Genomic DNA, 144179 nt, shown 5'->3' with positions numbered 1-144179 from the left:
ACTGGATCAGAGTCAGAAAACCTTGTGAGAAATCACCGACTTTTCTAAGCCCCTGTTACTGCTTAGATTCCCTGTGTGCTCCCATTCCCTAATGGGAATTATTATATCACCTTCCTGGGTTTTATTTTTTTTATTATTTTTTAAACATTTTATTTATTTATTCATGAGAGATGCAGAGACAGAGGCAGAGACACAGGCAGAGGGAGAAGCAGGCTCCATGCAGGAAGCCCAACATAGGACTCAATCCCAGGACCCCAGGATCATGCCCTGGACCAAAGGGAGGTGCTCAACTGCTGAGCCACCAGGCGTCCCACCTTCCTGGGTTTTATAAAGATTTTTGGAAAATCGCCATAATGAGATAAATGTGACTATGACCAGTCTTCAGTGCTCTACTGTGCAATGTAAAGTAGCTTTAGAAAAAAAAAAAAATAAAGTAGCTTTAGGAGGCAGAAAACCCCAACAACAACAAGATAACAATCGAAGGAAGATTCACTATACTCCGAGAGTGCTGTTTTCTTCTTTGTAACAGTTGGAATCAGCTTATTCCTAGAGACAAGTTGAAGGCAAATTTCCTAGTCCTAAAGGCTAGAATCTAGAAATAAATAAATAAATAAATAAATAAATAAATAAATAAACAAATAACAAAGGCAGTGGCTTATTTGACAGTTCTTTGACCATCTTCCCACCTTGGCTTCCTCAACATCCACCTGCCCTTGGAGGCCTGGGTGCAAAGGGCTTTCCTGCTGAGGATCTAGGGAGTCTTGGTAGTTCACTTTGTCCTTCCTTGAACGATCTGAGGGTCAGAGGTCGGCTACTCAACTGGGGTAGAATTATTGAGCCACTCGATTCCCACCTGGCTTTTTCCACCTACTTCTGCAATCCATCTTTCTGTAACCTGTAGTGGAGAATAATGTTTTTTACCTTAAGGTGGCGTCATTAAAATTTGTCCTGAATAAATACAAATGCATTACCACATAAGGAGGAAAATGTGGCCAACCCCATGTTAAGTAAGGGGAGTGAGATCCCAAATGGGAGGCTTGAAAATAGCTCCTCGTCCCTGCCACTGTTCTACCCTGAGATCTACGTCAGTCTATCTGCTCTGGGTTGATATTGCCCTGGGCATTATATCTCTCTTCATCTCCTGAAGTTTCATCCAAAAGAAGTTACTTTATCAGTGAACTTAAATTTCAGCCTCTAAACATGTTACAGAATCAAATTAAACTACAGATAATTTTGTTCTGAAAACCGAGTGTCAACTGTAATTGCAATCCTGATAGGGGGAAAAACACCCTAATTTTGAGCCCTTTGTTATGAATCCCTATCTTCTCTGTGCAATCAGAATGTCAGTCTTGCATTCCGTGGAACCAAATAAAAAAAAGGTAGCATGCAGTGACACAGGATATGACACCAACTCAATAAGGCATTGGGGTGTGTAAAAAAAAAAAAAAAATCACCGGTACAGAGAAAAAAAGATGAAAGTAATATTGACCGACATTTTCTTATTATTAGTGTTCTTTTTAATATCTAGCATTTTATGCCCTTTATATTAGTTCAGAATCTCAGGATCAATAACATTTAAACAAACCCTGAATTAGACTCACGTTCTGTATTTTAAATGTTTGGTCTGTAAAATGCTATCTCCTTCTTTTTTCTTCTAGTAATTTGTCTAAATCCATAATTTAGCAGGTAAGGCTTTTCCAAATAAAATACGTTGAATAAAGTTGTATTGCTTTAGAGAATAAACAGGTACACAGGTGCAGGGCGAGCCGCATCTCTCCCTTTGCTGTCTTCTTATGTAAAAAGCAAGGTTATACATGTTATTTCACTGTATTTCTCCTTTATGGCTGTTTTAAAAGGGAGGAAAACATGAAAATTGTTTTCTTTGTCAGTATGTGACATTTCAGTGCTTCAAAAATTATCGTTTAGTATTTTGCTACGAAAATATTTTCTGGTTATCTACTACCTTGTTTTGATCTGCATTTCCTTATTCATAAATACCTAACTAGGAATTTTCATGTTTTCTCTTCTTACAAAAGTTAACTGTTTTAAGCCATAATTGGCAGATAAACACCAAGTTTTGGAAGATATTATCAAAATAGTTTTATTTTGTTAGAACTGTTGCTACATGAAATTATCTGTAATGTTTCAAGATAAAACAGTGACAGTTTTTTAAAGCTATGTCCAAAGTTGCATTGACGGTTTCAATCACAGTTCCCTTCATGGCTATTTCCCCCGGAAAGCTCAGATTGTAAGTTTAACAAACCTTAACTTTCCTCTTAGTCCAAAAACACGATACTAACTTGTAAAATATCTTATGGTTTTTGTATAAGTAATTTTGAAGATTATTTAAAATACTCAAAAATTAGCACTATTTAATTTATACTCAATACATGCTATCTGAGAAATTTAAAATCAGTTTTGTCTCTCAAGTGTTTTTCCTAACTGATGAGTAAACTAATATTTTGTTAGACCAAGTTCCACCTTTGATCATTGTACCTCTTGATTTTTGTGAATCTTTCTTGTGTAAAACCCAAGGCATCCAAATGTGAGGTGTAGATGATAGTTTGGGTAAGTGGGTGAATATGAAGCAGGAGTCCTAGTCTCGCGACATACACAGACCCAGGGGATTATTATTTCCCAAGTAAAAATTGACAGGACCCCTCACAAGTACACACCCAGCTTGTCAGCCTTGGCCAGTACTCACACATTTTCTGTTGGAAAAATAGGAAGAGTCATGTGATTCACAAATTTAGAAATAGTATCATGAAGGGAAATTTTACTAAGGCCGTAGTTAAGACATGTCAAGGTGCTGGCTTCTTAGACTCATTCATAACTAGATGGAAAGACACTTTCATATTGTTTAGTGAAAAGTAGCTATAACATCCTTGGGTTTTTGTTTTTTGTTTTGTTTGTTTTGTTTTGTTTTCAAAAGTAGATTAAAAGCATTTCTCTAAAGTCATGTCCTTCCAAACATGAAGAGGGAAAAAAAAAAAAAAAAAAAAAGACTGGAAATATCTACTCATGGAAGGCTACAGTTTTAGTTACTAGCTTGATTTTAACTTACAAAAACTTAATTCTGAAAAATATAATGTGCATTTATGTTTAAAGGAAGTATCATTATTTGGGGGGTTTTAGGTAATAAAGCTATGAGCATCTGCTAATCTCTCTCTTCTTTATAAATGTATATCACATAAGTACTAGTTAAAGAAGGAAACTAATTAAATATGACAGAAAAAAATGTTTATCTTAAGTGTCGATGTGAATTTTTTTCTTTGTACGAGAGAGAGAAAGAAATCAGCTGTATATGGAATAATTCAATTGAACGAACATAAACATAGGCAAAACCCCCCAGAATTTAAAGGTAATAATGCTTTCCCAGTTTCATTGACCTCTAAGATCAATGTTTTATCTAACACATACCATATAAGTAAATCTAAGTAAAAACCAGATGAAGTTTACAAAGAAAAAAATTGTACAGACTATTTTTTTTAGGTTTGTCACAAATGAACTAAGACATAAATTCAGTCCTAAATTATGTGTGGAATAATATTTCATAAAACTATACGCAAGTGATATTCTATAATGATAACATATAACAAGTGATCAAAATGCATTAATATCAATAATGAACTATAGATTTTAAACAAACAGTGCACCACAATTGATGTTTTAGCAATGTTGAGTACTGTAGAAAAAAGAGTGACCTTGAAAGTTAAACTCTTAGATCAAACCAATTTCCCAAATCTGAAACAAAATCCAAACAGTAGAGATAAGAGGGAAACCACCCCCACAGATTTGGTTTTATGTATGGATTAATTCACCCAAGGGAAGTGAAACAGGGTATGGTACAGACGGCCAGATTCATTTCCACAGGAAAGAGCCGAGAGGAATGTGGTTCTCCTTAATTTAATGACTGAACACCCTATTGCCAATATTCCCATAGGTGAAGTAAAGTGCTTTGCACCATTACACTCAGTAAAAATGCCTCTGTCAGAAGAAACCTACAAATGAGGCTTCTTGGATGCCTAAGAATCTTCTGGACAGCAATGGATGGCCCAAAGTAAATCTGACTCCATATCTAAAGCAGGTCAGAACTCAGAGACATAAAGTGATGTGCAGATGTTAACGAATTATACAACAAAGGAGAATACAGACTTGATGCTTACTTGTGTGCTTTATTTTGTTTGGTGTTTGTTTTCATTAAGATCTATCCAAATTTAACTTAAATTTTAAGGAAAAAATATACACTCACAGACAAATTCAAAGACAACAATATCAAGTTACAGGGAAATGTCTTTGTTAAAACTGATCCTTCCCTACTTTAGGATCATGGATTTGGGGCTAGAAAAGAGGGATTATGATAATCCGAGGCATGCACAGATTATCACACTAGATGAATGTTGAAACACCAGTGCAGAAAAAGGCCTTTCAGGAAAAATTGCAGAGAAAATATCCATTTTTATTTTCAGGCACACATTGGAATTTGGAGAAAGGTCCGCCTAGGTACCTCTTCTACATTTGTACTGGAGAGTGAGGGGATATAAATTCAGTTTCCAGCTCCACTGAAAATCAGCTGTGCTGTCCTGGGCAAGTCCCTTAATTTCTCAGAGCCTCAGGTTTTAAACGAATTAATGAAATATTCTCTAGAGGCTTAAATTCTCATTGATAAGCTTTTGCATTTAGTTCATCCATGCTGATTTACTTTCAGTGCCTTCTCTATAACAATAATACTTGTTGCCATTTTAAATTCATTTTCCTTTCTTTTATTTTTATTTATTTTGCATTAACAGCTACCTATAGGTAAGCATAGATGTCTGTTCATAAGTTCTACAAGATGATTTCACCCATTTCCCTCTCATTCCCCTATTCATATGTGATGATCCAGTCATCAGCAACATTAACTTTTATTGTTGTTCAAATACATTATTTTTGAACTAACATAGTTTAAAAGGAAAAAAAAAAAGAAAAGGTAAAGGCTTAATGCTTCAATAATTTATCTATGGTACCCATGCTTGTGCACTGAATTATGTGACCTAAACATTTCAAAGTTGGGCTTTGTATGGAATAGTTGAGTTATTTTTTAAAAAAAGAGAAATCAGAAGCTCAGAGATTTGAAGGGTCTAAGAACATGAGTGAATTCTGGCCTTGTTTTAGATCCAAGGTGGGGAAAATTGACAGTTTTTCACTAAATAATATTAACAAAAGTTATTGGATGATAAGTGAAGAGACCCACTGGGCTAATTGGAGATGAAGGTTTTAGTATCGATGTTGTCACCAATTTCTCTTAAAAAGTTTGTACTAGGGTATCTTTAATGCCTGCCCCAAGTCTACTTTGTTATAATTATCAATAGATACATTTATGAAAATGAACAAAGTCCTAATTATTGTTTTGAACAGGAAATCTACTTTCTAAAACCTGACTTGTGAAGAAGAGTTTCTTGGCTGAAGGCTCTTTTTCTTACAGTTTTGTCTGTTTATGCTTCTAACTTTACTATTTTTGGTGTCCTCTTTCAATTCGAATATCACTTTTAATTGAAGTTCTGTATTTGATCACCAGCTACTTTCAAGATGAAAAATAAAGGAAATTAAATACTATATAACTATGATAGTTTGGGAACAAAAAAGAATAGAAACACACCTTTAGGCAACCAATGATTTATTTTATTTTTTTATTTTATTTTATTTTATTTTATTTTATTTTATTTTATTTATTTTTTAAGCCAAAGATTTTAAAAACCAAATCCCTTTTTAGAATAAAATGAATACTATGTATCATGGAGATCTAGGCAATATTGAGGCCACTGTGATATTGTGCTCTACATTTTATTTATTTTTCATTTTTTAATTTTTATTTTTTAAAGATTTTATTTATTTATTCATGAGAGATACAGAGAAAGGCAGAGGCACAGGCAGAGGGAGAAGCAGGCTCCCTGTGGGGAATTCAACGTGGGACTTGATACTAGGACCCCCGGATAATGACCCGAGCAGAAGGCAGACACTCAACCACTGAGCCACCCAGGTGCCCCTGTGCTCTACATTTTAGAAACATAGTTTAGTAAACATTATCCAGCCAAAGGGCACTTTCTCATTGGTTTATTGCAAACAATTATAAAAATGTGGAGTGTGTTGAAATATAAAAGCTAATATGACCAAAATCTCTATGAAAGGGGCATAGAACGAGGAACTCATTTGCTATGTTCACTAGTGGTTAATCAAAGTTATACCTTGTTGTTTTAAAAACCATCCCCAATGCCAAAATGAAACTGTATATCTGATTTCTAGGTCAATGAAAGAGGACTGCATGGGGTTAACCTGAAGGCCCACATTCCATCAGCAGCAGAAAGTTTGTGTTTTAGCTTCCTTTATGCCAGTGGTCGGGACCCACTCACTCTGAGCAGAGGCTCTGCGGTTTAGTTTAGCTTGGTTTCCAGTGTATGTGTGTGTGTGTGTGTGTGTGTGTGTGTGTGTGTGTGTTCTCCCATTGCTCTTCCTACTACTCAAAAATAAGGAAAGAAGAAAAAAAAGAAGAAGAAAAAGAAGAGGCCAGGCCAAGAATAATAGGGATGGTTTTCTTTTAAGCCTTGGTAGAAATGCATAAAATGCACCCAGGAAGCAGCAAAATGTGGTAGTGCACCTTGCATTTTGCTTTGATAGATTCTAATTATAAAAACAAGAATGTTAAAGGGAAAAAAAGGAAGAGAAAGGAAAAAGGAAAAGAAAGAAGAAAGAAGAAAGAAAGAAAGAAAGAAAGGAAGGAAGGAAGGAAGGAAGGAAGGAAGGAAGGAAGGAAGGAAGGAAGGGAGGGAGGGAGATACATGGGCAAAGTGCATCCTAAACCCAAGCAGGCTGGCGCCAGGCTAATGGAACCCTTGGAAGGACAACCTGTACGGGCACTTGATGTGGTCAGCCTGTGAATCATGCTTGTAACTTGTCTCACTCCACTGGAACCCTCAAGGGGTGTTTGTCAAGGAAGGGAGAAGGAAGAAAAAAAAAAAAAAAGGCTCAGTAAGGCTGGGTGGCAGTCACGCACATCTTACCTCTCACCCAGCAGTGACCTTAGTATGTTTTCATGTTTATCTAAAAAAGATAAAAGGTATGATTGCTCAGGAATGAAAACATGGGTAACAGTCAAACAGAGGAAAGCAGAAACAGCAGTTTAAGACGATGAGGGAAATGTAAACCAGCCCTTGGAAACATTTGACATTGCCTGTCTCCCCGCAGAGGTCATGGTTGTATTCTATTGAAACAAATAGGAGCGACCAAGCAGACGGTTTTGATAATGGGGAGCAGGCTTTTCGTAGGTGCGTGTCTTACTGTCAGAATTTGTAAGATCCTAAAACTAACAACATGGTTTCAGCCAGGACAAATGGCTTCAAATTTTCCCAACTGCAAGGAGTTATTAGATTCAGGGATTTAGGCAGTCAACTAGTAAGAACAGAAAGATTTGATTAGGTTCAACGTATGTAATGTTGTGTTGTGCCGCAAAAAGGGATTATGTTAGGCTCCAGAAAAATGTAATGAGGGGAAAACGCGGAGTCTCTTTTGGTACAAAGTTAAAAAGGTAGGAAGCTAACATATCGTTTGCCCATGAGAAACTAAAGAGCAAGCTGCCTTTGACTCCAGATACTGTGTTTGTCACCCGAAGTCTTAAGTCACATACACTGTCGGTTCTCAGTCTCAGGCTCAGTTGATTTTGACCTTAAAAATTCCCTGATTAGGGTATTAAAACACGTCCAGCTGAGAGAGCTCAGGGGAGTGTCTCAACATCCCAGGGAAACATTGAGGTGTATGCAAAGTTCCTTCAATCACAGGCTTTCCATCGATGGAGAGCAACAAAAAAGTAGTTAAATAAAAAGATCAATTTTTCATTTGACACAAAGTAAATCATTACTTTCTTCTGGGATGCGCAGTACCTTTCCCCACTGTTGGTTCCATTTCCCATCATACCCTTGACCTTGGAGGTCAGCTGTCATTGGAAGATGAAGCTCTGAATAAACAGAGAAGACCCTGTGGTGTGTCTTATCTCTGCATTTTGCCTCAAATCTCCGGGCGGAGCTTTAAATTATTCATCCACTAGTGCTCTCTCCGAGTTACACATCTCCATCACCCACTCCCCTTCCCCCTCCTGGTTTGTGAGTGAAGGCGGTATCCTTGGGAACCTTATCAGAGATCACAGATTCAAGCTCCAGAAATGAAATAAAAGAGGAAATTGGCTGTATTAGCATAAGAGGAGTCAGCCTGGAGTTGAATACACACATCACCCAGGAGCACACTGGCTTGCCTTATCAGTACCGTTTGATCACTACTTTCTTTTTTTTATATATACATTCTTTAATTCCATCCAGCCCACTCCTTTGTTCCAACTCATATGAGGGAACATATGAAATAAGAGCAGATGGCATGAGGTCCTGAATAGTTTTCAACACTTCCAACCTTTTCTAGGCTCAATAAAAACAGCATAAATAAAATGCTCATTCTAAGATAGCTTTTACAGCCTCACCTCTCTCTCCTACCCCCAGGAAAAGAGGCGTTATTGCGATTTCAAGGTGGGGAAAGAAACTGTAAATAGTTAAAGTTTGATTTGGTGGATGTTGCAGCAAAAGCCAGAGTATCATTCAGGAACATAATCTAAGATATAGGTTAAATGTAGTAATGTGTTTTCCTTTTTGAGTGGAAGCACAGGTAGCAAACTGTACATTTTTTTTTTTTTCTGCAAGCACAGGTTTTTTTTTTTTTTTTTTTTTTTTTCTCATTTTGTCCTTCAAAATTATTCTTCGAGACAAGGCCCTTCGAATATATTCTGATTAAGGATGTTGCCATGATCGGTTTATTTTATCTATGAAAACAGTAGCCTGGAACCACAGTTTTTAAAGATGCATCCCATTCAGGAGCTCTGTGCACATAAATGTACATTACCACAGAGACACACTATTCCTTGGTGAGTTAATTTTTCTAAGCTTTCTTTGTAATTCCAGGATCAATAAGCATAGGTTAATCAACTTTTACTTCACGCTTACTGTTTTCCCTCCAAACTCATTGAATGTGACCTCTAGTTTTCTCTAGGAGATTGACTATGGGTAACCAAAAATACCATGTTGGTTACTTAACCAAGTTTACGAAAACTTTAAAATCTTGTCTCGCTATTATTTTATATTATTCATTGCTACCAATTAGACGACAGATGGGATAGTCTTGGTTTGATATTGCATAATTACCATTGTGACTTTTCTTTTCAAATTTTACTGCTATATCTTTTCCAAGCAGAATAAGAGTCGGCATTGCTTCTTTTAGGTCTGGGCTAAATATTGCTGTTGATGGAGTACTTGACAGTTTCCACATTCCGTGCAGATGCTGATTTCAGTGAAAGCTCATGAGGAATATAAATATAATTACTCCTCTCTGCACCCATCTCCAATGAGAAGGATGACACTAACTTTTAGATCTCTTTGGTAAATGATAAAGACAGGACACAGGTTCACATCTTCCTCTTTGAAGCCTATTGCAGAATTTCACTATATTCCTTTTAAGTAAGTGATTGGAAGAGCCTTACCCTCAATTCCCCAAATCATGAGCAAAACTAGTGAGTGACATAATGATAAATTAGAAACTGGTGGCAGGATTTGGCAGGACCTGAGATGATGGCCACATTTCCAGCCATGTAATAATGTACTTTATTCACAGAAAGATTTCTAGAAGATAAGGAAAGAAAATGAAGGATGATTTAGATAACAAAACAAAATACAACATATTGCCTGAAATGAACAGATAACTTTTTTATTATTTCTAATTCAGCATTTTGATTACTGGTGTAAAGAAGAAAATAATTAACTTATTGTGGCCATATGAAAAGTTTGCTAAGCTAAGCTCCCAAAGTGTAGTAGAAATTTATATTGAAAGCCATTGGCGACAGTGAGATAGATAATTAAGATTCTCCAGTTTATTCCTTCATAATCGACTCATCAACAAATGTTTACTCACTGCCTATTGTGTACTGACCTAAGAGATCCAGAATCAGTAAATACATATGATGGAAGCAAATTTTCAAAGACTTAATTTTACCTCAATATGAATATGTTTACAAATCGTACAAAAGGACTTAAATGGTAGAAACACTGTGTCCTACACAATCCCCAGTCTTTATAACTAGCCAGTTTTCATGCATTCTATTTTTATTTGCATACATGCTTTAAAGTTCTGTTTTTCATTACCAGCATATCCTCTACAACTGCCTTTTCCATGTCCTAATAATAGTACCCAATGCTCACTGAGCAATTACTTTGTGCCAGGCATTGTCTTACTTTGTGTGTATTGGTGCAATTATTTCCAAAAGTCACTATATGTTATAGGTATCATTCAGCTCATTTTACAGATGAAGAAACTGAATTTCAGAATGTACTTTAAAAGCTGTTACCTAAATTCAGTGTTCTACTTGTTATATATAATATGTATACACTATATAATACATATATAATATATATTTGAAGAAAAAAATTTGCTACTTTTAATGAAATGTGTATGCATGAAAATGTCAGTGTTTCACAATGAGAGTTTATAAAAGAAATTGCTTTGCTGTGCTTACAACTCCATTTAAAGTTTTATGTAAACTGTTAATCACTATTTTAGGTTAAGGTGGGCAATTTGAATAGAAGTAAAATGACCACAGATACTTGTGTAAATTACCATTTTGAGGCATATTTTATATTATAATTAGCCTGTTTTTCTATGTGATATGTGAATATAGGCCTCCTTTCCTTACATAATTCTCATCTTACTAGGTAATATATTAGGATGTACTGCTGTATATCATTGACCTTCTCAGTGGTCTACAGTTGGTTCACCGTAACATGATATGGATCCATTCAACTCATCCAAATTGGTATTCAGAGAACCTTGCAAATCAAATTCTCAAGCTTCTTTTCTGCTCTAGCAATATTTGTTATTTCATTGATAATTTTTTTACATGCATTTTCTCTGCTTTCTTCTTAGATATTCCAGTAGTGTAATGGTGAGTCTCCGGAAAGTTCATCTGAAACTCCTACCTCTCATCTTGTATTCTCAGACTCTGCTTTCTATTCTGAATTTCTTGCATTTGTCTTCCAATTCCGTATCTGAAGGTTTTGTTTGCTAATTTAATTTCCATGAGCTCCTTTTTCATGGCATCCCATCCTTTTTCGTTTGCTCTTTTTCTTTGCATGAATGCATGACTATGAGCATGTGCGTGTGTGTATCTTCTCATATTATTCTGGAAATTCTAAAAAGATTTGTTTTCAGTTATTTTCTACACCTACTTTATCTTTACTATCATTATAATGGGGTTTCAGGAGTCAGTCAAGATACAGAAGTATGCCTGAGAGACCATCTTCAAGAAGAAACCTCTTAATGAACTCATATATTTAAATGTTTCTCATAAGGAAAAATAATCGATTTGGTTAATTAGCCCTAGCTAACAGGCTATATACTAGATACAGTTCACTTCAGTGTTAATATTCCTTAAATTGCTACCATTCTAATATATTCTATTGTCAATTGTAAATACCTGCCATGCTGGGGCAACCAAATATGTGAGTGTGATACCTGTGTACAGAAAGAGAGAGAGAAATACAAATAAGAAATAGTGGAATAATCATGAACATTTTATTTTATTGGGGCACTGTCCCATAGTCTACTTATAATATTGAGTCTCCTGATAGCTCACCAAATAATCACATGAGACTATTAATTTAAAATAAACTTAGGGCAGCTCAGGTGGCTCAGTGGTTTAGCATTGCCTTCAGCCCAGGGTGTGATCCTGGAGACCCCAGATCGAGTCCCACATCAGGCTCCCTGCATGGAGCCTGCTTCTCCCTCTGCCTGTGTCTCTGCCTCTCTCTCTCTCTCTCTGTGTGTGTGTGTGTGTGTCATGTATAAATAAACAAAATCTTTAAAAAAATAAAATAAAATAAACTTAGCTATGGTTTCTCCAGCAAACTGATTGAGGCTTTTCAGAGAAAGTACAGATAATTATTTCACCACATAATACTACTGTTTATTTCCAGCAACTCTACTTTTGGATATGTATCCAAAATCCTTAACCTCAAGATCTTGAAGAGGTATTTGCACTCTACATTCAGTGCAACATGATTCACAGTAACCAAGATACGTAAGCAACCCAAGTGTCCATCGATGGATGAACGAATAAGGAAAAAGTGATATATATATCCAATGGAATATTATTTAACCACAGAAAAAGAAGAAAATCCTGTCACATGTGCCACCATGGATGAACTGGAGGACAGTATGCTACATGAAATAAGCCACAGAAGAACGGTGCATAATTCCAGTTATGTGAGATATGTAAAAGAGTTAAATTTGTAGAAACAGAGAGTAGAACGGTAGTTGCCAGTGGCTGCTGGTTGGAAGAATTGGGGAGTTGGTGTTCAACGGGTATAAAGTTTTAGTTATACACAATGCGTAAGTTCTAGAGAGCTGCTGTGTGATACTGTGCCTATAGTTATCATGTTAAATGTTATTACCACAAAAAAAATTAAACCCAAAAGATTGCTTCTCTTTGTTACAAAAGTCAAAGCAGAGATCAAAATTACAGAGAACTGTTTGAAAGTTACATTTTAAAACAAAAAGTGGCATGGATGATTTCCAAGAATCTTCAAAAAACTACCTGCAGGGATCCCTGGGTGGCGCAGCAGTTTAGCGCCTGCCTTTGGCCCAGGGCGCGATCCTGGAGACCCGGGATCGAATCCCACATCGGGCTCCCAGTGCATGGAGCCTGCTTCTCCCTCTGCCCGTGTCTCTGCCTCTCTCTCTCTCTCTCTCTCTCTCTGTGACTATCATAAAAAAAAAAAAAAAAAAACTACCTGCAAATTATGATGGTGTGTGTGTGTGTGTGTGCGCGCGCGTGCGTGTATGTGTTTTTCCAGAAAGCAAAATGAGCTAGGGGGTAAATTGTTTTATGAAATGGCACTGTGGACGTTTTGCCTTCGGGATGAGATGGTGACTCTGATGGGCCCCTGTCAGCAGATATTTTACATTGCAGATGGATGAAACCACAGGTGGGCAGAATGAAAATCATCTCCCCATATGTATGTTGCATATATGAGAGGAAATGTTAGATGACTTTTTGTTTTGTTGATTACTGAACACCTGTGCTTCAGGAGAAGAAATCTTCCAGACACTGATAAGGCAATCCCTCCAATATAAGCAGGGGGGTGGGGGGAGTAGGATGGCTTTGAAGTTACTCCTCCTTGAGCCACAACAACCTGCATCAGAGGAAAGTCCTGCTGGGCTCTGAGCAAGAGGTATGATTGGTGCCCTTTCAGGCACCACCTTATTTGTCAAGAACAGTTGAAAGTTTATAATTTGCCACCTAATTGTGATTCAGGACCAAATAGATACAGTAAAAATTGAGTATAGTCACATTTCAGAGTGTAAATCCTTTTACTTTACTGTGCTGTGTGAATAGACCATCAATAGAAGACTGCTTTTCCAAACTTCCAAACAGGAAGTATTTTCTGAGGGAAAGTTAGATTTTATATGAAGAGTAAGATAAAAACTTGAAACAGATATTACAGATTCAAGCATCCTTTTCTATGTGGAATATTTACATTAATTAGATATACTCTCTTGACCTGCAATGACCAGACTAGAGCTTAAAATGCTACAACTTTATAAGAAAATATTTTATTTATTTGTTTGAGAGAGAGAGAAAGAGAGAGAGAGACAGAGAACATGAGCAGGAGGAGGGAAAGAGGGAGAAGCAGCCTCTCCACTGAGCGGTGAGCATGATGCAGGATTCAATCCCAGGACCCTGGGAACATGACCTGAGTCAAAGGCAGACACTTAACCAACTGAGACATCCAGGTGTCCCAAAATGTTACAATTTTCTTTTCTTTTTTTTTTTAAAGTAAGTATTTTTTTAAATTTTTATTTATTTATGATAGTCACAAAGAGAGAGAGAGAGAGGCAGAGACATAGGCAGAGGGAGAAGCAGGCTCCATGCAGTGGGAGCCCGACGTGGGATTTGATCCCGGGTCTCCAGAATCGCGCCCTGGGCCAAAGGCAGGCGCCAAATCCCCTGCGCCACCCAGGGATCCCACCAAAATGTTACAATTTTCAAAGGTAAAAAATATATATCAGTATTTATTAAGATGACTGCAATCTAAAATTTTATTCCCAGATGGATGGGGGAAAATATTCATTAAAATTACCCTGAATTTGGAAATAAGAATAGATTTAAAACTATGATGATCTATTCCCTTGTTTTTAATCAGTGTTTTTTTTTCTATTGAAAAGTTAACATATTTTTTGTGGTATTGAAATATGAGGAGTTTTGGTATGATCCAAAAATAGGGTCATATTGGAAGGACTACTTTCTAAAAATCTCAATATTTTCTCAGTCATTATACTCGATCAAGAATGAGTAAAGACCATTATTCTCAGTTCCTGTGTACAGTAGTTGGTTTTAAGATGAATGAAATTAGGGGAGCCTGGGTGGCTCAGTTAGTTAAGCGTCTGCCTTCTGCTCAGGTCACAATCCTAGGGTCCTGGAGTGGAGCCCCCATCAGGGTCCCTGCTCAGTGGGGAGTCTACTTCTTCTTCCTGCCTCTGTCCCTACCTGTGCTCTTTTTCTCTCTGTCAAACAAATAAAACCTTTAAAAAAATAAAGTGAATGAAATTTTTTAAAAAGCCATTAGCAATTAGTAAGACCAGGAATGATTTTTAGCTGCTATGCTGTGGCAACCAGAACTTGACCCCTGACTGCTTAGCTCCAATTAGGACAGGGGTAAATTTCAATGGCAACTGAATTTCTTGAATCCCTTTAATGGACTCCCAGAGAGATGAACAGCTCCTTTTCTACCATTACAGTGGAGCGAAAAAGAACAACTCTAGCAACAAAAATAGAGACTATCATCGTATTATTCTGTGTTTTTATATTTCCCTCTGCTTTCAACCATTCTTTATTTATACATCCAAGAAGAAAAAAAAAAAAAAAAACAAAGGAAAAAGTAAGTACTCTGTGAAGTCTAGAGAGATTAATGCTTTTAAATGATCAATTTTTCATTATTATTATGGTAATTACTGCTTTTGGGAGAGGCATTCCATACTCTCTGAAACTAAAATGATCAAATGTTATAAACCTTTATATGCACATACTTAACAGCTTTATTGAGATATAATTGATATATAAAAAACCTGCATGTGTTTAACATAGACAATTTGATGAGTTTGGGCATATGCGTGCATCCATGAAACCGTCACTACTGTCCATAGAGTAGATCTAGACGTCACCTTCAAAAGTTTCCTTATACCTCTTGTGTTTTTTTTTTTTCGTGTGTGTGTGTGTGTGTGTGTGTGTGTGTTTGGTAGGAACACTTAAAATGAAATCTACCTTAACAAATTTTTAAGTATACAAGATAGTGTCCTTAACTACAGGCACAATGTTGTACAATTAACCTCTAGAACTTACTCATCTTGCATAATGGAAACTTTATACCCAATGAACAACTCATTTGGTTGGTTTTTGTCCTGTATGGGATTTTCCTCCCCTCTCCAAGTTTGAGAGATGGTAAGAGTTTTCTTCCAACTATTTCTTTCTTTGGATCACCTGGCTTGCCCTCAAATAAATCAACTTGCTTCCCTTTATTTTGGGGCATTCATCAATGAATTAATTTGGTACAGATTCCGAATTAATTATGAAGTCACGTGGGCTTATTCTGACTCTTTCTAAATTGGATTCCAGTTGAACTCTTGCCTCAAGTGCAGACCCCACAGGAAAGCAGCCCAAACGCTCACCTAACAATGACTATGTGCTACCCATGGCCTTAAAACACTTGATCTGGTAAAGGTGGATGAGGCAAGAAGGAATGCAGAGGGAAGTGGGAATTGTGCTGAGTTTTCCCTTCACTGCAGTCTGATTTATGACCTGGTGTCAGGGAAAGGCTGTCAGAGGTGCTTATTTGTGGCTCCTTACCACTTCCTTCTCCTGGACACCAGCATCCTAACCTCTATGATGATGAAGATGATAATATTAGGCAGTAGTCTAATACTATACAGACTAGTAGGCTAGCATATATACTGATCACCTCTAGAAAAAGGAAACAAGCCTGTTGAAACACAACCAACATTCAGTTTAAGTGGGAGCACAATGATCAGGGTGGTAGTCAAGGTGCAGGAGCATCATGAACGTGTCACACCCAAGTCCTGTCCAGATGGAGCACTCAATGTGACTCAAGAGATAATACTTCTCAACAGGAAATACCTTCTAAAAGAAGAAAAAAAAAAAAGATAAGCCAACTGTGTCCTAAACTGCATGGGACAGACTAGAAGTGCTAAAGGCATTTGGAAGAGGAAAATCATTGAGTGTTGCCATGGTCAAGGAAAGACATCCCTTAGGAGAGGATTTCCAGGATCCTCCAATGGGGCAGAACAGCTGGTCATCCTAGGTCATACATTTCCCTAATTCTGTTCTCGTTTGGCAGGAGAAACGTAAAGTGCCCACTTTCCTTGGGCCATCAGGCTCAGCGGCGTGAGAGCAGCCATGCTCTCTTTTCACATGATTTAGCAGCTACAAAGTCCCTGCCAAATCTTGCAACTGTGTGTGTGTGTGTGTGTGTGCATGCATGCACAAGTGTTTTCTCTCCCTCACACTGCCTGCATGAATCAAAGGTGGCATCATAAAGAACCTGAAATTTGCATGATTTGTGAGAGGCTCACATGCGTTGGCAAGGCCAGTGGCAGTTTAAACAAAAAGGGCAGCTGTCCTAATTCCCAGCTCCCTGGCACCAGTCCGCCTGCAGCCCCCCTTCCTTTTTCCCCAGTGCCAAACAGGTCAACTGTGCTGCTTCTCTTTAAAGTAACAGCATCAAAATATTTCTAATATCAATACTCCCATTCCACGCATTGCTCTCCATCATACCATCTTCCTGATAGCCATTCCTTTCAAGTTTGAATTTCAATAAAAAATTAAATCTGTACCAATATGTGAGGTTATTAAATTTATATGATGCAGGGGATCAAGTGTCCTCCTAAGATACTAAATAGTATATACACACTTACCCTTTCCTTCAGAGGGTTGCCAGGATATGGTAGGTCAAGTATCCTTAAAATGACCTCCCTTCTACTGGAATGAAAAGACAGAAGGACTTCTACTTCCAGCTAAGATGCAGTATCAGAGATTGAGTTTACCATTCAAGCCTGAAAGAACTAAAAATAAAAAAAAAAAAAACAGACAAAATACAAGAAAACTGTTTTTTAGACACAGATATCAGGCAGCAAAGGGCAGTGATTCGTGAAAGAGAAGAAACAAACGAAGTGAGCCCTAAGGTTACCCCAGGGGACTGTCTTGTGAAAGCTTCCAGGCTGCTCTTCAGGAAGGAGGAACTAGGTGAGCCTGGGGGTCTTTCTGGAAGAGTAATGGGAAGAGACACACACAGCAAGAAAGCTCTGGAGGCCGCCATTAGAGCATAACCCAGTATGGATCACTGCAAGCATGAGAAGTGTCTACTCAAGAGTGGTCAAAGAAACACCAAAAATATTCCCTCTAGTCATCTAGACTGAAAACACTTTGTAATTCTAAGGACATTGGTTAGAGTACTCAGAAGGGTCTTGACTCCATAGAGGGAAACAAATTCATTCTAGAACAAGGCTTCTTTAGTACATTTAAAATTGGTTCAAAACAGGCTTTAAAAGATTCAAACTGTTTTCCAGTGGCTTACCTGTTTCCCAGGACAAAGCTCAGTGTCTTTTAAAATAAATATTTTATTTATTTATTTTTGAGAGAGAGAGAGAACACCAGCTGGGGTGAGGGGTGGAGGGAGAGGGAGAAGCAGGCTCTCCACTGAGTAGGGAGCTTGATGAGGGACTTGATCCCAGGACCCTGAGATCATGACCTGACCCGAAGGTAGATGCTTAACCAACTAAGCCACCTAGGTGCCCCAAAAGCTCAGTATTTTTATAAGAATACCTAAGTATCTAGCATCAAAAAAGATAAAATTCACAGTTTCTGACATCAGTCAAAATTACCTTGAATTAGGTATTCAAGGAAATAGGAAAATATGGTCCACTATGAAGAGGGGCAAAAAGATTATTTAATAGAAACAGAACTAGGAATAATACAGATAATAATATAGACATTAAAACAGTTATTGTGAGATCCCTGGGTGGCGCAGCAGTTTGGCGCCTGCCTTTGGCCCAGGGCGTGATCCTGGAGACCCAGGATCGAATCTCACGTCAGGCTCCAGTGCATGGAGCCTGCTTCTCCCTCTGCCTGTGTCTCTGCCTCTCTCTCTTTCTCTCTGTATGACTATCATAAATAAATTAAAAATTAAAAAAAAAAGAAAGAGTAAAACAGTTATTGTAATTATATCTCATATGTTTAAGAAGGTAGAGGACAGATTGAGCATATTTAAGCAGAGGCTTAAGAGATATTGAAATGATCCAAATCAAACTTGTAGGGATGAAAATGACAAGCCACAAAATACTTTGGATAGTGTGGTATGCAAAATAGTGGTTTCTTAAAAATGTCCACAACTCATTCCCCAGAGCTTGTGAATTGATATCCTCATGACAGAGAGGAGTTTACAGAGACTAAGTTAAAGGCCTCGATGGGGGGAACTTATTGTAGATTATCTGGTTGGGTCCAATGTGATCACAGAGGTCCTTAAACAGGGAAGATGCAGGCAGAACAAGGAAATCAAAGAAGAGATGTCACAGTACAGGCAGGCCAGAGGGTTGCTATGTTGCTGGCTTTCAAGAAAGAAGGGGGCCAAAAGCCAAGGAATATATGTGATCTGTGGAAGTTGCAAAAGGCAAAGAAACCATATGTCTCCTAGAGCTTTCAGAAAGGAATGCAGCCTGACCAACACCTCCATTTTCAGCCTAGTGGACCCATGTTAGACTTGGGAAGTACAAAAATGTAAGATTATAAATGTATGCTGTTTTAAGAGACTGAGTTTGTGGTGATTTGTTACAACAGTGACAGAAACCATTACAAATGGGATGAAGAACAGATTAGACACTACAGAAAGAAATGTTTGTGAGCTGAGAGTGAAACGCGGAGAGAAAAGGATTACCAAATAAACACAATTTTAGTAAAATATAGACTGTTTTAAGTGACTAATGCACCTGCATTTGGAGTCTGTGAAGAGAAAGAAGGAGAATGGCAACAGAAAGATGTATTTGAGGAAATAATGACCAAAATTTTCCAAGTGTAATGAAAAGATTAGATTCACAAATCTAAGAAGCTCAATGAACCCCAAACACAGGAAACATGAAGGAAACTACACAGAGGCATAACATGAAAAATTGCTTAAAACCAACTGAAAAGAGAAAAATCTTGAAAGTAGTCAGCATAGAAGATAATCAGTACAGAGCAACACAGGAATAGAAAAATGGTAAATACACAGGTAAGTTAACCCATTCTTATCCTTATTTAAATTTCTTTAAAAGTAAGTTGATTGTTTAAAACAAAAAAAACCACTATAATTGGGTTATATAACATGTGGAGGAGTCAAAGTCATGGCAATTTCACAAGTATCAGGAAGGAAGAAATAAAAGTGTATTGTTGTATCTTGTATTGTATGTAAAATGGTATAATATTCCTTTTTTTTTTTTTAAAGAGTTTTAGAGGGAATCTCAAGCAAACTCCATGCTTAATGGGGAGCCCAACACAGGGCTTAATCTCATGACCCTGACATCCAGACCTGAGCTGAAATGAAGAGTTGGTCGCCTGGCCAAGTGAACCACCTAGGTGCCCCTGAAATGGTAAAATATTTTTAAAGATTGATTGTGGTAAGTTAACTTTGAATGAACCCTAAAGGAACAAAAAAACTAAGCCAACGATAAAATGGAATCATGAATATTACTTAGTTAATCCAAAGGAAGGAAAAAGAGGATAGATAACTGAGTGGATAACAAAGAACAAGATGGTAGACTCAACCCTATTAATATTCATTAAATATAAAGTAAACATATTATAATAGCATACTATTATGGTATAGTAGCACATTATTATGAAGGAGATCTGATTTTCAAATATACCAAATAATTTGAACTTACTTTTCCTCAGTATGAACCCCATCTATATCTTATTTACAAAATCATTCTTAGCAGATTCATGGAAGGATTCATAGTTTCTATTTTTCAAAAGAGTGATAGATGAGGAAAAGAAAAGTTGCCAATTTCCCAAATGTGCAAGAAAGAATGATGAGAAGAAGGTAGGGACAATCCTTCAATTCTATAACAAAATTAAATGGACCAACAGTTCATCTTAAATTCGATAAACACATATTTAGTTACCTTAAATAACATTTAGAGAAAAAAAAAAGAAAGACATAGTCTCTGCTATCCAGATACCCGCAGTATGTAAATATCATTGCCAAATATCAATATGACAACTTCATAAAGTAAATTATCGAAATAGATATTCTTTACAATGATCACATTAGAAAATTAGAAAATTCCACTCCATTAAAGATGAAATTTGTAAGTCAATAATTTAAAAATTACAAAAGGAGATAGGTACAGTTTCCAATATAGCTCTCCTACATATAAATCACTTTGTATCTGTGGATAGTCAATAATTATGATTACATCAAGTAGGCATGAAAATATCTAGGTTTCTCTTCATTTTATTCTATTCAACAATTATGTTTTTTAGTGCCTATAAAAATAGAATACTTTAAAAATTAACTATCACTGATCTAGTACACACTCGCAGAATTCCTTTTTTATTTTAATCTATAAGGGATAGTATCACATAGTAAGAAGAACAGTTGATCGGGGTGAGGATATGATTGTGAAACATCCTCACTCAACCACAAGAGTTGTGTGCTCTCTGAGTGTCCTCTCGACTTTATATACTTCTCTCTCCATATCTGTAAAATGGTCAAAGGGCAAACCTCATGGATTTGTTAGCAAGATAGAATACTGTCATCCAGGCACCAATATTTTACAGACTGCACTACAAGGATCTTCCAGGCCACATTGGCCCAAGGGTCTTGGGTTCTTACCAATTTATAGCACAGCTCCCCATTATCGCATAAGAATTACACCTCCTACTTCACAGAGCTTGGTATTTCAGGTATAATATAACCATTTTGTCATATTATAAAACAGCCATATGGGCCACTATCAGATGAGGTGAAAATTCTCAATTTTCTAAAATCAACACCACCAACACATTATTGATGGAAAGACACTGATCCGCTATTTACACATAGTCTACAGCAATTCGGCAGACCATTAGCGTATGCTCTGCAAGTCAATAAAATTTCTCTTCCCCGAGTCACTTAGGAATTCATGTTTCATATTCTACAGACACATCATCATCCTCATCGTGATTGTTACTCCATTCCAGCATTCATTCACTCATCCATCATTCATGCACTTATTTACAAATTCATTAATTTACTCACTCATTCAGAAACACTTATTAAGCTCTTCTACACACCCGACACCACTCAGAGCACTGAGAATATAGCCCTGGATGAGACACACATGATCCTCTTCTTCATGAAGTTTATACTTTGGCTTGTAAAACATTAATTGCAGATCCAGTAAATCCTATGAATGAGGACTAAATCATGTTATGAAAACATGTGATAGGCTCCTCGGTTAGATTATCCTTTCACTATCTCTTAAAATATTGCCATTTCTCAGGGTTCTGTTCATAATTGTCTCTCTTCTCAATCTACCCTTCCCCTGACTATTTACGTATTGCCAGGCCCACATTCTGACCACACCCCCGTCACTCATTCCTCGGAGCCCTATACCCATATATCCAACTCCTGCCCTGACATCTCCACTTGCATATGTCACTGTTGTCCAAAACTCTGTACCTCCAACACTGAAGTAAAATCCTCTTCTTTGTTCCTTATTCTGTCCTTTGAATTCTTTCTAATTGTGTGCAGTAAATGGTTTTGTGTCTGCAAAAGCATTAGTGGTTATTAGCAAGGAAGTCAAGTGAGAATATTCTGAAAATAATAGAATTGGGTCAAAGTGTCCATTGAACAGTAGTGTAAAATAACAGTACAACAGCGCTTCTTTGAAGATTACTGTAAACCAAAGATACCAAAGTATCATGGTTTGGGGTTATGCACCCAAAATGCTACTCGGCTTTGGTAAGTATAATTACATGAATCACACATTCTTTATTGAGAAGTAAGCTCCTACTTGCCGCCACATACAGACATATGCAATGATTACAGAACTCATAGCTGCTATATCTATCACAAATGTCAAGTCATGGATCATATGAAATGATGAATGCAAATGAGATCACACTGCCTAAGCTAAAATATCTGCTATGTACTTTATAAGATCTAGTCAGTTTTTAAATATTAAAGGCAAATTGATTTTGGAATTCTTATTTACATAATCAATTTCATTACAATTTAATTATTAATGAGGAGTATTAGCAAAGTTTATCATATTTGATCTATGTTAATGTAGGTCTAATAAGTGCATGGCCATTGAAAGAGTTCAATACAAAAATAAGTAAACTTAGACTAAATCTCGCTGTGATTCTAGGTTTTAAGATATGTCATTGTGAAATATAGTTTAAGGAGACAACATGTGGGAGCAAAGATTGCCAGACCCTTCCTAAACAGTAATCATCATTTAAAATTTATCATTGGAACACTTACACAGAAAAAAAAAGTTTCATCCCTTTTCACCCACAAAGTCAATTCCATGCCTTCTTGCTTCTTTCTCACCAAAGATTAATGTCTTTGTGTACTTACCAAAATAGTCCCCTTTGGCAAATGAATATTTTTTATTGTAATAGTAGTATTTGGAACTTTCACAAAGAAAGATGAATGGAGATATCCACCCACAGCATTAAGGTTTTTTCTTCTTTATTGACATTTTTTAAGAATGTTTAAACAAAGCTAATGTTTGGGAACATTTAGATTTGACGCTGCTGTCCGTAATTTTTAAAAAATACATTAAATTGAAATATACTGTCCCTGAATATATAGGATGTTGGAAGTTTGTCAAACAAAGTCATTTCAAAATTTTATCATCTCTATCTAAGGATTTAATTGGGGCTCCATGACACATATACCTGTCCCCCCCAAACAAACACACACTTTATTCTCTGTATTAATATGGAATCCAGTGCTGGATATTTGCCAAAGAAAGCTTATGAAAGAGGCAAACATTTACCTTGAGTCATAATATCTAACAACATCTATGATAGAAATTTAGAACAGAGTTCAGACTCAGAGAAAAACATATATTTTTTTCTTATTTAAAAAGCCAACATATTTTTTCTTATTTGAAAACAAGCCTTTCAATATTTGATTCTTCTTCACATTGGTCTTCGAAAGAATATCTCAGAAATTCACTATTCAATAGCACATGTAGACAGTATGAAAAGAAGCAAAGGTATTTTCAAATCCGGCTTTTTGGATAGAAAGTTAATACTAATTCTGCTTATATAAGTATTTTAAAGCACCTATTAATATAAATTTGCATTTTGATTCTTGACATTTGTAGAAATGGGTAGGAATATCCTAAATAAACTTATCAAAGCACAGTGGTAATTTACTGGTTGATATTGCAGACAGAAAAATCTATATGTGCCTAATGATTGATATATCCTATTTTCTATAAATGGGATGATTTCATTTCATGAATGAGTAGGTAAAACAATCAAACTGGGCTGAAGTTTTAATAGAGTTAAGCAGAGTAATACCAGAATTTAGCAGGGCAATGGCAGCAGATAAAGAAAAAATAGAACATTCACTCTAAAGACTACTCCAGAATTATTTTTCAGTGGCTTCCACTATGGGATGAAATATATGTCCACACAATCAAAAGTGTGGGAATCTTTGACTGGGGAAGTCCTCCCTAAAATATAAGACACCAAAGACTTAATCAGGAACTTCATGACATGGGGGTCATAAAGGAAAGGAGGAAGGAATGGGGAAAAAAGAAAAGAAGAATAGAGAATAAAAGAAAAGGAAGAGAGGGACGGAGAGACAGAGGGGAAAAAAAGTGAATCTCTACTCACCAGTAAATCAAATACCAGGCAAGGAATAGTGTTGGAATTTTTCTGTATTAAAAAAAAAAAAAAAAAAAACAGACACACACAGCTGAAATTTGGCATTCCCAGACTTTTTCTTTAAATTCTTTATTATTTAAAAAAAATGCTGGATCCACTGAGCATAACAAATCCCTAGAGCTTCTGTTACCACCAGAAATAAGGGCCAGAGATTTTATTTCATATGAGTGAATCTCATGTCATGTGTTAATGCTTCAGATAGTTGTCCACATATGATATCTATAGCCACTAACTGAGAAGTCAAACCAACCTATTGTGTATGTCAGATTTTTAATCCTGATTATTTAGCATTTACCAGTCCAGATGTACTCTATTATATTGTAACTATGAAACATTTCTTCTTAACTTCCTAAAAGGGGTTAAAGGAACTCATCTTTACTCTCTATTTGTGCTTATTCTCCTCTTAGTCATAATAATTCAAATGATTAATTCCACGTGTAGCTTTTGGGAGCAAAAATAATAATATGGATATATATTTTAAAATTCTATCCCTAAATATAACTTTGACATTTGATCCAGTTTGTGTATCTACCCTCACACCCAGTTAGCTTTTCTGTACAGGATTGATATGATTGCCTAAATAGCACAGCACTATATTATTTTAATGGACTGCTGCCCTCCCCTTTTTTGGCATCTTTCCAGGAGGACAGTTTGGAAAGCTTTCCATCTTGTGTTCTGGGCTGTCATTCCACAAATTATCACAAAAAGCACAAGAACTGGCTCAGCAAGTATTTGGAGTCAAAGAAAGAATCCTTATATTTTGGGAAGGGGGGATGCAGTGAAAAAATTAGAGCATTTCTTCTCTTCCCACTGAATTGGTAGGGAAGCAGTTAGGGAGTCTACTTCTTTGGGTTATTTTCCATACGAAAGAATTATGAAGCAGTAGAATGAAAATCTCCATTAAAGTGATGAATATAAATAACAGTGGCAGTGAGAGAGAGTGGTCAGAGGGTCACTCAGATCTGAGAAATAGGCAAGGGGAGTAGCTTGGGGCTGGGTGAAGTGAGAGGAATTGAAGGAAGTCTAGCCAGAGAAGTGAATATAAGGAAAGTGTGGTGCCCATTTAGACTGGCTGTCTATTAAATTGTTTTTTTCTGGAGTTGGGAAGAGTCTAAAGAAAATCATTAGGCAGGAATCTAGAGAGACAGAAGGTTATCCCCACAAAAGTCTATAACAACACTCTCTCTGTGTCTCTTATTAATAAATAAAGTCTAAAAAAAAAGTCTCTAACAACAGAGACAATGGGCTCAGTTTCTAGGTAGAGTCTTGGGAATCAATCTTTAGTTGCTTAGAACTCATAGAAAGTTGGGAAAGAAATCCTAATGCAGAAGGAATCGATTTTATCAAGACATCCATTCATTCTTTCCTTCATTCTTTGTTCAAGAAGAAATTCTTTGAGAATAACAATCATATTGTAGTTGTAGACTTGCAGTAGTTGGGGGCCCCTGACCTCAAAGGACATGCAGTCTAGTCTGGGAGACACACTGGGAATACACTGTGTTAAGTGGTGTCATGGGGCAATGTAAAAGAGTCAAAGGGAATATAGCACCTCACTCGGATTTTAAGCCTAAAGAAGGTGGTCAACTTGGCTGGAGACTTTGATATTGAGTTAAAAGCCTTCTGGATAGACAAAGATGGAAAAGCCATTCTATGCAGAGAGAACATTAAGAGCAAAAGAAAGAAAGCTTGAGTACCTGTGAAATATTTTGGAGACAGCAAGTGTCCCAGTAAAATTTGGAGCCTCGTACTTGAAAAGAAATGACAAACGGTGGGTTCAAATAGCATGAAGGGTCAAATTATGAAGGGTCTTGTTTGTCACTGTGAAGAGTTTAGATTTTACACACACACACACACATACATACGAGGTTTTAGGGAGCTGCTGTTGGAATTTTCTGAGCACAGTATATGTGTATTTATGTGTCAGAAGGAGACCTCTAGAAGCAGTGGGGAGAATTAGCTGAGGGAGGGCAATTAGGCAAGAAATTACAATGTGGTCATAAAATATGTGTCTCAATTCAAGTGGCAGCATGGACTGGAGAAAAGGAATATTTAGAAGTGAGGTAATGTGATAGTTGACCAGATAATGGGAGGACAGGTAGGGAAAATATAAGAAATCATAGTCCTGGTTGGAGAAACCAGGTGGATAATGGCACCACTCACAATAACAGTCACAAATAAAGAGGCAACTCTATTTTAATCTTGAGGCTTATTCTTGTGTCCAGGTAACTGAACCTCAAATGTACTCCAATTGTCCATCATGTTGGTCCTGACCTGTTTCTATCTGTTTAGGGTTTTTATTTGATTCAGTTCTCATGTTTCCAACATTTTATCTTGGAAATTAATTCTTGATTACAGCCTTTACATTTATCAAACGCATATCCTTCCACCACTTTTCCTCTTTTCCTTCATTTTCCTCCTTATTTGAAGTTGGGACAGTCCCTCTGGCTATGTCACTTCTGCTTCCCTGGATAACTATTTCCCTTGGGGGTTGACATAATGTTGAAAATAGAACCAACAAGGAGGAAAGTAAGTTTGGTTTTGTTTTAGCTTGGGCATTTGACAAAATTTTAAAATAATCACATGGAATTATGTAATGTAATTTAGTAAGAACTTAACTGATGCCTTCTGTGCTGTGCCCTGGACTGAAAATGGGTACACAATGATGAATATTCATTCTCTAATCGTTCTTGGCCTCTTTGAGGATACAAATACAAAAGCTGATCATTTCAGTGTTATAGGGTGAGCATAGGTATTTAGAAAATTGGGAAGGAGAGGGAGAAACAGTGTCTTTAGAGAAAGCAGAGAGAAGTCAGGTGACACTTTCCAGGACAGAAGTCATAAGGTGGAGACATGAGAAATGATGTAGAAATTAGTCAGAGGTAGAGGTAAAAGGGAGACACGTTTAAGAGAGTTTGATTTAGAGGGGAGAGGTATTTACACAGGTTTGGCACGGGGGAGGCAAGAGTAATTGGTGGAGTCATGTTGTACAGGAGGCAAGAAAATAAATGGATAAGACTTCAAGAGTGAGAACATGCCTTCCACCCAGATGGGAAAAGAGTTAAGATAAATAGAAATACCTAGGCCTGTGTGTTGGAGGGAGATTTTAGTAGAGTTCCCTTTATTATCGATTTTTTTCTATCAGAGAGTTCATCATTATCAGTGGAGGTGGATTTGGAGTGGTTCTAGTACAGGGGAAGATGGTTGGCTGAGAGTAAGAGGGGACAGACCATCAGGCCTATTGAAAAGGGGTCAGAGGTATAGAGGTGAGAATAGAAATTACAAGTAGCTTGATTCATCCGTAGTTAGGTGGTTGTAGAAAATATGAAAAGACAAAGAGAAAAGGAATCCATGGTTAAAAAATAAGGCAGGAACCCAGTTATTGGAGCTATAGGGTGGGCTTGATCCCAGGATCAAGGGACAGTCTCTTTTCTATCTTTTATCCCCAGAGGCAAAATAGGTCTGAGAGGGCCAACTCATGGATTGTTCTTCTAAAATAATAAATGAGAGCAACCAAAATTTCTTCTGGCTAGTACAAGACAGCTCTCAGAAACTGTGTCAGAATTGGATTTATTGGTAGAACGGAATTGTCTCCTCAGTGAAGTTTAAAGTCTGTGGAAGCTGGAGTCAGGATGGGTCATTTGACGTAGACTCTAGTGCATTAGCTACATTAGAAAACAAACAAAAGATATGGTCATCGAAGTGTTTTTTCTTTTGACTTTTATTACATTTTTTTTTGAGCATTGCTTGTCCTTTGGTTAATATTTGGAGCTAGAGTTTCTATCCAATTCGTGTGGACATACAAATTGTGCACAAACCCTGCCCAGGAAATAAATGCCTCATAAAAGTGTTCCACAAACTCTTCTTGGAAGAATGAGTGATTAAATGTCTCTTATTCATTCATTAAAATAATAAAAGTTATTCAAGGAAATATGAATGTTGTTGAATATCTAAAAGATATTCTTGAACAAATAAAAGGATAAATTAATGAGGAGATGTTTTGAACATGCATCATTCTAAGCTGTCGATTTTTCTAGCAACAGAACTGACTTGTCGTTTGTTTGCTTTCTTTTAAAACCAGATAATAAACCCTATGTATATTTTTCAAGTGTGATTTTCATGGCACTGTTGAAGTATCAGAATAGAAATATCTCTTACCAGGTATCTCCCTCTCTCATACAGACACACACACACACACACACACTCACACACACACACAGAGGCAGACAGTAAACTGAACATTACCACTTAGAAATAACATAACTGTGCTTTTCTGCACGTAGCCATGCTTATATGAATGCACAAGAGGCCCTAGTGACCTGTTCAAGGATCATTAAATTTGGCATTCAGGAGGTGATAAGATCATAAGAACTAATATCTACCTTGTATAACTTTTTAAAAGATTTTATTTATTTATTGGACACAGAGAGAGAAAGAAAGCCCACAAGCAGGGAGGGCAGCAAGGAAGGCAGAGGGAGAAGCAGCTCCCCACTGAGCATGTTGTCTGACGTGGGGCTCGATCCCAAGGACCCTGTGATCATGACCTAAGCCGAAGGCAGATGCTTAACCAACTGAGCCACCCAAACACCCTACCTTTAATAATTTTTAATGTGGTGATGAAGGGTGGATAGTGCCAGTAGATCTTTACAAATAATATTCCAAGGTAGCTGACTAAATGTATTTAGAGAATAAAAGCATGTGGGACACAATTATACATGAGAGACACTGGGGTGCTGAGACAAGCCTTCTCCAGGAAACCCTGGGAAGTGAATGTATCCGTTCTGTTCCACGGGATATAAATATTTGGAAAAGGAAAGTAAAAGATTCTGTGATGGGAAAGTTCTTTTCATATTTCAGCCATGACACTGTACCCAGAGCTGCAGGAAGAACCTGATTTTCCAGAATTGCATTGTTTCAAAGTTATTAACATTCCTTTTTGAAAGTACTATTTGATGGTCTTTTAAGATTTTTTTTTTTTTTTTTTTTTTTTTTTTACTTTTCTGTGAAACATTATACAGTTGACAACATACCATGCTTCTCACCAGCCTTAGATGCTGTACTACTTTGGTGTGCATGTGGGGTGGGGAGTGGGTGTCTGTGTATCTGGATTTACTGAGTGGAATACGGGGATCATATCACCACTACAACACCTCAGAGAACTCTGATGTCTTGAATCAGACCCCTAAAGAGAGTAGGGCCAGCACAGAGTCTGGTTCACCTCTCACCTCATCCCATCTGTCTTTCACCCTAGTCTCTCAATTTATGGACTTGCCCCCTTCATTGTTAAATGAATGAATGAATGAATGAATGAATGCATGCATGCAATTAGATCCCAACTTGACCCAGAAACAGTCAATCCTATCTCCATCTGCATGCTGCTTGGGATGGTTTGTTCTATCAATTATTCTTTGTCTTCTGGATCACACCTCTTCTATTCCACCAAATTGTTCTCATTCATACACAAAATACGCTCTTTCTGTTTTTAAAAACAAATGCACACCAATCAGAAAATCGATACAAAACCTCCCCAATTCCCATGGCCCTTCAGGAAAGCTCATTTCCTTTTTGCCCTTCTGGGATGAACTTCTGGATTATCAGAATGCACATTGTTGCTGTTGAGCCAATGAAACTGGTCTCATAATCTCCGTCCCCTAAATTTATGTCTGCAGCACAGCCTTCCTTCTTTTCTGAATTTCAAACTCATGTATGTAATCATTTACTTGTCTAAATAATGTAGTAAATGGTGAACGGTATACATAAAATATTTAAAAACAAGGACTCTGGAGTCAGATCTCACAGGCCTGAATTCCAGATTAACCACATCCTCGTGGTGTGACGTCAAAGTGCTTCATTGAACATTTTTAGGTTTTGGTTTTCTAACCTGTAAAATGGGGATTGGCCTCGCAGCAAAGTTATTGTAAGTATAAAGATTTTAATTCCAACTGATTAAAACTCAGGTTGGCACATGGTAAAGCACATAACATTAGTTGTTGTTTTATGATCCATAGTCATTTACGATTAGCACGTCCACGCATATTCCTTGATTTTTAGGCTGCACACCTGTGCACCTGCCCTCCATGGCTCTCTTCTCAATCAATGGCATCACTGCCCAGTCAGAAACTCAAGCCGGAATCTAGGATTCATCTTTGCATCTTCTTGTGCCCCTGTCTTGCTACACCCAATCCAGAAGTCATTCCTGTATTTTCAGGCTTACATTGCCCTCTCTGTCTTCCTGACACCTGTTCCCAGGACCCAGCATCTCTGGTCTATGGAACAGATCCCTACATGGTCATTTAACTTCCAAACCTGTCCCATTCCAATGACTTCTCCCATTGCACCAAGATCAATATTTTTAACATGCAAACTGAATCATGTTGCTCACCACACACTCCTGCCTGCTTGAAACCCAGAGTGGGCTCTCAGTGCAATCAGAGCAAAATCCAAACTCTTAACCATGGCCTGTAGTCAGGCATAATTGGGCCTCTACCATCTACCATCTATTACCCCATGCCACTTTTGATTCCCAGAGTCTAGCCATTTGACCTCCCCCTCCATGATCCTCACCAGCATTGACAGATGGAAGATTCCAGTGATCTGGGAGGAAACGACAGAAATGCTCTCCCTTATATACATCTAGGTGCTGACCCAGAATCTGGAACATCCTTCTTTGTGACCTGAGCAATCTGCCTCTATGCCCCCTTCGGATTTTCAAAACTTTTCTATGGAATTTGGATTCAGTAAAACTCAACAAGCCTTTTGCCATGAAGACTTCGGCCTTAAGACTTTAAATTTGTTTTCCTGTGACCTCTTAACCGGAGCCATATGTCTCAGGTTTATTTTCACTTCGGTGGAAATGACAAGTCTAAAGAAAGATAAAGCTTCTTAAATGACCACTTCATTTTTTCCAATTTCACCTCTTTAAAAAAAAAAAAATCTCCTCTCCCTGCCCCATCAAAAATACATTACAAAAAAATAAAAATGGATTTTATACTTGCTTTCACTAGACAAGTTTAATGTGTATAAATTTCCCTTTACACACTGGCATAATATGTTTTGCAAATGCCCTGGACATTATAGGCAACCTCCCTTGTTCATGGCCATATACACTCTGTTTGCAGTGAATAAAATATGTTGGATTTGGAAATCACTTACTGATTCCTGCCTTGACTGGGTTTACATTGCTTCTTGGTACTTAGGGGAATAGTATTTTTCTTTCTTTCTCCTTTTTTCTTAAGACTTTATTAATATAAGAAAGTGCGTGGGGATGGGGAGGATCAGAGGGAGAGGGGAAGCCGACCCCTAGGACCCTGGGATCACAACTTGAGCTGAAGGCAGACACTTAACTGACTGAGCCACCCAGGCGCCCCAGGGGTAATTTTTTTCTTAAAACCATATCTTCTATCTTCACATTCCCAGTGAAAACTAACATATGCTTTTTAGTATTTACATCATGAGAGAAAGGGAGAGAACACAGGGATAAAAGCTCAAGGATACTGATTTGGTTTTTCAGCATATTTACTTCCCACCTTTCCGCAACTACTCCTGATAGGATGATACTTTTCAGTAGTTCCTTAAAAAGATGTAAAAATGGCCACATACTCTAAAGGGAAGTTTCTATGTACCAGGACTAGTAGTAGAAAGGTTATCTGTGAATGGATGGAGAAATTTCATAAAATGGTTCCAGTATATCATATATCAAATGCTAAACATGCAACTACAAATACATATTCCTCTTTGTCATTTTTGTTGCATTGGCATTGCATATCTGGGCTTGCGTGTACTTTCCTAGGATCCTGCATCAAAAATTTTTTTTATTTTGTACGGCTGTCTTTTATACTGTCATGAATTATTTCACTGAGTCAGACAACATGAAACATAGCGTGGAAGAAATGATATCTCATTAGAACTTCTGCCCATGGAATGCCATGAACAGATATGTGATCCATAAACAGAAATGTTCCCCATACTCCAAACCCCATTTTTATGATACAGGTTCATGTTTAAAGCTAGCTTCATTTTAATTAGAAATGATAGTATGCCCAGGAATCTGATAAGTTAAGTAAATTGATTCTGGATTAGAACATACGTGTATTAATACTACTTGATAATAAATTTGCCAGCTTGCCATAGAAAGCATGGAATGTATTTGGAAAATTGGAATCCAATCAACTGGAAAAATTCAAGAAGTTTTAATGCTTTGATCTTTGTACAACAGTTGCTTCTCCTTCAGAGAGCTAATTAATTTTATTATTTAATTGAAGAACTAGGTTGTTCATATAGAAATGTGATAATGTTCATTGTAGGCTGTGAAGCTAGATCCATGGAGGACTATTATTTTTACCCCACTACGTGGATTTAGGTTTGCTTTGACTTGAGCCTAATTCCTGGCTCTTTTATATTGATCAGCCTGAAAGATCTCAATGAAATATTGTAAAACTTTGCATCAAGTGCCTTTTCTCCATTTCCACACTCTTAAATCATTAACTTCTCAGAAGAGAAGGAAAAGGAAGTTAAAAGGATTAGTTAGAAAGTAGACAGAAGAGCTGAGAGGAGAGAACTGACTCCCTGAATTGCATGTAACACAGTGGAAGGTTCGGGCACCTCCCCCCACTCCATGGCAGCCCACCTGTTTCTTAGCTGCATTTGTCCCCATGACTCAGCAAGGATGGCAAGACAGAAAGGTGTAGCCAGAAGAATATGAGACCATAGATCGTCTCTCTGAAGTGACCTTGACTGAGAGAAACAGTGAGCTAAAGCTTTTCTGAAAATTAAAGGGACTGGCCCGTAGGGGACCACTGGGCTCACAGAGGGCAGGCCTCTCTAGAGGAGCGATTTTCTATTATTGAAGAGAATGCTTTCTCTGCTTTTCACTCTCATTTTCCTCATTTGTTATTCAAGATCCAGTATCTTGTTGATATGTGGGTTTGAGGTAAGGTTCCCGGAGTGGTGGTCACACAGCGGAATCATATTACCACAGGAGAGATAAGGATCTCTCCACGTCTGTGTGTCAGCTTCTGTTGTTCTGTTATCTTTTTAACTGTGGAAAGGTGTGTTAGACCCACACAAATAGGGTCAGTGAGAAAAGAAAAATCATAATGTTAGGAATTTGCCAATTCTGGGAATCGCTCAAGTGGAATAAGCAAAAGATTATATGCCGAAGTCAAATTGTCCCTGCAGTTTAATAAAATAAAATAAAATAAAATAAAAACTCATATGTAGGGAAATACATATGAGGGAAGGTCTTAGAAATTTTCAGTTTCACTTCATTTTCTGATAGAGGAATTAAGATTTTTGAATTCCAATTTCATAAAGACTTCCTTTTGACCTAAGGAAAGTTACTTAAATTCTTGTTGCTTTAGGACTGCTAATTCTAAGACTTTGTAAGGATTCAGACATTAAAATAATGAATTATGTTAAATATGCAGCAAACACATAGCAACAGTTTTATAAATTACTATGGCCAATAGTATAGACACAGGCAGTCAGAATTTATAATGCAGGTTGCTAACAAACTCAAACTTTTCTTGTCTGATGCATATGCCCATCATAATTCTCCAAGGCAACAGACCACACAGTGTGTAAAATCTCAGTGACAGAGAGGACAAGCTGGGGGCTGGACATAGAAAACATAGGTTTCCTTTTGGATACCTACTTGAACTTATAATTTAACAGAAAGGGCGTTGGGGGCACCTGGGTGCCTCGGTGGTTGAGCATCTGACTTTGGCTCAGGTCATGACCCCGGGGTCCTGGGATCAAGTCCCTCATCGGGCTCCCTGCACAGAGCCTGCTTCTCCCTCTGCCTATGTCTCAACCTCTCAGTGTGTCTCTCGTGCATGGATAAGTAAAATCTTAAACAAAACAAAACAAAAAAACAGAAAGGGCTTTGAATCAGCATAGTTATAAAGCATATTACTGTTGCCCTACTAATGCAGAGATTAGAGAGTTTATATGAATGAATTACTTTGACCTGATTAATATTGTCATTAAATAGATAAAAGGAAGAAAGAAATGAAAAGGTATTGGATAAATATTCAATAAAATACAAAATGTATGCAGTGAGAGGTAGGAACAACTTTCTTTGGGCTTTCGGTGAAGATTTCATATCTGTTTTGGCACTGCTTGCAATTTATTATAACTATTTTATCCTGTGTGCTGTCTATCAGATTGGAGCTCCTGGAAACCAGTGCATTCTTTTTGGTGCTCCTGTCATCGATATGTATATGCAGATGCTCAATTAATATTGAATGGATGAAGAGATAAAATAAGAAATAAAGAGCAGGGCTACTTGGTTTTGTTCTGATTTTTAAATAATAACCATATTGTCATTTAAGGAAAAAACATATTTCTACATGTCACTGACTTCCTAGTTTCAGAAGCAGATATATCAAGATACAAGGTGAAAGGCCATTCTCAGAGTAATTTCTGCTTTGTGCAAGTCAGAAAGGAAATAACAATCTTCCAGAGAGCTGCTCTATCAAGATTTCTAAGCTAACTTGTAGGGCAAAGTGGCTGGGTATATTTAGAGAAATCTTTGGCAGGCATACCAACTCCTGGAGGTTTGACCTGACAATTATTGTTTAATACTGTGTGCTAGCCTTTGGCTTGGTTTCCTTAAAACCTTCCCCATTTTAGCTACATCACTGGAGGAAGGTCAGAGGTATTGGATCCTAAGCATATGAGTGCAAAGCTCATGGAAGTTATAAAATTATAGTTTTACCCTCAAAAAAGTAGGTAGCTCTGAAGAGTCAGAGAAGCCCAAAGAGTTAGCACTTAGGTATCTGCTGACCTTCAAATAAATCTAGATTTCTTATCTTCATACCCAAGAACTTCTAAAATCTCACCCATTCTGAGTTGCCGCACACTATCCCCTTACTCTCCCTTTACTAAGACCTCTAATTCTCAGACCAAATGATTCACTGTCCTGGTATCTAAATGTCTACACTTAGGGTTGCTTCTGTTTTATCTGTTTGGTACCTAATTTTAAAGTAGTAAGTATTAAATTATTGTTATTCTGTTTTCAGTTGTAGATCAGAAGCCACTTTACTTCCTGCTTACCTCAGTACAAGGAATCATGTTCCCTTCTGAATATACAGAATATTTCCTATATTCCTCTATGTTAGTATAAACATATTCTGCATTGCATTATTGCCTTCCTAATCAACAGTGTGTCTTCTTGATCAAGCAGTAACTCTTTGAGATGGTTGTAGCTATTTCTGGATCATCCCAAAGTGGGGTGCTTTATGTATATGGTAAATGTATGGAAATATTATCAGAAATGCTAGAAATATTCATGGAACACAGGAATGAATTTACATTAAAAAACTAAAATAGAATGATAAACTATAGTATTTAAAGCTAAATTATAAAAATTAGAGTCCAGGGGTGGCTGGGTGACTAAATCGGTGAACCTTCTGTCTTCAGCTCAGGTCATGATCCCAGGATCTGGGATCCAGCCCTGAGTCAGGCTCTCTGCTCAGTGGGAAGTCTACTTTTCCTGCTCCTTCTGTGCTTTCTCTTTCTCTCTCTCTCTCTTAAATAAATAAATAAATAAATAAATAAATAAATAAATAAATCTTTTAAGGGCATCCCGGGTGGCTCAGCAGTTTAGTGCCACCTTCAGCCCAGGGCCTGATCCTGGAGACCCGGGATCAAGTCCCATGTTGAGCTCCCTGCATGGAGCTTGCTTCTCTCTCTGCCTGTGTCTCTGCCTCTCTCTCTCTCTCTTATAAATAAATAAAATCTTAAAAAAAATAAAATCTTTAAAAATTTAGAGTTCAAACACAAATATGTAATTTTGGTATATGTCAATCACATATAAATTATGTAATAAAGATGGCAATAAATATATATATCAGGAAAGGATTATTCATCATATATCTGAGAATGAATATCAATGTCCAGAAGATCTTTTTTTTTTAATTTTTTATTTATTTGTGATAGTCACAGAGAGAGAGAGAGAGAAAGAGAGAGAGAGGCAGAGACACAGGCAGAGGGAGAAGCAGGCTCCATGCACCGGGAGCCCAACGTGGGATTCGATCCGGGGTCTCCAGGATCACGCCCTGGGTCAAAGGCAGGCGCCAAACCGCTGCGCCACCCAGGGATCCCCAGAAGATCTTTATAGGAGAGACAAGTCTTTAGTGACTTTTAATGCAGGTAAGTATTATATTTTATATACAGAGTGTTCATCACCATCAGAGTTTTTGCACACTTCTAGAACAATTGAATTCAGTGAATATTAGGTTGCTGACAGTTTTACGACACAAAGGACTAAACTGATTGGCAGATTAAAATTTTTAGAATAATTAGTTTTTCTAAAGACAGAATTTCTTCCTCTTTCCTGTTAATGCAGTAACAGATCCCTGACACCTGCTAAGAATTACCACCTTCTCATTACATATCATTCCTTAAGTATTGGTTCATTCATTTATATTTTGCGATACTTAACTTTTTTTTACTATAATATGCTCAATATCTGTGGCCCTAAAATTAACCAGATTTTTTTAGAGAGGGAAAGATCAATGTAAAATAAATAGCTGTATGGTATTTTTATAGCTATGCTTTATGCCAAATCACTAAGATATATTAAGTTTTTTGAAGGGAGGTGAGATTATAAGATAGCAAGCAAGAAAAGTCAACAACTTAAAAATGGTTTTTCAGTGATAGAAAATGCAAGTCTCTTTAGCTAACATTATAGGGGTTACGGAAGAAATTCCAGTTATGTGCTAAGGTTTACATATTTTCAAATGTAGAAGTAAAGATGAATGCTATTAATAAATGTACTTTATCTTGTACCATCAGAAAGAAAATAAATGTCTTATCATAGAAACCATGTTAAAACCTCATAAAATTTTGGGTTATTTTCACCATGCTCAGCTAGGTTTACAATAAAAAAAAAAAAAAAAGCAAAGACTTAAGGCTGGTCTTTTAAAAAGATGAAGATTGGTAATTTGCTCAAATAATTTAATTCTTAGTTTTCCAGAAAATATGTTCTGAAAATGTGTTTGATATGTTTCTCTGAAATTGTTAGGCAATTTCAAATATGTAAACCTGGTGCTACACAAATATCATTATGTCTATTAAATATAAATCTATATGTAGCAGAAAATAAGTCGGGAATTGTAGGAAATATAGACTAGGTAACAGGCAGCCAGCATACTTTATATGTAAAAATCTATGAAAATATATATCACTTAAGTTATTGCATGTTTTTCTCATACTAGTACAACACTTAAATAGTTCATTTTGTTTAACTTTCCTGTTTAATTATTTTTTTTATTGAAGTCTAGTTGACACACAATGTAACACGAGTTTCAGGTGTACAGCATGGTGACTCCACATGTTTATACATTATACTCTGCTGTCCATAAATGTAGCTACCATCTGTCACCATGCAAGGCTATCACAGTGTCACTGACTATACTCCCTATGCTGTGCCTTTTATTCCCACGACTTACTCATTCCATAACTGAAATCCTGTATTTTCCACTCCCCTCTCTTCTGACAACCGTCAGTTTGTTCTCTATATTTACAGGTCTGTTTCTGCTTTCATTTGTTTATTCATTTGCTTTGCTCTTTTAGATTCCACATATAGGTGTGATCATATGGTATTTGTCTCTCTCTGCCTATATCTACATGTCTTTAATGTTTATACAATGTCTTTTTAAATCTATTAATCTACCGATAGACAGTTGAGCTACTTCCAAATCTTGGCTATTGTAAATGATGCTGCAATATACATAGGGGCGCATATTTCTTTCCGAATTACTGTTTTTGTTTTCTTTGGGTACATACATAGTAGTGGAACTAGTGGATCATATGGTAGTTCTATTTTTAATTTTTTGAGGAATCTCCATACTGTTTTCCAGAGTGGCTGCACCAGCTTATGTTCCCACCTACAGTGCACTCTTTCCTTTTGCTAACACTTGCTATTTCTTGTCTTTTTTATTCTCACCATTCAGACAGGTGTGAGATGATATATCATTGCACTGTTTTCAATTGCATTTCCCTGATGATCAGTGATATTGAGCATCTTTTCATGTGTCTGTTGGCCATTTATATGCCTTCTTTTTTAAAGATTTTATTTATTTATTTTTTCATGAAAGACACACAAAGAGAAGCAGAAACACATAGGCAGAGGGAGAAGCAGGCTCTGTGTAGGGAGCCCGATGCAGAACTCGATCCCAGGACCCCGGGATCATGACCTGAACCAAAGGCAGAAGCTCAACTACTGAGCCACCCAGGTGCCCCATCTGTATGCGTTCTATGGAGAAATGTCTTTTCAGCTCCTCTTCCCATTTTAATCAGATTATTATTATTTTTATTATTATCATTATTTTTTGGTTTTGAGTTGTATAAAGTATTTATATATTTTGTATGTTTATCCCTTACAGGATACATCATTTGCAAATATCTTCTCCCATTCCCTAGGTCTCCTTTTTGTTTTGTTGATGGTTTCTTTCCTTCTCTGTGCAGAAACTTGTTATTCTGGTATAGTCCCAGTAGTTTATTTTTATTCTTGTTTCCTTTGCCTCAGGAGACATGTCTAGAAAAATACTGCTATTGCTGATGGCGAAGAAATTACTGCCCATATTTTCTTCTAGAATGGCTTCACGTTTTACATTTAGGTAATGGTAGGAGAAAGTAGTCCGGTTTCATTCTTTCACATGTAGATGTCCAGTTTTCCCAATATTGTTTATTGAAGAGACTGTTTTTTCTCAATGGCATATTCTTTGTCATAAATTAATTGACCATATAATTTTTATTTATTTCTAGACATTTTGTTTAATTAGATAATGGTCTAATGGTCCAGTTTGAAGTCAGGTATATATGAAAGTATAAGAATTGGATTTACTTATGTCTTTGTTTACTACTGCCACAGCAGCCTCCTTTGTAAATAGTTATCACTTAAGAAGGCTAAAAGTTATAAAGTTAATAATAGAATTCACTACAGACTGTTAACATGTCCTAATGGAATGAGCTACCATCAAACTTTAAAAATTAGTAGTTGCAATTGCTAAGAAACACCTGAAATGTTTTTCCCCATGCCTTTGGTCTAATAAATTTGTAATGTCTGATTAAAGATGGCATTTTCTTTGAATTACTTTGAAAAAGTCTAACAGAATTTTTTAAAGACTTTATTTATTTGAGAGAGAGAGAAAAAATAAACAAGCTGGGGGAGCAGCAGAGGGAGAGGGAGAAGCAGGCTCCCCTAAGAGAAGGGAGAAGGGACCCCAATGTGGGGCTTGATCCTCGAACCCAGGATCATGACCTGAGCTGAAGGCAGGTACTTTACTGACTGAGCCACGCAGGAACCATGAAAAAGCACAACAGAATTGTACTTACACAGAAGAGAGATGAAGAGGGAGCTAGTCCAATAGGTGACATATGGGATTTACATATCATGCACACTCAAATTTCTTTCCATCCGTTCATGTATTAAGCTGTATCTCTGCTACAATCAAGGTCATAGAGAAACATGCCTTTAAAACTCTGGGATATCAGTCCTTTTTTAAAAAAAAAATTTGTGGGAGAACCTCTTGGACTTGTGAGAAAAGACATCTTCAATATTGGATAGGAATGCAAAAAATGCCAACAACATCTGAGATATGTTCTGTGTGGGCAAAGACATCACTCTGAGTTGGGATTAAATAGAAAACTGTTTAATGGCTGAATAAGAGGCATGTTTTTTATTGAGTGCAATTCATCCTCTGGGCATTTTGTTGGTAGTAAAATATGGATAGTAATTCCTAGTTGTAGTATAGTTGTTAGCATTAGAAGAGATTGTGTGTGTAGAATATATGGGATAGGCAAACACACGGCCAGAGGGTGAAGTGAAGAGTCAAACTAGATTGGATGAAGGTCCACAGCAGAATATGTTATCTTGTGACTTCCTGCCCCTTTGTCCTCTGAAACCCTGTACTTACTCCTAAGCTCTTCACAATGCATTTTCACATAAAACCATTGCTATATCTGATTATCTAAGTCTTCATTTGGCCACATATGATTTAATACATATTGATTACACATCTGTTGTATTTCAAGCTGGGGAGATTCAAAGATGAATGAATGAAACATAATTTCTGCCCTTCCCAAATGACACACTCTGTTCTATTCTGTAGATGTGTAAACTAGAGTAGAGTTAGGCATGAGGGGAGAGCAAAGAGGGAAGGAAGGTGGGGAGACAAGTATTACAACTTCTTTTGTACACAGGTGAAACTGATATCTTTTGGTTGCTGTTGAGTGAAACACAAAGTTCTAAAATCTGCAAGCACTATGTTCTCCTTTCTAAAATACTTGCTTGTTTTAGAACACAATTTCTTTACAGGTAGAGGTGATGATGGCCTTATTATGTTCTTACAACTCCCAGAGAAGAAAATTCTCTGGCCAGAGAATGACCCTAATCGTTTGGCTTTATCTAAGCATGAAAAAGTGAAATGGTACCTAAGTGAATTATGTAACTTGGATAAAAGCCATTTAGACATTCCAGACATTCAGTTAGTATTACTTGGTAAATACCTATATTGCCACAATTTCTGATTCCAAAATTCTCTCTGTCTCTCTCTCTGTCTCTCTATGTCTGTCTGTCTATCTCTCTCTCACACACACACATACACACACACCAACAAGTAAACTGTCTCTCTTTTCACCTATATACATACATGAATACATTTATGTGGGCCTATGAATGGTTATATATGTGACAGGAGGAATTGGAAAAAATAACTCCTCTAAAGTCACTAAGAAGAACCCATGGGGCTCAATTATAAAGCTGGGGAGAGAAAGAGAGAGAGAGAGAGAGAGAGAGAGAGAGAGATATTTCACTTGATTTTGACCTTGAACATGATTGTTTCCTAGGATATATGAACATGTGAGTGTCATTTTTTTTTTCCAATGGCATAAGGAGAAAAGAACAAGAGTTAGGAACTAACCTGAAGAGCTATATGGTGTGTCGATGGAGCTGGGAAATATGAGAATGTCAATCGACAAGGAATGCCACAGGTGACAGGGTCGCGTAGGATGAGGCATGTCACAGGAGCTGAACCATTGATTAAGGCCACAGTCATTGTACACTTGCTTTTCTTCCATAATTTCTACAAGAGGAGGAAGACGCAAGCAAATCTACACATCTGGTCACTGTTTCCTTTATTTCAGACAAGAAGTTTTGAGCGAAGAGCCTTACACTTTGGTCTTTGGTGTGGGCATGCCTTGGTGCAATTTAATGGGCTTATTGTCCAAATGCACTCATTTATCTCTCTTTCTTTCCCACTTAGTCCTTTTTCTATTATTTCATATACATTAAATGTATCTCTTCAAATAAATTACAAACACTCTGAAACTCAGGATCATATCTTAAATTCCTCTTTTTATAATGCAGTTTGGCAACTGTTACTGCATGGATACTCACAACGTCGTCTTGTAATTGGTGCTACAGCAGAGACCACACAGATAAAGAAGACATCACTGCTTACCCATAATGCCTAGCATATTGATTCTCCCTTGTTTGCTATTCCACAAATGGATTAGAGAGAAATATTTGGCTAATTGGTAGAGCACCTATCTGATGGTTCAATAATCAATCTTTGATGGGTTATAATAAAATACACTCTAAAGAAGCTTACCAAGATAAGTGATAATGATATGAGTGACCTTAACTCTCAAGATATTCTTGAATGTCTTGAATCTAATAGGAGTATCTGCAGGGTACATTAGGAAATTAACATAGATAAGCCTCACAGTTCCAGATTTGTGTCTATACTAACTAAGAAGACCCTATTTCTAAGCATATGAATAATTGCTATTGTATTTTGTATGAATCATCTCCTTCTCTATAAAGTATTTTCTGCCCAAATTAAACAATGGGTTTTCTAAGCTTCTATTGTATTTTTCTAATAAGGATATAGATTCTGATATCACATATATATTCATCAGAAACAAAATTATTAGTCCTTAATAGCTAAGTCAGCAAATCCATCCTTATATTAAAGATGATCTTAAATAGCCAATTAATGAGTTGTGAGATAAAAACAAAAAAGTCATTCAGCCATTTTCTTGTAAAGCAAAGCAGCTGTGTTTCTATCCAACATTTGTATGTCTATCTTCTCTGAAAAATTGGTACTAGGTAACACGTACATGTTGAAGGGATCGACCTATCTGTCAAGACACAGAAGAAAGATTATACAGTGTTCTGGATAACAGGAAGGACTTGTAGCCTGATTGTTTGTTTAAGATTTTATTTATTTATTCATGAGAGACACACAGAGAGAGGCAGAGACACAGGCAGAGGGAGAAGCAGGCTCCCTTGGGGGGAGCCTGATACGGGACTCGATCCCAGGATCCCAGGATCATGACCTGAGACAAAGACAGATGCTCAACCACTGAGCCACGCAGGTGCCCCCCAATAGTTTGGGTTTAAGTCCATACTGTCATTTACTTGCAGTGTGACATTGAGAAGGCTCTATAACCTCTCTGTGTCTCATTTTCCCTCACTTGTAAGAAAGCTCGAGAAGATTAAACTAAATACTGTACACATAATGCTCATAGCTATGCCTGGCTCACAGTAAGTGCGACCACAGCATATACTATTATTATTATTGTCCTTAACACAGACTTATTACTCAATATAGATTAACAACAGATTCTCAAGGAAGTTGGTATGAAAACAGATTTGTCTTGAAACTCACATGTAGACATTCACAACTTATTTGTTGACTTGCTGACTATCACATACAGGCTTATGATATGTCCCGATTTTTACCATATGAATAACATATTTGTCAAATGCTCAGTTCCCAGGATTATATGACTGCTATGTGGTCTCCCAAGCCTACTGAGTTTCTGTTATACACAATAGAGCTAAATTGAGATTTTTAAAAAATTTCTCAAATAAAGCACTGCATTTTGCTCTGCCACACGTGTTACAAAATTTTTCAAAATAAATGTAAGAATATAAGAATGATATTAGTTGATTGACATTTAGAGAACCCATTTTGATATTAGCATGAAAAAATAAATGTGGTTAAATCATGCCACTGTGTCTCTGTAGGTCAATCCAGATCGTTATCAGTGAAATAAAAATGTTCCTTTTTTAAAAAGATTTTATTTATTTGAGAGAGAGGAAGAGACAGCACAGAGGATGAGGGAGAAGCAGACTCCCCGCTGAGCAGAGAAAAGCACAACAAGGGACTTGATCCTAAGACCCCGAGATTATGACCTGAGCCCCAAAGGCAGATGCTTAAATGACTAAGCCATCCAGGCCCCCCTAGAATAAAAATGTTCTTGAATTGTAGCATGGCTTTAATTTTATGTACATGCATACACGAGTGTGTTTGCAAACTGTTATATACATATATACATATAGATATATTTCTTTCACAAAGCACATTATTGGCACTATATTAATTAATAGTACATCTAGAGAAAATGTCTCTTTTTTAAACATATGAGCTTTTTCTTTTAAAAAATTTATTTATTTATTTATGAGAGATAGAGAGAGAGAGAGGCAGAGACACACGCAGAGGGAAAAGCAGACTCTCTACAGGAGCCCGATGTGGGACTCGATCCCAGACCCTGGTATCACACCCTGAGCCAAAGGCAGATGCTCAACTGCTGAGCCACCCAGGTGTCCCAAATATGTCTTTTTTTTTTTTTTAAGATTTTATGTTTATGTAATGTCTGCGTCCAACATGGGGCTTGAACTCAGAACCTTAAGATCAAGAGTTCCATGCTTTACTGAAATATGTGTTTTTCTTAAATCTTATTTCCTGAGCCCAGATTTCTCCAGTAAACAGATGGATTAAGGCATCAGGGGGCTGTCTTATAAATCAGTAACGTCTGCCTTTTGCCCATGAAAATGACCCTGACTTCTCATGAGCACAGCTGTAACCTTTTAACTGTACTAAGGTCTATGCAGTCACTGACATTTACATATATTTTATCACTCACTCCTTCATGTCTCCATGGCCAAAGTATGTTAAATAAGGTGTGTGGGGCACCTGGGTGGCTAGGTGGTTGAGCCTCTGCCTTCGGCTCAGGGCATGATACCGGGGTCCTGGGATCGAGTCCCGCATCAGGCTCCCCATGAAGAGCCTGTTTCTCCCTCTGCCTGTATCTCTGCCTCTCTCTCTGTATCTCTCATGAATAATAATAAAAAAAAAACCTTAAAAAAGTAATGTGTGAAATCTCTAAGTGTCACGAATAATGAGGAAAGCAGATTGTAGTTCCTTTAGCTCACCCTTAATACGTGTGAGCTGACGCTGATGAGTTTGGTCTCACTTGATCTTTATAATGTATTAACCCAATTCCAAGTGTGTGTTGGTATGTATGTTGCATGTAGCTAGATGCTTTTTTGTCCCCAGTGATACTCTTTTTTTTTTCCCAGTAATACTCTTAATTGCCTATATAGTCTCTGTGTGTTTGTCTTTTTATATTTATTGCAATTCTGTGAATAGTTAGGATATGTGCTCCTACCTTCCCCAGAACAATATGGATGTTGAGATTAAATAATGTGTCCATGGTCATATGTGCAGGTAAGTAATGGGCAAAGCTCTGACTGAAATCCATTTCAACAGGGTTTCAAGTCTTATTAAAATGAGGCAATCCCCATTTTTGCCTATGGCACTAAGAAATCTATTTTACTGTGAGTTGTAAAGAATAGAATTTTACTCACTGGTAATGCGAAGAGAGTAGGTAACAGAGAATGTAGGTTGGTATAATTTTATAGGGCATTTAAACATTTTTCAAGTAAAATTTTCTCTCATTTCAAAATACATATTTTATCAAAATTTTTAAAATACTTATTTGTTGATCCAATAGGTAAATATTTATGTAAAATGATGTTCATTGCAACTTTGATTTTAAGTACAGGAAAACTATATACAGTTTATGTGGATGGAACTGGAGGGTATTATGCTGAGTGAAATAAGTCAATCAGAGAAGGACAAACATTATATGGTCTCATTCATTTGGGGAATATAAATAATAGTGAAAGGGAATAAAGGGGAAGGGAGAAAAAATGAGTGGGAAATATCAGAAAGGGGGACAGAGCATGAGAGACTCCTTACTCTGGGAAACGAACTAGGGGTAGTGGAAGGGGAGGAGGGCGGGGGGTTGGGGTGACTGGGTGACGGGCACTGAGGGGGGCACTTAATGGGATGAGCACTGGGTGTTATTCTATATGTTGGCAAATTGAACACCAATAAAAAATAAATTTATAAAAAAAATAAAAATAAAAACTGAAATAGATCTACAGGTTGTGACGTACAAACTCATAAATTCTTAGCAGGACCTCTATTTGCAGACCAATACGTGCCATATTATTTTATTAGAAGAAAAAGTATACAAATTAGATATGAATATTTATATGTGTGTCTATGTATGTGAACATGTGCATGTACGTGTGTAAAGGACTCTGCCAAACTTTTAACAGTGAATGACTGGTGGGAGAGAGACAAAGTCAAAACCATTGATATTTGCTTTACATACTTTAAAGTGCTCGGATTTTCACAAATATGCATGCATTAACCTTATAATCAAACACAAAACCCAAGCGCACAAAAAATGTTGCATGTATTGGATAAAATGCAGTTTTCAGGGCTGTCATACTTTCTCAGATGGACTTTTCTCGCATGAGTGTCCAGCACTAGATGAATGGAACGAAAAATAGGCAGCTCTGACCAGCATGCGGTCATCTCTACGCTAAAATACCATAATCGATGAAAACAAAAATTACATTCTACATACAAGAGAGAAATGTCAGGCAGAGAGCATTAGGGAAATAATGCCAAATCTCACCAGACAGTCAACCAAACCCAGGTTCATTTCATTCTCAGGATTTCATCCAGACTTGCCTGAGATTTTAAATTGAATAATGGAGTGTGTGTGGAGGAAATGCATGCATGCCTTTTATACTTTTTAAATAGCAATGCAATCTGGGGAGACCCTGGCCAGGAAAGGGGGGGGCAGTGAGCTGGGCAGCAGCAGGGGAATGGGTGTTGTGTGAGATAGGGCTTAATGAGATAAGGGAATATGTATTTTTGTGAGGGGAGAAAACTTCATAACATTTTTCATATGAAACATACACAAGAATAATGGAATAGATTATATCTTATGAAATGTGGCCTACAGTAAGTTACTGCTGCATGTCTTCCTTCCATAGAAAAGGAATGAATTGGAGACATTCACTTATAATGAAAATTGTCTGTATTTTTCTCAATTGAGAGAGTTCATTGAGACTTCATAGAGTAGTTTTATTACATATTACATGGGAAGGAAAAAAAACACATTTTTTTTGTTCCAATAACAACCTTTTATCAGACGCAACAATATACCTCCACGGCTGTGGTATCAAAAAAGAAACTGCTGCGGATCGAAATAGTCAAAGTGGAGTTTCTTTTCTGAGTGTCCTTCATCGGCAGCTTTCAGCAAATGAAGGGAAGGCTTTTTTTTTGGAAAAATGGGAGCATCTCCTTCTTCCACTGCTGCCCATGGTGGCAGCTTCTCCTGTCTGTTTCTTGTTATCGTCCCCCACCCCCACCCCCACCCCCACTGTTCATTAAAAAGAAGGAAAAGGAGAGAGAAAAAGATTGCGAACATTCTGCTATCTCGTGGTCATGCTCCAGAGGCTTTGAAAAAAATAGCAGTCAGCAGATGTGGAGAGATATGACAATCTTGCACAGGAGCGGTTTTCCTTCGTCCCCAGAATCCTGGGAGCTAACACTTGACTGTGACCTGTCATCTCACCCACATTTCCAAGGAGGCCTCAGGCTGTCCAGGCTCTCCTCCAGCAGTTCTCAGGTTTCTTCTTTTGAGCTGTTTTAGACACTTCTGAGTATGGCTTTAAAGAGCTATTTCTTCCCTAGAACCCGTCCTTGACAAACTTCCCTGCAGTGGTCCCCCTCAAGCAGCACCGAGTGACAGCACGGCCACGAAAGCCACCTGAACGCAGTTGACATTGATGCCTTGGGCGGCATTGACATACCATAGGCTTCCTTGATTGGCACGCTCTTCTTTGACTCCAAGATTGGTGTGAAGCGTTCTTTTTCCATTACTTTTTCCTGAAAAATATTTTGTGATATTTTGTGACTTCCTCTTTGTCCTGGGATTCTTCTGGAGACCTGTTTCAAATCCAGGCGATGAAGAGTTTTCAAGTTATATATGTTGTTTAGTTCTCATATCTGAGATTGCATTCATGCCATGTGTCTTTCTTAAACTCTCTACCTGGTGGAATTTATTGCAGTTTTCTTGGAGGCGAAGTAATTGAGCAATTCTCGCAAATCTTCCATTTGCTCTAAGAAAAGAGTATCTATTCTTCCTTTGCTTGTTATATTGTCTTCTATGTAAATATTTATTATGCTGAGCTTGTTGCTACTATTATTTAAATCTTCTGTTGCATTTTTTATTTTTTTATTTTTATTTTTTTTTAAGATTTTACTTATTCATGAGAGACACAGAGATGTTGCATTTTTTAAATCTGCTCATTTGAAGAGAAATACATTGGGACCTTCCTCTATACTTTTAAGGTTAAATTCTCCATCAGTCTTTAGGATTACTTCCCATGTGTATTTTCCTTTGGTGTTTGGTGCACAAAAGTTTATGATTCCTTTGTCATGGTGAGTGGTGGTAATTATCACACACAATTGTCTACTTGGTCCTGTTTAATGCTTCTGAGCACGGATTCTATTTCCTGACTTTTCATATTCTGGTGCTCCGCATGTCTTTTTTTTCATCTACATTTGCTAATAAAAATCTATTCCAATCCTTATTTTTAAATTTGGGGGGGCATGAGACTTCAGCGGCAAAAAAAATGGCTTAATTTTTATCTTTGGCTCGTGGCACACAGACATGATCTATTTAAAAAAAACAATAATAAAGCAAGAAGTACTTGCAAAAAAAAAAACTACAAAAAATAAAAGCTGAGATCTTGACACTAATAATGTGTATTTAATGATACTGTTCTCCTATCAACTCATCTTTCTACTTTTCCCCACCCAAGGCAGTATGGTTGTGAATCTGTGGTTCTCTTCTTGCTTGCTTTTTTTTTTTTTTTTTAAGATTTTATTTATTTATTCATGAGAGACACAGAAGGAGATAGAGGCAGAGACACAGGCAGAGGGAGAAGCGGCTCCATGCAGGGAGCCCGACGTGGGACTCGATCCCGGGTCTTCGGGATCACACCCTGGGCTGAAGGCGGTGCTAAACCACTGGGCCACCAGAGCTGCCCTTGCTTGCTTTTTTATAAACTCGTATTGTGTCAATACACATTACTTCAAATATATGTATTTAAAACTTTATGTTTTCGGGGTGCCTGGATGGCTCAGTCGGTGAAGCATCTGCCTTTGGCTCAGGTCATGATCTTGGGGTCCTAGGGTTGAGCCCCAATCAGGCTCCCTGCTCAGCAGGGAGCCTGCTTCTCCCTCTCCCTCTGCTCCTCTTCCTTCTCTCCCTCTCTCTCTCAAATAAATAAATAAAATCTTAAATAAAGTAAAATTTCATGTTTTTCTACACTTATAGAAAGGATGTCATATGTATGTAGAAATCTGTGGCATCTATTGCTCTGTTCCTTACAGTATTGTATGGCTTTAGCTCATTTATTCTGATTGTTGAATAATATTTCATTTAGTGAACATCTTAGGTTGTTCATTACTCTCCTATGATGGGTATTTGTGCCGTTTCCATGCTTTTAGTTCTGATTTTTTTTTTCCTGAAGGAGTATTGTAACTTGGACTGGACTACTTCCTGTGTTTTTCTTTATGAGCCCCTCACTCATATGCTGTCCTTTCTGGACATTTTCTAAGCTGATTACTTTTCCTTAGGCTTCCCATCTCTTTTGTCTCTCACGTGTTTGCTTGTGTTGTGAAGATTTATTTTACTTCATCATGTGATTTGACAGGCATCTTTTTTTTTTTTTTTTTCAGTTTCTCTACTGACTTTTTAAACTTGAAAATGTCTCTTTACTCTTTCAAGAAGTGTTTTTATTGGGGGGGGGTGCTAAATGCATCTATTTGATCAGCCTTGTTACGTTTCTTTTTTGTCAAAGTTCCCATCTGACTCTTCATTCTAATCCAGTTGGATCTCCCAGCTGCCTTAGGTCACAGACTCCCTTAACTAGGTTATAATTTTCCTTTGTCTGTGCATTGTTCTCAACTGTCTCACCCCTGTAGAGGTCAGGTCATTCACATTTCTCAAGCAGTAGAATCACATCACGTAGTAGAAAGCCTAACAGTTTTGATCTGGGCAGATTGAGGAGGAAGTAAGTGGAAAAACATTTCCTCTGTGCTATAATATGGAAATGAGGATCCTTAGCTCCCAGTTTCTCCTAGAGCAAGTGTCCACCTTCTCTCAAATAAAAATGAACAAACAAACAAAACCAAAACCCATGAGGATAATTCTGTCCACCAGCATATCCCCCTATAGCTGTTCAGCAATCAGGATGATCATGGCCTCACACCCAGAACAAGACACAAATCACATGTTGGGAAGATGAAGCTATTCCTGAAAGGGACCAGAGACTTTGTAGGTAGCCCTAAAATCTCAGAGAGGAAAGCCGTCTTTGCTGTCACTGATCACTCACTGGCGAGGGACCAGGAAAAAAAGATCACAGTTTTCCTCAGAAGAGCATGGAAAACATTAGAACTTAGTTGGGAGGATTAAACATTAAGATTTTCATGACACAAAAGGAACCTATGACTGCCTTCCTCTCATGCCAACTCAGAGAACATTTTCACTTTCATCTCCAAGTCATTCCAGACCTGGTGCCTTGAGAGAATGCAAACTCTATTTTATCTCTGTCTTATAATGCAGACTCCTTATGGCCTAGGCTCTTATCTTTGAATATGGTCTATGCAAGACTGATCACAGGCCTAGAGCTAATTAGCAGTTTTATATCATCACCATCATTACCATCTTAAGTGTAGGTGTGTATCAACTTGACAACTTAAATTTACAGACTAGATAAATGGAGAACATTTACTCATTTTACAAAAGAGGTCTGCCCAGGTCTTATTAACTCTCACAGTCTTTCAAATTGTATCGATGTGGAATAGGACTTTTCAGGAACACACGTAATTTTATAAAGTAGAAAAGCCATCTGAAGCAGATAGAAGCTAAATAAAAGTTTTCATGCGGAGTTCCCCTTGACAGGATATATATTCAAACAGAATGTGTCCGGGCTGCGTCTTGCGTTCCCATCCACCGTCATATTCAATGGATTGAGATCCTTCTTCTGTGGTATCCCTAGGCCGGCTCTCTCGTCTGCCCAGACTCTGGGTCTCTAGTCTTACCTCACTTTCCAGTTTGTATCCTTCCTTTGCCATGCATAATTGAAATGAAAATAAAATGTGCTTTTCAATGCTACTAATCTTACTGGTACAAATTATAGATTGAGAGACAATTTATAAGTATTCATCTTACTCAAATACTATATTATTCTCTCAGCCAAATCCTTTTACTTCGTATTTGATTATCACCGCAAAGTTCCCTAGGATCTCCCTTTTAGACTCATTGTCATTAGAGATCCTTGATTCTTTTCTACTGGATCTAGGCATCTCAATTGAGGTGGGATTTTGTTGTTTTTTGTCTTTTTTTTTCTTGTCTTTCTTCTTTCCTTCTTTGTTTTTCTTTCCTTTTTCCTTCTTTCTTTTCCTTCTTTTTTTTCTTTTTGTTTTTTTATTTCATAGCAGGCACCTGACCATGACTTGATCATATTTTAGACATCTTCCACTGCAACAAACACAATTTCTATCTTGTTATTAAGAAAGTAAAACCACTACTGATCATAACTGTGAGATACCTCTGAGTCTCATTGATGTACTCTCATTGCAAAGATGCTATAATGTGAGAGCATCGGTGACATACAAGCGATGCAATGTGACAGCAAATATTTTCTGGCATGTAATGCAGAACTCTAGGATTCCTATTATGTTTGTAGGGTATGGAGCCTTGGATCAGCTTGATGCCTGCAACTTTTATTATGAGCCTTTCCTGATTTCTGAAGCAACCTTCCCCCAACTGGAAGTACATCATGATTCCTGCCTCTGCTGGTTGTGGGGTCCTAGTAAATCTGGTTTCCTTAAATAGGACTTGTCTCAGGAATCTACATCCTGAGAGGCCACTGTTTTCCTTAACTGCTCATAGTGCAGCTTCCTTTTGAACAACTTTACCTCTGTGTGTTTTCCCACTCGGCATGCCAACCTCTTACTGGATCTAGGATTGTGAAAGCCTCGACTCATGTCCTACTTTCTTCAGGCTGCTCTAACAGAGACTGGGTGGGTTTATAAATGGCAGCCACTTATCTGTCCCAGTCCTGCAGACTGGAGGTCCTGGATCAGGGTGCCAGCATGCCCGGGTTCTGGGGAAGGCCCTCTTCTGAGTCGCAGACTGGCAGCTTCTCCTTGGATCCTCACAAGGCAGAGGGCAGATAGAGAAAGCCAGGCCCTTATAACTCCTCCAGGGGCTCCAATCCCACCTTGAAGACCGTTATACTGGCATGAATCCTCAATTTACTTGAATTACCTGTTCGAATCCCCACCTACTAATATCATCGCATTGGTGTGTGTGTTGAGGGTTCAACACATGAATTTTGGGGGACACAGCATTCAGTCTATAACACCTAGTTTGATGGGAAACTTGGAATTCATGTGGCTCTTGCTGGTTCCTTCAGCCCTCAGGGCTGCAAAGAACTCTGCACTTTACCTGGGCTGCTCTGCTTCTATTTCCTATATCCTCATCCATCTCTTCAGGGATCAGCATCAATTGGAATCAAAGCTGTGGTCAATCTGCTTCCTCAATTCCTATGCTCTTCTGCTGGATTTCCACGTCAGAGATGAACTCTTCTTCAGGGCACTCCTCAAAATCTGAAAACTGCCAGCAAGTTAGGCTGTGTATTTTTAGATGTAAAACAATCTGCTTGTGGGGGAGCTGGAGACCTGATGGCCAGCATGACCAGAACAATGTGTCTCGCAGCCCATCAACATGAGGTTTGAAACTTACCACCAAGACTCAACATGAATAAGATAAGCAAAAGCTCATCCGTCCTGCACACTTTCAGACTCCCAGGACAAGTTTCCTCTACTAATATATAATATTTTGTGTTGAGTGTAGATTCAAAACTCAGCTGCCAACACAAGATTCTCTTGCATCGGCCTAGATGGTCGCAGTGTATGAACTTCACCGTTGTCAGCTAACTGGGCTCACAGTAGTCCCTTCACCCATTTGCTGCCTTGGCCTCTGAACTGCCACCACCCCAGCCAATGCCCCCTGAGCCATGTGAGAGAAGGGAGAAAGAAAGAAAATCAGAGCAACCAAGGCCATTGTTCTCTGTCCCTCATCCCAGTCTCAGTAGAATGGCAGGTGTGGTAAATGAGTTTTGTTTCAATGATGTTCATCACTCTCATTGAGAGCCTGCCAAAATGTAGAAGGAACACATGGCTGGCACTTGAAACATGGCTGGCATTGTCATTTACCAGCCGAAGGACCTTATGCAGGTCTTCTAATCTCTCTGAGACTCAGTTTCCCTCCATAGACGACGAGTGAATATCTTCTCCGTGTGCATCATTCCAGTGTGATGAAGGATCCAAACAAAAATGACATAATAAACAGGAAAGAATTTTGTGAACTTTAAGATGCTACACATCTGGGCAGGAAAAGAAATGATCATTCTCACAGAAGCTCTCTTGTCTCATGATGTCCACCCTCCATCCCTGCTCCTCTGGATCCTGGCCACAAATGCGCTGAGCACCTCTGCCTGCTTCTGGATTTGCTGACCCTGCCTATGGGTTGTGGTGCATGGGTACGTGCTGGATCCATATACTAACAGTGGCCCCTGAGGAACTAATTTGAGGTTAGAAAGACAGGTACTAAAACCGTGACACTGCCTGAATGAACAACGCAGACTTGAAGCTCTGCATGCCAGTCCAAGACAGAGAAAACCTGGCCTCCTTGATCCACAGCTCCTCTCCTGCCACACTGAATTTCTAAATGCACTTCAATCCCATGCTATTCTGCAACCTGAACAATAAAATCATGCTGTTCGGGCACAAAGCGTCTTCACATCTAAGAAAAAGGCCCACAGTATGTTATTTTTATTCATTTTTACACATTTTTCCATAAAATCTCTTTGTGTGTAAGGAATGCCCACTTTTCAGACTGTTTCATTGAGTGATCTTTAAGCAATGGTCAATCCTATTTGCATTACGTTTGCAGAAATCCTTAAATTTCCCAAACTAAAGAGGAGAATCTGCTGCTTAGCTAAGAAATCTGTTCAACTTAATACAGATTTTATACCTCCTTTTCAATCCCAGACTGAGCTCTTTTTTTTTTTTTTTTTTTTTTCAGTTTTCCAGAAACCAAGAAGCACTTCTTTCTAACAAACCTGTGAATGCAGGACATATCTCTATCATTAAAGGCAAAGAGTGTCTTTCTTATATAATGGGAATGTGAGTCATCAACCCTAAATCTGATCTGGTCCTAATTCAATTAAATCATTACATTCTTGTCTCCACTGATATTTCTGCCCACAGAAAACCATGCAATGAATGTGTTAAATGGCCATTTTTAAATAGTATGTGCATTCAAAGAGGAAGAAAAAACACAATTTAATGCTAAAAAGGGGAATAAATTGCTGATCTTTTTTTTTTTTTTTTTTTTAAACAAATGGCTCGGAGGGTTATAATGTATTAGATTTTTTTTTTTTTCCAGAGGTAATCTTAGATGTGGAGTGAATGAAGTGAAGTCTGTTATCAATCCATAACATCTGCCGCAGTGTCAAGTGATGAAATGGGTGGCTCCGGAGCCCAAGACAGCTGGGACGGCTTTCTTAATGCAGGAGGGTATTGTGCAAACAAACAGACACTGATACGGTCTATGGTTGTCACAATTATTCAGGCTGGTGATACATCTTCCCGTATTAGCTGCTTGAGCAGTCTTATTTCTTTTAAAAGTAAACTACTGTATAACAATCACCATCCTGGCCTGTGAGTCAGTGGGTACAAATAGAATAAATACTCTGGAAATAAAAAATAAATATAAATTAAAATTTGTCACCAGAGCAAGAAACTGAAAAACAGATGCATGATGAAACAAAATGAGACAAAACATGTAGAACAAAAGTAGGGGAGAGAGAATAAGCTAAAAACAAAACAACACCGAACAACCCCCCCCCCCAAAAAAAAAGAAAACCACAAAAAATAACTCCCTCCATTTTAAAAACAAGCAAACCATGAATTAACAAACAACTATGAATTATCAGCAATCTTCTTCAAGCTTTATAGTATTAGAGGTTCGTGTGCATTTTAAGTTAAAGATATTTAAACCCCTGTTTGAGGCAGCTAATTTTAATTTGTGCTACGATTGAGGTTTGTGACAGCATTGCAGGAATGCTTATTAAAATGGGTGGGCCTGGGTTTCAAGCATGGGTCAGCGTTCTCTAAAATAAAGAAAAGTAATAATTCTGTAATTTATTATTTACCTAAATCGGTTATGTACAGGAGCTACTGAATTTAATTACAAATGGAAGTTTGATTTCATCTAGACGAGCTTCCTGCTGGATATGGAAATGTTCTGATTCTAATTGGAGATTCTGCAGCCTGCACATGACTTCCAGCTCAAATACTACACAATGCACTCTCAAACACACAGCCTCGCTTTTGGGTAAATCATCTGGAACCCACTGAGACCATGGTCATACCTTCGCCCTCCCTGTGCGCTGGGCATGGAGAGCCATTGAAAGCAAGACTGTTGGCACCAGACCTTACAGCTCTTCTAGTCTCATCTAATAATTGTGCAGATGTGAAAAGTGACATCAAGGAGGCAAAGATCCTTCGAGCAGGCCATTGACTTTGACTTCATGTGTGTCCTATCATGTGAAGCTGCCTCTTCGTCTGCCTGTGGTGGAATCAGCCATTTTCATTCTCCGTCAATAAGATGCAACCCTGAACACCAAGCAAAAGTACAAAACTAAATTCGAAAAACAAAACAAAACAAAACAAAACAAAAAACAACTAAATTCGAGTTACAGAGATTTGACTGAGACGTTTCCGTTCTCAAAGGTCAGGACAACAAATTCCAAATGCCCATTCAGAAATTTTTATTTTATTTTATTTTATTTTATTTTATTTTATTTTATTTTATTTTATTATTTTTTAAATAGTAAATTTATTTTTTATTGGTGTTCAATTTGCCGACATACAGAATAACACCCAGTGCTCATCCCGTCAAGTGCCCCCCTCAGTGCCCGCCACCCAGTCACCCCCACCCCCCCGCCCTCCTCCCCTTCCACCACCCCTAGTTCGTTTCCCAGAGTTAGGAGTCTCTCATGTTCTATCTCCCTTTCTGATATTTCCTACCCATTTCTTCTCCCTTCCCTTCTATTCCCATTCACTATTATTTATATTCCCCAAATGAATGAGAACATATAATGTTTGTCTTTCTCCGATTGACTTATTTCACTCAGCATAATACCCTCCAGTTCCATCCACGTTGAAGCCATTATTTTAAATATTACTAAGTATATGTGGGTATGGATTTTATAATATACATTTTCTAGTGTGTGTTCAGTCATGGGTAAGTCAAGTCCAAGGGCCAGGAAGACTCCAAAATGCCTAAGTTGGTGCTTCTGTGAAGAACGGATCCCACCTTATTCATCATTGCTTCTTTGTCAGCATATTACACAATGCTTGGCAAATGTTGGATATTCATCAAATGCTGATTCAATTGATGTGATTTTTGTTGGTTGGTTGGTTGGTTGGTTATATAGAAGCCAAAATAAAGTCAATTGTCTCAGAAATTAGGTGTAAATATTATGAGAATAATTCCTTCTGACAATGGGACATCCTCATTCATTCATTCATTCACTCATTCAACGAATACTTGCTGAGAACCTCCTATAGGAATTGCCTGTGCAATTTAACATGTTAGGATTAAAAACAGTAAAACAGGGAAAAAGACAGAAATAGCTCCTGCCCTTAGGAAGCTTGTGGTCTTTCAGAAAAGATTGAACTCAGCCCAGTCTGAGAGGAAGGTGGTACATGGAGCCCCTGATGATTTCCCAAAGAAGTAGCCTCTAATGTAAGGTCCACAGAAGAAGTAGCAGTTAGATATGTAAAGAGGTGGATCACAAGGATGTAATGCTTGACAGAGAGAAAGATGTAAGCAAAGAAAAGCATGGTGAGTTCCCAAACCAAAAGAAAGCAGGTATACTTGAGGAATAGAGACAAGAGAAGAGGCAAGGAGTGGTTACCCTAAATCAAGCTGAGAAGAGACCTGGTCACGTCATACAGGGACTTAGAAGTGGGAATCATATCCAAAATATATAACAACCACTAAAGCACAGGCACCAACATTCAGAAAAGACCTTCTGTCCTGAACTCTGACTCTAAGCTAACCTTAAAAAGATCCAGTTCGCAGTGGTTACACACAAGTGTGTGGCGTACACAACACAAGTCTGGGTTTCCAAATGATGGCCTGTACCCAAGCAGCCGGTGGACTGGACTTACTACCTCAGAAGTTATATGTGTGAAAAATAAACATTCTATCATCTAAATCGCTGCATGTGGAATGCTTTATAATGGCAGCCTGGCTTTCTCCTCAGATAGTCGGCCTCATAGCATGTGCAGAATGGAGGCCGAATTACAGCTTCTAGAGGAGGCCTACCTGTCCCCAAACATTTTGAATAGCGTGTCCTTGTTTCAAGAGGTAAAGTCTGATGAATGGTATCCCAAAGGACCATTACCCCAAAAGTTCATGTAGGTGCACTAAGGGGAGAGTTTGGGGGAGATGGGAGCTTATGCATTTCTTTATGCATTTTTAGCAGTCACAATTAATTATTTGACCGAAGACAAGCATACACTAGGTAGAGGTTTTCAACTTGAGGACCACTCTGTACCATAGTCAATAAATCCTCCTATTGCCACCATCTTTCACGTTTAAAGAAAAGTAAATATATATATTATATATATATATATAATATGCTCTACACGCAGAGCTGATCTTCAGGGCATATATGCCAGTTGTTTCATATGTGAATCTGCTGTGATTGGTTTGAAAAGATTTTGCACAAATGGCACCTTCTTTGTAGAGTTACCCCAACCTCGCCGTCCCTGCTCATTCTCACTTTGTGCTACTGCTGTTTTCTTTTTTTTCCCACAGCACTTTTCTTTGTTTATCATACTTTGTAACCCACTAATGGACCATCCTGTCTGCTTGCTGCCTGTATATCCACATTGGAATAAAAGCTACACAAAGGAAAGGCTCTTCATCCGTTTTATTTTGTTGATGTGTTCTGCACATCTAGAATAGTGCTTGGCATATAGTAGGCACTGTAAATAATTCTTAATTTGAACTTAAGTGAAGTGGCTTGTTTTGCTCCTTAATTGAGTGGTGCATTGCTGTTGTCTGCTTGGTCAATCTTGCTTGCTGCAGGCTGTTGATTCCAGCTGGTGGAAGAGATATGCCCATCCTAAGGCCCTGGGCTGGAAACGGCACACATCTCTTGCACTCATGTTCCATTGGCAAGAGCTCCATCACATGCCCACACTTAACTGCAAGTGAGGATAGAAAATGTAATCTAGGAGAAAAACCATCTTCCCTAAAACAAAGAGAGGGTATTTTGGTGGACCACTGACCGTTTCTCCTGCCCTGACCCTGAGTGAATCACTGAAGCAGTAGCCTTCTCCTTTGAAGTGGGATTGATGTTATTATCCAAGGCAGAGGTGTTTGTGAGAAAGAAAAATCAAATATGTATTGCACTCCCTTTGCCAAGGCGAGAGTAAAACAGAAAGCATCCATAGAGAATGCTTTCATGCTCTATGGATGTTTTCTAAGTGTTACAGGAGCGAAATTATGGAAGAGTGGGATGTTGTCTTCATTAGAATATCTCAAATTAATTATATGTCATAAATTTAATTAAGCTTTAAATATCTAGAATATTTTTCTCCCTGAGATCAATCAAGAAGTAAATAAATTGTTTGACTTAATCTTAATTATTAGGGTTAACCTAAATTAATTTTAAAAATTACAAATTACAAATGTCAAAACATTATCTAGGAGTTTATACCAAAAAAAAATTAAAACCTAATTTCTTCTTTAGTGAATCAATAAATATTTTGGGGAGGAATCTTCCTTAATCTGAGTTAGAGAAATTAGTACTCTAAATAAATTTGATACCTTTGTAGCTTATAGAACTACCAATCAAGTTACTACTCTTTATATGTCCCGAATAACTATGATAGTATTTCATATCCCCTTGGAATTGGAAGGGAATTCACTCTTAACAAGTGACAAATGTGTGCCAGCAAATTATATACTTGTTAATTTTCCAAATAATATTGTAAGCTAAGCATCATTGCTAAAGTTTCTATGTAAATTAATAGTGTTTCCAGCTTCACTCAGCTTTTAGATGGCAGGCCCAGTACTTGAATCTAGGTCAGTCCAAATCCTAAATCCAATAAAATTGTTCTAAATAGTCCCACAATTCATTAATTAACTCATTTGTAAAATCTAGACATTCACATATAAATGTACGTGCTCAGGGGGCAGAGATCTTATCTATCTTGTTTACCATGATATCTTCAGTGCTTTTAAACATTGCCAATAGGGTTAAACATTCAATAAAACTTTGTTGAATAAATGCTTAATTGGTGGATATCCATTGTGTGCAAAGCACTTCTGGATCCTATTGGGGTACAAGCTTGAGGATATTATACGAGGTCCCTTAAGTCATACAGGATTAGATTGTAGGAAGGAAAATAAATATTGTACAAATAATGCCTCAATAATAGGCAAGAGAAAATTATGGAATGCCTCTGGTATAAAAAATGAGAAGGAGGTGCCATTCATGTGAGAAATACCCATCAGTCTTCTGTGAAGATGTAACAAATGAGCTGGGCATTGCAGAATAGATTGGAGGTCAACAAGTCAAATTCAGGAGTTGAGAGGAAATTTATGACTGACCAACAATACCACATGTTTAAAGATGTTGAGATAGAAATACAAGGTCAACACATTCAGAGAATAGTAGTACTATTGAAAAGTGTTAACCTTTCCAAAAACAGCTGTAACGGATGTATCTATATCATCTCTAATAACTATTAAATGTTTCCATTATGTGGATGACCATACATGAGAGTCCACTGAATCTACTGGAAAATCTTTATTCTTGAAATCCTTTCTGATGACAATGGCATTAGGTGATGGAACTCTGCAATTCAGCATCTTTCTTAATTAGTGATTTTAAAAGAAATGAAAATAGTTCCAAAGATTTTTCCAGGGATATCCTATAGCGATAAATGTGAGCATGATGTCAGAAAACATGCTCAGGTATTCTATTGTTAGATTTTTCAAAGTTTCTAACTAACTTAACCAAATAACTAAATATATTGTGTTGAGATGACCATGGTTTATGATCCTCCTGAGTACCAACCCATGAGTTTGTTGTTTTTTAGAATATAGGTGACAGTAAGATGGTAACCGGAACAGATTTATTCCTCAAACTCATGTTGAGTAGCTATTATGTGAGAGTGGTCCCAGTGCTGAGTGATGGTGATAGGATCAAAGTATAGTCCCTGACCCTGTGAAGTCATCATCTATTAAGGTAGTCTTCCACACAGATCACTAAGAAGCTCTTACTGAGCTATTCATGTACAAGTCACAGTGCAAAGACATCTTTTGTTCTAGAAAGATCTAGAATGAACCAAAACTTTTGAAAATTAATTTAGAAATTTATATAGATCAGTATTTTTACATTTGTTTATATCACAGCTCTTGAAAGAGGCAGATTCTAGGGAATTTGGAAAAAATCTTTTGTACATTAATAGTAAGTACTGGCATTTGGTGTATCTGTGTGTGTGTGTGTGTGTGTGTGTGTGTGTGTGTGTGTTTGTCTCTTATGCTTTGAATCCAATACTCTTCTTATGTCAAGACAAACTAATATTTTGAAAAACAGCCTCTCAGGACCTAATCATTCCGGAAGTTTCTAATACTTTCTAGAACAAATATTTTATTTCTTTACATAACTAATGGTTTACTTTATCATAACATGTTTGGCTCACTTAAAAAATATCTCTTGACATGGACTCCATAAAGACAGAATTTGGTACTCCAAGATATCTCAACTAAGCTTGATTATTTTTAAAAGACAATCTTGTTTTTTAACATTGGTCTTTGTATTACCCAACTTTTATAGCTAGAAACGTACTCACACACTTGGGAAGATATGCCTCTGTTTGCTCTGTTTCAAATGTGATGGAGAATCATTATTGAGTTGATAAATCAATTTTGTTGGGGAAAACTACTTTTTTAAATGGAAGACAACATATTAGAATAAAATACAAGAGAGTTGAAAAATATCAAGCTGTATCACCCAGAAAAAAGTATAAGCTTTGTTTTATGCAACATTTTTTGTGTGTATATATGTATATTGAGTCTGGATATAATTCTTAATTTGGGGAGACAATAATTTTTTTAAAATGCTTCTTTTAGACATTAATAATTGTTGGTACTTGGAGAGGAGGATTATTTTTCTTCTAAATGGTTAGGATACTTGTGCTAAGGGCCGTGGAGGTCATTCACTTGGTAAAGATCTCTTCCTGGGTGTGCATGGAAAATGGAAGCCTCAAAGTAATTGATATTCTTTGAAAAGGCTCCTGCAAGTGATTTCTCCTCTAACTTTTTTTCATACATGACTGAGTATGCCATTATCTTTCCAAAACCAGAAATATATTTCTTGCTTGAAACTAAGCATAAATTTGGCTTTTCTTTCCTCGAGGAAAAAAAGAGGCCAAACCGTATTGATATCACAGTGTGGTATGTTTTGTTACATCTGTTGCTTTGAAAGGTTTTATGGCATCATTGATACCAGTTGCCCTTCCAGCCTTTTTATCATGGACACCTTGGTCAACATCGACAACTGATTATTTCAGGGCTTTCAGCTTTTGCTGGAATTTGCCAAAATCTGGGGTAACCACCTGTTTCAAACAGTGAAGCTGAAAATCTATACACAGACAAACAGGTTCTCCCCTCCATATGCTGTTCTTCTCTTTTTAGTCGGTTTTGACTGAACAGGAACATTTCTCTAACCATTTTCCCATTTGTTCTGAATCTATTTGGGGCTTGCAATGAGCTATGTCTATTGAAAAAGTTATTTTGAGGCAGAAAAGAAATGAGATTTCTTTTTTCTCCATCTCATCAGTTGCCCTTATATTTCATTGCTAGACATAATTATTACATCATTTGGGTCTCAATACAATGTCCACGTTGCTAAGTTGTGATAGCAAGCCACTGATAAAGCCTTTTGATTAGTCACAGACAGCTTTTGTAGATGTCAGCTTGTATTCACCGCCAGTATCTTTTAAGCAATTCAGTTCTTCAGTAACTTTGTGTACATCTCAGTTAATTACTGCCGTGCAATCTGGGGATTGAGTTGAGCTGATGGATGTCAGTACCCTCTCAGGATGCTAAATAGATGATTCTACAAATCCTTAAGGTGGCTGCAGTGAGGCAAATAGGATTATCTATACCTGTTTTCTACTTTGCCCCAGGAAGTCCAGTTAGCCATATACTTTCTACCTAGTTTTGAGAGGTCCCCCATCCCTTTTGCCAAAAACTTTGTCCCCATTAATTTGACATGGTTCCCAATGTGACTCTATTAGCAATTTACTCCTATGAGTCAGCCATTTTTTTTCTCATTATCACCTAATCCAATACAACTATTCCAAAAAACATTAACGATTAAGAAAGCATTATCACCTCAAGCACAGTATGTGTGCTTCATCGTTTCCTAGAAGGAAGTAGTGGTTTTGTGGAATAGAGAAAAAGAAGGTTCTGGCTCTCATTCTAGATCTGCCATTTTCTAGCTATGGCACACATAAAAGCACCTCACTCCACTGTCTGTCTGGGAATGATAAACTCACTTGTCTGTACCTTCCTCATGGGGCGGTTGGGGGGGATTAAATAAGTTAGTGGGATGCCTGGGTGGCTCAGTGGTTGAGTGTCTGCCTTTGGCTCAAGTTGTAGGATCCTGGGATCAAGTCCCACATCGGGCTCCTCACAGGGAGCCTGCTTCTCCCTCTGCCTGTGTCTCTGCCTCTCTCTCTCTCTCTCTCTCTCTCTCTCTCTCACACACACACACACACACACACACACACATAAAAAAAATAAAGTATTTTTAAAAATAATGATACATAAATAAGTTAGGCTAGGTGCAGGAAGAGAAACACCATTGTGTGCTGACAAAGAGCAGAATGCCTGGGTTCAGATCCCACCAAGCCACTGACAGCTGACCGGGTGATTTGTCTGTGCACAGCCACCTCGTCAGTAAAAGGGAAATAATAAGAGCAACTAACAATGCAGAGATGATCATGAGGGATGAATGAATTATTATGTGTGAGGCACTTGGAGCAGTGCCTAGCACACTGCAAGCACAACAAAACGGCTAGTTGTTACTGAGTATGCTTCGGAGGCTGGAAGTAAAAATCCTACAGAAGATCTTGTTGACAGACGCTGCCAGGCGTTGACAGACCATGGTGAAGATGAAGCAAATCTCATAAATTTTGATAGAGCAAGTTTAAAGGGACTAGGTCTCAGGCATGGAAAGGAGATCTGCATAAAGTTTCATAATGGGGCGTTCTGGGTCCCAGTAAGCAACAAGAAAATAATCCAGGGAAGAGAAAGTAGATTCGGAGCACAATGGCAATCAGAGAGGATTGACAGAAGGTTGGGAAGGCGTACACTTAACAATTTTGTCTGGAGGTGGCTCAAATGTTAGTTCCTACTTTCTCATATGCAAGGGAAAATGCATCAGGCCATGAGAAAGTTTTTAGAGATTAAAAAATGTCAACTCCTCACGTGTATATTTATCTTCTCATGTCATATTGTAGCCTATCCCATCCTACCAGCAATAATTTTGATAAAAGAAGCTTAAAAATGATACGCATTAAGAAAATAACCTACCAGAAATTACACAAATAAATGTTAGTTGTCTTTCAAAGTAAGCAACTTCATCCAATTATATTAACCAAATAAAAACTTATTATAAACTTATAATAAATATGAGCCTATTATACATATAATTATTATATTATATAATTATAATATAAATATACATTAAAAAGATAATATATAACTTATTCCAATAATGTTGTCATCACTCAAAATATTTTTAGAAGTTTTTATTAAATTGCTGTCAGAGCCAGTTTTGAGGTAGGATGAATGAAGAAATCAGCCATATTCATTTAATAGATGCACTTATTATTTTATTGCCTGTTTTATTCATCAGTTGGTTTTCCTCTTTTGAAGCTTTCTAGCTGGAATTAAGGCTCCCAACCTAGTGACTTTTCCTCTGTGTCTGTTGTTCTCAGAAACTCATTTAATCCAACAATCAGACAACTTCTTCTATACAGACCCAAATAAATATTTTGTGTTGTGGGCCATCCTGCGTCTGTCACATTACTGAACTCACCTGTTGTAACTTGGAAGCACTCAGTGGCAACACACAAATGAATGAGCATGATGCTGTTCCAATAAAACTTTATTGACAAAAACAGGCATTCGGCTGATTTCGCTTATAGAGTACAGTTAGCCGCCCTCTAATTTAACCCCTGAAATACTGATGAGAACAATTTGCCTTTCTTTCAGAATAAGGATTAAGTGATGATGTAGCTTAGTACCTGACACATTCTAGGTGCAGCATACATGTCTTTCTTCCCTTCTGCAGCTGTAATGTGGCGGAAATCACATGAACTTGGATCTGGAAGAGTGTTCAAGTTGGGCGCCAATTGACAATCCTCTGAGCTTCAGATCTCTCATCTGTAAAATGGAAACTTTTGTCACCTCATGGAGCTCTTATGAAACTTAAATATGACAGAGTATGCACAATTTCTACTTGGAGAAGCTACAAAAAAATTCTCTTTCAAGCTCTCTGAGGATTTCCATTTCAAAGGGCTGTCTGAAATCTTCCCACCTTAAAAGGCAAATAAATAACCCTCATTATTTCTCATCAACAGTAGCATATTTGGGTATTACCAATTATTCTTATGCTAGAAATCGGGTTCCAGAAGGAAGAAATTAAGATGCCTTGTCCTCAGGTCTCGTAGAACCTAAAGCTGACTGTCAAGATCATTTCATCATTCTCACTTTACAGGTAAAGAAACTGAGACTCCTAGAGATTAAATGACGCGCCCAAGTCACTTGGCAACTCAGGGGAAGGGTTCAGACCAGGACTCCATGCTCCAGACTCCCAGTCCAGAATTTTCATGCTATAACACACCGTCAACCCATATCAAGTGGTCTTCACACTGAAATAGGCTTGAAGCAGGTTCTTCATTCTTTGGGTCATTTGGTTATTCAGGTTAGAGTAGGCAAATGCAGAATCATTTAACCTATTTGTGTAGCAAAAGGAACCAGCTTTGGTCAATTGCAGAGAAGGAAGTTCAGTAAGAGGGGAGGATTTCTCATTGCATCCCTGCCACATCAAGTGAGGCATTTGGCAGACAGACTGGCTGACGTCCATTGCTTGAGATAGGATTTGGTGCCATCCCTGAATGTGTGTGCTTGCATTCCATAGGATCACACCCCGTAGGGCCCATGACACTCTACACACTGTTCTTTCCTGCTGATATAACTGAGAAAATGTCACTGCACAAACTATGCGGCATATATGGCATTTTGAGCACACTGAACAATGGCATGACATTTTGAGCCGCTGAAAGCAGAGCCACATGGTGTCTACACTGTGCACATCCTAAATGACACCCCTCTCTTGGTCTGCCCTTCCTTTTCCTTTTTGCTCTCAATCATCCTTACCCCTGTTAGTGACCAAAGTCTTTATTTTGCCTCTTCAGAAGCTCAACTTTATTGGAGCTTCAAGAGCATGAAATCCTCATGGTCTTTAGAGCATTTGAGTACATTTTATTTTGCTTCTCTGTTTTTTCATTGTTACTTTTCATAAAAACAGAGACCCGGGAATAGAGATGCTCCTCAAACAATCTTCCAAACAAAGAAAAACCTTTTTGGTTGCTAGGTGTAGCATCTTTATCATTTTGTTTGAGTGTCAAGTGTATAAATATATGTGTGTGTATTAGTCATGTATGACACTTTTGTCATTGCCGGTGTCCCCTACATATTTATTATATATCCTGCATATACTCAGGGCTATCTCTGTAAATAAGAGCTTTAAGGAGAATTATTTTTAAAAATATTGAGCCTGTACATTTTCTTATTATTGAAAAACTCCTCAATGTAATTAAACTCGTAAAATTTGGCATACATGTTTGAAATGGCTCATGTTAAAGAACACTTTTAATGTGTTTATTTTACATGGATATAGCTTACATACCATTCACCTATTTCTGCCTTCTTTCATGCTGTTTTTTTCCTTTGGATTAAAATATTTTAGCAATTGCATCCCCAATAAAAATCAAATGTACAGCCATGTATATTTGCCAGGAGAGAAGCACATATATTCTCCCTTCCTCATTTATACTTTCAAAAAGTCTATTGTATTCTAAACAGAAATGTTAACTGATATGTGGTGGAGGAATCAATAGAAATGTAGACCTTATGGTAGCCTTTTTATATCACAGCCTATTCTTTCCATATGTAAAAATCTGTCTGAAAATTTCACGTTAGAAGGCACATGGATGATATTGAATGACTTGTGGCATGGCCAAGCTGCCACTTCATCGCAGACTCTCGTCCAAGCCCCACATTTTCCATTAGGATGTTTCCATCAGGATCAAGTTCCTCTTCAGGGATAAGAGCTGCTCATCTTGTCTTCCTGTTCTTCATAAAGGCAGCTTGAGAAAGCCCATAATCAGCAGAGTTATCAGTAGCTGATTTAGTTCCTCCTAAATGTATTGGTAAAGGAAGATCTGCGGGTCATTTTGCTACTCATTCCTAATACCTCCCTGTCTCAAAGGCCTCCCCCCCACGTCTCTCTACTAATGCGTTTAGCGTGCATAATATCGAGTACCAGTTCAACGTCACTGAGAGGCTTCATGATTCTACTCTTGCACTAGAATTCTAAATTGAGATTTTCACTATGTTTACCAGAGTACAGAATGAAAGCAGAGTGTCTATTGAGATAAATCAAAACAAAACTAAAAATAAATACTACTTTAATCATCTAAAGAATGAAATAGGGACATTTGAGGTTTAACTTATTTAAGTAATATTCTCAATAATTCATCTTAATTTGACTGTATAAACTGGTTTTAAAGGAAAGAAAAGACAAAATATAGGAATGAGTAATTTTTAGGAATTCATTCACTATCAAAAATTGTTATCTTTCCTCATTGCCCCTAAAGCTATAATCTTAAACTTATCTGCAACTCAAACCTATAAAGTATCAGCAATTTTGGCAACAGTATCCACTTGTTTTGATACTTGTTTGGGTCTAATAATTTGAAATAAATGAAAGCCCTACTGTTTGCAATTTTTGGTGGAATTATTCATTTTCACTAGTATACATGTTAAAACATACTAAAGTTTTTCATTTTTATGTAAATGACTTACTTTATGTTAGAGTGCAATTTTATATGAAAACATATTTATGTTGACTCGATCTAAAGTTGAAGGAAATACACCTGTTATACTAAATCTGGCAGCACTTTGGAATAGAATCAGAAAGATAAGAGATCTGAAAACATGGAAATTTTGGAAAATAAATCTTACTAGTTCATGAAAGCCCTGATCTAATACTGTAAAGGAGAAGGACAAACAGCAAAGGAAGGTAACCGATTACAATTTAAAATTTTATTTCCATTCGTACTTGTAAAGAACCTTGTTTTACCAGTCTTGGTAATAAGAGCAAACTTTCTGAAAAGGCAGGATCTGAAAATGTTTGTGAGCACAATAAGGAAATTAAAGAAAAAAAAGCACAATCTGAAAGCCAATCAGTGCTAAAAAGAAAAAAAAAGAACATTATAAAACACCTTTTCAAAGGTCTTCTAATGTACAATATTTAAATACAAACAGTAACTAGTGTTACACCAGCTGCTCTCAGGTTTGCAAAATATATCAAAGTACAGCATATTGGAATGAGTCCTGAGTTTCCATTTACTTTATCTATCCAGACACATCAATTCTTTTTACTCCAGCCTGATAAAGTGGAACTACAGCAGACAAATGAGCTAGTGGAGCTGACATCATGTGTTTGTCACAAAGAAATGCTGGATAAAAAAGCATGACTTTGATCCTCAATGAGGTTACTATTTTACAGCACCATGAATTTAATTCTAACTCAATGCCTTAAGTCACCATTCACTGTTTATTGGCCAAAGTTGATTCTCATTTCATCTTTAACCGTTAAAAGGCTAACTCCTGCAATCCTTATAAGGGGAAACCCTGCCCCCAAATGAACAAAAAAGATGGAAATTTACATGCAAAAAGTTGATTAATGATCTTTGTAACATGATGAAAACTACCTTGAGTTTGGTGACTGTAGATAAGCTAGCAGGTGGATGACTACCTTTTACAAACCCGAGGGGATCATCTTAAAGGAAGATTGATTTGTATTTAAATGATGATACATGCCAGATAATTGCCAGGCAATTATTTTGTGTGTGAATATTTATATATAATCTATCTGTCTATCTATTTAGACAAGAGATAGAAAGAAAGAAACAGAGAGAAAAGATAGAGACAGAAAGAGAGGAATGTACATTTCAGATATAAAAAAGCTATTCTTCCTTTTCATAAAAACCTGAATATTGTTGAAAATCAAGGTTTTCATGTGAATTCTGAATGACACGGAACATTTGCCTATTTCACCACTGGGCTCCTTTATCCAAGAAAATTAATTCAAAGCTTTTTCTTTAGCTCATCAGACAAATAGAAATGCCATAGGTGAAACCTGCCACTGTCGAACAGACATAGAGAAGCATGAAACAATGGGCTCCTACAGACCAATCTTCCAAGCAGGTGAGTAAACACCGCTTCAAACAACTATAATGGGGAGGAAGATTCTTTCTCTGATACTTGGTATCAGGTACTCTGATACTCACAGCTTTTTATCCTTTTATTTTTTTTTATAGTTTGTGGGTCATTAGCCCAACACATAAAGAAATGAATTATGATGAATTAATATTAGTATTGTGAATCCAAATCAATAAATTAATCCCCGTCTGGCCATAAAGCACATGTTAACATAATGAGATATGAGTCAGAGAAAAATATTGTCCCTGCTGGCAACCTTTGCTAATTACAATATATCTCTCCAATCAAGTGTTTGGTTGAAACACACTAAAGAAGTTATAATGCTGTCATATGGTAAAGTTATATTTATATTCTATACAGGGTTAGATATGGCTTCCTAAAATAATCCAAATAGTGTGCTCGCTCACGCTCTCTTCAATAATCTTCTATGGTTTATATTTTGGATCGACTATTAATGATGGACAGCACTATGTATAAGACACATCTCTGTCTCCTTTCACAATATCTTGAATTACAGCTACATTTTCGGCTGTCCAAAACATTCCCTATAGACTCTGCAAACTCACTGGTGGTCTCAGCCTCTTCATTACTGGGCAAACTCGAATTAACAGGATGCAGAGGTTATAAATAGGATCTGTAATACTTAAAGAGAAGTTAGGTTTACCACGTAAAGGGGTTTTGCTGCAAGCTAAGAAAGTTGGGCCACATACAAAAGGTCCCTACCTTCCTATTTTTCGCCATATCAATTGGTAAGATTTGCTTAGCTGATAATTATTATTATTTTTTTAAAGATCTGTTTATTTAAGAGAGTGAGAGAGGGTGAGAGGGACAGAGGGAGAGAGAGAAGCCCAAGCAGATTCCCTGCTGAGTACAGAGCCCGATGTGGGGCTCAATCTCAGGGTCCTGAGATCACAACCTGAGCCAATATCAGGAGTTGCCCACTCGATGGAGCCACCCAGGTGCCCTTGCTTAGGTAATAATTAAACTTAAATCTGTCGGCCTCACCAATGCAGTAGAGCAAGGTTCATTTGCTCTAATTTTCCAAGGAAGTTTAGATCATAAGAAATGAGACCTGGACGTCAACGTTAAGACAACTCCCTCAGATTTCTAAGGAAACTGAAATGCTGAAGTTGTCTTCTGTTGGTGTTGAAGTCCTTTAGGGAGGCGGGAGATGTTACTACTCCTCACAGGTGTGACCTTTTTGCAGACCAACGCTGAGGACCAAGATGACCATTGATTAACCCACATCTGGCTGCCCCAGTGCAAATCCTACATGACGCCAAAGACAGACATCAGTGCTGGCCTACATCTGTGCCTCCTGTTAGCCTGGCAGCAGAATTGACCCAAGCTCTTCGGAATGCTGGCTGGGAAGAGCAGGGACACAATCAAGCCACTACATGCCCAGGCAGGTTGAAAGATGACTCAGAGCCCATGAGGCACCAAGCTGCGTGCCAAGCTCATGCTCCCGGACACTGCACTCCTGCCCAAACTTTCTGTCTGGTTCAGTGAGCAAGGCCTAGCAAGTGGATTACTTCCAGCTTTTCGTGTGGTTGCATCTCTGTCCTCTATCAAGTAGCAAAGACATCCTGTGGGTAAAGGCTACGGTCAGTGGATAAAGCTTTTCTGGGCTGGATTTGAGAGTCTGGCTGATGGAAGAATGAAATTGCTGCCCTTAAAAGTTTACCACAACTCTTGAATGCTGGCTATCAGCTGGCGGTCAGAAAATGCGACACTGCCGACCATATGAAACTTCTATGAAATCAGTCGGAGCTATTTAAATTTTATAACGTTTAGAATTGAGGCCAAGAGAGAATATAGAACTTTGTGGCACTCAGCTGGAAAGTGATAGAACAGGGATCTGCACCCAGGTCTGGTAGACGCAGTCCATTGTTACACCCACCTCCCCCGGCCCCCCTGCTCAGTGATTCTAGTGTTGAGACAAGCAATTAGCCCAAGAGACCATCTTCACATGTGAAGAGTGAGGAGGGGCTGTTGGCTCCTTTCATTCGTTTTCTTTAATGTAGAAATATTAACATTAACAGAAAAGTCACCCAGGAGTAAGTGAGAAAGTATGGGGGCATATCGAACAAGAAAACAAAATCTATGCTCTTTTTCACCTTATCTATACATTAATTGAAAAATATAATTACCCTCAGATGAAATGAATACCCCTCCCAAAGATCACAGAATAGAAAGCAACTTACCTTATTACAACATCAGATCCAGGGAAATGGGAGGCAAATAAATGTGACTTTGAACTCATTGAACTATTTCAGAGTGAAGCCTGACATCATGTGCTTCCCCTGAATACTACATGTTTATTTGAAAATACCAATTTTTAACTCGATTGTCATGCTTGAGTTGCCAATTCTCCACATATGATTAGAAAACATTTCACAGAATCTGATCCCCGCAGTTGGCAATCGTAGGGATTAATGTGCTGAATCTTTATTTTAGGAGTCAGATTATATTGATAATTGTGATCTGAGTTTATGGAGGCAATTAGAAGTAAGATCCTTTCTCTAAGAGTAGCCTCCCAGTCTATGCTAAGGGAATACTTTACAGATACAATTGTCACACGGTGAAATCCTTTATTCTATCAGTCACTACACTCAGGGTTCACGGGTTTCGCTCTGTGGTGCACGGTAACATGAACGATCCCAGTGAGGTTTGACCATTGTAATGCAGGTCCCTAAACCAGAAGAGATGGCACAGTTAATTCTGTGCTGCTAATGAGGCATAAATAATGAGAAGGGCCTTGTAAACAAAGGCACAGGCGTTGCATAAAATCCCTGGGAAAAGCCAAGTCTGCAGAACCCTCAGTCTTATATAAACAGAGAGAAGTGCCGGGTGCCTTTCTAAACACCCAGGTGACATCAAACGTGACAGCAAAGTACGATCTGCATTTAGCCAAAATTTCGGCCTTGTCACTTTAGACCAATCACAAGATGTGGCAAATACCCAGTCTAAATTTCCCTGAAGCTACACTGTGTTCTGCTACAATAGAAATTATTTTCAGCCCCTTAAATATTACATCTGATATGATTGGTTTCTTAGGATTCTATCATAAAAACATACACCAGAATCATTTTACATTAAAGATCAACAGATAGGTTAAAAGCTCTTTTTTCTAGAACTATCATGAACTATGCATATTTACCCTTGAAATCTGCTGATGGTACCTGGGATTTTACTGAACACAGAAATGATAACAAGGGGTTTTGTTCTAGATGTTCTTAAGTCTGTAACTCAGGCATGTTGTCATAAAGCCCAAGGGGAAAAGTATGCCAGGCTGCGGATTGTAAAAACAAATTGTGGTGGACAGTGACATCTTGTGGAAAGAAGGATCAGGAACGTAATTAAAGTTTCCTAAAATGTACGCATACGAGCGAACTAAGCCATTTACCTGTGTTTGGTTAACAAGTTCTGTTTAAGTTGGTTATTTGGGATTTGGAATATTGTGTGTGCACAGAAATGACGTTGTCTATGGAGGTCAAGTTCCAAGGCAAGCTCCCAAAATCCTATGTAACTTGCAATGAGTTTATGAAATGGGGTCTAACTTCCAAAAACGTTATTTACGGAGTCTAGTAGCTATGTGGCACTTTACAGAACTTTGCAAACTGACCACATTACAGATGAGGAAACCAGTGCCCCAAGCAATCAGGTGACTCCATATGGGTCAGGGTGGCAGGGTGATAATTTAAGGCTAGGATGAATAGTTCAGATTCTTTGGATCACATCCTACTGCCTGATGAATAGTCCATCCTGCAGTATTTTGCTATAATACAGAATCTAAACCACACAGATGCCAATGCTTTTCTGGGGAAATGGAATCAAACTTTCAAAGTATAATGCTAAGAATCTGTGTCTGTAGTCTTCTCAGGTGCTGCGTCCTGAGATCAAAGCTCTCTGACCACTTTTACTAAAGCTCACACAAACTTGCATTTCTAATTCACCAGTGGTAACTCCCTGGGAAACTGGCTCAAGCTGGGTGCAGCCTGGAGAAATTTAAAAGGGAAGACTAAATTCATGAATTTTGTTTCACTGAGGAAGTGTCAGCTGAGGCTCATCCCATCAGAAACCACAGACTGCTTTTGCTGTCTGCCTGTTTGTTCTATAATGATGCCCTATCCCCACCCCACCAATAAAAACAATGCAACAAAAACCAAAACAACAGAACAAAATTCCAAAGTGTTTGATTATTGACTGCTCCATTAGGACACCTGGAAATGTTGCAAACAGATACCAAAGTTTCTCTGGCTGGCCCACTGAGAATCAGGAAATACCCACATACCCTAACAAGTCCTTGGGTGTCATAAGGATTGTTTGTTAATATTAACAAATCTCTTCTTTCCCCACATTTCCATTGTATTTTTTTAAAGTAGGCTCCACACCCAATATGGAACCCAACGTGGGGTTTGAACTCACAGCTCTGAGATCAAGACCTGCAATCAAGAGTTCAATGCTCAACTGTCTGAGCCACCCAGGTGCCCGTCCACTGGATTTCTACAACCCGTTTTATCCTGATTTGAACTTCATCAGTCTAGAACAATTGCTTTCACCAAGATTCTCTTACTTGTCAAATGTACTGATGGAATCCTTTTGCATGTCTGTCCTCTGTCTTAGGTGATGTCCTTTGAAGAATAGCTTGATAGTTTTCTATCAAAAAGAGCTCCTAGGGTTGAGTCCTTATTAGGCATCCTCTCATGCCGATTGAAGGGAACTAGGAGGGATACAGTCCTGGCCACGGCGGCCCATTGTGTGACAACCTTAGTGGATGCCCCTTTCCAGAGCTCTCCACTGGGTTGGCCAAGACTTCCTTGAGTTGTCTCTGGTTCAACCCCTCCCTTTGTCCAATCCTGCTTCCTCCTCTCCTTTTCCCAGGTGCTAATTCAATTAAATATCTATGGATTATTCCCATCCACAGTTAAGACTGAAGAAAAATCATGGAGGAACCATTAAAACCAGATTTAAGTTTGGCCGTCAGGGTCTGTCTATGTGTATACCTGGAACAATTCACCTTTGCACGTTTAGACCATCTGCATGCTCTAAATTCAAACTTATCCCCATGCAGAGGGAATTTACATTTAGATAGTTCAGCTTCTGGCCAATCATATATTTACCAGGGTGACTCTAATCTTTACATCCATTTCTAACAAGTGTCTATCTCCTTTTCTTTCTGTAATAACATCATAAACTTTATGGAACTGGGCAACATCGAAGCCTCTGATTTGTTCCTCTGTGACTAATTACTACCTTGAAACATTGATACCCCAGTTCCTCAACACATTGCCTGCATGTTTCATGCTGCTGTTCCTTGGGACAGAATTAGTGTGGCCGAACTCCAGCATGGTAGCTGGAAATCCACAAATCTGGCACCAGGCATTCCCATAGCTGACTCTCTGACTAATTTGACATTGTTTACTTCCAGCTCTGAGTCCCCATTGCCCCGTTACATTCCTGCTGGACTTCACTGAGCTAAGTAAGGCTACTTCTCACTGTGAGCCTGACTTCAGTTTTCCCAAGAAACACAGCTCCATTTGCTTCCATATTTCCCACCTTGCCTCTCCTCTGGGTGCACCCTTTCTCAGACCCCACCACTCACCCCTAAAATCTGGCGTGAACTTTCCCTCCACTTTTTTCTTCTCTTCCCCCACCACTAAAAGAGTACGCTTTCTTTTTTTTATTTATAAATTTATTTTTTATTGGTGTTGAATTACACTTTCTTCATCTAATAAGTTCTCCGTAGACCGCTCTACGATTTGGCCAGCGCACTTCTTTTAAAGTTTTGTTTCATTTTGCTTTGCCCTAAAGGGACATTTACATAGAGCAGCAGAGACCTCTACTGGTTATTCAGGTTTACTTCCCAACATGCTCATTTATATTAAATGCTGGCTTGCTTGCTTTATTTCTGTTGGTAAATAGTGTTTAATATGATCAAGGCCATAGTAAATGCAAGCTTAGCTTTATGCATATCTTACAGGAGAAAAAAAAAAGAGTTTCCTCTGAGTCCCCAGCTGCAGAAGTGAATATCTACAACAAAGCAAAGCAAAGGAAATTAAAGGAAGAGTAGATCTCAGATACACTGACAGGATCCAGATAATGTAGGCAAAGCCAATGTGACCCTCCACCTGGATATTCAGGAAGGATAGCGAGATTCCACACAAGGTACCATCCAGTAGAAAAGTGGATTTACCCTCAAATACCAGGAATGCTTGCCTGAGTTCCTTATTTTTGATGCAACAAAATTTGTATTACTGGCTATTTATTACCGGTGAATTTGCTGATGTGCAGCAGATGGTTATGTGTAATTAATAAAAAATTTCATAAACAAAGCAAGTTTCTGTCAGTAGAACTACCTGGGCATTCTAGTAAGCTGAGTTCTTATTTGAGATATTTCTGCTGATATTAAAAAAAAAAATGAAGGTTAAAACACACCCCTTGGATCTATGGCTGCCTCTGACTTTGACACAAACTGGGTGTGGGGCATTGTAAGATCCTGTGCATAAAGAAGGGCATCATGAAGAGAGGGGGAGAAGCGAGAGAGAGAGAGAGAGAGAGAGAGAGAGAGATGCCTGCTACAAAAGCTGCAAGGGGAAAATACAGAGGGTGCCTAAAATGCTGAATGGAATTTTCAAGATCCACAAAATGAGTTTCCATTTGTTTAGTGCATCTTTTTAAATTTTTCAGTGGGAGGGTTTGTGTTTGATGTGGTCAGGGAAACAGTGCATGCAATGCTCCCTACTCAATGTTGAGTCACTGCGCTCTGTTTCCTAGGCTGGATAAGCTCATTTCTGCCAAATAGCCTAAAAGCAAGCACCCTCACAGATTCCTAAGGATCCTGGGATTAGAGAAAGCTATCCCTGAGCTGTCCCCTAACGCTGACATTTGTTTCTACTTACCCTGCCTGCATTTGACTCACTGAATATGGGGAGCCTTGTTTTGTTAGATCACATTCTGAGCAGAAAGGAGATGAATTAAGGCATCCATCACTGCGAGTGGCCAGTGCTTACTGTATAATGGAACGTGGCTTGTCAAGACGTGTGACAGGGCTGTTTTAGGGCCCATCGCTGCCACGGCCAAGGTCGGCACTAGTGTAATCTTAACGAGCATTTTTATCAAGGGATAGACAGCCTACTGGGACAACTATGGGCTCGGCTACTGCCTTCATTCCACCTCTTATTTGCTGGATGGTGTATTCGGTGTCCTCATCTGTAGACTAGGAGACCTGGATAGTAAATGACACAGGGCACACGGGACATGGAAAGAAGACAAACACTTATTTATAGCCAATGGAATAATATCTTAAAAAGTATATTCCAAGTTTTTTAGAATCATAAACGATTTGGGTTTATTATAATATGAGGAGGCACAAAATATATTTTAATTCAGCCAAGATACTAAACTGTTATTTTTTTTTTCTAAACTGTTATTTATTTACCTGAGCAAAAGTTAAGATTCCCAAGAAAAAGAACAGGGTTATTTGCCTTTCACTGTTGCCCAGGGCAAGAAGTTAAGCCAGTTCTATGTTATAATTTGTATTATTGACGTTGTGGGGTCACACTCACTGCTAAAAGAGATTTTGTCCAAAAATGTGGACAGGCTTGCAAAGCTAAAGAAAATTAAAGTTATAGTTTTCAATAATGACTGATGAGTATCAGCAGAAATTTTATGAGAGGGGTATCATGCTCTTTTTACACAAAGTCTTTCATGAAAACAAGATGGATGCTGATGTGTTTCAAAGAGAAATGACCCCCAAAATCTCCTGAAAGTGTTTTATAAAACCTACATATTAATAACAGCACTTGGAGTGCCTGGGTGGTGCAGTCAGTTGAGCGTCCCACTCTTGGTTTTGGCTCAATGGTGACCTCCCTCTTGCTCTGCCCCTCCCTCTTCTCTCTCTCTCTCTCTGTCTCTCTCTCTCTCTCAAATAAATAAATAAATCTTTCAAAAAAATAACAGCACTCATTTCCATATAACTTTATAATTTTGAGATCCCTCCCACTTGGCTATCATATTCTATCCACATGACAATCTGTGAATTCTGCAAAACAAAATTATTATCCACATGACACAGGGAGAATGCCGGGTGTAGGGCTGGGGCGTACTTACTCCTATTCTGTGTCTCTTTGCTGCACACAAGGCTTCACTTTTAATGGAGAGACACTCATGCATTGCTGCCATGTTGGGGGCCATGGCCCCTGAATGTGAGGGTGGGGAGAAGGGGTCTAGAAAAACTGCTCCACTGGCCATCAGCAAATACCCAGTGACTCATCCTCTTGGTTAAATCAATTCTAGCTCCAGAGTAAAAGTGTAGCAAGAACAACTCTGGTGGAATAAATGGGAAGGTGTAAAACTACCAATGGGAGGTGAAAACCAGAGATAATTGCTTTTATATTGACCAGAAATATACTTACTTTGACATCTTCCTGATTGTGTCAAGATGAGGATTTGCTGCTGAACTTGGGATTGACTAGTCACAGGATGATTTTCAGAGCCTCTGTCCCCATCAGTAGATTATTTCTTGGCGTGCCAATATTTATTCTGTTGCTGGAGGAATTTCTTGTAGCTAGTTGTCTCCGTTTGATGCTTATCAGGACGGATTTGGGCCAGCCTTGTACTTGCAGGGCTCAGGAGAGTAACTTTCATTTTTCTGCTCTCAGACAGGCCATCATGGAATACATCGAGGCAGCTCATGGCATTGGTTCTGTTCTTCACGCTGTCTCCTATTTGGCAGTTGAGATATATCCTGCAAGGGAAACTCAAAAGCTTATTTGAAGACATCAATGTTCTCTAATATTGAGGTATTTACTGTTTAAACCTCACAATCTTGTGGAGAGAGAGTGGACTGTCGTGCCTTTGACATGTTTGACCCCTTTAAAGCTGAATGGGCACATGCTGAAAGGCAGTCTACTCAACTTTCTAAGCAGTTGCAAGGCTGGAAAAATTAGAACGGAGTTTAGGAAAGGCCTCTGACTGGTGGATCCTGGGTTACTCAGGAAGCAGGACCCAAAAGGATGAGATGTGAAACTGGTTGCTTTTCATTAATCCATCAGGTGATTACAGAAATCCCATCTCATCTCCAACCTCATTCGGTCACATAGAGAATATGTGTATTCTCTTATAATAATATAATGTCATATTATTTTATTATATAATATTATATAAGAATATATAAGTGCACCACTAGCATGGTATTGTGATGATAAGACAAAAAAAATGTTTGGATCTAGATCAGTATCTGCTACTTACTAAATATATACCCTCTGAGTCTTGGGTCAAGTATTGGCAAATTGAAATAGAGGGCTAGTATTATAAGTCAATGTCCTTTAATAGTCCTACATTATATTTAAGAGGAAAAGACTAAACTGTCGAGAATAATGGTCCAATTTTGATACAAAGATATGATGAGATATGTAGATTTAAAAGCCATCCTCATATAATGTTAACGACACAGATTAAATGACATTATCTTTCAAAAGCCATTTTCATTCATTCAACAGATACTGGTTAAACACTTTTGCAAGTACTGTACTGGACCCTGAGACCCTGTGAGAAAAAAAGCCAAATCTCTGACTTCATGGAGCTTTAAGTGGATAGATGGGGTGAAAGAGGAGTCAGCTTGAGAAAGAACTCTGTTGAGTCCTCGTCAAACCAAAATTCTTTCTGTTTAGAAAGACTATTTCTTGGGATGCCTGGGTGGCTCAGCAGTTGAGCCTCTGCCTTTGGCTCAGGTCATGATCCCGGGCTCCTAAGATAGAGTCCTGCATCGGGCTCCCCTCAGGGAGCCTGCTTCTCCCCCTGCCTATGTCTCTGCCTCTCTCTCTCCCTCTGTGTCTCCCATGAATAAATAAATAAAATCTTTAAAACAAAACAAAAAAAAACCTGTTTCTTTATTTTCAATGGTTCTCCGTCTTGGCCTCACAATAGAATCTCGAGAGGACCTTCTGGATTTTCAAAGGCTTAGGCTACACTTGAATCCATGGGGATGTACCCATGCCCTGCATGGTTTAAAACCCTTTGGGTTATTTCCAAGTGCAGCTAGGATTGAGAACCAATCATCTGTAGCTCGGTTTAGAGTCTGCCCCATAGCAGGATCGCGGTATTAAATTATTGCTGAATCTATTAAAACCGATGACTTTTCCAGATATTCCTACCAAAAGGCAGCTGTAACTGGTTCATTGGGTCTGCATTCTATTTGTATAAGTTAAAAAGTAAACCGCTCATAAACAATAGTTAAAACAGAAAATGAGAATTCATTCCAGTTGAAACACAAACGCAGACACTCATGCACAAACACAAATAAAACCCTGGTCTTTCTTATTCTCTGAGCATTGCCAGTTAAGTTTATGGCCAGTGAAGGGACCACATTCTTGAGGCTCAAGAGAAAAATAAATCTTTCAAGGAGATTTTCATTTTTTATCCTACCTAACTGTCCATGTCCTGGATGGAGCTTGTTAGGGAAAGGCGGATAGATCACTAAATGGTCAAACCATAAAAGAATCTTAACCATAAAGAAAAAAAACTGAGGGTTTCTTGGGGGGGCGGGTAACTGAGCAACTGCCATTAAGGAAGGCACGTGATGTAATTAGTGTGGTGTTCTATGCAACTGATGAATCACTGAATTGTACCTCTGAAACGAACACAACAGTCTACAGTGTAGACTGTATGTTAATTAAATTGAATTTAAATTAAAATTTAAGGGATGCCTGGGTGGCTCAGAAGTTGAGCGTCTGCCTTCAGCTCAGGGTATGATCCTGGAGACCCAGGATCAGGCTCCCTGTGTGGAGCCTGCTTCTCCTTCTGCCTGTGTCTCTGCCTCTCTCTGTGTGTCTCTCATGAATAAATAATTAAAATCTTTAAAAAAGTAATTAATTAAAAATTAAAAATAAATAAATGGCCTATTCACTGGATCACTAATTAAAGCTGTACGTTAAAATTTCATTTAAACTTTACTTTTGGCTTTCATGCAGTGATGTTAGACTGGAGTCAATACAATTTTGCTGTCAGCTACTATCTACTTAACTTCAAATGAACATCCTGGAAAAGTGACCAAGGTGGATTATTTTATTCTCTGAACAGTTTTATAAGAATGAAATGCCAAAAAAATTATTTGTCATCCATTCGTATTTTTAAATCGAAGATATTTAACAATGGTGTTGTGAGTCTATAATATTAAAAACCTGTCAGACTGGGAACGCCTGAGTGCCTCAGTGGTTGAGTGGCTTCAGCTCTGGGCGTGATCCCAGGGTCCCAGAATCGAGTCCCACGTCGGACTTCTTGCAGGGAGCCTGCTCCTCCCTCTGCCTATTTTCTGCCTCTCTCTGTGTGTCTCTCATGAATAAATAAGTAAAATCTAAAACAAAACAAAACAAAACAAAAAAAAAACCTGTCAGACTGAAACCAAAGTTGAGGAAACTGTGTGCCCATTAGCTAGAATATGGATATTAAGACATGATAGATTAACTTATATCAAGGGGAGAGATCAGGACTGTGAGAAGTATGTTCTCATATAAGCCAAAGTACACAGAAACTAGGCTGCTTATATTGAAAAGCTGTTTGTGGCCATTATGTGTTTGTTTCTTCTGTAAGAGTAGAGAAGAAAGAAATTTAACTTTTCTCATGCCTTTGAAATATGTGTCCTTTGGTTTAATTTAGATAATAAAACCTTGAACCAAAATCTCTTAGTGACATTCATTTAGGGGCATGAATAATGCACTAGTTGGCATAACCCTTTCCCAGAATCACTTAATAAATATTTATGAAATGTGCATCGTTTTTTTAAAATTAGCACCATCTTGGTCTTAAGAATATAAACTGGTTAACAACTTGACAATAATTATAAAGGTCTGGATAATGTTCCTATCAATTTTCTCACTTCCACCAAAGCTAGTAAACTTTAGAAATATTATTATATTTTACTGTCATTTATATAATTAAAATAATTTCATATGTCATAGTATTTTATCTTAGCGACTGGTTTCTTAGGGGAGGAAGGATCTTATATTACACCAGCATGGCCATCACTGCTTTTTCTAAGTTATCCACCGAGAACTTAAACCTTCTGATTTTTCAATTTCTTAATCTGTAAAATAAGCATGATGGTATTTATTTTAAATAATATCACAGGATATCATTTAATAAGGGAGTTCATTCATACTCTATACTGACTACTTTCTCGATAACAATCTTTTAAGTTATGGCTTTTTTATTATGGATACATCTCATCCTAATGGCTCAAGAAAGTATGAAAAAGAGAAGTTGATTAATACATAAATACATCAAGGATAGTGGACATCAGATGTCTTACCGTCAATAGAAGGAGTTACAAATATAGAAAGGAGGAAAATTAAGTTAAATTTGAGTTGGATGGGAATTCATATAGCAATATGATCCATACTTTTTACTACATACGGATAGATAAAGATACAAACATGATTTAAACATGTTCATATCATACATACATATGAACATACATAAATCATACAAACAGATTTAAACATTTAAATCTATATATGTATAGATTCATTTGTAGAGTGTGTGTGTGTGTGTGTGTGTGTGTGGAGTGGATTAAAGATGTAGAAATATATTTATTATTAGTATATTAGAGAGATAATGAATAATATGTCATTCTCAGGCTCAAATTTTGAACCACCTTTGAGGAACAATGATGCTTGATGAATGGAAGTTAACATGTCATATTCGTTACTATAAAGCCAATGAAGTATGTGGCTTACATGTGTGACAATGACACTGTAACCCACCAGTGATGGGTTATTTCACTCAACCATAACTTAGACAAGGCGCCTTTGCCAGCCCCTCAGTGAGGAGGCCACAGCTGTACTTTCCAAGAGTGGGCTGATTCCAAGCAGAAAAACAAAAAGGGAACTAGCTAGAAAAAGGGGTAGTTCCTTGTCCCAAACTCTCTGACCAGAGATGTCCTTCCTTCTCAGAAGCCATCTTGAAGCTGGGGCTGTTCACTTTATAGATAACCTGGGACATTATAAACCTGGGAAGAGAAAAGGAACTGAGTAATTGGAAGGTACAAATACATCACTGAAAATAGTGATAGGGAAAAAAAATGAAAGTGGATAGCACATTGCTGACTCATTTTTTAAGGAAGCAGCGAGAGAAAATCAATGATTTGGGTTTCTACAGGAGGCCAGCCAAGTGCCTAGGATTTTGAATTCCTGACATATAAATTAGAGAAGTCTAATAGGCTCTTGATGTAACAAAGAAAAGTCAACATAAGCAGAAGAGGCAAATGGGTAGCACTTAAAAAGAGAGATGAAAAAAAAATAATAAAAAAAAGAGAGATGACACAAAGCATTTAGCAGCTTTACTTCTTGAGTCTTTTAGAATACAGAGACATACATTTGCCCTAACTGAAATTTGTTATAAAATAATCTTATAAAATACATGTGATGTGAGTAGCCACTCTGTCATTGTAAGGGGAGCATTGACAGATGCTCTAGAATTCAGAATATGTAAGGGAAAATCTGGCCAGCTGACCAATTCTGCAATATCCCAAGCACTACAATGCACCTAATAGTGGCTTCCTCAATTTTAAGCAAACTCTCTGGTAATATAAATTTTTCAACAAAGTTTGCCTTGTAAACACAAAACCTGCTAAATGAAGTACAAATATATTCACTGTGAATATATGGATCAATCCATAGAATGTGATAAATAAGGGATTTAGATACATGAAAAGAAAATCAAGTAACAACTTCTTATCAGCTCAAAATTTCCTTTCATTTAATTTTGATAACCAGGCAAAAAATGTATTTGAAACTTAAAAAACAAAACAAAACAAAAAACTCTTGGGTCAATCCCCGCCTCCCCCCCCCAACCCTGTAATCTTTCCAGTGCTTTTTTGGCAGAGTCTGCCGTATGTAACCAAGAGCATAATCTTGATTGAAAATGTCTCTGAATTCTTTTTGAGTTGAACTAAAAAAAATTTGCATGTGAATCATTCAGAGATACTAATGCAATCCTGCAGAAGACCTTTTTATAACTATATCTTTCCATGACTTCTATAGAATAAAGAAAGTTATAAAAATCGTATTCCAAGGAAATCAATGAATTATTTTTCAAGCAGCTATTCACCATTGAAAAGATCTTCTTTCTAGTCAAACATAATAATCATTCTTTTTTATCACCTTTCTTCCTTTCACTATGAGTCTATGCATTTCAATTGTTAGGCATGGCTGAGGTCAGGAGCAATGGATGGAAACTGCCAGGAATAACCCTTGGTTCTTCCAAATGCTTCCAATTTCCTTTGTTAAAATCTAAAGTATGCCTGGTCAAAAGAAAGGGTTCTTGGATTTTTCCCTTTACATTTGTGTGAATCAGGCATAATAATTCTTTGCTGGGAATAAACACTCCTTCATATTCTGGGTCACGGGTGCATCTGTATGTTCAACGTGTGTCATTTAATCTAAAGGCAGTGTGTCCATTTTATTCTATAGAGAAGAGACCATGTTAGTACTCTCCCTTGAAGAATATTGTTCTTGGATGTTTACAACTGAGTCAGACTTTGCTTGATTGAAGTTGCACACTTACAGTTTTATGAGTTGTAGTGTGAGGCTCTGTTGTCCAATACCTACTGCTATTTATTACTTAAGCCAATAAAGTATATTGTGCTCAGTGTCTCTTGGTGTACAGACATTCTTGCCAGGGCTCAACTAGAGGAAGTAGAAACTTCCCACCTCCAAATCTGTGCACCATGTCTTTACCCAAATGCGCTGTCTTATATTTTTAACAAAAACAGCATTTTGACTTTGTATACTCTGTATGCTATCAATAGGAAGAAGAAGGAATAAGTAAACCCAGAGCTGATGCAGAGCCTTCTCTTGCTCTGGGCCCTGCTCAAACCTGTCAGCCTCTGGATTCCTCAAAAAAGGAATGGGTCAGAACATATTTAATATGTAGCATAATTTCTGTCTCCGAAATATACAGAGATTCACAACGTGTCATGCATTTTCCTTAGTTGCAAGAGATGTGGGTGGTCATGACTTGTCCATTGTCTCAGAGGATATATAACATACCCCAGACTACTGGACTCTTATTCTTTCTTTCTTAAAGATTTTTTAAAAAGATTTTATTTATTTATTCATGAGAGACGCAGAGAGACAGAGGCAGAGACAGAGGCAGAGGGAGAAGCATGCTCCTCATAGGGAGCCTGATGTGGGACTTGATCCCAGATCCCAGGATCACACCCTGAGCCACAGGCAGAGGTGCTCAACCACTGAGCGACCCAGGCGTCCTTTAAATATTTTATTTGTTTCTTTATTTGAGAGGGGGAAGAGAGAGGGAGAGAGAGAGAGCAAGAGCACAAGAACAGGGAAAGGGAGAAACAGACTCCCCACTGAGCACGAAGCCCAACAAGGGCTCCATCCCAGAACCCTGAGATCATGACCTGAGCAGAGGGTAGATCCTTAACCACCTGAGCCACCCACGTGCCACAAACCATTGAACTCTTAAAACTTTTCTTAACTGACAGGATTTGAATTTCTGTTGATGTTTTTCTGCCACCTTCTGGTATATCTCTGGTACAGTAGGTCCTCTACAGTGCCCATCACTTTCTTCTCACCAAGTCCCATTAACATGATATCATGGGTAGAGTGGGTCAGGATAATATTCTTTGTAATGTTAAGATGTTCAAAGTTTCCAAAACCACATGATGGCAAAGTGTGCAAGTTAACCTAGTTGTGAGGGAACAGAGTTGATTCATACTCCTCTGTAAAGTCTAATTTTGTTCTTTTCTGCAGTGCTGACCTCTGGTGCATATAGCCAACTCTTCTGAGATGTAATATTGCTTCTATTTTGAGTCGGGTGGGTGGAGAATTTTTTCATGGGATTCCACTTGGCCATATTAAAATAATGACTCTTGCTTCATAGTTCACAGAACCACAATATGAGTTCTGCAGGTGCTAAACATATCTGTTCCAATTTATATGCTTCAGTTAGGAGGAAATAACTAAAAGTGAGTCTATGAATCTAGTATACTCGTTGTGAGATAGACTTTGGCCAAATTCTGTTTATAACTTCCAGAAACCTACCCCACTTTTACCAGAAAACCATGAAGATATTTTTTAGTGCTTTTCTTTCTATTCAGCTTGAGTCACATATTTGACTCAAAAACTCAGAACACTCCCATTTTGTTACTACATGGTTATTCCGCATATGGCTCAGATCTTCTCTGTAAATTACCAAAAGAATATTTAACAAAGATACGGTAGTGACTTTCATCATGGTAACTGGCTTGTTCTTTAATTAGTGGATTACTTATCAATCTGTGAATGAAATAAGACCTGGATATTGATTGAAAGATGACATTTTTCTATTGCAGCTCACCAGTCTTGATTTTGATTATACAGATTAAGTGACCCTCTAGTCTACTGTCCACTTATCTCATGCCTAAGACCATCATGATGTATCAGCTTTCCCCACAGATCTCTGTAGATCAAGACACCCTGGCTACAAGTCATGCCTTTCTGCTAACGATGATGGCACTTATAGCTACTTAGCCTCTGACAGTTAACTGTTCTCTTCTGATCCCTGCAGTGCTAGTATCCTACCATCCTCATTTCCATTATGGATCCCAGTACTATGTATCATTTTCAGCCATCGACTCCAACCTATAGAGGTTAGCCATCTCTTAAAGATGTGTTCTGGATCCTCCAATGGAAGGAGTCTGGCTCTTTCAATGGAACATAGTAACGTAATGTGTTTAAAGCTCTTACGTTTATAAACCATTCTAACACATCCAGTTTCCTGAACTCTCTCTTACCTCAATACTATGCTAAGGAAGTTCTGCTATCTTCACTTTATTTACTTAGGTGGTCACCATATACAAGATTCAAGAAACTGTGGTAAAAACCCAACTCTGAATTGTCTCAGCTGTTCTTATCAGAACACTAGATTTTGTCATGGCTGAACACACATGTCAATAAATTCTCCCCTATTTAGGATGAGCTTCTGCTGTGATCTTTAGTTCAACAACGTGAAGAGTCACTTTCACTAGGCTCCCTGGTTTCTCCTGCTTCTATAACTAAGGAATTCGTTTGGTCTGTAAGGTATTTACACTTTGAGCTCATACTCTCTGAGACATAACTCTGGTATCTATAAGTAGGATAAAGTTGGTAATTACAAATAATAGATATTTAGGTTGAATTAAACAATTCAAGCAGAATTGAATTTTGGCAATAAAAGAACAAGTACTGATATATGTTATGGTAAGGATGAAGCTCAAAAAACTTTATACTAAGTGAAAGAAGCTAGCCACAGAAGACCATATGTGTGTGATTGCATTTATGACAAATGTCTGAAATAGGGAAATCTATAGAGGAAGAAAGCAGATTTATGATTGTCTAGGGCTGGTAGAGGGCAATGGGAAAGAGGGAGTGACTGGCTTCTTTGTTGGGTGATGAAAATGTTCTAAAATTAGATTATGGTGATGGTTGTCTAACTCTAAATATACTAAATACTATTGAACTGTATACTTTCAGTGAGTGAACTTCCTGGTATATTGATTGTACACCATTAAATCTGTTAAAATTTCAACTAAATGTTAATTTTAAGACACTATCAAACCAAAGAGATACACTAAGTCAAAAAACACAGTGATTCAAAATAGACCTTGGAGAAATAAGATTATTAAGGCTAAAGAATATCACTAACTTTAAAAAAATTCATTCTGCTAGGGCAAAATAATTATTCTATATATTTATTGATATGTTAACATAGCCTCTGAATAATACCAAAATAGAAATTAACATGAAGTCAAGGAGGAATTGGCAAACTGTCCATGTTAGTGGGAAATTTTAACACAAATCTCTCAATAACAGATAATGAGTGATTATATAGACATCTGTACATAAAATATGTAATATACTGACACCTGTGCAATATGACATCTATACAAAAATATCTGTATAACATGTGAAATGTTATATTTCTTATATGTATATATATATAACATATATTTTAATAATGGTGTAAGAGAAGTAGGGAGAAATGAGGATACTCTGTTATAAGGTACTTCTATACCATACATGAAGAGGTATAAGGTTATTTCGCATAAACTTTTTTTTAATGTTTTTAAGATTTTATTTATTTATTCATAAGAGACACAGAGAGAGAGGCAGAGACACAGGCAGAGGGAGAAGCAGGCTCCATGCAGGGAGCCCGATGTGGGACTCGATCCCGGGATCTGGGATCATGACCTGAGCCGAAGGCAGATACTTAACCGCTGAGCCACCCAGGCGTCCCTATTTTGCATAAACCTATGTGTTTAAAATTTTTTATCTGTTCTACAACGGTAAGCAACTATATCTGTGGTTAAACTATACAGAGACCACTATACATACATACATTTACTTGCTCCATCAGTTGAGAGGAACTTGAAGCAATGACACTCCTGTAAAAATAAGCATACCTAGGTTTCTCACACCATTCACCAAGAAGAAGGTCCATAGCTCCTTGGAAAAATGACTAACTCCATGGCTGGACCATGAATATGATCCTGAGCATCATATGGTTCCAGTAGGTGAAGATGTACTCAGAAATAAAACAAAAGAAAACTCCACAAAAATGGGGTTATATCAAGGGAACAAAATGCCAACTAACAGAGTTTCCAAAGGTCAAAGCTGGAAAAATCTGAGCAACAAAATAATATATTATTGAATTTAACCTAAAACATAAAATTGTATCATTATTCCATCCATACTTCATAAATTAATGATTTTGAAAATACATGTATAGGACAGGAATAAATAGATCTCCCATGCGGCATAATTACAAATAATTTATGTAGATACTCCAACCTGTATGTAGGCTCTACATAGAGACTTCCTTCCCCTGAGTATGGTGGGAAAGGGAGGAGGGTAAGTAGAGTAAAGAAACCTCAGTCACATGATCAAAGTTGACATCAGCAAGGGTGAGTCAGGTGGATAGTAGGTACATCTGATATTATGTTGTAAAAATGGCATTTTACTTTTGCAGTTTTATTTTTTTTAATTTCTATTTATTTTATGATAGTCAGAGAGAGAGAGAGAGAGAGAGAGGCAGAGACACAGGCAGAGGGAGAAGCAGGCTCCATGCACCGGGAGCCCGATGTGGGACTCGATCCTGGGTCTCCAGGATCGCGCCCTGGGCCAAAGGCAGGCGCCAAACCGCTGCACCACCCAGGGATCCCAACAAATGCAGTCCTCCTTCTTCAAGCCCACGACTCCAGTCTAATTATGAGAAAAACATCAGACAAATTCCAGTTGCTGGACAGTCTACAAATATATGAACAATGCCCCTCAAACGTCAAAAATGACGTCAAAGTAATCAAAAACAAAACCAGTCTAACAAACTGTCACAGCCAGTAGGTTCCTATGGGCATAGGAAGACTAAATGAAATGTAGTATCCCAGTTGGAATCCTGCAATTAGACAATGTCAATAAGTAAAAACCAAGGAGATCTGAATAAAGTAGATTGAGAGAGAAAGAGAGCACAAGCAGGGAGAGGGAGAACCAGACTCCCCACTGAGCAGGGACCCTGAGTCAGGGCTTCATCCCAGGACCCCAAGATCATGACCTGAACTGAAGGCAGCCGCTTAACCAACTGAGCCACCCAATGTGTCCCCCTGCCCCAAATTGATTTTTAAATTCAACTTAACCTCTGTCAAAAATCTCAGTAGACCTTTGTACAGAAATTGACAAACTGAAACTAAAATGATAAGAATATACAAAGAATGTGGAATAGTCTAAGTTTATAAAAGAAGAATATAATTGAGGACTTACACTATGCAATTTCAAAACTTAAAGTAATCAAGACAGTGTGGTATTGACTAAAAGATAGGCATAGAGATCAATAGGACCAAATAGAGTGTACAAAAATAAGCCCTCACATTTATGATCGCTGGCACTGAAACAGGTACCAAGACAATTAAATGGGGGAAAATACAGTCTTTTCAACAAGTAGGGGAGGAATAATATTTAGATATTCACGTGTGGATAAATAAACCCCGATCCCACAACCATACACAAAATTAACTCAAATGGATCATAGGCTTAAATTTGAGAGCTAAAACTGTTAAATTTCGGGACGCCTGAGTGGCTCAGTGGTTGAGCATCTGCCTTCCGCTTAGGGAGTGACCCTGGGGTCCTGGGATTGAGTCCTGCATCGGGCTCCCTGCAGGGAAGCTGCTTCTCCCTCTGCCTGTGTCTCTACTTCTCTCTTTCTCTGTGTCTCTCATGAATAAATAAATAAAATCTTTTAAAAAATAAAACTGTTAAATTTCTAGAAGTCACAGGAGAAATCCTTGGGTTAAACTGGTGTTTCTTAACCCTGTTTTCATTATTATCCCTTTTTAAAGAGAGTTTTAAGCATTTTTATCTAACTGGAAAATTCTAATTGAAATTTTAATATAATAAACGTAGGTTCTTCCTATCTCTCTCCCTCCTTCTCTCTCCTTTCTTCCCTCCCTCCTTTCTTTCTTTCTTTCTTTCTTTCTTTCTTTCTTTCTTTCTTTCTTTCTTTCTTTCTTTCTTTCTTTCTTTCTTTTCTTTGCGTTTTCACCCATGTAGGAGAATCTATATTTGTCCCTTCGAGATTGACATGCCTAATTGAGAATGCATAAATTTGGGGAAGGGTTTTAAGATGTGCTGCCAAAATATCAGTCAAAGAATACTGATAGTTGGGACTTCATAAAAATTTAAATTTTGTGTTTTAAAAGACACTGATAAGAAAATTAGAATACTATGCACAGACTAATAGAAGCTATTTGCAAATTATATATCTGAAAAAAGAACTTGTATTTTGAATATGTAAGGAATTTTTATGACTCATTAATATCAAGATAAGTATCTCAATTTAAAAATGGGCAAAAACAAAGCACCTATATAGACATTTCATTAAGAAGATTTAAAATGTGCTCAATATTATTCTTCATTAGGTGAAGGCAAATGAAAAATGCGATCAAATACCATTATAGAGCCATTCAAATTGCTGTATGAAAACCAGACAAAACCAAGTGTTGGTGAGGATATGGAGAAAGGGAATCTCTCAGATATTAGTCCATGATACAACCACTTTGGTAAACAGTCTGGCAATTTCTTGAAAGATTAAACATCATAAACTCAGTGATTCCACGCTAATAATCTACCTAAGAAAAATGAAGACATTTAATATTTTATGATTTACATTTTTATATATTATATATTTTATATATAAATTTATATATTTATAAGTTTATTATAATATATTTATATTATATATACAATATTATATATTGTATATAAAATTTTCCAATAAGAGTAGTATTACTCAATTATGAAAGGAATACAAAACTGAATCATACTACAACATGAATGAACCTCAAAAACACTACTCTAAGGAAAAAAAGCCATATATGAAGACTACATAGTGTGTTAACTTCATTTCATGAAGTATCCAGAAAAAGGCAATTTTTAGAGATGCTAGTTTTCTGGGGCTGTATGATTGTGGATAGTGACCTGACAATCAATAAAGCACTGAACTCATGGGGATTTTTTTCACTAAAGAAAACGTTCTAAAATCAGATTGTTTTGATGATGCCAACAACTCTGTAAGTTGACTAAAAAATCATTGATTGTACATTTATAATGACTGATATTTATGGTGTATATATTTTATTCAATAAGCTTTCTAAAAAAACTATTAAGCATTCTGCTTCATAGTGTTCTAAATATTTAGGGCTTTGTGAAGAATGGATTTTTAACTAAAAATGATAAACTAGCACAAAATAATGAAAAATTTATGTTAGAAAGCTTGGTCTAAGGGATTTAAAAGTTAGCAAAAAGATTGTAGTTTAAGATCAATCTTTTTTTTTAAAGATTTTATTTATTTATTTATTTATTTATTTATTTATTTATTTATTTGAGAGAGAGAGAGAGAGAGAGAGAGATTGAGAGAGTGCCCTCGAGAGCAGGTGGAGGAGCAGAGGGGGAGAGAGAGGGACAAGCAGATTCTGTGCTGAGTACAAGCCCTACGGGGGACTGGATCTCATGACCCTGAGATCTTGACCTGAGCCAAAACCAAGAGTCAGAGGCTTAACCCACTGAGCCACCCAGTGCCCCAAGACCAATCTTAAAAGATGATTCATAACTCAGAAGAAATGCAGAAACTCAAATGCAGAACAACCTTACAGCTGACCAAACTCATGTGAGCACTGTAATAGCTTATATTTAAACCTCTGTGATGGGCCGGAGATAAGGAAAAGATGAAAAATAGTCAGACGGGGGTCAGGAGGCCCACTGAGGTTGTCGAAAGGCCAACCCTCAAGGAACAAGATTGTGCACATAATCAATCCTCAGTGTAGCATCATGGCTCTGTGAGCAAACATCGAAAACTGCTTCCTGACTAGACTCTGGGATGGATAGAGAACAGCTTAGAGTCAGATTGCAAATTAGGTATATGGTTCTGAAAGTAGATCCTCCGAACTTGGGTGCCCTGCTGAAGCCAAGGCAAAGAGTAGGAGAAAAACTCTCGGGAGAAGGTGTGTGTGTGTGTGTGTGTGTGTGTGTAATGTAAATATGTAAGAGTCTGTGAGTGAAAATTAGCATAACAAATGAGTTATCTTAGATCTAAAATAATGATGGCCCTATTCTTTTTTCATTAAAAGGAGAGAGAGATTTTTCCAATTAAGAACAAAGCTTTAAAGTAAAGTATCTTTCTTTCCATAATAACTGACTTCTTGTTTCAAATGATACATGTTTGCCCAGCAGTCAGCTAAACCATTTTTTTTTTTCATTTTGGAGGGGATAAAATCTCTTCCTTTTGAACATAATCAAGAGAATGAGAATGGCATTACTGGAGAGTCCAGACGTACTGCGTTAATTTCTTTATTTCAAGAGACATCTGACAAGTCAGAGAAATCCTCTTATGAAGACAATAAGTCTGACGTGGTAGGGGATGGCAGCAGTATGTGCTTATCAAACAGTATTTCACAAAAATGATGATTTGATAGCTCCCTAATATCATGGAATTCCTTATTTCCCATGAATTTCCTTATTTCTCTATATTTTGCAGAAAACAGAGAAACTTAAAGAATCTTTTCTCTCTTCTTTTTCCTTCCCTCTTCTTCTCTCTTCTTTTCTTTTCTTTTCTTCTTTTTTTCTTTTCTCCTTTCCTTTCCTTTCCTTTCCTTTCCTTTCCTTTCCTTTCCTTTCCTTTTTTCTCTTTTCTCTTCTTTTCTTTCTTTTCTTTTCTTTTCTTTTCTTTTCTTTTCTTTTCTTTTCTTTTCTTTTCTTTTCTTTTCTTTCTTTTCTTTTCTTTCTTTTTTCTTTTTTGTTTGTTATGGCTGATCATCCAGCTCAGGAACCCATACTGTAAAAGCAATCAGTTACTTAGAAGATTTTGTAAATTAAGCCCCTTTGTACCTTGGAGAATGTATGATTTAGGTCGCTTACAGAGCAAGCTAAAATACAAAGAAAAATAACACTGGCCTTTTCAAGAGCAGCTTCACTGAACATCCTATTTTCTGCTGTGAACCACACAAGTCTGGGAGTACGGACTTGGAGATAGCCGGTCTCCACAAAGAGAGGCATCAAGTAGCAGTCTCTCTTTTAATCTGATTATCTTGGTCCAGGTTCCAAATGCGTGGTCCCAAATAATAGAAGCAGAACAGCACTTCTCTGGGCACAAACTATACTCAATGAGCACAGTTTCCAGGGAGTCTTGGAGAGGTGGATGTTTATGTTTACAGCATTAACACCATAGGTCCAATACGATAAAAGTCAATTTAATAATCTAAAATTAGTGCTGTATTTATAGTTTTGATCCTTTGGTGACATATTAAAGGCCGGTGATATTGGTCTCTCGCTAAGTAAAATCTCCTCTTGCTCATTTTCAGGATTCCAATATCAATTCTTAAATGTTTTATCCTACAAATAGAATGTGGCTGGATTTATTTCGCTCAGTCTGAGAACTTCTTTTCTTAAGGTAAGAATGTAGCTTTTTCCAAGTATTTGGATTACTCCTATGTTTGTACATTTTCCTTAACATCTTGTTCCTTTATTTTCCTCTAGAGGTTAGATGTACTTGATCTTGTCTTTATTGTTATAATGGTTACAATTAAAAGCTTAATGAAATATATTTTTACATTTGTGTAAGAATCATAACAAAGTAATGAAGATGCATAAGCTTCCTACTTCGAACAAGTCAGAGTATTTGAAAACTATCTTACTTAATTTTTTCCGTTTCATTATTTGCTATTTTAAAACAGTGAAATTATACCTGCACACAAATAATTTTTACATCAGAGACCAATTCTTGGGACATCTGGGTGGCTCAGGGGTTGAGCACCTGCTTTGGCTCAGGGCGTGATCCTGGGGTCCCGGGATGGAGTCCCACATCAGACTCCCCGCAGGGAGCCTGCTTCTTCCTCTGCTTCTCTCTTTCTTTCTCTCTCTCTGTGTCTCTCATGAATAAATAAATAAAATCTTAAAAAAAAGAAAGCAATTCTTTCTGATAATTTCAATAATCTCCACTTTTATATTGTAAATACATTTTAAGATTTCACAATCAGTTTCACTATTTATGGACTCTCATGTTGCTTAAATTCTGGCTCTCTTTTCTTGTTTTATTTTGCTGTAGTGGATCCTTAATACTTATTTTCTAAAGACAGCTTTGTTAGTGACAACACTTTTGATTCCTAACATGTTCTATGATATCTTTGTCCTCATACTCCATTGATAATTTGGAAGGATAACAATTCTAACTCAAATTTTCCCCTCTTACTTAAAAAAAAAAAGGTTAAAAACATTTTTGTCAGCTAGATTTTCAACTGAGAAATTTGATGTTTTGATTTTTTTCCCCTTCAGTTTTTGAGTTTAGAAGCCATAGAAAAATGTTTCAGTAAGAGTCTTTTCAATGTTATTTTTTTTTCTTTATGTTGCCTTAAGGGCCACTTTAATCTTAAGACTTGTTCTGTTTTTCAGTCTGTAGAGATTTTTCTTTAACAAATTATTGATCGAGTCATCATTATGACTTCTCTCCCCACAATGCCATGTCCCCCTTTAATGTTTCTTTTTTTCTTCTTTTCCTGGGGCCTTGGTGACATGGATGCTGGGTCTGCTCCATCTAGTCTCTACCACTCTTAACTCCTCTCTCATTTGTTCTTTCTCTTCTTTTCTGTGTCCTGAGGGATTTCCTTGGCTCCGTCTTGGCAGAAGGCTAATCCAATCTTCAGACATGCCTTTTGAAAGAGAGCCAACTGTTGTACCTACTACTCAGGAGTAGAATATCTGGGCAGTCAGGTTTCGCCTGGTGATGTCTGGGTGAGAAGCAGAGGAGGAAACTGCAGAAGTACTTAATTGCAGAAACTTTACATTCATGGTGGAGAATTTTAATGTATTTCATTAACAGCCAGGGTTGTCTTCTTGTTTCTCTTCTCTGTACTGAGTTCTAGAATTTTTAAAAATTTCCTTTTAAGTTTCTAGAATTTTAATTTTTTTTAATTAAAAAAATTAACTTAATTTTTTTTTTAAGTTCAAGCCCTCCCAATACAGGGCTTGAACTCATCATCCTGAGATAGAGACTTGAGTCAAAGTCAAGACTGGGATGCTTAACTGACTGAGCCACCCAGCTGTCCCAGTTCCAGAACTTTCTTATGTTACCTCGTTGTATCCCTCACTCCCACGCCTACTCTAAAGACTCCTCACCCTTCCATAGGTCTCTTATTTTGTTCAAAAAGCTTTTTTTTTTTTTTTTTTTTTTGTGCTTTAGTCTGAGGATAAACTCTGCAGCCACCATTTTGTACACAGAAACAAGGTGTGGGACATGATAGTCCTTTCAATAATTATCCTTTTACCTACTCTATGGCCAGGTCTGATTCTTTGTACTTGTTTACCATTACTTGAAATGACTCCAAGCTCTTTTCATCATGGTAGCCTTTCTCTGTGTTTGGCTGTTTTTACTACTCTGGTTTCTGACTCACTCCAGTCTCTTCTGCTTCCTGTGGTCCATCAATCCCTCAAGATGTGCTATTGGATTTTTTTCTTCTCCTCCCCACTCCCTTTCCTCCTTTTCCTCCTCCTCCTCCTCCTCCTCCTCCTCCTCCTCCTCCTCCTCCTCCTTTTTCCAGCTATATTATTGTTTTATGTGTTTCCTTATAGTTTTTGTTTTACTTTTTTTTTTTTTAATGAGAATCTTAGGAAAAGGGGAGGTAAACAATTATGTTCTTTCCACCATGTTGAAGAGTAAGTTTGGCAGACTCTGGATTGGCTGAATCAATGTTCAATTGCAACTTTCTCCTTTGTCTGTTTCTATTATTGAAGTTATGAAATCTAGAAACTAGAATTAGGAGTCTCTTTTAAAGCTAAAAGTGGCTAAGTCACTTGGTCTTGGACAATGAGATGTAGGCATAAATCTTGGGGGGAGGGTTTTCTTTCATGAATAAAAAGTGAAAACCTTTTTGCCCCCCCCATCCTTTAGATTTTCTTTTTCCTTTTATCTGGCAATCTTTAGAGTATGAGCATGGGATCCAAGCCAACATTCTAAGGATGGAGCATAAAGAAATAAATCTTGGTCTCTGATGGTACAGATGATGAGCTTTTTAACATAAATTCCAGGAACGTTCCATTCAGAAGTGACATCTGACTCCCAAAACATCATTCTTATCTTGGCATTGATACTTTTACCAACAAATACCATCATATTATTTATTCTTCCAACTTTAAGTTTTCTACTCATCTTCTATGTCCATAAATTATTCCTTCTGACCCCAAACAGAGATAAGGTAAAATAACCTTGCTTAACCTAGTAAGGTAAGGCTTTGCAGGCCCCTACCACCATATCAAGAGAAGAGCGATCTCTCAAGTATCCAACCAGTGCACTTGATCAAAAACATACTTCCAATGAAGTCCTCAACCTTCATTCCCAGATACAGAGGAAAACTGAACAACAATTCTGGATAAATGTGCCACTTTCCTGCTTCAGATATTTTGAATATGGCCTTTTTATTAATATTATATTTTCCCAAAATAACAGACACTTTTTAAGGTAGCCTACATACTCTGGGATGCCTGGATGGCACGGTTGGTTGAGCATTCAACTGTTGGTTTCCACTCAGGTCAGTACAGAGTCTGCTTGAGACTTTTCTCCCTCTCTCTTGCTATCTGCCCTTCATTCCCCCACTCTCTCTCTAAAATAAATAAATAGGTCTTTTTTTTTTTTAAGAAAAGGTAGCCTACACTCTATCATTTCTTGACTTTTTATGCAGTCTTCTCTTTATTATACAAACCTCAGATTCTGTTATTATGCACCCAAACCTTCTAGCAATAATTCAGCTAGCATCTAAAGTAGTTTTTAAGTCAAAGTTAAAGTTTAGCATCATGACTTAAGTTATTATTTGGTACATGTCTGTTACAATGTTTGCTTGTTAACTTTCACGAGAAGTTCCAAGGACAGAATTCTGACATTATCACCTTTGACATGTAAACTATTTTGCCACTGGGATATCACCTTGACAATATGATGAGGTAAGAATCCAGCTTACAAAGAGAAAAAATAAGGTGGCTTCTTCCCCAAGCTCATGTCCAAATTTTAACTAAATACATCCTGAGTAGCTTTACTTCTATCATTTGTATTTAAATATATCAATGAATTACAGTTATCTTTAACCAATATTCCATGATTATATCAATAATTGCTTGTCTTATAATTGCCCATATCAATATTTGTCTTTACGCCAATATCATGCTGCACTAGTTCATGAGACTGTCATTCTAATATGGTTTTATGTACTTAAAATATAGCAGTTACCTTTTTTACCACTAGATGACAGTCAAGTATAATTAGCCCATCAAAATGTTCACCTTATACAATTACTAAAAATAAGCCTAGAACTACATCAGTATTTTTTTTAACATGGTCTTCAGTGAGCCAGAGTGAAAAATGTACATTTAAAGAGAGGTCTGCTTACCCCTTGAGAATAACATAATGCTTCTCAGTGTTAGTTATTTTCTCCGATTCATTCATTCACTCCTTTGAGAACTTGTTTGCTAGATGTCCAATTTTTGAATTTAGTTTTCTATCTGGTTTCTATCTTTAAACATTATTAGACATTATTGATTTACATTGTACCTATCTTGAAGTTCACCCATTTAAAGTGTACAGTTCCAGGGCACCTGCCTGGCCCAGTTGGTTAAGCATACAATTCTTGACTTTGGCTCAAGTCATGATCTCAGGGTCTTGAGGTCAAGCACCCCATGGGGCTCCCTAATCAGTGAGGAGTCTGCTTGGAATTCTATTCTCTCCCTCTGTCCCTCCCCACTACACTCTCTCTCTCTCTCAAAAATAACTAAATCTTTAAAAATAAGTAAAGGGTATACAATTCAATGGGTTTTAGTTTACAGAGTTATGCAGTTACCACAATCTAATTTTAGAACATTTTTCTCACCCCTAAGAGGATCTTTGTACCAATTAGCAGTCACTTCTTTTTATTTGCTGACCATCCTCCCTTACCCCACCAGCCCTGGGCAACTAATTTCCTTTTTTTTTTTTTTAAGATTTTATTTATTTATTCATTAGACACAGAGAAAGAGAGAGAGAGGCAGAGACACAGGCAGAGGGAGAAGCAGGAGCCTTTCTTTCTCTGTAGCTTTTCCTATTTTAGACATCTAATTTTTAACCAGTGCATCTGGGGCTGAAGTCTTTCAGAGAGATCAGCATACGACCAGTATTTTCTCACAGAGTGATGTGATTAATGCCACTTATTCATTCACTTACTTATTCTGTTCACCTATAACAGATATTACTGTACTGATTCTTTTCCAAAGTAGTAGAGGTTTGCGCTATACTGAAGACTCAATATGGGTTCCTTTGAGTTGTGCAGAGAAGAAATCAAAGAGCTATATCTGGAGTCTTGTTAGTGATATGTTCCAGGCAAATAGATTCAATTTGTGCTTCAAATAAAAACACTGGGATCCCTGGGTGGCGCAGTGGTTTGGCGCGGGCCTTTGGCCCAGGGCGCAATCCTGGAGACCCGGGATCGAATCCCACGTCGGGCTCCCGGTGCATGGAGCCTGCTTCTCCCTCTGCCTATGTCTCTGCCTCTCTCTCTCTGTGACTATCGTAAATAAATAAAAAATAAATAAATAAAAACACTAATAATAATCCATATTTGTGGAAAATATACTCTGCAGTATTCTAAGAACTTTACATGTATTAATATATGTGAATTTGTAATCAATTTCATTAGAGTAGAATGTTAATTTGTGAAGGTTTCTTTAAATGAGATAAAGAATGTGAAAACTCTAATAAACCATATTACTCCAAATTCATTATAACATGTTCCTACTCTATAACTTTAGAAGTGATAAAGCTGAGGTACCAGTTTATACAGTGAGAAAGTATAAGAATCCCAATTCAAATTCAGGTAACTTGTCTCTAAGCATTAAACACAACAATATAAACTCATGCAAACTCATGGAGTATATGGTGTGTTATTCTATTGACTGTTACAATTTCCATCAATTTCAATTCTGGTACACTATCCAAAATATAGATACTCAATACCCATTTTTAGAATAAATGTACATTTTTCTTTTCTAAATTTTCAATTTGAAGAATGCTCTCATTTGCCTAGTTTTTATTTATTTTATTTCTCATAGCACTCTTTTAAGGAATATGTGACAAGGTGAAAAAACAAAACAAAACATGGATTCCCTAAATGAAAAATGTCAACGAGTTACTCCATAATTAAATTAATTGACAGAAAACTTAAACTAGATTTTTTTTATGTGAAAAGGATATACTGCCCCAAAAATAAAAGACTATTTACCAGCAGTTTTAACCAATATGTTTATTTCTTAAATGGTCAAGATATACGTTAGGGCTCAAAGTCTATCAAGGGAAAGAGAACCAAAAACAGTTTAAATGAAGTGTGACAACTCTGAGTTGCTTGAGGAACATAGAGAGGGAGAGTCTTCATGGTAAGGAGAGTATGAATCATGGGATGCAGATTGGAAGAGTCCTCCTGGAAAGAGTGTCACTCGCACAGAATTTTGAAAGGCAAAAAGAATTTAAGTACAGATGAAAAGAGATTTCAAGGTCACTCAGATTAGTAGAACATTTACAAAGACTCAAGAACAGCTAAAGCATCTTGCCTGTTGAAGAATGTGCTGAGATGAAGCACAGAAAAAGGCAGAGAAAAAGCCCTTCATGAAGGGCTTTTTATGCTATGATTTCACCTCCCATGAGAATCGACACAAGGACTTCAAACAGGAGAGAGATGTCATCAAATGTATTTTTCAGAGAGGCAGCTTTAATGGTTGGATAGAGAATACAACTGACAAACTGATGGACATAGAATGACCAATTAAGATATTGCTATATTTCAAGGGAGAAAATGTGAAGACTTAAACCAAAACATAAGGAGAAAAAAAAACTATATGTCTTAGAAGAAATAACACAAGTAGAATTGGCTAAGGTTGGTAACTCATTCAATATAAGATATGAAACTAAATGGAGATGCAAAGCTAATATCCAACAGTTTTGCTTGTTCAGCTGGGAGGAAGGTAATAACATTTACAGATGTGGAGAAAACCAGAGAAGAAATAGGTTATAGAGATATTGGATAGAGATGAGACAACACAGAAAACTGGAGGTTTCATGGGAGAATCTAAGTAGAGATGCCCTACTGGCAATTTGACATAAGAGTATCGAGGCAGCAGATACACTTGAGTTAAAGATATACTTTTCAGAGATGTTAGCATGTGGACGATAGCTGATAATTATTTGCATATCTTTCTCCACTTTCCTTCCTGGCCAACCTCACATTGTTCTTTGTCTTGGTTCTGTCGCTCCCTTTTTTTGTAAAGTCTTCCCTGCCTCTTTTAGGCAGGCACAGATCCAACTGTGCACATGGTGTCCACACATTGCGACAAGTACCATCAGAGCAGTCATCGACTTGAACTGAAATTGTTTGCTTATGTGTCTGCATGTCTAGCTTTTTGTATCTTTATTTCCAAGTGTTTTCAGGCCCAGCAAAGTTTCTGGCACATAAAGCATGTTCATAAATAGACCTAGAACTAGTCTTCCTGAACCAAACTAAATGATTTCTAACCTTTATTAGGAGTATAAAATATAACACTGTGAAAGGTAGAGTTCCTATTCTAGACTTTGGCACAGAAACTTGTCCGATGCCATGTATTTTGGTGTAAGAGTCTTGTTTTAAAACCAATAGTGCCTAAAATCCTTAAGTTTCTAAACTGTTAAAGGGAGTCAGATGTTTTTAAATATTTAATGAGAATGTTTATGTACAACAATTGTGATTTGCTTACTTAACCTTTTACATTCAATTTATTGTAGATCATTAAAAGGATTTCAAGCAATGCTTTCAATAACTCTAAATTATGTGAGTATAGTGACTTAGATCATTATTTATTATATCTTTCCATTGAGAAATTTTCAAAACAAACTGAGTTCTTAAAATATTGATAGCTGGTCAAGAAATATAGCATTTAATCTGCCTCATGACATATTAACTGCTTTTCCTCCTTTGGTTACTGGCAAGTATGGAGGATAAACTAGACACAATTTTAACAATGACTTGAGAAACTTGATCATTTTTATTTGTGGCATTAAGAAAGACTAATGATGAAATGAACTGACAACTGTGATATTTAACATAGTGCGCATTGTAAGATTGATTTAAAAATTCCCTTAAAACATAAGGTAGTCTCTGTAGTTACATAAGGAGTCTGTTGTGAGTCTAGAGGCCCAGATTTGGTCTGATGCTCTTGTCATTTGCATTGAAAAGCTGCTTTGAAATTCTGTGATGAAAATGTTTAAGTTATAAAGTTAAGATACTTCATGTATTTGAGGAGCTATATATGTTTATTTTAACAATGGTCCTTTACACTCTCCCAGGGGATTATTTGTAATTTAGTTAATTGCTTTTTTCTCCCCCTTATCCTCTTAGGGTAGATAGAGGATCAAATAAACCTAATTTTATTACTTGCTACCTTTTTCTGCATTGCTAACACAGCATATCTGCATGACCATGGGGTTCTGTGTACTCCCTCAATTTGGGGTCAGGTTCATGCTTTCAAGATACTTCCATCTCATCTATTTTTAACCCTTCTCCCATGTAGTTGTAGTACCAGAGGCTGGGTGATCAGGAATACTGTAGGAAACTTATGCATTCTTAGTGTATCAGTCTGAAGCCAGGCAGGAAGCAGAAGGACTGTCAAATGTGGCACCTGGACAGACCTTGCTGAAAATCTATTTGAAAACTGGTAGGCAGGCTTGTTGCTAGTAATATCAGGGAATCACTAGGACCCCTATACATGAAGGTACAAGTGGGGGGGAGAGGAGCTGTAGAAGATGGCCTTAGTACAGAAGCCATGGCCTTGCTGGCGGAACACTAAACTTTGGCTCAGCTCCAAAGAAACTGGAGGAATAATTACCCCAACTCCCCAACTTCTTCCTCCTCCTCTGGTGGAGTCTGCTGCCAGCATCTGCTCTGGGATGAATTCACCCTGAACACAGGCCAAAGCCTTATTGCTATAGCCCACTGAGGTTGGCTTCCTAAGGGCAGATCCACTGGAGATGGTGTGTGAACAAAAAACCAGAACCCATGTTTATAGTCATATACACTCTAAGGTGCATTTCACCTAGAATTCAACGTGATTGTATTAGTCAGCATTCCACATGAGAAAAAGACCCAGATGAATGAATGGATGGAGAGAGAGATTAAAAGAATTGGCTCACATGATTGTAAAGTTTAGCTAAGCAAGTCCAAAATCCAGAGGGCAGGCTGTCAGAAAGAATAAGTCAGAAACTTTTGGGCAGGAGATGAAGGCTTCCACCCACAGGATGGAAGAATTTTTTTCTCCCTTGTGGAAACTTCTATAATTAAGTGCTTTCAACTTTTTGGATCAGAGCCAGTCAAATTAGTGAGGAATACCTCCTTATTTAAAGTAAAGTAGTTGTAGATGTTAATCTCATCTATAAAATCCTTTCCTAGCAGCATCTAAATTTCTGTTGTATGATTCACTGGGGACGATGGGCTGATCAAGTTGACACATAAAATGGGTGATGACAGTGGAGGGCCAAGGCTGAAGGACTGCTTTCAAATTGAGCTGTTCATAGAAATTAATGTCAAGGAACAAGGATCATTAAAGGAGAAGTTGTGGAAAAGAGGATGTTCTTTCAGTACATAAAGGCTGCTCTCTTCAGGAATGTAATGTGAACAACTGGAGATGCAACCATAGGGAAGTGAGGCCACACAAAAATTCCTCCTGGTTTTACTGCCAACACAATAGGAAAGGCCATTTCTGAAAGATGGATGTTTCAAGTATCCCAGTAACTGAAGGTGACTTAGTAGGTGTGGATGCTATGCTAGTCATTGGGGGGCAAAGCAAAGACAATTAGACATAATCTTTATCCTTAAGCTTATCTTCTAATAAGAATACAACAAAAGATTAAAAATTATAATAGAGTGTGATTAGTGGCATAGCCTGATATGCCATGAAAATATGGGGAATGGATAATTAGATTCAACTGGAGGCTAGGCTTCTAGGAATATCTGATATAAAAGTATTTGGGGAAGGAAAGAGAAAGTTCAACAAAGAACAGCATGATTTGTGAAGGGAGCAAGCAGCATGGTTCTGAGGAAAGCTAAGCTTAATATGGCTGCAACAAGGTCTGGGCGGGGAGGTGCAGGACTCTGGCTGCAGGCCACAGGCAGAAGTCATACTACAAAGTATTTTCTTTGGCTAAACTTGGCACATGGAGACTCTCTTTCTATATAACTGACATTTTATTTCTACCTTACTCTTCACATAGAAGAGATTTCAAGTTTCCTTGCTTTCCTGCTTAGAATTCTGGCTTTCATTCCTTACTGCTACCACTCATGATAGAGTTAATCTGTGAAAAGTTTCATTGAAAAATGAAATTGTCTCCAAATTAAGAAGCATAGACAAGAAAAACAAAGCAGGAAAAAAGCTAATATTTCAATATGCTTTCATGTGATTTTTCTATTCACACTCATTTGAGTTTTTTTTTTAATGTCTACTATTAAGAAAAGGCAAATCCTTTCCATAAATCACAGGGGTCTCAGCATGAGCTTACATTTATTACATTTTTTTTTTCTTGGAATAGGGCACATTTACTGGACAGGTGGTTGGGTCTAGGAGGAGGAGTCTAGTGACGAAGAATGGAGGACCACACTGGGAAAGATCCCACTGAGGGAAGAGAGAATTCAGGAGGTCTTTCTGGGAAACCCCAATGTCTGAGAAATAGAGGGGATGAGAATATTATTATCTGTCACTTAAATTATTTCTACTCAGCCAATATGTGCTCATACTGAATCTTAAGGCAGGAGAGCTGCAAGAAATATCAGTAGAAACAGGAAGAGCTGAATCTGCCAAATGATACTGTGGTTATTATTTAAATATTATTGTCATAGATAAAAACAGACAGGGAGATAAGCCATAAGAGACTCTTGACTCTAGGAAACAAACTGAGAGTTGCTGGAGAGGAGGTGGGTGGAGGGATGGGGTAACTGGGTGATGGGCATGAAGGAGGGCCCTTGATGTGATGAACACTGGATGTTCTGTGCAACTGATGAATCATTAAATTCTACCCCTGAAACTAATAATAAACTATATGCGAGCTAAATTGAATTTAAATAAAAAATGTAAAAAAAAAAAGTATTTAAAGATGTTAATAAGGTCATTACCACAGGACACTTTTAACTGGTTTTGTGTGTCCATCTGTCACGGATTGTGGTTTAGTTACCAAAGGCTCCCATCAGCAAACTTCTACAGAAGCTTGCTTTTGGGTAACTGGAGCCACTTCTCCACTAGGAGGTAACTCTGAGTTATACGTGAGTGTCCAGGGCCTGGCTGCTGGGGGGAGAATGTCTATAAAATCCCCGTCCCCTGCTTCAAGGTGGGAAGGGCTCTGCAGTGCTATTTAAGTCCCAGAAAATCACAAAGGAAGACACTCAGATGAGACTTCTGGAAATCCATCCCCACTTACCTTCTTCCTCTTCTCTATCCTGCTTCCCTCACCCCCTTCTAGGTGTCTCCTGAAAGCCCATCTTTTATAAATCACCTGCAAATAAAAAGAACCCTGTCTCAGGCTCTTCCAGAGAATCCTCCCTAGACACATGCCAAAATAAGTTTTAGATAAATTGAAAACAACAAAGAAAAATTTTTAAAATGAAAGTAGGTGACTATATTATTTCAAGGAAAGAAAAAAAAAAACAAAACAACTAAAGCCAGAAACAAAACACACATTTATACATTCGTAGATTTAACATTTTAAAATGTTAAAGACAAGATTTAAAAGTCAAACCTGAAAAAAATTGGAACATATTTCACAATCAAGAAATTAATATCTTTTAATTAAAAAAAATCAACAGTGAAGAGGAAAATGTTAAAAAAAATATAATTCATAAAAAGGAAAATGGGCGGGCAGCCCCGGCGGCCCAGTGGTTTAGCGCTGCCTTGGGCCCAGGGTGTGATCCTGGAGACCCGGAATCGAGTCTCACGTCCGGCTCCCTGCAGGGAGCCTGCTTCTCCCTCTGCCTGTCTCTCTCTCTCTCTCTCTCTCTCTCTCTGTGTCTGTCATAAATAAATAAATAAATAAATAAATAAATAAATAAATAAATAAAATCTTAAAGAAAAAAGAAAATGGGCAGCAAAATAATACAAAAACTTCAATTAAAGCAATGTAGTACCATGATTTGGTATACAAAATAATAATAATTCTTCTTCTTCTTCTTCTTCTTCTTCTTCTTCTTCTTCTTCTTCTTCTTCTTCTTCCTTCATCTTCTTCTTCTTTTCTTCCTTTTAGAAAATGGTAATGCTCAATGTTGGTAAGGATGTGGGATAAAGACATTTTTACACAACGATGGTGGGAGTGAAAATTGGCATTTATTTTCTGGCAAGCATTTTTGCAGTATGTTACTTAAAGTTATGTACATTTTTCATGCAGAAACTCCACTTTTAGTTGTTTATTTTCAGGAGTTAGAGATATTGTTCAATGCTTTTAAATAGAATTTTTATTGTACTATTGCATATTACATGAAGTTGAAAAAGTCTATATGCTAAAGATAACATATTGAATAAGTATGCAATGGCAAAATGGTAGCTCTTGCTCATACATTTCCAGTTATTATGTTATTTCAGTGTCATAATATGCTATTCAGTGGATACTATTATTATTCACATTTGGAAAGAGGGTAATGAGGTCTTAGGAAAATGAAATAACACACAGGGTCACAGGATTGTCTAACCTCTGGAGGGACCATCCCATGTTCTCAACCAATATGCAAGCCTACTTTAGCTAAGTTTGGTCTAAAAAGCAATTATGAAAAAATCATACTATGCAAAAATAGTTGTTGACAGTGAGCATGTTCAAAATGTCTTGCCATATGAAAGAATAATATAGAAAATGGGAAACACAGTATGGAACAGCTATTTTCTATAAAGAAAAAAATGAAAAGCACATACACTGTCATATACGAAATTATTTAACAGAATCATTAACACTTGCTTTTGTATGTAGATTTAATAAAGTCATATTCTGGTGACCAGAATGGAAGGTGTCTCCTCAGGACATAGTCTTAATAACCATGTACAATCCTATGTCCTTGATTGTGTGTGGGACCTGTGATTTGCTTTTCACCAACAGGATAACACAAAGGTAATGAGATGTCACTTCCGTATTTACATTTTATAAGACTATTGACCCTCTGGGGGCCTGAGGGTGGTCTCCAGGAGTTGGCAGCAGCCTTCAGTACTACAACCACAAGGAAATGAGTTCTGCTAAGAATTGTAGTGAGACTGTAAGTATATTCTTCTCCAGCAAAACCTCTCCATGAGAATATAGCCCTGCCAACACCTTGCGATGCTGTGAGGTTCTAAGCAAAGGACTCAGCTAAGCTGTGCCTGGACTTTTGACCCACAGAATCTGTGACATCATAGATGTGTATTATTTTAAGCTGCTAATTTTGTATTTATCTGCTATATAACAATAGGTAAATAACACACATAAGTACCTTGGAGCAAGTTTCATAGTATGGTGCGTATATAAGGAGAGGTTCAGCTCCAATTCTGCAACTGCAAGGAAATAAATTCAACTTCCAGTTTATATATACAATTATGTCTGTCTGCAGTTAGACATCCAATTTGGGGAAGTCAGAAACTGTTCCAAGTGCTTTACATGCATTGCTTGTTAAACCCTCATAACTACTCTTTGATGTAGTTACTATTATCCCCATTTACAGTTAAAGAATCTGAGACAATAAGAATTTAATAACCACATGATAAAGAATTCAACATAATAAGTAATCAACCTTCAGGTTTTATTGCCAGAGTGGAGTGAAATGTCCATCATTGTTCACAGTATTGACAGAATGCAAAGATCCAATGACAGAAGTCATACCTGTTTAACAGACACTAAGTTGAAGATCAAAATTTTATACTAATCACTAGGAATCCCCAGAAGTTAACTAGATTCTATCCCTTCAGTCCATGTGGAGGCTATGCTTTGTTTTCTGTGTGCAAATCTCAGAGAAGGCCTATCCTGCCAGGGAAACTCTCCTGGAGGACTTCTCCCCTTCCAAGTGGCTTAGAGAGAATAAATTATCTCTATTAACACACAAAAAAGACTGGGAGTATAGAGTAGCCCCTCCCCATGCCCTACCCTTAGCCCAGAGAAACTTTAAGTCACACTGTCTGCAAAAATCTTTATTGATTAAGAGATTCTGCAAAATAAACAGACCAAGCAAATTAATAATAACAACTGCGATGGATATTATTTATTGCTAGCTCAAATCAGAAAACTCAGTATTTTAAACAAGAGAGTCTAAATAATTGGAACTGAGAGCTTCTATTGAAGATCCATGAGTGAAAGTGCAAAGGGTTCAATAGAAGGAAAGCCATTACAATAATTTGCTAGATTTACAGAAGATTTAAAGAAGAAGAAGAAGAAGAAGAAGAAGAAGAAGAAGAAGAAGAAGAAGAAGAAGAAGAAAAAGAAGAAGAAGAAGAAAACCCACACAATGCAATGATTTCAATAGATCCCAAAATAGTTTGATAATTTACAGCCATTCCCGATGAAAACTGTTGAGCTCAGAATAGGTGGATATCCCCTTAATGATATATATTAGAAAACTGCAACAAAATGAGAACTAATAGTGAATATTTGAAAGATTTCCAATAGAAGGTGAAAATGTAACAAAGTGCCTGCTAATTTGCCATCCATTCAACATTCTATTAAATGTTTTACAGACTTCCATGAGGCAAGGAAAAATTAAGGTATACATAGTAAGACAGGAAGAGACCAATTGTCTGCATGTTTAGACTTACAAACATAAGAATCAATAGAAAAATAACAAAAAAAAATCACAGAGGAGTTTAAAAGTGTTTCTAGAGGCCAAAATTCCATGTAGAAATCAATATTCTTAGTAATCACAAATTTGGAAGAAATAAAATAAATAATTTCTTTCAAAAAAGATAAAAGGTACATAGGACACCTGGGAAGAAAAGAATAAAATTTAAATAAAGAAAGCTATAACATTTTACTGATAGATCAAAAAGATGACTTAATACATTGAGAGATACATGATGTTTTACAAAGATTCTGTTTCATAATGATTGAAGTTCTTCTGAAATGAATCCATATAATCAACCTAACTGCAATAAAAAATCTCTATGGAATATTTTAAGTAAAATTTTAGGGGTTGATTCTCTCTCCCTTTCCCCCCTTTTACATATTAACCTCCAGTTCAACCTGGAGGATAATATGTAAAAATGAACCCCAGATGAATTAAATCTAAACTTAAAAAATAAAACTATAAAAAGTATAGAATAAATACAGAATAGTATCTTTGCTATATTGCATTAAGGGAAAATCTTCAGGACACACAATCCAGAAGCAACAAAAATTAAAGACAAATATGACTACGTAAAAATCCAAAAATTTACACGGAGAAAGACTTTGTTAAGTCAAAAGACATGTAGGAAGAAGGTACTGGGCACATGATCTCCAAAGAACTGGAACCCTACTGAAGTCCAGCACTTAGCAGTACAGACAGTCAAGATCACCACCGGCACTTCTTTCTGGTGTCCTTGCTCTGGCTTCAGTGATCTGTGATCCTTAGCTCTTCTAACAGTTTTGCAAGACTAATTATCTCCATCAAATTCTTTCCTTCTTGAAATAATCGAAATAGTTTCTATTTGCCTGGTGGTTCCTGATTACTATGAGATTTCCCTAAGGAGAGACAGGGTCTAGTATCTATCCTATTCTTTCCCGAAGTAACTTAATGGGGCATGAATACCATGCTGATAAAGGACGTTTGGGGAAGGGTTTCACACCCCACTCTGCTTTCCCTCTTTTTCTGCTAATAGAATGACTAATGCCACTGACACACTTCCATCTTTGTAACCAGCTTCTTCCTGTCTCTCATGATATCACCTTCTCACTCTCAGAATATTGAAAAGGCTGCTTATAGGGCCTTTCCAAGGGGAATTAATGACCTAGATCTTCCTAAAATGTAGATCTTGAAAACAGGGAGCAGAATTTTTCATAATTTATTTTCTGTGTCATTTTTGCTTGACTTTTGTAAGGGTTAAACAATAAGCACAGGGATGCCTAGGTGACCTCGAATAAGCCTCCAACTCTTGATTTCAGCTCAGGTCATGATCTCAGGATCATGAGATCGAGGGCCAAGTAGGGCTCTGTACTCAGTACAGAATCTACTTCAGATTCTCTCTCCCTTTCACTCTGCTCCTCCTACTCATCCTCTCTCCCTCTCTCTCACTCTCTCTCTCTCAAAATAAATAAATAAATTTTTTAAAAAAATAATTGCATAATTCAAATTATAGCATTTTATATTATTTCTCCACTTTCCTTGCTCTAGGTTTATAGTTTTATTCTTATTATTTTCCATTATTAAGAAATGAGAGAAGATGGAGAAAAATAGAGACATAAATACAGACAAAGCTAGAGACAGAGAAAAAGATAGAGAAGGGGAAATGGAGAAACAGAGAAATCATTCACCTTAATTTTATTTTTTAATTTTTTTCCTTAATTTTTAGATGCATGTTTTGGATTATACACCATGATATTCATATAAAGAGCTTTTTACCTGGGCAGAATTGAGTAAATAATGACTTCATTTGGTTTTCTTTCCGGTTTCCGTTTCCAGTTTCACTTTGGCAAGAAATAGCAGCAAAATGTGTTGTAAGCCCATTTTCCATCCTTTACTTTTTTTTTTTTTTTTATCTTTCTCATGTTAGGAATGTCTTCTAAATCATTTGAGGACACAAACAATACATAGCTACTTGCTTAAGGAACAGTCAAATGGAAAAAAAAAAAAAAAGAACAGTCAAATGAAATCCTAAATTGAGGAAGGTCACTACTTATTCAGAAATATGTGAATAGGCTTACTTTCAACTATCAGACAAGCAAAAGAAAATCCCTTGCAAATTATAAGGAGGAAACAAATCACTCTGTACCTTTCCAAAACATGACGCTGAAAGAGAAATATTTCTGATCATGTTAAGCAATTCGGAAATCTAAAAATAACTCCTAGTCCACATTTTTAAACAGCTCTGTATTAAAAATAAATTTATTCTCGATACCCTTCCATTGGCTAAAACACATACGAATTATGATATAGAAAGCAAACATTTCTCCCAATATTAGCTTCCCCCTCTTCCCACCCACAGATAAAAGCCTACAAAATGCATGGATATCTCACAGCATCCAGCAGAGGGAAGTAGAGAACTTCTCCAAGTGTCTGCTGCTCAGCTGTCTGTTTCTGCTGTTTTAACTTTGAGTATAGAACAATCATTGAGCTGTCAACCCAAATTAGTGTGTGGAATCTGTTCAATCCAAGCCATCTCCTTTATCCAAAAATTGTTCTTCAGTTTACTGTAGCACATTGAGTTATGAAAGGAATATTTGCATGTTTGAAATTAATTTGATATAAAATATGAAAAGGAAAAGAAAAGCATGTGGCCTTTGAAATTCCTTGCATTATTTATATAGGAAACTCTCCACTATTGGAAGTTTCTAAGATATGATCAAATGGGACTAGCCCCAGGTTTCTTCTTGAGTGACTTAGTATTATAGTATCATGTATGTGTTTTGGACTGAGACTTTTCTAATAAAATGAAATAGAGAATGGAAATTATTATAGCTGACTTCTCTTTACCACAGTTTTGAACTGACTGCATTGCACACAATTTAGAGAGGTGTTCTAAACAGGGAGAAGATAAGAGCAGTAGAGTCCATCGTAAAATCTCTCAGGTCACTCACAGAGCATTCTGACTTTTGGAAAGTGCAAGTCGTCTTCATGGAATCTCCTCGTTAAGCAATTATTGAAATTAACATTTTTTGCACATTAAATAAAAATAATACTACACTATTCTTCCTTAATTACATTATAAAATTCTTACCAAATCTATGAAATTCAATATATTATGTTGCTGTTCTGGGTAGGTTACAAACATTTTGTTCTATGCATGTATCTACTATTTACCATTATGTGCATTTGTATTGTGTGCACTTTTATGGACATTATTCAGGAAGTAGAGAGAAAGAACATCGACCAAAATGTCTGAAAATCTACTTCTGGCTCTTAACTGATTTGTGTGTGTGTGTGTGTGTGTGTGTGTGTGTGTTATATGTTGCTGAAAATTTCTTAGTACCCTGGTATGCATAAATGTAAGCAACTTTAGCTAATTTAGACATTAATGTTTTTAATTAAAAGAATACTTAATTGCTCATAAAATCTCTGAGAGGGCTAGAGACACAGGTTTGGAGTACAAGGAGCCAGGAACAACACTTGCAGGTAAACAGGTCCATGAACACACCTGGAGAATGACACTACAGGCACCAGTAATGCCAAGTACCAAATACTGCCTGACAGCTGCCATCACTGCTCTCTCTGGGAGCTAGAACTAGATTTTTCTGCTGCCACCATCCTTGTCAAAAAGGATCCTGTCCATTCATGCTTTACTGCATCACTAGCTTCTCTTTGAAGGACTGGGGTTGACCTATTGATTACTACCACCTAGAACATATGGCAAAACCTTAGCCACAGGGAAAATGGGGCTAGTAAACATTTCGATTGTTGATGCTGCCCTAGTGATAAATAAGTTTTGTTACCTTAGTTGTGAATTCCTCACAGGTGAAAAGAATATTCACACTAGGTGACGTGTGTCCACTACATATACTCCTCAGCTGCTGAGATTCATTTAGCGAATATTTATAAATTGTTTACTAGATGCTGGTCACTAGACAAAGATTCCTTCTGCTATGGAGGTTTGTGTTTTTTTGTTTTGTTTTGTTTTTTTTTTTTTTTTTTTTTTTGCTATGGAGTTAATATTCAGTCCGGAGAGGAAAACTAAAACACCAGACTATTCAAATCAATAAGGTATATATCCTGTTATATAGTGAAACAAGTGGCAATGACTAAAGTATGTTAAAGAGGGAAGGAGGAAGGTGAGAAGGATGGAAGGAAGGAAGGAAGGAAGGAAGGAAGGGAGGGAGGGAGGGAGGGAGGGAGGGAGGGAGGAGAATAAAAAGAAACTATTGCCTGATAAAATCTCAACCTCAGGAGAGTCACCTAACTCAGTCTCATCAGATAACATGCACACCTCCAAGTCAAGGACTTCTGGTAATGCCCACTGCTCCTTCAATACACCTGCATCCTGATTCCCTATTCTGTAAAGTTGTAGGTTAATTACAAAATGAACAGTTGTTGGGAAACATCTCTCCATGGAACTGTTATGTTTCTGCACATTCTGAGAAAAAGCACTGATAGTTCTTGTTCCAAATTGTATTTTCATGGATGTCTGTATGACAGACAGTCTTGGAGGATAAATATCTCCTCCCAGTAGTTAGTTCAGAGGTAGATTAGTTTCCTGACCAAGATAATAAAGATACGGTGCCCTACTGGGGCAAATGTTGAGCATATTTGTGAGCACTTGTTTTTAATTAACTATTGAGGTTTCCTAAACTTGGGTTCCTTAGTTTTGATGCAAACTCACTGCATGTGCAGCATCCACTGGGCCTCTCAGCTTTACCTCAATTGGATTTGGGGACAGATGTGTCTGTGTGTGGGGGGGAGATGATGGGAATGTGAAGTTCAAGCTGCTGGCTATACTATGAATTATAAAGTCTTTTGTTTCTGACTCAAGAGTTTTATGTCTTCTGTTTATTTCCATGAAATTGTGCCTGGCTAACTTGTTAGCTTGCAAGATGTCTGGAAAATTACAGACACCTTACAGGTTTTTACAGCAATCTTCAAAACACCTTTTTTTTAAATTTTTTTCAAAACACCATTTATTTACATATTCATGGTAAGTGTGCTTAGCAATACACTATTTACTTATTTAATGAACACTTAACATGAGATCTAAGATCTTAACAAATTTTTAAGTGTGCAAGAGTATTGTTAACTATAGACACTATGTTGTACAACAGATTTCTAGAAGTTAATTCTCTCCCACAACTGAAACTTTATACCCATTGAATAGCACTATAGAATATACATTTATATACTTTTTGTAACAGAATGAGACAGAGAGGAAAACAAGAGAAACCTAGTTTGACAAAATAAACATGTACACGATAAAGTGTAAGTAAAACACCACAGATCTTTTTTTCTGAAACTTGTCCTGAGGCTACTGTTGTCTTTTTATGCATCCTCTCCTCCAAGATCCTTTGCCTTCAGCTGGTTGTGTGCTTGCAGCTATCTGTTCAATTAAATGGCCCAGATCCTTTTCCTTGAAAGGTAGGAGCTCTTAGAATTTCTCCTTCTCTTTCTCTTCCTTCTAATTCTTTTTAATCAGTTTTGTTGAGGGATAATTTATTTAGAGTAAAATTTACTTTTTTTAAGTGAACAATTTGATGATATTTGAGAAAGGTAGCATTGTCATAATCATTATATGAAATAATTTTATCATCACAAAATGTTTCCTCATGAATCTTTGATCTCCCAAGTCCTTGCCTACAGGTAACGACTTCATTAAACCTAGCATTACTATATGCTCTGGGCTGCAAGAGCCCCATCCTCAGCTACTATGTCTACATTCATTCAGGCCACATAAGAAATGCCCAATTTCTACCAATCTCTCTAAAATTCATACTTTGTGGCCCCTGATTTTTACCAATTTCATGTTGTTTTTAGTTTTTAATTTAAACAGAGAAGGACCTTAAAAATGTATATTAGCCATCTCATGTTGACTGATTATTAGGGATTAGAACTTCAATATATATTTGAGGGGAATATAATTCAAAGCATAGCAGGCATGGTTTACAGTTCTCAATGTCTAGGCTAAGTTTAGGAGTGGATTGTTTCTGTTTTAAGAATTTAGATGTGAAAACCTACATTAAATAACTAAAATGCCTTTCTGGACACTTACATAGGGCTAATATCTACAAAACTCCAATATAAATAATATAAAATGTATTAAATGCCTGTGCCAGTCTCCCTTAGAGTGTACTGATACAGACAGCTGGACAGATTAACACTCTCTCCAGATTCTCTTCTTCATAAAGTCTCTGAAAATAACTGCTATTTGATATTACAACACATCGTATTAAAGGAAAATTGTAGTCATATCATTTTTAGATGCAGGTGCCCATTTTAGTGTGAAATAATTTAAAATGAAAAAGATTTAAAAGCCTTGAAGAAAAACTATTTTCAATTCTAAAACATGGCCCTAATACCCTTTGCAAAGCAAATTATGGTGACCTGCTATCACTATGTTAAAAAATAAATGATGCCCAAGGCTAAGCCATATGGTACTATTGGATAATCAGAATTTATTCACAGGGCTTCTGACCCACCTCTTTCCTTTCCTTATTACTCAACCTCACAGCCAAAAATAGTTAACATTTATTCTTAAGAAAAAAAAAATCAGACACATTCTTAGTATGTTGAAAAATACTTATAAATATTTATTTCTGCTTCCAAGGCATTTTGGGTTTTAATTATGCAATGTTGGAAATTAAATCTTTCTGTGGAGAAAGTGTTACTCAGTAAAATTCTCCCAAAAGTAGGGAAAAATTCTCCCAGAAATATATACTGATTTAGTAGCCCAGTAAGACCATATTAACTGGAACTACTTCTAGAATAACAGAATAAGGGCCTCCAAAAATCTAATCCTCTATGAAAGCAATAATAACAGTGGTGGGAAAATGTTCAAAATTAACTTTTTCGGAACTCTGGAAATTTACCAGAGGTTTACAACAATATGGAGAGCATTTATTAAAGAAAAATGACTCAATTTCCTAAGAATACACTTTGTGACATTTAATTTACCCAATTCTCATCCTCCTTTCACCAGTTCTGCAGCAGTCTTAAAAACTAACAGCCTCACAACCTTAGTAGCTGTGAAAATCAGCAGCCTAGCCGTCACTGAAGGGTGTAAATGGGTTTGATGTTCCCTAAAAGCCCCAATCACTAAAGCATTGTCACTATTTGACTTGACTGACAGCTCCCTGGAAAAGTCCCATTCTCAGGGCTTGTCTTTATTTGACCTGACTCAAAACTCCCCATGAAAACAATTCTATCCCAGGGCATTTGTCAAAAACAATCAGTGGCAATATTTTAAAATCACAGCTGCCTGAGGTGGTGATATCAGTTGGAGCAATCATGAGTCTGACAAAATATATATATATAAAACATATATTAATATAATATAATATATAATATTATATATTCATATTTATATATATGAATATATGCACACACACACTTCAAAAGAAAAACTGGGCAACAGGATACTCAGTTGTTCAAATAAATGTTTGAAAAGCTCTGATACTTTCCTTGAAGTCCAGAAAATAATGTGCATGTGAAGGACTGTGGCCATGCCCAGGTTACCTGAGAAGGCCTCAGCGTCTCCTCTGTGGCTTACTTTGGGCCCCTTTGCAAATGGAAGTAAAGTCAGAGGGGGAGTTATAAACTGCCAAAGCATTGAAGGTATATCCCCAATACATATACAGAATCCTTTAAAAAAGGGTTTTAGACATTTGGGCTAAACTCATTTAAGGAAATCCCTGTCCAATCATTAGCTGACTACAAAATTAACAGAGCAGAGACTCAACTCAAAGATAGCCATACCTAAGCATATTATAGTCAAATTGCCAAAAAGAGGGCAGCCCCGGTGGTGCAGTGGTTTAGCACCGCCTGCAGCCCAGGGTGTGATCATGGAGACCTGGGATCGAGTCCCATGTCAGGCTCCCTGCCTGCTTCTCCCTCTGCCTGTGTCTCTGCCTCTCTCTCTCTCTCCTCTCTCTGTGTCTCTATGAATAAATAAATAAAATTAAAAAAAATTCCAAAAAGAAAAAAAAATTCAGGTTGTAAAGTAAGATGTTAAACTAACTTTATTTGCAGATAGTATGATCTTGTATATGAAAAGTTATAAGGAATCTACTGAAAACATTTTACAACTAGTAAACTATTTCAGAAAGATCTATATGCAGAATTAAATGTATTTCTATACACTTACAATGAAAAATCTAAAAATGAAATTAAGAAAATAATTCCACTTATAAAACATCAACATAAATAGCATATTTATAAATAGTATAGTAAAGGAAGCTCAGATTTTTATATTGAAAACTATATAATATTATTGAAAGAAAATAAAGACATCCCATGTTCATGGATCACAATACTTACTGTAAGATAGAAACATTCTCAGACTTGATCTAAAAATTCAATGCAATCTCTCAAAATCCCAGATAGCTCTGATGTAGAACATTGTTTAGTTCTAAAAGAATTAAACTGAAATGCAAGAGAACCTAGACAGCCAAAACAATCTTGAAAAAGAACAGAATAGGAGGCCTCACATTTCTTTATTTCAAAAGTTATTACACAGAAACAGTAATCGAGATGGTGTGGTTCTGACTATTTATTCCCAAGGTCCAGAAATGTTGGTTCATTTATGGTTCATTTAGTGCCAAAACAATTCAATGAAAGAACCATAGTCTTTTCAATAGATGGTTCTGAGACAAGAGGATATTCACACACATGTGAATGAATTTGGACCAGTACTTCACATCACACACAAAAATTAAATTTAAAAAATGTGTCATAGCCCTAAATCTAAGACATAAAACTAAACAGTCTTACAGAAACAACAACAACAACAACAAGAGTACACCTCTATGAACTTGAATTATATAATAGTTTCTGTTTTAAATGATACAATCAGAAAAGTAGAACAATGTCTCACAGAAGGGAATTTTTTTTTTTTTTTTTGCAAATCATGTATTGGCTAAGGGGTTTGTAGCTGGAATACAAAAAAAAAAAATCCTACAATTCAACAATGAAAGGACTAACAACCCAATTAAAAATAGGTAAAATTTTGCATAGATATTTGTCAAAAAATTATATACAAGTAGCCAATAAACACAGGGAAAAATGCTCAACTTCATGAGTCATTAAAAAGGAATAAGTCAGATCCACCAGAGGGCATGACTTCCTCATTCACACTAATTAAGATGGCTAAATTAAAAATAAAGCACACACAATAAATAAATAAATGAATGAATGAATAAATAAATAAATAAATAAATAAATAAAAGCACACAAGAAAGAGGTGTTGCAAGGATGTGAAAATGAGAGCCTCATACAGCTATAGAGTTTGTAAATGGGGTGACTGCTTTGAAAAACAGTTTGGCAATCCCTCAAAATTGTAAACATAGAATTACCATATGACCCAGCAATTTCATTTGTAAGTATATACCCAGGATAATTGAAAATATATTCTACACAGAGACTTATTCATGCAAGTTCATAGCAGAATTATTTGTAATAGGGAAAAAGTAGAAGCAACTTGATTATCTGTCCACTGAGGAATGAAAAAAATAAAAAGTAGTGTATCTATCCAATGGGATATTATTTGACATTAGAAAGGAATGGAGTACTACTAACTCAGCCAATAGCATGAATGAGCCTTGAAAACACTATGCTAAGTGAAAGAAACCTGTCACAAAAAGCCACACGTTATATGATTTGATTTATATGAAGTGGTTGAATGGTCAAGTCATGGAGACCATAAAGTATTAATAGTTTCCAGTGCTAGGAGGAGGAGGTGGTGACTATTTAGAGGCATGACGTTTCTTTTGGGGGAGATGAAAATTTTCTAAAATTCAACAAGTCTGATGGATACATAATTCTGTGAATAGATTTTATACTTTATAGAATGAATGTTAGAGTATGTGCATTATATCTAAATAAAGCTCTTTTTGAAGATTTTATGTATTGATGTATGTATTTATTACTTATCTAGAGTGAGAGTGGGGGACAGGGCAGAGGCAGGAGAGATAGAATCTCAAATACACTCCATGCTGAGACAGAGCCCAAGGTGGGACTCAATCTCTGACCATGAGATCATTACCTGAGTGGAGATCAAGACTTGGACGTTTAACTGACTGAGCTACCCAGATACCCCATATTTGAAATGAAAAAAATACATTAAGATGGACACTGTTACAAGTTTTGTATTAAGTAAACCTTGAAGGGACACATCCACTTGAGTAACATGTAATATACCAGGAATGTGGGTCCCCAGAACCTTGAAAATCTCCTTTAGCTAAAGAATCATCTACTGACAATAAATATTTTTTTTAACTTCTTGAAGTATCAAAGATGCCAGATAGGCTGCAGACCAAAAATTTACAAAACCTTTTCCAGAATTTTAATACTTCTCTTAAGTGTCAACACCATATGTGAAATTCAAGATAGCAGCTACATTTTTCTAAGAGAGTTTGCCAATAAAATCATTAGCAGGTCTGTTCTTGGGGAGGAGCGGAACAACCTGGGATCATCTGACATTCACTCATCAAATTGTGTTGAACAGAATTAAATACTGGTGATTAGAAATCAAATAAAATATGAACTCTTCCTCCCAAACTTTAAAAAATCTAGTGAGAAAGAAGATATACCTGTAAATTAAAACCTGTAAAAACAGTCTTCTAAATTTACACCGGAGACATTTGCTTGGTTTAGTGGAAACACAAAGGGAAGGCATCAACTTTGTATGGAAGGAGCAGGGACGAGTTATAGGACCGCAAGTTTCAATCCTATCATAGGAAAAGTCTAAGGTTACAAATGGTGTTTCAGGCATAATATGAAAACCATGGAGAATTTGCTGCAATACCAACGTACTCCTTTTGGAGGGAGTAGAGCATAGCAATTCCACCTGCAAACCGCATTGGCATCCTGGCTTCTCCAAGGCATGGTTGTGTGTTCTTTTGTTTTTGTTCTTGTTTTAATTCCAGGTAGTTAACGTGCGGTATTATATTACTTTCATGTGTACAATACAGTGATTCAATAATTCCGTACAACACCCAGTGCTCATCACGAGAAGTGTACTGTTTAATCATCACTTATTTAATCCATACCCCCAACCCCATCCCCCCCTGATAACCATCAGTTTGTTCTCTGTAAGTAAAAGCCTCTTTCTTGGTTTGTCTCTGTCTCTCTCTTTTTCCCTTTGCTCCTTTGTTTTGTTTCTTAAATTCCACATAGGAGTGAAATTGTATAGTATTTGTCTTTCTCTGACTTATTTCACTTAGAATAATACATATAGCTTCATGCATGTCATTGCAAAAGGCACAATTTCATTCTTTTTTTATGACTGTCTAATATTCCCCGCACTTTTTTTATCCATTCATTCAATGGGTGGACACTTGGGCTGCTTCCACACCTTGGCTATTGGTAAATAATGCCGCTATAAACATAGAGGTGCATATATCCCTTTAAATTAGTCTTTTTATATTCTTTGGATAAATATCCAGTAGTGTGATTACTGGATCATAGGGTAGTTCTATTTTTTAACTCTCTGAGGAACCTCCATACTGTTTTTCAAAGTGGTTGCACCAGTCTGCATTTCCACCAACAGTGTAGGAGGGCTCCTTTTTCTCCACATCCTTGCCAAGAGCTGCTGTTTTTCGTGTAATTGATTTTAGCCATTCTGACAGGTGTGAGGTGACATCTCATTGTAGTTTTCATTTGTATTTCCTGGATTGTATGTGATGATGAACATCTTTTCATGTGTCTACGGTCCATCTGGAGATGGCTTTCTTTTGGGGAAATGCCTTTTCATGTATTCTGGACTTTTTTTTAAATTGGATTATTCATTTTAGGGGTATTGAGTTTTATAAGTTCTTTATGTATTTTGGATACTAATCCTTTACTGGATATGTCATTTGTAAATATTTTCTGCCATTCCCCAGGTCACCTTTTAGTTTTGTTGATTATTTCCTTTACTGTGCAGAAGCTTTTAGTTTTTATGTAATACCAATAGTTTATTTTTGCTTTCATTCCCTTGTCTCAGGAGATATATGTAGAGAAAATTTGCTATAGCTGACATCAAAGAAGTTACTGTCTGGGCTTTCTTCTAAGATCTTTATGGTTTTAGGTCTCACATTTAGGTCTTTAACCCACTTTGAATTTATTTTTGTGTGTGGTGTGAAAGTAGTCCATTTTCTTTCTTTTACATGTTGCTATCCAGTTTTCCCAACATCATTTTTTGAGGAGATTTTTTTTTTCCCCATTGGATATTCTTGCCCAATTGGTTGAAGATGAATTAACCATATAATTGTTGGTTTATTCCTGGGTTTTCTATCCCATTGATCTGTGTGTCTATTTCTGTGCCAGGACCATACTGTCTTGATCACTACAGCTTTGCAATAGAACTCGACGTCTGGAATTGCAATGCCCCCAGCTTTGTTTTTCTTTTTCAAGACTGCTTTGGCTTTTCAGGGCCTTCTTGTGGGTCCATACAACTTTAAGGATTGTTTGTACTAGTTCTGTGAAAAATGCTCTTGGTATTTTGATAGAGATTGCATTAAATGTGTCAATTGCTTTGGGTAATGCAGACATTTTAACAATATTTATTCTTCTAATTCATGGAATGTCTCTCCATTTCTTTGTGTCATCTTCAATTTCTTTCATTAGTGCTTGATAGTTCTCAGAGTGAAGGTCTTCACCTCTTTGGTTAGGTTTATTCCTAGCTATCTTATTATTTTTGGTGCAATTATAAATTGGATTGATTTATCTTAATTTCTTAATTTCTTCTGCTTCATCATTGCTGTACAGAAATGCAACAGATTTATGTACATTGATTCTGTATCCTGTGATTTTACTGAACTTGTTTATTAGTTCTAGGAGTTTCTTGGTGGTAGAGTCTTTCAGGTTTCAGGCAGTCTTTCAGGAGTCTATATATATAATCGTGTCATCTGCAAATACTGAAAGTTTTATTTCTTCCATACTAATTGGGATGCCAATTTGTTGTCTGACTGTTGTGCCTAAGACTTCTGGTATGATGTTGAATAGAATTAGTGAAACTGGACATCCTTGTCTTGTTCCTGACTTTAGTGGAAAAGTTCTGAGGTTTTCCCAAAATGATGATCATATTAGCCTTGTTTTTGTTTTTGTTTTTTTTCTATATGGCCTTTATGATGTTGAGGTATATTCCCTCTAAAACTACCTTGCGGAGAATATTTATCATGAATGGATATTGTACTTTGTCAAATGCTTTTTCTGCATCTATTGAAATGATCATACATTTCTCATCCTTCCTCTTATTGATATGATGTTTCATATTGACTGATTTGGGAATATTGAACCAGCATTGCAATCCAGGAATAAATCCCTCTCAATTATGGTGAATGATTTTTTAATGTAATATTGAATTTGGTTTGCTAGTACTTTACTGAGGATTTTTGCATCTTTGGTCAACAGAGATATTGACCTCTAGTCCTCTTTTTTTTGGTAGTGTCTTTTCCAGCTTTGGTATCAGGACAATGCTGGCCTCAGAGAATGAATTTGGAAGTTTTCCTTCCTTTTCTATTTTTTGGAATAATTTGAGAAAAATAGTTATTAACTCTTCTTTAAATGTTTGATAGAATTTACCTGTGAAGCCATCTGACCCTGGGCTTTTGTTTCTTGGGAGTTTTTTTTTTTTATTACAGATTCAATTTCTTTTCTCATTATCACTCTGTTCAAGTTTTCTGTTATTTCCTGTTTCAGTTTTAGTCTTTTAGACGCTTCTAGGAATTTATCCACTGCTTCTGGGTTTTCTAATTTGATGTCACATAGTTTTTCATAATATTCTCTTAAAATTGTTTGTATTTCTGTGGTGTTGGTTGTTATTTCTCCTCTCTTGTTTGCTAGTTTATTTATTTGAATCCTTTATCTTTTTTTTCTTTAAGTCTAGTTAGAGGTTTATCAATTTTATTGATTTTTTTTTTCAAAGAATCAACTCTTGGTTTCGTTGATCTGTTCTATTATATGAGTTTTTGTTTTGTTTTTGTTTTTGTGTTTTTTTTTAGTTTTTATGTCATTTATTTCTTTTTTTTATGTCATTTATTTCTTTTCTAATCCTTTTATTTCCTTCTTTCTGCTGGTTTCAGTTTTTTTTTTTTTTAAGAATTTATTTATTTGAGAGAGAATGCAGAGAGCACAAGCAGGGAGAGTAGCAGATGGAGAGGGAGAAGCAGGCTCCTTGCTGAGCAGGCAGCTATCATCAACACATCAACATCTCACTAGGTTTCTTTTCTGTTTTTTTTAATATTTTGTTTATTTATTTGACAGAGAGAGAGAGAGAGTGCAAGGAAGGGGAGCAGCAAAGGGCGTGGGAGAAGCAGACTCCCCACTGAGCAGGGAGCCCAAACTGTGGCTCTATCACAGGACCCTGGGATCATGACCTGAGATAAAGGCAGATGCTTGACTGACTGAGCCACACAGGTGCCTCTGGTTTTAGGTTTTGCTTGTTTTTCTTTTTCTAACTCCTTTAGATGAAAGGTTAGGTTGCTTATTTGAGATTTCTTGCTTCTTGAGGTAGGCCTGTAAGTGTTATAAACTTCCCTCTATGCACCACTTTTACTGCATCCCAAAGGCTTTAGACCCATGCACTTTCATTTTCATTTATTCCTATGTACATTTTTTATTTCCTCCTTTTGTCCCTGGTTGACCCATTCATTGTTTTGTAGCATGTTCTATAACCTCCATGTGTTGTGATCCTTCCAGATTTTTTCTGGACTTCTAGTTTCATAGTGTTGTGGTCAGAAAAGGTACAACCTTTTGCATTTGTTCAGGCCTGTTTTGTGGACTAATATGTGATCTATTCTGGAAAATGTTCCATGGACACATGAAAGAATGTGTATTCTTCTGGTTTTGGATGGAACATTCTGAATATATCTGTTAAACCCATCTATTCAAAGCCATTGTTTCCCTGTTGGTTTTCTGTTTATTAATGTAAGTGGAGCATTAAAGCCCCTACTATTATTATATTATTATCAATTAGTTCCTTTGTGTTGGTTATTAACTGTTTTGTATATTAGCTCCTATGTTTGGGTGCATAAATATTTACAATGGTTTTATCCTCTTGTTGGATTGTTCCCCTTATTATAATATAATGTCTTTCTTTGTCTATTATTACAATCTTTGTTTTGAGTCAACTTTGCTCAGTACCAGTATTGTTATTCTGGATTCCTTTTGACATCCATTTGTATGATAAATATTTCTCCACTCCTTCACTTTCAATCTGGAGGTGTCTTTAGTCTAAAATGAGTCTGTTGTAGGCAGCATATAGATAGATGGGTCTTGTTTTTTTAATCCATTCTGTCATTCTACATCTTTTGATTGGAGCAGATCACTGTTTATATTAAAATAGTTATTCATGGATGTATTTCTTGTCATTTTATTCCTTGTTTTGTAGTGGTTTCTGGAGATTTTCTCTGATCCTTTCTTGCCTTTCTTTCTTTCTTTCTTTCTTTCTTTCTTTCTTTCTTTCATGTTTTGCCAATTTTTTTAGAGATATATTTGGGCTCTTTCTCTTTGCAGTTTTATTAGTGGTTTTTGATATATAGCTACCATTAGGTTTATATATAACCTCTTCTGCATATAGCAATCTATATTAAGTTGTTGGTTATTTAAGTTTGAACACATTCTTCTCTCCCCCTCACCTTTTAGGTATATGTTATTATATTTTATATCATTTTTAATGAATTCCTTGATTGAAATTTTACAGATATATTCATTTTTCCTGTTTCCTACCTTTAGATGATCACTTTTGATTTCTCTTTTCCACTCAAAGAGTCACCATTAATATTCTTGGAGGGCTGGTTTAGTGGTCATGAATTCCTTTAGTTTTTGTCTGGGAAACTCTATCTCTTTTTTATTCTGAATGATAGCCTTGCTGGATAGAGTAGTCTTGGCTACAGTTTTTTTTCCCTTATGGCTTGCAAAGTTTCTGTTAAAAAAAACAACAACAACAACTCCTACTAGCCTTTCAGGTTTTCCCTTGTAAGTTACTGTCTTCTTTTGTCTTGCTGCTTTAAAAATTTTTTTATCATTATGTTTTATCAATTTAATTATAATGTCTTGGTGTGGGTCTGCTTTTGTTAATTTTAATGGGAGGTTTCTGTGCCTCCTGGATCTGGATATCTGTTTCCTTCCCCAGATTAGGGAAGTTTTCATATATTATTTCTTCAAATAAAATTTCTGTCCCCTTTTCTTTCTTTCATTTTCTAGAACTCCTATAATAGAAATATTTTTTACATTTGATGGAGTCACTGAGTTCCTTAAGTCTATTCTCATTGTGCATATTTGTTTTTTTTTTTTTTTCTCTCTCTTTTGTTCATCTTGAATACTTTCCATTGCTCTGTCTTCCAGGTCGCTAATTTGTTCATTTGCTTCTTCCAGTCTCTGTCTATCACATCAAGTGTGCTTTTCATTTTGTTTATTGAGCCCTTTATCTCTGCTATGTTATTCCTCATCTCTGTGTTAAGAGTCTCACTTGTGTCTTCCCCTCTTTTCTCAAGTTCAGTGATCATTATTTTCTATCAAATTCTCTATCAGGCATGTTACTTTTTATATCTGTTTCATTTAGATTTCTGGCCATGGCCTTGTCCTTTTCTTTTATTTGGTATAAACTTTTCTGTCTTCTCACTTTATCTTCCTCTTGGTGTCTGTTTCTATGTGCTAAGAAGGTCAGTTATGTCTTTTGCTCTTGAAAGTACTGACTTAATGGAGGAGCTTGGTTGGCTCAGTTGGTTAAGTGTCTGCCTTCAGTTCATGTCATGATCTTAGGATCCTGGGATCAAGCTCTGAATCAGGCTCTCTGCTCAGTGGGGAGTCTGTTTCTCCTTCTCCCTCTGCTTTCCCCCACTGCTTGTGTTCTCTCTCTGTCTAATAAATAAATAAAATCTTTTTAAAAAAGTACTGACTTTATAAAAAAGAGGTCCTGAAGTGCCCTACAGTGCAGCATCCCCTGTTCACCAGAGTCTGGCATTCAGGAGAGTATCTTATGGGTGTTGGTTCTGAGTCACTTGTCCTTTCAGTGCAGTCATATCCACTGATTCTCTGCCTGTTTTAGGTTGTGCTTGCTCTCTGTGGTGTTAGTAGGATCCACGCAGGCTAGCTCTGAGGGGCCCATGCCCACTGGGGAACTTGAGAGTGACACAGCAGTGTTAGCAAAATTTGGGCTGGGTCAGCAGTCCTATGACAGATTCCCCAAAGTGCTGCAGGGGCTGGGGGCTTCATGCCTATGTGACTGGGGGTGTGAGGCTGAGTGAAGTATGGTGTGGTAGCTAGGCACAGATGGACCTGACATGTAATGGTGGCTGATGGCATGTGACTAGGTGAGACACATGAGGGTGGCTGGATACCCATGGATGGACATGGTGTGAAGTGGCAGCTGTGCACCCAGCTAGCTGGGTGGGGCATATGTGTAGCTCTAACAAAATCTTCCCTGAGCCTAAAGCCAAGGCTAGTAGCCTTGGATTAAGTGAGTCCTTGGGAGAATTTGGACATATGGCACAGTGGTAGCAGTTTATTATTTTTTTTAGGCTAGCAGTTTAGGTAGCAAGTGTCTGGCAGGCCTGCCTCCAACAGGTGTCTTTTATGCTTGGGAGCAGGGTAGGAAATGGTGCCTGCTAGATCCCTTGTTTTCAGAGAAGTCCTCCAACACGCATTAGTATGAACAGGTCTCATTCACATATGCCCTTGGCATTATGTAAACTGCTGTTTTTATGTTCCTTCTGCACATAAGGGGCTGTCTCATTAAGGGCAGCAATCCAGCTATTGCTCTCCCAGCTTGCCCAGTGCTGTGTCAGCTGACTTTTAAAACTGCAGGTCCATGTCCCCCTCATTTTACAAACTCAGGGAATTCAGCCCCTCTGGTTTTTGAAGCCAAACATTATGGGTATTAATCTTCCTGTGTGAGCTCAGTGGTGTGAGGGCTCCTCTCTCTGTTCTCTCCATAGGTATAGCTCCCTCTCTCCTGTGGGCAGCCTCCCCCCACCTATCTGACCTACCTAACCTTTCAGATGAAGCTTCTTCTCTATATTTAGTTGTGGAGTTTGTTCTGCCCATCTTCAATTGCTCTCTGGTTTATTGACTTTGATGTATATGACATCTAGTTGTAAATGTGGGATGAGGTGAGTTCAGCATCCTCCCACTTGGTCATCTTCCCAAACTCCTTCTAGTCATTTGTTCTTTAGTGAAACAGGTAAACTCTACATGTCTCCATTTCCTCATCTATAAAGTGGAGAAAATGCTAGTATTTATCTCCTAGGGTCGCACTATAAATTAAGAGAATTAATTTATAGAAAGCATGTGGAACAGCCACCAGGCACACAGTAATTGCTCAATAAATGCCAGCCAAATATTGATGCTGGATTGCAAGATCACCAGGTGACTTCTCAGAGCCAGACACTAATTCATGAGTATGGCCTCGGGAATAAAGCAAACTTTTCAATTGCATAGGGTGCTTACTTCTTAGGTAAAGTGTTACCTCAGTCTTTTTCAGATCAGATGGGCTACAGGCAAAATCTGAAGGAGACTTGCTTATCTTTAAAATCAAGGAAATTTATCTTCAAGGAATGAACAAAAATAATATACTTGTGATGGGGAATTTGTGTTATAGAATGGAAATGATTTTAGGTAAGCAAATGAGGACACATTGTTCCATCAGATGATAGTTTGGAAAGTGTTAGGAATGCTACTCTCATTTGCTTATGTTCAATCAGAATATTAGCACTGAATTAAGTGATTATTAGTACTGTCACACAATTTTTGGATTGTTTAAAAGGTCTGGAAGATAAATTTATATAGAGAGATTCTGATGGTGCAAGTTCTTTAATGATTAGTAGACTTAATGCAGATTGAGAAGCTCATGTCAGTAGAGATATTTCTTTCTTTTTTTTTTTTCATGTCCACCTGTGTGGGAATTTACGCTGATATTTAAGGTTTCAGGTTAAAGAGAATTTCAGGACTTAGTAAGTCTCAGTTTTATTACAAGGAAGCAAAGATTAAAGAGGAAGAGAAGCAAAATATACTACTAGGTATTAGTAATATGTATGCATCCCTCCAATATATCTCTACTGATGTGAGTGTCAAAATCTGTATGGAGTCCAATAGTCATTAAAGAGCTTGGAACCATCAGAATCCCTACAGATAAGTATATTTCCAAACCTTTTAATACAAATATCTGTGGCTATCACAGCACCCATTTAATTCAATAGACATTAAGCACCTTTGTGATATATGCTAAACATTTATGAGCCAAAGATGAATAAGAAATGAACCTTGCCCTTTGGAAGTTATCAGTACCATATAAAAGCAGATTACAACAAAGGCTTAATTACTACACATCTTTCCTGTTTTTTAAAAAAGTATGCTTTATCACTGAATTTTACATCCATTTTCAAAGTTAAATTAACAGATAACAACCAAAAAACAACATTTTAGCAATCTGTCAATTCATTCAAAACAGGTATCTATCAGCATGTTAGTGACAGTGCCAGCTGGTGAGCTAAAATTGTATCTACTCAATTGTTATTCTGCTGCCACAAGAGGAACTATCTAAAATAATATAATTACCTGGCTTGTGAAGTTCCATAATTTCAAAAATGTTGGGTGGCAGCTACTAGAAAAAAATACAGACTACTTTTATTTCTTTGAGTCTCATCTTTTTTTTTTTTTTCTTCTTGGACTAAGCATATACTCTTGCTTTTTATTTTCTTTTTTTAGAAGTATCAAATTCATCTTAAAATAATCTGCCACTGCTTTCCCAAATTACATGGGGAAAATGTCATATATGTTCAAGACAACCAAGAGTGTGCCATATCCAAGTTGTTTGTGCCAGGACCCTGTATAAATATGTAGTATTCATTACTTCTCAACAATGATAATCTTAAAATTGTATTTTATTCAAAGGGTCCCCAGTCTTGAACAACTGGGTATTTCAGCAGATCAGAGCTGTTTACCCTTCAATGATGTTTGAAAACCTATTTTTAGGAAAAGCCATGTCTCATTCTATATAAATAATTTGGAAATGCAGCCTCAGCTGCTGATTCTTTTCTATCTTAGCTGAGAAATTCCTGTTCTCATATGAACCAAAATATTGAGTTTGAGGATTAAGAAACAGAACAGGTATAATTGCTTTCTATACAAACATATCTTGGAGGATTATATCTTGAACATATTTTTTAATTGGAAAAGTGACTTAGAAAAATGGAAGACAATACTCTAGTTGGTAAAGTTCTTCACTGGGGTATGAATTAGTAATTCTGAAAATATAACCTCACTGTTAAAGGAAAACATCAATCATTTTATTTTCATAAAATGAAGAAAGAGAAGTGTAATTTCATTTCTTATATCTCATTTGGAGCTCACATTGACCTATCCTCCACTGTGGTCCCACTTTGATAGGAATGTTTGTCTTTTTATCCCAAAGAGTACTGATATATGTCTCTAGAAGGTATGCTGTTACATAGTATACTTGGCTTCAGAATCTGGTATATGGGTTTATTTTCCAGAAAGAAAGAAACAAACAAAAAAGATCATTTTTCAAAAACAAAAAAAATGAAAGAAAAAATTAAAAAAGAAAGACAATGAACCCATATTCTCTAACCAAAATGTATCCATACATACATTAAATTAATATCCACAAATACTAGTACATAGGTATTATTGCTGTATTTATTGGCATCCTTATTGGTATCTATATACTACTATTTTTGCTGAGCTCTATATTTTCTGAATTCCGTAGTAAAAGAGAAAACAAATGCATAAGATGAGAAATGCATAAAATTGGTAAACACACAGACTGGTCGATGGGTTGAACATGGATAAATGAGCAAAGAGAAAAAAAAGTATTTTAATTATGGAAAAGAGTGTAAACAAAGTATAGACATAGGGTCCATTAAGAGGACAAACCTCGTGACTCAGAAATTCTGTATTGATGATGAATAAGTATGACTGAGTACTAAAGAAAATATGCAAGACAAAATTTCAGACTGGTACTCTGAATATATTGTACATGCCAGAAATTTTTGTGTAAACTGTTTCTTAAGTATTTCTATAAGGGTTCAGGAGTTACTTCTTCATCAGACTAACAGATTTCTAGTTAGGCATCTACTTTTAAAGAAAAAGAAGTCAAACTACATTCTAAGATTTAAAAAAAAAAAACAACTTTTGAATGTTCTTCAGTACCTCAGCATACTTTATAATTCTTGTTATTCTTGTTGCCATAAATCTAGAATTTCAAAGTCACTTTTAATTTGGCTCCTTCTATATGCATCACTAAATAAACCCTTATTTTGAATAACTATATTAGTAACAGACAGACTCTTAATTTAAATTCCTTGTACTATTATAAGGCAGCAGAATTTAATGATTTATATTTGGTTGTGAAATATTTTATAATTTAAGTTTCATAGTCATAATGGCAGGATTCAAATTCCCATTTCTAAAACCCCCTGTACCATTTTTGCCTTTGCGAATCCATGTCTCCATCCTCTTCACAAACCTTCTTGGAGATCTACTATGTCCCAGGTACTAGGAATGCTAAAAGACATAGGATATGTCAGATGACATAATGTGGTCTCTGAAGCTGGTTTGCCTAGGTAGAAATCCTAGCCTATATATATATATATATTTCATATAAGTGATATATATCTATTACAGTATACACACATATATGATATAATATATATGTAGATGTATACATATATACACATGTTGCTGTATATATATATGTATGTACACATAGTTGATATATATCTATGACTATGTGTACATATACCTCCAATTGATACCTAACTATCTGTGTACACACACCATAATACATATATTTGTGTGTGGCAGGAGAGTGAGATCTATCATTTAGAACAATAAGTGGCCCATGGTAAGTTCTTAATATTGGCCATTAATATCTAATATTTCTCACATAAAAGCAAGAGCCTCTAATAAGGACTAGAATAGTAGAATTAACCATAAGACTAGTAGGTGTTTGAAATTCCAAAGGTGAAAATTCTAGGCTATTATCTTTTGTTAGACTAGTGACTTCTAGGTATGAATGAATTTCTAAAATATAGAAACTTTTCTTCGGGTAAGCACTATTTAGAGGATATTTTTTCAGACTCTGAATTCTTTTATTCACAAACTAAAATAATGCAGTAAAACTGGTGGCAACAAATTCATGTATGGAATGTCAACAAATTTTCTTTCTTTTTCCACTTAAGATTGTGAGTATAGCTTTACATGTTATGTGTTAGGTATAGAAATGTAGAGTAAAATAAAAATCAAAATTAACTTGTAAGAACTAAAGTGGGGAAAAATTGTCCATTTAAGACTCTCTTGCGGGATCCCTGGGTGGCGCAGCGGTTTAGCACCTGCCTTTGGCCCAGGGTGTGATCCTGGAGACCTAGGATCGAATACCACGTCGGGCTCCCGGTGCATGGAGCCTGCTTCTCCCTCTGCCTATGTCTCTGCCTCTCTCTCTCTCTGTGTGACTATTATTAAAAAAAAAAAAAAAAAAAAAAAAAAAAAAAAACTCTCTTGCCTTCTCCTCACCCAATAAAAAAATTCTCTCTCCTTCCCTTTACTTCCTTATACACACTGACTCTCACCTCTTTATTGCTATTCTGCAGTATCAGTTAATTGTTCCTTTGCCTCCATCTGTTTTGAAGACATCCATTTCCAGTTTTGTTTTATTTAATAGAGGAAAGTTGGTTATAGAGAGTATTACATGAAATGTGGCAAAAAGAAACAAGTATCTAGAGGTTCAGTTAAATTTATTCAGGGCTTCTTTACCACTAGCCTTGGAATCAAAGATATATTTTAAGGGATAGAGAAAGAATCATATAAAATAAAAAGTCTATAATCTCTGGGTGTAACTTTCTGAATTATGTGATTTTCCCAATGGTTCTAGACCCGAGAAAACAATATGAAAATTTGCAATTTTATCCTTTAGAGAAATACGTTGTATTTCAAAGGCATAAGGGACATCCAGAAATGAAAAATAACAGATTTTCACTACAGAAAATGGTGCTTCCTTTTCTCCTGAATTTTGAATCATCTTCTCTTTACTGGGAAGAGATGAACAAATCATCAAAATGCAAAGGAGAAGGAAAATTACACATCAAAAGTCGTTCTTATATGCACAAAATATATTAGAATTGACCTCCATCTGGATTCTTTAGAGGAACTTTAATACTTGGCCACAGCTCTGCAGCAGAGAAAATAATGGTACTGCTGAGAGTATCGCTTGAGGAGTCAATCTGATCTGTGGCTTTATTTCCCTTTGCTATTTGGATTGAAACCTTTTCTAAGTCTGCATTTTTTGATGATTATTTCAATCAATAAAGTTTACTTTTAATTTGTTCTTCTAAGTACATTTTCAGAGTTTCTGAAGTAAAAATTTGGAGTCGAGGTGTACTCAATTTCCAGAGACTTACATAGCAGCTTGGATATTTTTTAAGTTTGAATAATTTCTGAAGTGAGGCACAAGAGTTAAATGAGTTTGACTTTATTTTCCACTAGTAAATCTGGTCTCCAGATCCCTCTAATCAAACTCAGTCTTGATGTTTTGGATCTTTAGCCCTCTTGCTACGTCTCAGGCATTTCTACAACAATGAGCTGGAGGCAGTCTGTTCCTTTTTCGGTATCATTTTTGTTATTCCACTTCCACTAGAATTCAGCTGTTACTCTATTTAAGTCTAGCAACGAATAAATTTCTGAAGAGGGAAGAAATCTTGACATTTCTAAGCGAGTGGATATCATGATTTAAGATATTTTGATAATCCAAAGTGTTGAGACATACTCTAATCTGAACTAACTAGGAGTCATTACCAGTCATTACTTGATGACATATATAGAAATCAAGTTTATATTTAAGGAGTGTCACACCAAATTTCAGAATTTTTGTAACCACTACCTCATTGTAGTGAATATACTGTAATTCAAGGAGAAAGAAACAGTACAAAGTAAAAACATTTAAAAAGAAAATGTGAAAAAAATAATAAAACAAGAAAAAGAAAATATGATATTAGTAATACAGGTATTACATGTTAACTAATTAATGACATGAATTAAAAAACATTCAAAGTATTTTGCATATATATATAGCCAGGATGATATTCCTAAAAATAATACATCAAACTTGTCATGATTCAAAACACTAAATAATGTGGGACACTCACTGCCTATGTTTTACCAGTTTTAGCTTAGATTTTATTTGTGATTAGCATTTATAGAGAGGAGTAGTTATAGAATAAATACTTTTGCTGAAAATATGAATTGTTATGGTAATTTAAGCCCATTTCTATTCCACATCATCTATTTCTTGCTCGTTATAGACAATACATTGCATTAGGATCTCTGAAGAATCAAAGAAGATAGATACTTTTGCCCTCTAGAAATATACACTCTGACTGGAAAGACACATGAAATAAAAATGAACATCATAAACATGGAATTCACCTAGTTCACACCAAATCTACAAATAAGTTATTTTAGGGCATCAGAAATGAGAGAGACTAATTTCATTTCAGGGATTGAAACGTCTTCGTGAAAGCAATGGCATTTGATTGAAGATTTGGAAAATATTAGGGCTTGAAGGGCAATGAAGGAGATTAGGGGATGACATGACTGGAACTAAGAAGTGAAATGGTGAGGAAAGATGCGGTCAGGTGGAAGTGGAATAGAAGGAGGGATGCATCAGATCCAAGAGTTAGTTAGAGGTGGAACTGATCAGACACAATTTACTGGTAATGAGGAAGATCATTTTGCCTAAAAATAAGTCTGACATTTGTCTAAAGCTCAAAAAGTTTTGAAGGAGAGATACAGTGGTAACCATTGAGGTAAATGAGACTGCTGAGAGACAGCAGAGTGAGTAAGCCCCCCAGGGCAGAACACCTGAATAAACTAACACTTATGAGTCATGGGATAAGAGATTTTTTAAAGAAGGAGATCAAGAAGAAATAGGCAATTAGATAGAAAAAAACAGCACAGGTTGTGTCTTAGAAGCCAAGTTAAAATGTATACAATGGAATATTACTCAGCCATTAGAAACGACAAATACCCACCATTTGCTTCGACCTGGATGGAACTGGAGGGTATTATGCTGAATGAAGTAAGTCAATCGGAGAAGGACAAACATTGTATGTTCTCATTCATTTGGGGAATATAAATAATAGTGAAAGGGAATATAAAGGAAGGGAGAAGAAATGTGTGGGAAATATCAGAAAGGGAGACAGAACATGAAAGACTCCTAACTCTGGGAAACGAACAAGGGGTAGTGGAAGGGGAGGTGGGCGGGGGGTGGGGGTGGGGTGGGGGTGAATGGGTGACGGGCACTGAGGGGGGCACTTGACAGGATGAGCACTGGGTGTTATTCTATATGTTGGCAGATTGAACACCAATAAAAAATAAATTTATTAAAAATAATAATATACCAAAGATGAATATACTTAACCATGTTGACTATCAAAGAGCACAAATTAGAAAAATGAGAATCCATTATGGCTGAAAAAAGTAGAACCATACCAGTTAACATATAGAGAATAGTTTCAGAAGAACTAGGCTGCGGGATGAGGATATTTTTTAATTGTCTGGAACAATATAAGTGTAATTGTCATGATGATTTCATGACACATTATTAGCTTCTATACTTTATGCTTGAAATCCCATATCTCAATGAGCTAGGGAAATGTCGTAGAATCACAGAATCAACGGTCTGAAGACTTATGTTGGTCCTTGTTAAACAATGCATTTCAATGAAGTGAAATTAAAGTTGGGACTTGAACTTTGACACTGAAGAACAGAGAAAACTAAATTCAGAAATATCTCAAATAGTGAAGTAAGTCAGTCGGAGAAGGACAAACATTATATGTTCTCATTCATTTGGGGAATATAAATAATAGTGAAAGGGAATAGAAGGGAGGGGAGAAGAAATGTGTGGGAAATATCAGAAAGGGAGACAGAACGTAAAGACTGCTAACTCTGGGAAACGAACTAGGGGTGGTGGAAGGGGAGGAGGGCGGGGGGTGGGAGTGAATGGGTGACGGGCACTGGGGGTTATTCTGTATGTTAGTAAATTGAACACCAATAAAAAATAAATTAAAAAAAAAGAAATATCTCAAATATACTTAAATATGAAAGCATTAAATTATCTCAAATTCTTCAAACACCATTTATGGCACAGGACAAAAAAAAAAAGTCTTACAATTTCTTTTACAGAGCACACAATTTAAACAAAAATAAGACCAATATCATCAATGATTTAACAATCATCTGAAGACCGGTATCTATTTTCTTTGAATACCATGATGGCCAAGTGACTGAGCAAGTGCTACTCCTCTCACACCTATATGGTTTCTGACTCATACACATCCCATATGTGCATCTTAACTTTATATACAGTTCACACAATGAAGTACAGCAAAGGCCTCACTCAACAGTGTCAATATCTGATATAACTCATAATTTTTCTTCAAATTTGTAACTCAAAGATTTTTTAGGTTTATTTCTTTCTTTTAACCTGGAGTCCTCCTTATTGCTCTCATTGTTCAATGAAAATAGTATTTCACGGTCATTTATTCGTTAGCCGATAAAAAAAAAATCAATCATTTAAGCCAATAATAATTGTTCTGTTGGTGGTTTGCTCTCTCTTACATTTTTAAGATAAGAGCTTTGCAGAGTGTCTCATATGTTAACTAGTAGCTGATGAACAGAATTATATCACAGTTTGATAAATTTTTAATACATAGGCTATTCAGCTAGTCAAACATGTGATTACTGCAACTAGTTAATAGTAGATAAGGGATTAATGCATAGATATACAGAATTGATTAATGTTTTCATGGAGCCCCCAAAAATAGATTTTGAGAGCAAAAAGAGCTTTATATTTACCCTTTGAAGTTTTCACCTTTACAATTTTGTTCTTGTTCCAAACACTCAGTGTGTGCTAAATTTTTGGTAACAACATTTGGGGAAATATGATTAATAATCTAATAATATACACAGCCAGCTTGTAGGAAGAAACATTTTGGAAAAAAAATCTATCTCTTTTTTTTTGTTGGGAGGAATGAGGAGACAAAGAAGTCAGTAAGCCTTCCAGCAAAGGAAGAGATAGCATTGTAAGCTATTAACACTTAAAAGTGGATTAGCTTTATGTGTTATTCGATGCAGAAATATTTATAAATTTATATAAAAAAGAAATATTTATAATTTAATATTGATATTGATATTGTCTCTGATATTGATCAGAGACAACTACTGAACTGTGTATCTAAGGTTATAGTAGAAAGTCTGGCATGGAAGGTGATTTATTATTTCTTATAAATTAAATTAGCTATAGTAGAATTTCAGATTCTGTGTAACCTGGATAAGAAATTTATTTTATAGTGCTGTTCTGATTTTCATCATCTGACACCTGTTAGCCTACTCACTGTAGCAGGGACTTAAACATTTTTCTTATGATACCTGGTCATTTTTGCTTATTTTTCTAGATATTAGCCTTTGACTCTAGACTCACTCCTGAAATCTGAGTAGACATGGGGACATGGGTAAGTTGGAACTCTTTCAGTTGAAAATGAGAAAACTTTAATCTACTCAAACAGCTGCTGGACAGCGCCCATTGCTCCAGCAGTACTCCCAACCCTCCTGATCCTACATTTCCCTTTTCAATAGCATTTGGCACCTTTTCACATGATATAATATCATGTCTATTATTTATGGGTTGCTGTCACCCCCAAACACACTGGAATGTAAGCTCCACAAGGGTGGTAGCTCTAGAAATGAACTACCCTCATCCATAAAATGGGGATAATAATCATAAGGAGTAAATGAGTTCATATTTGTAAAGCATTTTGAAGAATGTCTGCTCATAGTAAGTGCCATTAAAGAAACTTCTGTGATAAAATAAACAAATCAGTAGCCGTGTAAAGAGACAGATCCAGGTGCACCTGGTGGCTCACTGGTTGAACATCTACCTTTGGCTCAGGTCATGATCCCGGAGTCCTGGGACCGAGTCCCTACATCAGGCTCCCTGTGGGGAGCCTGCTTCTCCCTCTGCATATGTCTCTGCCTCTCTATGTATCTCTCATGAATAAATAAATAAAATCTTTAAAACAAAACAAAACCCCATCAGGGTTCATGTCCCCCTTTGAACTGTTTAAAAAAAAAGAGACAGATCTTTTTTAGAATTTAGTTAAGGTTGGGGGAATATGTGTTTGAAATGACGAGTACATGCTTACCAGGTGAAGAGAGTTTGATTGCAGAATAAAGCTAGTCAAAGATTAGTTGAATGCAAACCAAAGGCATATTGATAGTGTATGATCCTCTGGATTTTGCTGTATCCAGAGTCTGATATTGTCCCCAGACTTTCAGGTACATGAATCAGTGACTTTTTTCTTTTTCATTAGGTTGATTTGATTTGATGTTTCATCACCTGCAACCTATAAAATCCTGAATAATACATAGGGCTACTGCTACTCCCTGAATTTCAATTTTATGTTCTGTTTTTGGACATGTGACTATTCCCATTTCTTTATTCATGAAGTATTTATTGAGGACCTTCTGTATATCAGGATATATTAAATAAGTTGACATGTGTACTCCCCTCAAAAAGCTTATACCTTGTCAGGTAGAGAAACATGCTAAAATGATAAATTTTGATAAATGCTGTTAAGACAATAAGCTGGGTGTCAGAAAATAAAGCCATGATATTAATTTAGGATGCCTTATCAGAAGTCCTTTCTGAATTGTTACTCAAACTCAAGAGGAATGTGAAATTATAAGAAGGAAACAGTTACATACCTATAGCAGCTCAGCCTCATTCTAGGCTCTTTCTCAGACTCTTCTGGTAAACTCGAGGGTTTAAAAGAGGGCTGGATTAGCTAAAGCCTTTTAAGCAATTGCGGAGTGATGCAACAGGAGAGCTTGAAGGGTTAGCATAGAGTTGTTGCCTAACATCAAGATCATAGTAGGCCAGTGAAGATGGAGACAAAAGAGGAGTGATGGGTTTGAGAAAGCCTTGGAAAAAACTGGAGAAATGTGGAGACGGGACGTGGTGTAGTGGGGAGAGGAAGGGAGTTGATAGTCGAGTGCCAACACAATGAATGTTCTTAAGTTTCTCACTGAAGTAGAAGAAATACTGGTCCAAAGAAAATGGAGTTTGGCATTTTAGACTGGGGATTAAAGCCAGGTTCAAATTTGCTAAGGTGTCTTTGGGAGTGTCCTCGATAATAAGAGTGTACACTGTATTTTGTATGCTCTCCCCTTATCTTTAAAAAAATGTGCACTAGCGAAGATATCTTTCAACTGTTAGTGTTAAATGTGTATTGATAGTATAAATAAGTAATGCTCCAAATATCAGAGAACATTTATATCCCCTTCTAAACTAGTACATTCACTGTTACTTTGGAAACTGCAGTTTTTTTGGGGGCTCAGATTGCTCAAGCATGCAAAATAGCACTTAAATAGCATCTGATGTATACACAACATGATACATTTCCAAAGATATATACAATAGTTCTAACAATGTTTTTGATTTTAGAAACACTTAGAAACTTGCTTATCTAATGATCATTGCTATTTTGTATGATTTTCCCACATACCATCTATCATCTGTATCTCTACCAACAAACTACAACCAACAGCCTCAGCAATTATTAAATGTATGTGATCTGATACATTTAAAACAAACCCTGGATGTCTTGTATGCATTTATTTTACAAGAGGGAGATGTTTTAAAATTGATTTCCCATTTTTTTAATGCCTCAAACATCTTAGCAACTCTTCACCTATCAGTATTGAACCAGGCTTTCCTTCTTCCACACTTATCTGAATGTGTCTGTTTGAGAACCATCAAATTAGCAGTAGATGATTTTTCATATATATTCATGTAAATGAGACTCTGACTCCAACTTGGATTCTGGGATGGCTAATGACAACCCAAGCTTAATGATAAAGTAAACAGACTAATTATTTATAAAGGCTTCCTCTTTGGTAGACTGACCCTTAATCAATTCTTCCTAAATGCTCACTAATTCTTTACTCTCTTTGCTCTATTTTCCAGATAATATTTGACATTGTAAGAATGCTTTAGAGAGCTCTACATTGCCACTCCTAGGAATACTTGAGGAGACTTAAAGCAAAATGATATACTTCTCATAATACATTTTTGCACAGGAATTTGAAAGGAAGCTTCAGGAGGCAGGTGGTCCTGCACACATGCTACTCAAGACAAGGCCTCTGCATTGAAACTGTTCAAAAATATTTTTCAGAGAATTTAAAAATGTTTTTGTCATTTTAAGGTGTTAACAAGAAATTATGATTGTTGGGATGCCTGAGTGGCTCACGGTTGAGCATCTGCCTTTGACTCAGGTCGTGATCCCAGGATCCTGGGATCGAGTCCTGCATTGGGCTCCCTGCAGGGAGCCTGCTTCTTCCTCTACTTATGTCTCGGCCTCTTTATGTGTGTCTCTCATGAATAAATGCATAAAACATTTTTAAAAAGAATTATGATTGTTTTAGTTCATTAAGATGTATGATTTTTATAGGTATTTTCTCTTCATTTCAATCATTTTATAATTCCATAATCTATGGCTGACTATACACTTTGTGTCAGTCCTTGTTCTGTTTTCATTGCTAAGGATGTGAAAAAAAAAAAAAAAAGGTTCTACCCTAGAGGAACTCATAGTCTAGTGGGTTGAGACAGATGATAAGTATATAGCAGGTTTTCATGTTCTGTGTCTGATCTTAATTTATAAAGGTGATTGAGAGAGAGCAAAGAGGTCAAATGCCTTTAAAAGATTTAAAATGGATTCCTGGGCCCCAACACAAGAGACTCTCACTCAGGAGGTCTGGGATGAAACCTCAGCATGTGTATTTCTAACACAATCCCAGGTAATGTTGATTCTGCTGATCCAGGGACCACACTTTGAGTAGCTCCACTGTATAATAACATGAATGAATGAACTACATACAAGATGGATGAATCTCAGAAATGTGATGTTAGTGAAAAAAATCAGACAAGCTGAAGAGCAAGCTTGGTGTTATTTCATTGATATAAAGTTAAAAAGTAGGCAAATTATTCTATGATATTAGAAGTTAAGACATGATAACCTTTGGGGTAGGCAGGCAGGATGACCACATAGTGTATAAGGAAAGTTACCAGACTGCTGGTAATATTCCCCATGTTTATCTGCATGCTCATTACAGGATTGCATACACTTTATAGATATTCATCAAGCTTAATTTTTTGCACTTTTTCTTTGTATGTTATACTTCATGGAAAAACAATAACAAACAAAATAATGATGGAGACATACATAGAACCCAGAAGGCAGTCATTTAGCATTTACCTTGCTCTAGAAGCCATTACAGACCTTGTTAGTGACAGAAAAATAAATATGACCTGGTTACTACCTTCAAGTAAATCACAGTTTAATTGAGGAGTAAGATACTTCAATAAGAAGCATGATTTAGGCCAAAAAATGTATAAAATGCTATAGAATTCAAAGGAGACATATAATTTATGGTTTAGAAGATCTGCAAAGGCTTAAAAGGAGGAAGCTGAGATTGAAGTAGGTCTTGGGATGATGTGGAGTTTTCACAATTGATTTAGCTTCATATCTAAAACCATTTCTTTTCTGTCCAGGGTCTTATAACCAAGTTTTTTTGTTTCTCTCAATTGGCAACTATATTGGGCTATTATTATTATTATTATTATTATTATTATTATTAACAGGTTTATTACTATTCATTATTATATTAAGCTGACTCTGTGGATAGTTACTCAACAAGAATTTCATGTATCTTATTTTGCCAGTCATTAAAGACACCGATTCAAATATACCTTTCAAATCTGGTGAAAATTTACTCATTCTACTTGATGTAATAAGCTGAGACATACAATAGATGGACAAGTAAAACAAAAGTCCATTTTACGAAAACAGGCGAAAGAAGGAGGATTGTTCTTTCAGCCTAGGTCCAAAGGCGCACAAATTCATTCTCTATTCTATTTCACAAAGTATGAAAGTCATATTGTTATATTGTTAAATAGAGCTCATTTGAGGTTCTGCATTGTAGAAAATGACAGAAGAAAAGTACTGCAATAATAAACTGTTAATAATAGAGCTGGCCCAAATAGGAATATAAACACATTCAAATTAGGCAATTTCCATGAATAGCATTAAGTACAAAACTTATAGTGCATTGCCCTTCAAAATTAAGTTCCAAAGGAATTTACAACTCTGTGTAATACAGCCTCGTCTAGTTTTCTATTCTTCTCCAAAGCAGGTCACCCAGGTATCCACATTTTTCAGTGGCTGTGTCATTCTGCAGCCCCACTAAGAAAAATATAAGACTTCCACTTTTTCTGCAACTTTGATAGTACTTGGTACTGTCAGTATGGTTTTGTTTTAGCTATTCTAATATAGATGTGTTGTACTGTCTCCTTTTGGTTTACTTTGCTTTTTTTTTTTTTTTTTTGATGGCTGGTGATGTTGAGCATCTTTGTAGTGTTTATTTGGCATCTACACACCTTCTTTAGTAAACTATTCAATTTTCTTTTTTTTTGAAGATTTTTATTTATTTATGAGAGACACAGAGAGAAAGAGAGAGAGTGTCAGAGACACAGGTAGAGAGAGAAAAAAAAAGGCTCCATGCAGGGAGCCTGACGTGGGACTCGATCCCAGGTCTCCAGGATCATGCCCTGGACTGAAGGCAGCGCTAAACCGCTGAGCCCCCCGGGCTGCCCGCTATTTATTCAATTTTCTTGTCAATTTTTAAATGAGTTGTCTGTTTTCTATTACTAGTTTTTGAGAGTTCTTTACATATTCTGGATTAAGTACTTCATCAAAGATGTCTTTTCCAAATATGTTCTTCCAGTCTGGGCCTTTTGTTTCCATTCTCTTAAAAGTGTCTTTCACAGAGCACATGTTTTTAATTTGGATGGAGGTCAACATAATTAGTTGTATGAATCATGCCAGTATATAGACATAGAATTCATTTTAACAGTTTTTTTTCTATTTTTCTTGTTCTGCAACCTTGCTAAATTCACTTATTAATGGTAGTAGCTTTTTTTGTATCCTTCGATACATTCCATATAGACAATAATGATATCTGAGAATAAGAAGACTTCTGCTTCTTGTTTTTCAATCTGTCAATTTTTTTTTCTTACTCTATTTCATTGGCTGGAACCTCCAGCATAGAGCTGAATATGAATACTAAGAATTGATATTTTGGTTTCTCCCTGATCTCAGGAACATTCTGTTTCCACCAGTAAGTGTAATATTGTAGGTTTTGTGTAGATGCCCTTTATCAGATTAAGGACAATTTCTTCAATTCCTAGTTTCCTGAGAGTTTTTAATCACGAATATATAATATGTTTTGTCGAATTATTTTTCTTTGCCAGTTGAAATGATGATATAGGGTATTTTTTATTAGTCTGTTGATAATACTGACATATTGATTATATTTCAAATGTTGAGTCATTCTTACATTGCTGTGATAAATATCAACCCGTAGCAGTATATATTGTTTGATATGATTTGGTAACATTTTCTTCAAGATTTTACATCTAAGAGTGTGGGGGATATTAGTCCTTTGTTCTCTTTTCTTATAAAATGTTGTCTGGTTTTAGTATCTCTACAATGATGACCTCATAAAATAAAATGGGATGTTTTCCCTCATCTATTTTGGAAGAGTTTGTTTATAATTAGTTTTTTTCCTTCCTTAAAAGTTTGGTGCTCTTAATCCGTTAAGCCATTTAAGTCCAGAACTTTGTTTGTTGGAAGACTTTTTGCTGTTACTTGTTTTCCAGAGTTTGATTATGACCTATCTGGACATGGATTTCTCTGGATTTACTTAGTTTGGATTTCTTTCAGCTTCTTGAAAATTTACTCAGGTTTATATCTTATGACAAACCTGAGAACGTTTATCCATTCTCTCTTTTTTTTTCTTTTAAAGATTTTATTTATTTGAGAGAGAGAGAGAGAGAGAGAGAGAGGAGGTACAAGCTGGGAGAGCCACAGAGGGAGAGAGAGAAGCAGACTCTTCACTGAACAGGGAGTCTGATGCAGGACTCAGTTCCAGGACCCCAGGATCATGACCTGAACCAAAGGCAGACACTAAACCAAATGAGCCACCCAGGAACACCTAACCATTATTTCTACATATATATTTTCAGTTCCATGCTTTTTCTTCTCTCCTTTTTTTCTCTCAGGAATAAGAGAATCTGTCACAAAACAATGATACTACAGCATTCTGTGTGTTTTGTTGTAATTTGCATACTTTGAGATTACACACTTTGCTTACCTGTTCTTACCATACCCATGCTTTTTCTTTTTTTAAAAAAAGAAAGCTTTATTAAGATATAATTCCTATTTAAAGAGTACAATTCAATGGTTTTTAGTGTATTCACAGATAAATGCAACCATGATCACTAGTCAGATTTAGAACATTTTCATTACCTCAAAAAGAAACATTATATCCTTTAATAAACACTCCTCACTACCTCATTCCTCTGCTTCTGGGTCCTAAGCAACCACTAATATACCTTTTGTCTCCATAGAGTCTCTTTTCTGGACATTTTGTATGAATAGAATCATAGAATATGCAGTGTTTGAGGATTGGCTTCTTTCACTCGGTGCTATGTTTTCAAGATTCATCCATGTCATAGTACGTATCAGTACTTCATTTCTGTTTATGGCCAAATTGTATTTCATTGCATGAATTTAACACATTTGATTTATCTATTTATCAGTTGATGGAGGTTATTTCCACCTTTTGGTTATTATGAATACCACTGATGTAAATGTTAATGTGCAGAAATGTGTTTTCATCTCTCTTGGGCATACACCTGGAATTGGCATTACTGTGTCCTATGGTAGCTCTATGTTAGATGGTTGGAAGAACTGCCAGGCTATTGACCAAGGTGGCTGCACCATTTTAAATTTCCATTTCCTCCATATCTTCACCAACTTTTTTTATCATCTTATATTTTTATTCTATCCATCTTGATAAGTATAAAATGACATCTCACAGTGGTTTTGATTTTTATTTTCCTGACGACTAATGATGTCAAACAACTTTTCATGTGCTTAATTGTATATCTACCTTGGAGAAATGTCTATTCAGATCTTTTACCTATTTTTAAATTGTATTATTTGACTTTTTACTTTAAAAGTTCTTTACATATTCTGGATACATGTTCTTTGTCTGATATATAATTTACATGTATTTTCTCCCATTCTGTGTGTTGCTTTTCACTTTCTTAACCATGTCTTTTGAGAGCACAAAAGTTTCCAATTTTGATGAAATTATCCATGTCATTCAATTTATCCATATTTGTTGATTGTGGTGTCATAATTTAGAGTTCTTGGGGCAGCCCGGGTGGCTCAGTGGTTTAGCGCCGCCTTCAGCCCAGGGTGTGATCCTGGAGACCCAGGACGAGTCCCACGTCAGGCTCCTTGCATGCATGCAGCCTGCTTCTCCCTCTGCCTGTGTCTCTGCCCCGCTCTCTCTCTGTGTCACTCATGAATAAATAAATAACATCTTAAAGAAAATAAAAGGAATTCTTGCCAAATTCAAAGCCACAAAAATTTACTCTTATGTCTTTTTTAAAAGATTCCAATGAGTAGACTCTTAGACCTTTTATTATTGCTCCAGAGGTCCCTGAGGCTCAACTCATTTTTAAAATCTAATTTCTCTCATTTACATTGTACAATTTCATCTATCTTTGAGTTCAGTGTTTTTTTTATTTTTTTTTATTTTTTTTGTCTCCGTAATCTCCATTCTGCTGTTGACTCCATCCAGTGATTTTTTTTTTTTCATTTATAGTTTGGTTCCGTCTTCTATCTTCTGTTTCCTTGCAGAATTTTTCTTTTTGTTTCAAGAATGTTTATATTGCTCATTAGACCACTTTTTATGATGACTGCTTTAAAACCATTGTCAGATCATTTCAACATCTTTGTGATCTTGGTGTTAGTGTCTTTGGATGGTCTTTTTATTAATTTGAGCAGTGATTTTGTCTAATTTTTTACATTTATGCTGGACATTTTGAGTATTACATTATGAAACTGGTTATTATTTAATCTTGTGTCTTACTAGGTTATCCTGCAGGATGGTAATGGGAATTAAGAAACTATGCACAGATTTTGCCTGCAGCATGTGGTCACAGCTGACCGGGATGGATTACATGGCTCCACACACAGACGCAGCTGGGAAGGAGTGCTGCCTTGTTATCACCGGTGATGATGGAAATCAGAATTCTGTCCAAGGACTCTACCAGTGTCGGGTGACTCTGGGCTACTTTGTTATTGCAGATCAAGTATAAAGACAGGGGTCTACCTGCAGATTTGGCCAGGGGAAGTGCCATGAGAATGATTTTTTTTCCAGATAAAATAGGGGGAGAAGTAGCATTTTAGGTTGGAGAGATAGCCATGAATAAGGAAATGAGAGCCTTGGTATACATGACATGTTCAAGAAATCTGCTGTAATCTAATGTGGTTAGAAGGAGGTTAGGGAGAGAAGGTGAGCAGGGTGAGGCTGAAAAGACAGGATAACTAAGGGTAGGTAGGGTGAGTAGCATACATGTAAGTCAGGGTCCCGCTAGTATGGCACACTCCAACTTGGTATATTAGAATTTTTTTAAAAAAATGGACCTCAATGAATAAGATCTCCTTTGGTCCCCTCTTCTGCCCAAATCCTTTGCTTTTTTCCCCCATCCAGAGATGTCATCTGTTTCTCTAGCCTTTGGAACCCCGAGTGAACTGAGACTGATTTTGACACAGCATGTGGGGGAAGTGATGCACTCAGGCTTCCCAAACCAGGCAGCAGGTGGCTTTTAGATTCTGCTTTGGCCATAGGGAAACATTCAGCCATCACATAAAGGCGTCATATATCCTGCAGGATCTAACAGTGCATGGAGAAAGAGGCTATGTGGAGGAAAAACTGAGGTTTCCTACATACAAGGGAATACAGATGACACCATGAGAAGAGGATGGCTCAACCATCTCAGCCAAATCCCAGCTGTTGGAACCCTTTCTGCTGAGGCTCCAGACATGAGTGAGGCCATTGGGCTCCTTTAGCTGCAATCCCACTGCCTCAGCTAACCCGGGTGACGGGATGAGTCATCATTATGGATGCCTGCACAAATTTCAGAATGGCAGGGCTCATGAGCAATAAACAGATGTTTTCAGCCACTATATTTGGGTGTTATTTTTACATGGCAAATAATAGCTGAAACACTTGGTAGTTGAGGAGAGGTCATTAAAAAAATTATTTGTAAATGTGTGGACAATATTTAAGGAAACCACAAAGCAGAATGCTATGTTCTGAGGCTAGCAACCAGCAGGAAGCCCCCATTCTTAGGCTTGAAAGGGCAAGAGCAAGGGAAGTTAGCATAGTTCAAAGGAACCAGTTGTTGGAGAGAGCTCCTAAATAGGAATGTGGCATTTAGGAGAGAAATAAAGGCAACCAGGGGTATCAGCGCTCAGTCTTGTTCTCCTCCTGCTTCCTGTCTCCTGCCAATAGGCAATATCAGCTGAAGCAGAGAAGGAGGCAGTGGGCCAATGTCAGCTTGATCATACTGCTGCTTGAAACAAAAATGTTAGCTCTTTTTTTAAAAAAATATTTTTTATTTATTTATGAGAGACACGCAGAGAGAGGCAGAGACAGAGGCAGAGGGAGAAGCAGACTCCCCACAGGGAGCCCCATGCAGGACTTGATCCCTGGACCCAGGATCACGCCCTGAGTCAAAGGCAGATGCTCAACTGCTGAGCCACCCAGGCATCCCCAAAACATTAGCTCTTTATGGAAAACAGCATGACAACAACAATAAAAAAGGGGTGGGGGGAGGAAAAAAATAGTTAAGACTTAGCC

Source organism: Canis lupus, chromosome 2 (assembly GCF_003254725.2).
Source record: "Canis lupus dingo isolate Sandy chromosome 2, ASM325472v2, whole genome shotgun sequence".
NCBI classification, from domain to species: Eukaryota; Metazoa; Chordata; class Mammalia; order Carnivora; family Canidae; genus Canis; species Canis lupus.
Note: the sequence above shows the minus strand (reverse complement) of the source record.